Raw genomic sequence first — 101,088 nt, 5'->3', positions numbered from 1 at the left:
TCAGTTTGTAGAACTTAGTGACATCTAGTGGTGAAGTTGCATGTTGCAGCTGAATACCCCTCACCTCACCTTCCCCTTCCAAACATGAAAAAGATTCTGTGGAAGCCTTCAGTTCTCATAAAAACTCAAAAGGTGTTTAGTTTGTCCAGCCTGGGCTACTGTAAAAAAGCATGGCAGCCTCCAAAGAGAGGACCTGCTCCTGATGTAAATATAAAGTATTTGAAAATAAAGGCCCATTCTAGAGTAAAAAAACAACAACAATTTGGACAATTTAGATAAAACACACTAGTGAAAACATCACTAGGATTATTTTACATTCAATTTCTGCCATTAGATCTCTTTCACCTAAATCTTACACACTGAACCTTTAACTTCATACAGTCTTTGATTCTAGAACATACAATGTGGGCATGCTAGCTCACCTGTTTGCGCAGGCACCTCATGCAAAGAGGAATTGAGCCCTCCTGCAGTGGCCACAGGTTTGCTATGTTCTCCATGTCCTCCAACGGTAACTTGTAAAATCATTAAATGTGCCATAAAAATATTTAAAAGGAGACATATTGCAGATGAAATGAATCCCAACAGTACTTTGTTTGTAGAACATTAATGAGCTCTTGGATTGAACTGGATTTGATGTATTTATGGAAAAACAAACTAAGATTCAGTCCGATTAGAAAAATTATATCAACAAGCACTTAAAACTTAACAATGAAGCTGGACTCCTGAGTGCAGTCAGTAAAAGAAGTAGAATATTCCTCTCTGTCAGTTTGGGTTTCTTACATTAAAAGATTAAAACTTCTAAACAGCTGAGAGCTGATGGGAACATTCAACAGTTTCAACAAAACTTGGATTCTTTTTTTTATATTTTTGCAGGTGAGACCATGAGGCCTTGACTCTTCTCCCAGTCCATTTTCAGTTTCCCTCCAAAAGTTACTTCCTCATTTATTCCCTCATTTCATAAAATGTAGTTTTATTTGGTTTCTTTATTGTCTAAATCCAGAGAGGCTGAATGCACCACAGTGAAATAATGCTTTATGTAATTTGTCCCCCTCTCCAACAATGGATGATCCCCAATCCTCATTCAGTTTTAAATATTTAGAGGGAAGATCTCTGATGAGGAAGTAACTTGTGCTGCTGGACCATGTGCTGGCGCACGGCCTGTGTTTGAATCTGGCACCTGGCAGCTCATCATGTCTTCATGCTCACAGGAGAGAAGACGCTGACATCCAGTGTGTTTGGAGACAGACGTGCAGGTGAAACTGCTGCTGGACCAGATGCTCTGTGAAACACACTCCTCTCCAGAGGGAGGCGCCATCATGAGTTTGATTCAAAGTTAAAAGGAAGGGATCAGTGCAGAGCAGGACACAATATCATTGACTGAACAAGGAGGGGGTGGTCATGGGTGCAGTTTGATGTGGATGTGAATCAAACATTAATTTATGGCAGATTGCATATAGTAAAGTAACTGCTTAACCCTTACATACTGTTCATATTTCATGCCTTCACAGTTGACCCGGACCAAGAATTCCCCCATAATATGTCTCTATACCAAATCTGACATTAATACAAAACGTACAGCCATGATGATTTAAGTTCATTTAATTGAAAGAAAGAAGGGCCAGAACACTTTGGAACTGTTGGGATTTATTATATAACCATGTATAACCATGTATAACCATGTATAACCATGTATAACCGTTAAAACCAAGTCACTCAGATGACATTTTCCCGCTGCCATCCTGCCTGCAACTTGAAGTGGAAGTGAGGACCAACTGATAGCATTGTTTTCCTCCATGTTGTCCTCCTGATCTGACACATCCTCCTACAAATCACTAGCTGCTTCCTCATCTTGGAAGATCAGATCAAGGGCCTCTTGCACAGTATATGTCTTAACCTATGTCTTTTTGCAACACTTTTCACTATTGTTTTAAATCATTACTATTACTATTCTTTTCCCCTTGCCTTCTTATCGTATTTCTTTTAATTGTTTCATTTATCATTATCTTAACTAGGTTGTTTTATCAATGTTTCTTGCCATGTATGATCTTTGAGATTTATTGCTTTGATTTCAAGCACATTGAGTTGACACTTGTTGAATGGAATCTGCTATATAAAATAACTTGACTTTTTAATTGTAGGACTGAATTTTATTTCTAAAAAAAACCCAAAACAGAACCTCCCCCTCCGGTCGGCTTACATGGTACATTCCAGGAAGTCCCTTTTGCAATGTGCGGTCTTTGGCGCTTGATCGTTCGGTGAAACACACAAAACACTTAGAACACGTGTCCCGTGATAACAACACACCGTCGCGTGCTAAACATGTCGGGCCGTGTTGCATGACGGTGCGAGCTGCGGTCGGCGAGCTGCTGCCATCATGTCGGACTGGCTCGGTGTGTGTGTGCTGCTCAGCCTGTTGCTCAGTGTCCTCACAGCGGCTGCCTGTGTGTTGTACTCCGGCCTCCTGTCCGACATCACGGTGCTCACCGGCTCCGCGCCCATCAAGAAGATCACGTTCGCGTACAAGTTCACGGAGGGACCGTACCGAGCGTGCGGGCCACTTTTAAACGAGTCCCACAGGATCGGACCAAAGCTCTCATCCATTGGAGTTTTTTACGATGACCCTAAAACGGTAAATACCCAGTACTCTGCAGCTTTGATTGGTAGCTTATTGTAACCAGCGTTTTATCTCAATCGGAACTTTACTCAATTGTTAGACTTTAAAAAAATTAATTAAGAAAAATCAGATAGAGCATATCATGTAAAGTATTTGGCCGCTAGATGGCGCTGATGCCATTCTTTTAAAAACGAGTTTAGATGAACTCCTCGCCTCTCAGCAGGTCAAACCATTTCAGTGGGCAGGGGGTGGGCCCCCTTCCAAATGGTCCACTTTATTCTATACCATCTGCCAATCACGTTTGTTTTATTCGCCTCATCAGAATTTCCTGATTTCCTAATTGGTTGGTCATAGGGCAGAGTTTCTAAAAACTATTATCTGATTTAAATCGATCTTCATTTGAATGATCCGATATTGATTCATAAAAAGGACATAAGTTGCGTCTTTGGTGCTGCCTTCAGGTTCTGTCAAAAAAACAAACCAAGCCAAAGTCTCCCAGTGTTCACAGTTTGTCCATTTACGAAAACAAACTGGGCTGTTGAACTTAACATAAAATTATTTCCCCCCCCTATCATTACAATTAATCTTCAGTGTTGTGTTTAATTGCAGCGTTGTCTGTTCACAGCTTCCTCACTGGAACCCATCACCTGCATGTGTGCGTGCGCGTGAAAAAGTTCAGTGTCGCTAGTCTGTGTGGCACGTGTTGAAAAATTATAATTAAATAATAATTATTATTATTATTATTATACCACAGCTTGGTTGAATTTCCCATTGTGACGCATCCTTTAAAACTTGGAAAAACTCTCAACACTAAGTCCACTGTGTGAAAAGTTGCCCACCTCAAATATCTAATTGCCCCCCCTATCTGAGCAGTCTAGTTCCGGGCCTGTCCATGATGGTTTACATAATTTCATTCATCCCCCTTAAAAAAGGTTGTTTTTCCCATTCATAGTCATTTTAGCGGTTCGACATGTGTTATTGACACTCAGTCTTTTTGCTGGTTGTCCTCAGCATGTTTCAGAGCACTTTGGCTCTGACTGATGCTTGTGTTTTCCCCTGAATGTTATCACAGCACATCTGGACAGGGTGTGGTGTGTTTTTTGGTTTCAGATGTCACCCAATATTATCCAAGTTCGTGTTGGGGTTGTTTATTTAATGTGCTGACATGTAGTCCTACACCAGAGCATCATTTTTCAGTCTATGGGACTGCAGATTTTTCATAATTTTTCAATATATTATCAGTAAAGAATCAAATTTCAATAAATAGAAAATATTTTAATCATAGAAATAAACCACGATAAACCCCTAATGACACTGATCACCTTCTAATATAAAAACATTTAAAAAAGAAAACCTATAAAATGAGGATAATTAATGAGTCTGATTTAGATTATTTTACATCTTAAATCGAATGTGTTCAACAAGGTTTTGCAACATCCTTGCAAGCTAATCAATATCTACAGTCTCAGCCAGATCTATCAACTGCTTGTAATAGTTTCCGTAATAGTGCATTTTTGAAATCATCAATAATCAAATTCCCCCATATGGGATTCACCCTCTGACCGTAAGTTGACTGCCTTGACTTTATATCGAGGGTATTCACAGCAGCTTCCAGATGTGCACATCAGAATTTTCTTAAAGATCAATGGTACAGGCAGGCTTTGAGCATTTCCTTGAGTGTGATAGTTGTTGAGGTCTCCTCTACTGTCACTCCAGTGCTGCTAAGTAAGTTGGATCTCTTCATGAGATGTTTTCCCACACTCCATCTGTTGCCTGTGAGAACTCATCCATTCCCAAACCTCTGCAGTGTCTTTAAGCAGCAGGAAACAATATCTGCTGGATCTGTTTTCCTGATACCTAACCCTGCTCTCGCTACAGGGGTCTCCAAACTCATGTGGTGCTGGTTCTTACATTTTAACCCGAGTCTATTATAAGTCTTTTCTTCCCAATACCGAACGGACGGGATGGAACAAGTACAGTAGCATCTTGAAGCTGTTAAGCAGTTTGGAGGTTCGGGTGGAAAACAGAGGCAGATGTGGTCATTAGAAACATGCGTCTGTTACATTGCAAGTTACTAGTGAATTTTGAACACTACATGTCTGTCACAACAAACGGATGACCTGAAGCCACATGGAATGGAAACTCTTTGATGCACTAAGAACAAATGCAGCATAGAGTTGCGGTTCAAAACTTCCTCTGGAATTTTAATGATGTTATTATCATGACAATTATTCAAGATAGAACTGTACTCAGTCTAAAAGAGACTTTTGTACCAAATATGCTTTGTATACTAGTAACTATTAGCTCAAACATATGTGGGTCATTTCTTAATAAATCATCACACTTTTGGTCCGAACCATAACAGATCTTAATCAAATTTAATGTGTTGATTTGGTCATATAGGAAAACCCAAGGCACTGAAATAGCACTGTGTCTCAGATGGCAATTAAGAGATTTTCCAAAGTTTAAACTTTTTTCGGGGCCCTTTCCAGGTTGATATTTATCTAACAGTATGTTATCCCCGATATAAAAATAATAGCATTATGAGTATAAGCATGATAGAATTGAAAATGAATGGCCTACTCAGTCAATTAAGTAAAAGGAACCTAGTTTGCAACAGTTGTGATAAGGATTAGTCCATAATTAAGCTAAAATGGCTAAAACATTATCTGAAACTATTATCAAACCTAAATATGTGTATTGTATATTGTATATTTTCTCTTTTTATTTCATTTTAGACTGAATATTTTTCTGTTTTGGATTATCTTTGGAGAAAAGGCTATTTGAATAAGTGACCATTAGCTAGATATTGTTCAGATTATTCACAACAAAAAGTATATATTTGTTAATAATTGCATTGCCATTTTACCGTAATATAATCCTAAACATAATAATCCATGTCTTTCTTGGCCATAATCAATAATTATTTCCTCCCTTGTCATATCTTTTAATCTTAGCTGAAATATAGTATATGGAATTGACAAGAATCAGAACCAAACCTTTACCTTTGTCACCATGACTCAACTGCTGTAATTCTCTGAAATGTGCTTGTCATGTGCAGTGTAATTGCGGAAGTGGCATTCAACAGTATTGACTTAAGTGGCGCAGCTTTCTCCTGCTGTAGCCTCATGCACAACAACTTGATGGAATGTAACCAGAGATCAGCAGTGGTATCTTCCCAGCTCCGCTTCAAAACCCTTTTGTTGTGCTCATCCTTTTTTTCCCAAGCCAGCAATTAGTCTGGTAGAGGGTCCTGGTTCCTCTGCGCAGTCACAGCCAAGTCCTGATCTAAGTTAAAATAATTGGCGTAATGATCTCGGCTCATTAGCGTTGGAGCCTCGAGATGCCGCTCAGTCCCGGCGTCAGGAGCCCCAGAGTGCTCTCCGATAGCAGGGCTGGGATTTTCTGGCCAAATAGTGAGACACTGTCCATTGATGTTCGCAATGAGAGAGATTTTTCAAAAGTTCAGCTGACAGAGGAGAAGTGTCAGAATGGCCAGACTCATCCTCTGTTCTCGGGGTTCTCACTTTTACCTCCTTTAATCACTTCCTCTGGAGAAACAAAAGACCTCAACCAGGACTTGAGTTGGTCCTGAGATGGTTGCCATGGATACACGGCTGGAGCAGCTCTGTCTGTTCACAAATTTCTGAGCCCCACTCACTAAACCTCCCCTAGTCGCTTCACAGTTTCAAAGCCATGCAGGATTTTTTTTTTTTTTTCTCCAGACCCAGTGCGCCCACTTCACCTCAACCCTGCAGCTTTTTTCTTCTTCGCTCCCCCTCTACATCCAGCAAACTGCGGAGGGAGGTAACGTGGGTGGATCATGTGGATTTTCGTCAAACTTTATATTCCAAGTAAGCGATCAGGGTCAGGGTATGTGGTCCCTGAGACAAGGATTGTCTGAATAAAAACCTGGATGACAAGTGGAAGTGCGACACGCGTCTTGTTGTCTTCGGGGACCCATGTTTGGGTCATAGCATGATGACAGCAGAGGGCACGGCGGCTCGGGGAGGGACCAGTCAGAAAATGCATCTATCAGTCGAAATGTTAGTCTTTTTGGTGAATGATGAAATAGTAGAAAATCTCACGCTCTCTTTCACAAAGGCGCAGTAAAACATTTAAAGTGTGAGCTTTACTGTACCTGCAGGCAGATAGAAAATACATTGCGTGCTGGTGAAGATAGTTTGCCGAGGCCAGTTCAGACAATCTGCTACAGCGACTCAAATAAAACGACTCCTTGAGTCGAAGTTGCTTCAGATGAGCTGATGGTGTAGTGAAGAAACATCAAAAGACAGTACTCTTGTGTCTGGATGAGTCCAGAGAGGCAAACCAAAAACCGTGCAGAGGTTTGTTCTGCTGTCGGTGCTCCTTTGTTCTGGACTCCCTTAGACACTTGGAGCCTTGTGATGATTAATAAATCCACTTGGCTCAGACTTTGTGCTGTGAGTCTCCACAGTGTCAAAAATACCCTCATGTGTAAATATACTCAAAATAAGGTCAGGCCATTAACTAGATATTTAATGCCCATCTCTATCTTTTATTGAACAAAGTGTTTGATGTGTTATCTTTTGTGAAAACCTCTTTTTGTGACTGCATAGTGACAGTGTAATTTTATGATGGGAGATCATCTCTACGTGAGAACCTATTGAATCTGTCCTTCATTACCTTCACCAAGCAATCAAAGCCTTTTAGTTAAATCTTTATGAGACACTGGAAGGAGATTTACATGAGGAGCAGATTTCCAATACATCTTTTTGTCAACAGTACAAATGCATATAGTGGAGAAAACAATGCATTCATCAAAATGTTGTATTTTTTCTCATCAAGTCACTATCCAAAGATATTGAGTTGAAACAGAGAAAAGATAGCCACCTCATTTTTACCTTTGCCAAGGAGGTTCATTTTTCTTTTGTGTTTGTTTGTCTGTCTAATAATAAGCAGCATTGCATAACAATTACTGGACGGAGTACCATGAGACTTTTGACACTTTTGGTGCGGATCCAGGAATTTTTTATCATTTGCTTATCACGAGACAGAGCGTTTTTTGACACTTTCATAGATTTCCCAGGGAATCATTCATGGATCTTGATGAAAAAATAATTAATATTCAGGGAATATCAATTTGGTGCAGCTTGATTGCATTTAAGGGACTGTTGCCTTGTACGAGGTATGCACTCTATTGAGTACCATTCTAATCTGTGTTTGTTACTTAAAATGACCAACAATTAATCAATTGTCAAATCAGTGTCTGATTAATCTTCTCTCAATAAATGAATTCAACAATTAATTGTTACATCTCTGCCTTGTAGCTGAATCTGTAAAACAGTCACAGGGTTGAGCTTGTAAAATGTTCCATAGAATCAGAGATTAAAAAACTAATTATGATCAATTCTGATCAGATTACAAAATAATCAGAGATATAAGAGGACACTATATTCATAATGATACTCAATCTGCCAAACAAAGCAGAATCTATGCGTCTGTGAAACTTTGTGAGGCTGGTCTGCAGTGCTCAGTGATTTCCACACTGGCCTTGTGTGATGACGAACAGAGGAGGAAACAGGCCCTCGCAGACACACCAGCTATGCTTGAAGCACAGCATTGATAGATTTGTGAACAAATTGGCTTGTTCCAGCTTATTTATCACATGAACCTTCAGTGGTGCTCAGCTCAGCACAGTGGGGAGAAAGTCTTGGATGTCCCCGGAGTATTCATTGGAAAAAAGTATCTCTCTCTTCTTATTTTTAATGGGCACCAGGGTGCTCCGTGTGGAAGAAGGAGCAATAATTGCTGCACAGCCAAATGCTCCAATTAGAGCTTCTATTAATGACCATATTTTCTCTTTAAATTTGACACTTGGTCGACATCACAGAGGATATCTGGTTTTTTAATGTGTGCTCTGCACTCCCATAAAATTGCCTTATATTAGACACCCTTATATTTATGTTGATGATGCACAGTGTGGGGGTTTCGTACAACCGGGTCCGACATTGAACACAAGCAAACATGAAGGAGTGTTTATAGATGTCCAGATATCATTTTTATTCCTTGATAGTATTAATCTGTCAGTGTTGTTGTTGGTGCTATATCAGATGATCTGTATAGTTATGGCATTTGAAAAGTCAAATGATGAAGACAACTGAGTCTGGGCATCTCTTTTATCCGACATATCTATCAGTCTGTCTTATTTATATGTGTCATCTTTATATAACCTATCCATCTTTATGAATTATTCATTTTTTTATCTTTATTTATTTCTTCATTTGATCCTTCGTCTTGTTCCTGCAGGTGCCTGGACCACAGTGCCGCTGTGCCATCGGCAGTATTCTGAGTGAAGGAGAAAACAAGGCCGACGAGGAGCTTCTGAAGCGCTATGAGACGTCTGGCTTTAATGTTTATTCTTTTCCTGAAGTCACACACGTGGTCACTACCTCGTTACCCCACAGGACGTTTTTCTCTATTCTCCTGAGAGTGTGGAGAGTCTACCCACGGCTTGGGCTCTACATCAAGGTATTTTGCTTTTTGGACTCTATTCTGCAGCAACTCACTCAATCATTTGATGTTACCTCCCCCCAAAGGAGTTGATGTTTTCGTCTGCATTTGTTTGTTTGTTAGTAGGATTACGCCAAAAGGTTACTCAGAAGATTTCCATGAAATTTTGTGGAGGGGTGGGGCATGACCCAAGAAAGAACCCACTAAGTTTTGTTTTAGCTCCAGGAATTCTTTTTTTTATTTCTTCAATATCGTGAGATAGGGCTTTGCAACATTTTCCTTGATTTCTCAGAGAATAATTCATGGATCTTGATGGAAAAAATATCAGGCATGTTTAGGGGACTGATATTTATGAGTGAATGCAATTCTATTTGTTAAATTCTTAAAAATGCAATGTTTTTTTATGACATAGTTATTGATTCAACCTGTAAAAAGGGCAAATATTGCATACAAAAAGACTAATAAACTAAAAATTCAAAAATACAGTAAACAATATAATAAGCAGTTGGGTTTAAATGACATAGAATACATACACTAACTCAATAGATGTGCCCATGGTTTAGTGATACACACAGAACTATAACCATGCTTGAACAGATGTTTTCTATACATGTGTATGTGAAAAGTTACTAAATCCCTGTGTAAAGGGGAAGGAAAACCTGAATAAACTTCTCTTCATCATAGTAAAACATGCATTACCTTCACACAGCCAGAATCTTTAAGCCCATCACATTCGGTAAACATCCCATGGGCCCCAGTGTTCCCACAAAGCTTTACGCTAAGGCAGCACACAATCAGAGACTCTGTGTTTCTATATTGACTCAGGTGCTGGCCATTTGCAGAATTGTCAGATTTTCAAACAGTAATGATATTTCTTTTTGGGAATGGGAAAAGGTGGGATTATAATGAGTCACCGCCTGCCTGTGTGCTTATTCTAGTGAGAGGAAAACAGCTAAGGAAATGTGTGAACGTGTGTGTGATGGAATGACTCACCGCTGAGTCTGAGGTATATGATCAATATCTAACCTCATGATCATCACATGCACGCCTGAGTCATACTGTGCATTTTCAGGCTTCGCAAAGTGAAAATGTAATTTGTGAAAAGCTGAGCGCGTCAAATCTTTTCTTCACGCCTTCTTGGCGGCGCCCCCTGGAGGGTTGTGTGTGTGTGTGTGTGTGTGTGTGTGTGTGTGTGTGTGTGTGTGTGTGTGTGTGTGTGTGTGTGTGTGTGTGTGTGTGTGTGTGTGTGTGTGTGTGTGTGTGTGTGTGTGTGTGTGTGTGTGTGTGTGTGTGTGTGTATGTGTGTGGGTACAGTGCAGCAGGAGAAGATTCGTGGCTTGGGAGGAGATGGAGACGTGCAGTGAAGTCGAAGACAAACGTAGAGAACTGACAAGGAAAACATCTTGAGCTTCTTTTAGCACTTTATGATGAACAATCTCACTGAGCGCTACCTGAGGGATGCTGGGAAAGTGAGTCATTGTGATGAGCGGAGGGTTTGGGCAGATATGGTTTAATTATGCAGTGTGCTAAAACAGGTGGCAACACCACAGGTTATCTCAATCGCTCTGCCTCTGCCGGAGGAATGTGTTTGTGTGTCCTGTCTGGCTGCCTCCACCATCTGCTTGGATGCTGTTTAAACGTGGCTGCGCTCCAGAGGCACTTACCCTGTCTGAAAGGTCGGCACACAAAAACCGGCCATCAGTCTCCTTCCACAGCAATATGAAATCTTACCGTGATCTTTGTGTGTGCACCTGCTACATATGATTTACTGGATTGTCTGGTTATAGTTAGTTGTCGTAGCTAGTAGCTTTAGTAGGTTTACATTGCTACACAGGTACATGGTCTATTAGCCCATAAATAAATCCTTTGAAAAAACAACTTTTTAAAAAACCTTTTGGTTAATTTGGAGGCTGAAATCTGTAATGCGTACAGATACACCCTCATAGTTTGGTGGGCAACATATTCAAAACACTTCTCAATGCAGTGTGATACTATTCAGCAGCCTTGTGGTTCTCATGTGGGTGGATTTTATTTCCTCGTCCATTATTCACTCCCAGCTGTATTGATACTGAGCAGAACCGCTTGTGTTCACATTCTGTAGCAAGGCTGACATAAAAGGCAGAATATAAATAATACAAATTGTCTATCTGCTCTCTGTTTGTCTCAAAAACTGGTTTCCATTAAAACAAGATTGACCTTGGTGAAAAATAATTTGGGAGTTTTGATCTGTGGTTTCTGCCCCTAGACAACACGATCCAGCCCCAGTCATGAAATCCACAAGCAACGTGTTTAGAGGTCAAATAACATCACGCACAGGTTGGACAGTTTCACAGTGCATGTGCGGTTTGCAGCTGTTTCTCCTCTGACTCACAAGAGAAAAGAGAGAAAGGTCCAGTGGTATTGCACTAGATATTAAAATATACAGCTGTGTTTTCCAATATCTGTTTAACGGGAATTCTGGTGTCCCACTGTGGTCTTAAACCACAATGTACAACATCCAAGTTAAGCCAATTCAGTTTATTCTTTTTTTTTATATCCAGCACCTTGTTACCGCATGTAGATTGATTCTGCTGCTTCACAGTCTTCACCCACAATGCACCTTTACCTGGTGTTCTCTGAAAAGGTACCTGTGATGGCAGAAAATTGAATCCTAAAAATATTACTGAAAACATGTTACACAGGAAATTTGAAAGAGTGATGACAAATATATATTTTCAATGTCGAGCAAATAAATAAAAATAAAAATGATTAAAATGTCAATTTTTCAAATTTTAGAGCATTTAAAGAATAGACATGTCATGCTGCCTTATATATTTGTATTCATATTATAGGAGTTGAAGTGTCAGTGAAAGAAGTTGAAGTGTCAATGAAAAGAGTTGAGGTGTTAGTTAAAGAAGTTGAGGTGTCAGTTTAAGGAGTTGGTCAAGTTAAAGAAGTTGAAGTGCTAGTGAAAGGATTTGAAGTCCCAGTTTAAGGAGTTGAAGTCTCCGGTTAAGGAGTTGAAGTCTAAGTTTAAGGAGTTGAAGTCTCAGTTTAAGGAGTTGAAGTCTCAGTTTAAGGAGTTGAAGTCTCAGTTTAAGGAGTTGAATTATCAGTTTAAGGAGTTGAAGTCTCCAGTTAAGGAGTTGAAGTCTAAGTTTAAGGAGTTGAAGTCTCAGTTTAAGGAGTTGAATTATCAGTCTAAGGAGTTGAAGTCTCAGTTTAAGGAGTTGAAGTCGAAGGAGTTGAAGTTGAATGTCATGCTGCCTTATATATTTGTATTCATATTATAGGAGTTGAAGTGTCAGTGAAAGAAGTTGAAGTGTCAATGAAAAGAGTTGAGGTGTTAGTTAAAGAAGTTGAGGTGTCAGTTTAAGGAGTTGGTCAAGTTAAAGAAGTTGAAGTGCTAGTGAAAGGATTTGAAGTCCCAGTTTAAGGAGTTGAAGTCTCCGGTTAAGGAGTTGAAGTCTAAGTTTAAGGAGTTGAAGTCTCAGTTTAAGGAGTTGAAGTCTCAGTTTAAGGAGTTGAAGTCTCAGTTTAAGGAGTTGAATTATCAGTTTGGTTAAGTCTCAGTTAGAGTTGAAGTCTAAGTTTAGGAGTTGAAGTCTCAGTTTAAGGTTGAATTATCAGTCTACGAGTCTCAGTTTGTTGAAGTCTCAGTTTAACAGTTGAATTATCAGTTTAGGAGTTGAGTCTAGTTGGGTTGAAGTCTCAGTTTAAGGAGTTGAGTCTCAGTTTAAGGAGTTGAAGTCTCAGTTTAGGAGTTGAATTATCAGTTTAGAGTTGAAGTCTCAGTTAAGGAGTTGAAGTCTAAGTTTAAGGAGTTGAAGTCTCAGTTTAAGGAGTTGAATTATCAGTCTAAGGAGTTGAAGTCTCAGTTTAAGGAGTTGAAGTCTCAGTTTAAGGAGTTGAAGTCTCAGTTTAACGAGTTGAATTATCAGTTTAAGGAGTTGAAGTCTCAGTCTAAGGAGTTGAAGTCTCAGTTTAAGGAGTTGAATTATCAGTTGAAGGAGTTGAAATCTCAGTTTAAGGAGTTGAAGTCTCAGTTTAAGGAGTTGAAGTCTCAGTCTAAGGAGTTGAAGTCTCAGTTTAAGGAGTTGAATTATCAGTTGAAGGAGTTGAAGTCTCTGTTTAAGGAGTTGAAGTCTCATTTTAAGGAGTTGAAGTCTCAGTTTAAGGAGTTGAAGTCTCAGTCTAAGGAGTTGAAGTCTCAGTTTAAGGAGTTGAAGTCTCAGTTTAAGGAGTTGAAGTCTCAGTTTAAGGAGTTGAAGTCTCAGTTTAAGGAGTTGAAGTCTCAGTTTAAGGAGTTGAATTATCAGTTTAAGGAGTTGAAGTCTCCAGTTAAGGAGTTGAAGTCTAAGTTTAAGGAGTTGAAGTCTCAGTTTAAGGAGTTGAATTATCAGTTTAAGGAGTTGAAGTCTCAGTTTAAGCAGTTGAAGTCTCAGTCTAAGGAGTTGAAGTCTCAGTTTAAGGAGTTGAATTATCAGTTTAAGGAGTTGAAGTCTCAGTTTAAGCAGTTGAAGTCTCAGTCTAAGGAGTTGAAGTCTCAGTTTAAGGAGTTGAAGTCTCAGTTTAAGGAGTTGAAGTCTCAGTTTAAGGAGTTGAAGTCTCAGTCTAAGGAGTTGAAGTCTCAGTTTAAGGAGTTGAAGTCTCAGTTTAAGGAGTTGAAGTCTCAGTTTAAGGAGTTGAAGTCTCAGTTTAAGGAGTTGAAGTCTCAGTTTAAGGAGTTGAAGTCTCAGTTTAAGGAGTTGAAGTATCAGTTTAAGGAGTTGAAGTCTCCAGTTAAGGAGTTGAAGTCTAAGTTTAAGGAGTTGAAGTCTCAGTTTAAGGAGTTGAATTATCAGTTTAAGGAGTTGAAGTCTCAGTTTAAGCAGTTGAAGTCTCAGTCTAAGGAGTTGAAGTCTCAGTTTAAGGAGTTGAATTATCAGTTTAAGGAGTTGAAGTCTCAGTTTAAGGAGTTGAAGTCTCAGTCTAAGGAGTTGAAGTCTCAGTTTAAGGAGTTGAATTATCAGTCTAAGGAGTTGAAGTCTCAGTTTAAGGAGTTGAAGTCTCAGTTTAAGGAGTTGAAGTCTCAGTTTAAGGAGTTGAATTATCAGTTTAAGGAGTTGAAGTCTCAGTCTAAGGAGTTGAAGTCTCAGTTTAAGGAGTTGAATTATCAGTTGAAGGAGTTGAAGTCTCAGTTTAAGGAGTTGAAGTCTCAGTTTAAGGAGTTGAAGTCTCAGTCTAAGGAGTTGAAGTCTCAGTCTAAGGAGTTGAAGTCTCAGTTTAAGGAGTTAAATTATCAGTTGAAGGAGTTGAAGTCTCAGTTTAAGGAGTTGAAGTCTCATTTTAAGGAGTTGAAGTCTCAGTTTAAGGAGTTGAAGTCTCAGTCTAAGGAGTTGAAGTCTCAGTTTAAGGAGTTGAAGTCTCAGTTTAAGGAGTTGAAGTCTCAGTTTAAGGAGTTGAAGTCTCAGTCTAAGGAGTTGAAGTCTCAGTTTAAGGAGTTAAATTATCAGTTGAAGGAGTTGAAGTCTCAGTTTAAGGAGTTGAAGTCTCATTTTAAGGAGTTGAAGTCTCAGTTAGGTGTCAGTCAAAGTAGTTTGTGTTGGTTAAATGAGTTGAAATGTTAGCTTAGCAGGTGAGTTATCAGTAAAATTGAAATGTAAGTATGAAACGGTGTGTTCGCAGGACCTAAAGTGTGTGTAAGTGTTTCTGGTATCGCTGAAGTGACCTGAAGGGTTTGAGATGAAAGAAGATCAATTACCAGTTTAAATGAAGAGCTTAAAGGGGCTGAACCATACAAGAGGACTGTTTAGAATTTAAATCACATTTGAGATCTGTGTGAAACGGCAAATACTCTGAAAACTCTATTAACGAATTATGAAAAACCACAGCTTTAGACTTTACCGTAAATATTTTATCAGTGCACTGTATATAGTTCAACTACAATATTTAAACATAATATGGCTCACATTTTACATTTTACAGAAGCCGCCTAACAGAACAGAACCGCCAGCTCTAAATGGCTTTCTTTTTGTGAATAATGCATGCTGTTGATGGCACTTCAAATATCCCAAGTGGTGAGACCTTTTCAAACACGCTCATCAGCATTTAGCATGCCTGGCTTGTCATGGCACAATGATTTCTGTCTGTCACACACTTTGAGTCACTGCCCCATGGCTAGGCCTGATATTTGCCTACTCAGACCATTGATCGGTCCCAGTGTTTTTTCTTCTGTGCCCCGGCTCTTTACTGGTGGGCTACATCACGGATACCCTGGTGTCTTGAGACTTGATTCACGCAAAGGGGCCAGGCCTTCAGACTGGATTGGGAGGATAATATTGCTGACATTCACCGAGATCTAAAGGTTTGTGAAAGGCAGACGATGGAACATTTGTTTGCTGGAGGGCACTAAAATTTCTCGCCAGCGCAGAGCTTCTGGGCTGAATATAAAGCAAATTTCCTCTTGTTCATTAGAAATGGGATTTTCTCTTTTATTTTTCATGGTAAAGAGATCATGAAGTCGTCCTCAGCACGAAAATCAAGCCTAAATTTTGGAAGAAAAGGTGCAGCCTCTTGCAAATTCTTATTAGAGCCATCTGCAGAAGGCGGGAGTGATGCAGCGCAGTGCACAGATGTTAGTCCGCAGGGCCTGTTGTAAACTGATGTACAATTAGAAAGGTCAGAAAAGGTTGTGGGGTTCATAATCTGTCATGGAGTCACGGAGGAGGATGATGGAAGATTTAGAAGGGAAGCCCAATTGTAATTCTATGAAATAATATTTGTATCATTGCATTCAAACATATTGCCGTTGAAACTAAATTCAAACCCCTTAAGTTACTTCTCATACAGAACTTTGAGTTGCAGTCAAACATCCAGAAGTGGAACATTTACTTTGTCTGTTTCAGCTGCAACCAATGACACTAATGAGGTGCACGGATCAGACCATGTGGTTGGGAGGATTTATTTTCAAACTGTCAGATTTAAATAACTTTTAGATTTCCGAGCTTCTGTCTGACAGGACTTCTCAAAGTATATATGGTTTCTGTTTTCTTTATTGACTTAAAACAGAACCATGTCTGTTACACACATATAGTTGTTTCACTGATCAGATAGTTGTTTATTTGAGCCCACAAAAGCCCAAACTTTCCAACACACTGCACGTGCACAGTGGCCTAATTTATAATGCAAGCCATCATACCCATGCTTAATTATAAACAGAGTTATTGGGATTAATCATGGGATTTATTAACACGCTCCTGATAAACTCTGCCTCTTACTGATGATGATGCTGATGTTGAAATATCTATTTCGACTCATAAGCCCAGTTTTCTCGCATAGTATAAACATCACTTTGTTGCTATATAGATATATGGTACAGAATATTTAATGACATTTCCAATACATTTTAAACACACCACACTTAGAAGTAGAATCTACCCATTTTATACATTGCTTGGTTGTGAGTCAGAAGGAAGTTATCATCAATTTCTTAAAAATTAGTGAGATTCATCTCCAAAAAGTAAGAACTATGGTAACTAGTAAGGTACAAACTAGCTGGTTAATTTGCCTGGTTCTGAATTATTGCTCAGGGATTATTCTCCAACAAGATGAAACACATTTCCCTCTTTATCCCCTCAGTCTATCTTTCTATGTTGTGGGAACTATTAACATTCACAGCATCACATCTGTTGTCCTCCTTTATCATTTCCAATCTTTCCTGCTGTCTTGCAACACAGAAACAGTTTGAAGTAAAATGATGTGACCAGAATGAGAAATTTAGTTTAAAGAAAGTTGAAAATTAATTATTACTCTTGATGCAACAATAAAAATAAGCTTGGACTTGGATAAAGACCTGCTCAGCTTAAGACTTTATTAACAGGTGTTATTTCTTCCCATTGTAGTCAAACCATTGTCTTCTGTGATTTTAATCTTAACCAGTTAATCATATTAATGCACAAAACCATTAGATCTCTTTTACCACCAATGTTGCATCACAACCCTACGAGTGATTTCACCCCTCGGGAAGCTCTGTGGAGTCAAACGTTCAAACATGACTTTCATCCGGCAGCTGGCGCGAATCTACTGTTAATGTCACATCTACATATGATTGATCTGATTTAAACTTTACTCTCGGTTGCCCTGTCGCTCTGAATCAATATCAGGCAGTGGGGTGTGATTGCAATTTGAGGAAAGGTAGATATTTTTAGATATGGGACAAATTGTTTGGTGCCAGTGGCGATCTTATCAATCACTCCAGATGTGAAGATCGAGCAAACACTTAAAATATGTGTGCTGTCGTGTCTGCTTTGAATATTATTAGACTGTGATTGTACATTGTTGAATTTCATTGTTTGTCCTTCATTGCAGTGTTGTTGTATAGAGAAAATATGCCAGGGAAAACAACAGAAGAAAATTCATAAATAACAAGATGTTGTGGAGCTACAGAGACTTAACTAAACTCCCTCAAAATGAAACACTGGCAGCAAATATTGTGCTGTCTTATTAGCTGCTGGCTGCAGTTGAGCTGGAGCCCTCAGGAAAAGAACAAATTAAATGTTTTTCAGATTTTTTTGAACAAATATACAGAAAACTGGTTGGAATAACAAAAATAAATGTAAATGTAGGTCTTGCAATCAGCAAAAAAAGGATCTCACCCTGGATTGTGGAACTTGCCACTGACACATTTGTGATTGGCTGATTTACCAAGCAAAGACCAACAGTCTGTGCTAAATTGTAGAAATTGTTCCTCTATTAGTTCTACACATTGCATTTATACAACTACTTTTGAACTCCTGCTCTGGTCGTACAGCTGCGATGTATGTTCTGCAGTATAATAGAAGAGAAAACACACTGGTTCTCTCATGTCGGCTAAAGCGTTCCAACAATGTGGTTGTCTCTTTTGCTGAGATAGACATGCAAATTAAATGAATTTGTTGCCGCGTCCTATTGAGGGTTTTTCTGAAAAGCAATCCCAGAGGCAATTGTGAACCATTCAAGTATGAGTCCGACGACAGGCTGGGGGCACCAAACCAAGGTGCAGAGGTTTGAGACTTCAGCGAGCCAACTTAAGAAAATGAGAAAGATAAAGAAGAGGCTTAGGACTTAACTGCTTTTATTCAGCTGAGTGACTTTCAAACAGTCCTTGTTCATTTGTCAGGGTTGAATAAGTCCGTGTAAAGACTGTTGTTGTTTGAGTGACACCTGAATTGTTCGCACTGGCAGCAACTACTGTCACTCATTATGCCTTTGGCCACTTTAAAGCACTTTTCCCCCTCAGGGCTTTGAAATGAAATGTAGACCATGAAAAGGCTGTGAAGATACCATGTTCCATCTTCCCCCTCCTCTATGTGAAGGAAGAGGATTCTGAGAAATGGCCAAAAAAGCCTGTTCTATTGAGGAAACACATATTGTTACGGATGTTTTGTTATTCTAGATAACATTTGACAAAGCTAAACAGAAAACGGAGAAGAAATGCAGCATTAATATGAGGTGTTCATCAGATACGATTAGTCAAGGGGAGTAGGAGGAGTGAGGGCAAAGTGCAATGGTGGAGAAGTGAGGGAGTGTTATCCTCCATAATCTTACAGATTACTGTCATTAACACACTCGCTGCAGGAAACAGTCAAATGTCACTGCCGCCTCACACATCACCACTGAGTACCAGTTTCACTGTTGCAAAGCTTTTCTACGGAAGAGAATTGCTGCCACGTCAGAAAAAGCCCAAAAGGTCAAAGTTTTATTGTTATAGAAGAAGATTTCTCAGGGTATAAAAACTTTTATCATTATAACAACATAGTATTTATCTTGTAACATGTTTCAAGTTCCTCTGGTGCAAGTACTATGTAAGAGAAAGCTGCTGCATATTGATAACTGATAGTACTGTATTGATCTCAAACTGAGAGATCCCTGTGGTAATATAAAACTATAAGAGCATACTCTACTCAAACTATGCAAAATATATGAATGTGCATAATATAATCAACTCTCAAAAAATGAATGTATCTACAGAGAGTGCAAGTGTGCAATTAGAAATATAGTAACAGGAAGGTGTGGAGGTTCAGGTGTTTGTTAAAAAGAGTTCCACATCAGAGGGCCCACGGTGTTCCCATCAGACAGAGGTGAAGTGTTCTCATAGCTTGTAGCAGGACAGATGACCTGTAACTGTCCTTGTGATAGAAAAGTTGTTTGAGCTTTTTGGAGAAGGTGCTCCCCTGTCTTTCCAGTCTGTGGTGGAGAGGGTGGTCAGGGTTATCCAAGATAGAGTATAAAACTTCTTTATGTTCTCTGAACCATATAAAAAGGAGCGTTTAGTCAAACATGCTTCAGTTAAAATGACCCTGAAATGACAACAAGACTGAAAACAGTCATCTCTTGCCTGTCCTTCTATAAGTATTTGAAAATGTGTAACTATGCAGGTATACGGACGGTAAAACATGTTTATTCTTCTTTAGAGTGCAGTCCGTAAAACATCAAACCATTTAATTGTAATATAATACTTAGTAAACGTATATTTCCAATCTATCATTAATTCATGAAATCACACCCTTAGAGGCCTCACTGAAATAAAACATGCCATGAATTTAGTTCTGAGAGTGTGTCCATAGAGGAGTAATGATTATGCATTTAATCGTCATCTTACTTACCGTCTACTTGTCTTTGGCTACTTTTACTTGTCTAGTAAAGGTCCTCAGAGACCAAGTTCTTTCTGCATTTTAGAAAACAATGTTTCTTCACATCCAGCAGCAATAGAGGAGATGACTTTTATTAGGAAAAATATAATATAAATCTTAATATCATAGGGCAATCTTCATCTTAATGTTTAGAGGAAGAACATTAGACACATAGAACAATAGTAAATTGTTATTTTTCCTTCCACAAATGTGTCTCTGACAAGATGATTGTTGCCAAATAGACACTTTTAAGAACAACAATTTACTGTAAATGACATCCTGCGATCCAATGCTGCAGAATGGATTAATACCACAGTTTATCAATAATAATATCTAGTTCTAATCTAATTATCAAGATAATATTTCTACTTCTCTTTGCAGTGGGTACAATATCCAATTGGATCTGGAGTCACCGTGAACTTTACTTTTTTACACACAGTCAAATGCTGCAAAAGGTCAATAGTTGTAATTTATTCCCACAGGCTTCACTTACTCACGTTACATGTAAATGTACCACAAACTCAGTAGATATAGAGCAAAATCACCTGAGACCAAACCAGGAGTAATTTATTTATTTATTTATTATTAAATATCATTAAAATGAAGATTTGTATTTATTCATTATTACACTGGGTCTGATATTATCTCAACTTAGGTTCTAGTGTGGTAACTTTTACTATCATTATCACATTTATATTAGTAAGGGATTCAGCTTCATCTGCATTTCCTCTGATAGTCAGCTCTTCATTTCTCCTTGTGTTCTACATCCAGCCTGGTTAGTGTGACAGCTGAGGTGTTGTCCCCACCATCGGCGAAATTGGCCACTTTAAATGGTATTTATAGAACGACTTTCTAGTCATGATGACCACTCGAAGGGCTTTACAGTACGGTTTTATATTCATCCAATCATTAGCGCAGTGCAGCACTGTGTCTATCGCACAGCAGTCGGGCTCTATTTGGGGTTCAGAGTCTTGCTCAAGGACACTTATTCATGCGGAATGGGGGAACAACTTTTTTATCCCCCCACTATCTCACTATTTTTGCTTTAATGAGCAAATACCTGCACCAATCAAACTCTACATGCAAAACTAAGCTGGTGCACATGAAAAAATAGCATGGCTTAGTCTTATATATGTGTGTGTGTGTGTGATTCAGTTATTCATAAAAACTGAATTGATAATGAAGATAACTGTTGTTTGCAGCGCTAATTGAAAAAGCAGCAATATAATAACGGCCTTATTTGGCCTTATGTGCTGAGGAGAACAGGATTATCAGGATCACCCTGTTTGGATTTAGGACCAATGTGAATTTTGTTTTGAGATTGAACCTCCAGATCAAGGGGAGATTCATGAAAATTCAAATGGTTCCTCTGGTTCCTCGTTCACAGGTTTTATTCATGTCAGGCTTGACTTAGGTTATTCTCCCTCTACGGTACCGCAGCATGTTTTTCTCCACTCCTCTGGTGTCCAAATGTATTCATTTTATTTGTTATGCTGTCCCAGAGTGCCTCTAGACCTTCCCTCCACCAACGCTTCCAGCTCCACACTGGAGAAGAATGGACTATTCTTTTCATTGAATTTCTGCTCGAGAGGGAAATTGCAGCAAAATATCATTTTTTTTAGAAACCTAATTATCTCTTGTCTAAAACAGATAACAGGAAAGTGTGCACTTTTGTATCATTTCTCGCAATTTATAACTGACATATCAATTTACTGTGAGTAAAATGCTGAAAAATGAAAATAATGGGAAAAATGCATCTATCACAAGTTAAATCGCCGCAAAGCTGGTCAAACAATACATGTGTTCACTAACATTGTTTTGGAGACATTTTCTGCTCCATTATACAAAATATTTAATCTTCAATTCATGTCAACACGCAATTATGATATTTATGAGTGAACTAATATCATATCTCCTACTATAAGGTCATAGCTAGCATGTGGATAGGGGTTAATGTAGTGAAATGTTTTTTGCCAAAAATGGTGAATACCAATTGGTGGCACAGTGATGCAGTGGTTAGCACCGTCGCCTCACAAGTGCTTTGTTTTGAATCCCGGTCTGGATTTTTGTTTGCATGTTCTCTGTTCTCTGGTGTGGAGTTTGCATGTTCTCTCCGTGTCTCGGGGGGTTTCTGGGGGTTTATGGGGGTTTATTTAGGTCATTTCACTTCACAACAACTGAATTTTCACCAGGGGTTCTATGACCAGTTGTACACAACTATGTACATTATAGGTCAAATTCTTCATACGTTTTTTTTATTGTTTTTCTAATTTACATATTGCATATTTACATATCATTTACCTCAGTCCACTCAGAGTATCTTCACGAACACTATTACAGAAGTTCCCACAGATGTGTCGCACTTAGTTGCTTTACTTGTCACCCTTCTCTCCAGTTCATCTTAAACCAGCTCATCAGGAGACTGTGCTGTCCGTTCCATCATTTTAAGCCACCGTCTTCTTTTTCTATACTTGTGACATAGTTCCGGTTTGTTTTGGATGATTGTTGTTCTGGAGGATGAAGCCATGACCAAATACTTTGTCGTCCTTGGTTACCTCCAATTACCAACACAATACATCCAAACTTCCGTCAGTACAATCTTGTCCAGATATGCATCAGAGAGTGCGGTACCATAGTTTGAACCAACACAAGCTTTGTACTGGGTTTGTAAGTAATAAACTACAGTTGGGACACCTGGGAATTGCCTGCATCAACTTTCAAGGCTTAATTTGCTTCCGTTGCTGCAGGAAAACTATAAACTAACCAATGTCTTAATCCCCAAAGACGCCTCGTTTCATGTGGAAATGTGTATGTGGGATCTTAATTTGTTTACAGATATTTAGTTATTACACGATCATGTGGCTTTTAGTTTATAATAATCATACCAACAGGGCATTTACTGACCTTGCACTCCAATGTGTTAAAGGGGACATAGCATGCAATTCACTTGTTAGTGCTTACAGGTTAATGGTATCTGCATGTCTACCAACCAAAACTGGGAAAACACTTTGTTATAGTCTGTCAACGCATGTGAGCGTTGCCTCGGTAGTCAATACACTGGAAGTTCTGGTCTTGGCCCACCGTCCCCCGCCCCAACTTATCGGGTTTACCGGACCAGTCAGAGCTGGGCTGTCACGACGCATTTTCTGGTCAGCCCGCGATCCCATGGTGTCTGGCGGAGTCGCAGCCGGCCGTCTCCCGGCGGAGCTGGTTCGCCACAGCCAACAGTTGGAGACGAGTGTTGCCAACCCACATTAGGTACAAGGGCTCTATACAGTCTATGGCTGACACGCCGACAGCCAGCCGCTCGGTTCCACTGCAGCTGGGAAGACTTCCGCAGTGTTCAGCTCTACTGTATGCCGTACAGTAGTTCTGCGGTTACAGTAGTTGTTACAGTAGTTGGTCGAGGGCAGCGCGTTCCCGCACCGCCGCTGTTACGGACGAGATTCCCTGTCAGCCCTAACTGTCATATAGCACCTTTCGGTTGAATGTTCGGGAAATGATGGTTGCCCCCCCTCTTTTTCTCTTGTCTGTGTTGCTAGTGGTGGGGGGACTATGATTGGAAAATAAACCAGGACAACAGGATACAGTAGATGATATTGATAATTTATATCATAAAAAATTTATATTTAAATCATGGGGAGAGGAGGCTGGCTCATTAGCATTAGAACAGGCACAAAACAGGTCATTGTGGGGCTGTTTAAGGGTAAAAAGGGTGCTGTTTATATGATCCTGTGGTATTTGACAAGTATGTTACAGACATTTCATTAAGACCCCAAGGAACATATCACTTGAAAATGGGCATGCTATGTCCTTAAGCATATTACGCATGAGTCTTATCTGTGGTGATGCTGAATGAATTATTCTTCATTATTCCTGTATTTCTCCTTCAGATGTTGACATGTACTCTAATAGATTAATTATTGCACACACCCTTTAACTCAAGTTCACTCAATCAGAATCCCAATTAACAGGCTGAGATTACTCGTCAATCTTTTAAATTACTTTGGCCTTTACACAATTTAGTCAGATGTTCTTTTTATTATTTAACTTGATTAATTTGATAAGAGTAAAAAAAAAACATAGCACTCAAAAACAATTACGTACCTCTATTTTTGTCTATTTATTTATTTATCTTACGTTGTACAGCTAAAACAAAAATACCTCGAACAGTCAAAGACACCTGTGATATATTTTTTACAAGAAACCAGTGCAGATGTTCTCCAGAGTAGGAACGAAGAAAGAGTGGACACTAGAACATCCTGGTTCTTTATCTCTCCTTCACCCGTTCCCTTACGACGCGCTGCAGAGCGGCTGCAAACACACAGCAAGCGTGAGCGAGTGTGTGCGAGGTGATTAAAGGGCCATGTGTACACACCTGCGTGTATTTGCGCCTTTGGCAGTCCCCTTCAACTAAAACTAATTCCACTCAGTTTTGTTGATGCAGATTGCCTTTCACAATCTTTCACTAGAACAAAGCACCGTAATTACAAATTTTAACTGTGACATGTGAATTAGCTCAATAATTAAACTCACCATAACGATTAACGTAGCTCGTGCGGCGCCTTTTGAACCTTTCCCCCCCCGCGAAGCGGCTTTGGCACGAGCTGATACGTACATGTGAAGCCTGTGAAAGACGGTGATGGTCCGGGTGAGGATGATGAAGGTTTAGCCTGCTTTTATGATTCACGACTTCACTCTTCCTTTCAAGTCACGATTGGCTCGGCTTAAAACACAGCATTATTAAGCAAAGATGGACACCTCCAGTTCTGCCCCTAATGCCTATTCTTTTTCTTACTTTTTCAAACAATTGAATAAAAGGAAGGTGAGGTCATGCGCTGGTGGCCTTTTTTAAAGTCTGTTCATTAAATGTAATAATGTTTTCATGCTAGAGGAGCACAATAACACATATCCTTCTGCCAGAAAAATATTGTCATCTCTGTGCTGGGGAGAATGTGAAAAAACAACGACCTTGCCCCGACCCTGTAACTCTGGACTGCCTTAAGTGCTCTCCCGGGCCCCTGAGGCCCTGAAACCATGGGGGAAGACTGTGGAGAAAATCAAAGAAAAATCAATAAGTACACTATCCGCAATCCCCTGCCCAATTACAAAAGCCCACTGAGCACAATTTGTCTCAGCGATTCCACTGCTGGTCTAATTATTGGCCTGCCCTTTGTCCCACGACTTCTGTTTATAACACACAGCGATACTGATCGCGCTGTATATCTTGGCTTGATGCTTGTTATAGGTTGTAGCTTACTGACCAGTGAATGGAGTCAGTGGTAATTATAGGCTCCTTGTGTGGGTGTTGAGATACTAACGATGTCCTCAAGTCTCACAATAAATTTTGACAAAATCATTAAAATCAAGGTCTTTACAGTTCAGAACATATTAAGTTGGCAAATCGTTATTCTCTACAGCAGGTCTGGTGTTTTTCAGCTTGTCAGCAATGGTGTTATGTCAAGACACTAATGATTAACAATGTCAACTCACATTATCACTCCTAACCAGTCAATGCACAAAAGGACTGAAGCCAGTGATTATTTTTTTAATAAGTAATTACGCTGCTAATTTTCTGGAGTTATCATTTTATATGTTGGTTCAGTATATAGCCTGGAAATATTTAGCACAGGTAAACAAATCACAGTTTCCTGAAGTCCAACCTAACCTCTCCAGATTGTTGGTATTCTCAGATTAAATGTCCAAAAGCAACAAATCCTTGTGATGGAGAAGCTGGCACTACATTTGTTGGTTTCTTTTATTTTCTGCTTGGAAAACCATTTAAATGATCGATTGCATCCTACTGGTTTCTTGTTTTTGGCCCGGTTTATTTTTTAATTGTTTGTCCCTCATGCCCTAGACGTCTTAGGGACGTAACAATTCCGATAAAATGTGTCTGTCCATTTACTTATCATCTCTGCTAAAGAGGTTATGTTTTCACCCCAGTCTGTTTGTTTGTAGAAACTTGGTGGAATGATGCAGTTTGGGTCTGGATTATGGGGCAAATCCAGGAATTTTTTAGATCAGTTTCTTCAACATTGTGAGATGTTTTTTTAAATTTTTTTTTTACATTTTCACTGATTTCTGAGGGAATAATTCAGACATATTAAGGGAATTTATATTTATTAATGTGCAGAATTTGGTACAGCTTGATTGTATTTGGGGACTGTTGGGCTTTGGTGGAGGTATGTGATCTCTTAGTGCCCTGCTAGTAAAGTAATAGTTTAACCTCTAGAACACTGCTTATCTTACACAAAAATGCACATTATGCACAAGTGCACATCACTTGGTTGGTATGGCAACTTATTGTGATGCTTCTGGATCATCCAGTCGCTTCAATGAAGACAATGAAACCAGTCCAATTTCTCCTCTATTATGTTTTCTGTAGTTTTTGTGCACACATTATTTCATCTGCCTGTCAGCTTAAGTAAGATATTGGAGTCATAGTCTGGTAATAGTTGATGTATTCAACAGCTGCGGCTATGTCTTAATTCATGAAGCTTAATGAAAGTCTCTTATTTTCAATGTGCCCTTCTTATTTACTTGTTGGAGAACTTCCAGCTCTTGATACAATAGAACAGTGAGAGAGTGGATCCTCTTGTTGAATATTTATCCATCCAGAATAAATAAGCTTTTTATATTACATTTGTTTCTATTTTCACCCACTTGTCTGTCCATGGTCTGAGAAACTACTTCTCACCCCTCCGCCTTTCATTAATGATTTTCATTAATCATTCTAAAACTTTGATGTGCTTATGGAGCTCATGCCTTCTGTTTCTTTGCGAGGAATTAATGTCAGGATCCATTTTCAGTAAATGTTTAGTGTGTAGGCGAAAAAGAAAACAATGGAGAAGAAGAAGACATGAAAAATCACATAATTATAAAAGCAGATGTGCAGATGAAAAACTATAAGGTAACAGATTGTCAATGAAGCGTGTTCCAAAGTGTTCCAAAAAAGTATGGTCAGGAAAGTAAGAATTTTATTTCCATCTTTATTTTTGGCAAATCATCCCGATAAGTTGTTTTGACCAACACCCAGTTTTATTTACATTTAGAGAAAGCCAAAATATGTTTTTAACCTTAAGTGTCTTCTGCCGTCTTGTAGAACCTTCGAGGTCCTGACTCGTTTGCTCTGCACCTTCATAATTGCTGAGGTCTCTGGGGCCATTTTGCAGGGGCCCCGTTTTCCCTACTTTCGAGGGAAAACAGGGTTTTCTCATGATGTCGCCATTTCCCACAATAATAAAGTCTCGATGACACAAGACTCGAGCCAGGACCCCGTCATTTATAAAAACATTTTTTACATTTCTGTTGTGAACACCAGCTGAATCTTCTGCAGCTGTCTGAATCATCACTCCTAAACATGACTTATTCATTTACAGGATGTTTTGAAGCAAACAGATGTGCACTGTCTTTGTCTCTCACTGAACTGTACGCTGTCCCTCTGCAGTCTCGAATTAGTATGATAGTTGTGTAACCAGGAAAGAAGCTGTTCTCTGTGTCAGGTCCTTTATTATAATTTTTTGGTTTGGTGTTATGCAGTGCTCTTAAAACCCATATTACTGTGCTCCCTTGGCAAATAAGGCTCTTATGCTTGGATCTTTTAAGTATGCCATTAGTCTGTTGAGCCTGCTCCTATTTAGTACATCTTCTTCAGTGCTGTATTCGTGAGTCCCTTTCCAACACTTTCTTGTGCAACTTACAACACCAAATAGCCAAATAAAGTGGCTTCCCCTTCCATGGCCCTCTGTAAATTAGAGCAATTATAGCTCTGACAAATCAGAATCTATCAGTGGAATATTAACGCTGAACGCCTCTGTGTAGCTATTGTACTGACAGCACGACTCTGCTAAACATCATCTTTGCATTTTGATCATTTATTGATGGGGGCTGAAATGCCAAGTTAAACGAGTGGGTGCATGCATGTGTGCACATCAATATGCAATATGTAGTCCATGTCTGACTTCGGCTGATGAGCCAAAGCGAAGAGGATACGCAGATGTTTCTGGAGGAGAAATTCTCTGATAATTGATGTTGCCGAAATCACTGAAACTTTCCTGCAGACAGCAGCTAGACGAGCGTTGCTGTCATAATTGGGCTTAGAGACAGACGGTGAGACAGATGATAGGACATAGTTTTTTATAAGAAGTCAGCTGTCTCCTAAAAAGAGTCTACTGTGTGTGTGTGTGTGTGTGTGTGTGTGTGTGTGTGTGTGTGTGTGTGTGTGTGTGTGTGTGTGTGTGTGTGTGTGTGTGTGTGTGTGTGTGTGTGTGTGTGTGTGTGTGTGTGTGTGTGTTCAGTCTGCCTGATAATCATATTCTTCATGTTCGGCATAGCTGTTGTTCCACTAAATAGAAACTTCCAGTTTCCACTTAGCTTGAAACCGAATTGTCAGCAAGGACCACAGGGACCCCGCTCTCCCAGGATCTGTCAAGAAACTCTAATAATCCGAACAGTTTAAACTCTTTGAGAGATGTCATGAATTAAATAAAGTCTATTATCGTTCAAGGGTGCGGAGGTAGAGGAAAAGTGCGAGGTGAGAATGCAGAAATCTTCATAGTAACAGGATTTTATCCTCAATTTAATGTATTATACCTATGCCAAAAAACATTTTTGATTAAAGCAACTACTGCATTTCCTGTTCTAAACCTGCCCGTTTGGAGTGGACTGGTTGCTTGATCTGTAGTAACACTGGTTGTACCAAACGGTTCTCGAGATATGTGAGCCTCATTTCTGGATTTATTAGGAAAATATCCTCATATCAAGCAACACTAAATTCCTCAGTCTGTGCTCTGATCTGTAGCCTGCATAATATCGCAACAGATAATAATCAGTATCTTCTTTACTTAGTGATATTGCATCAAGCAGCAGCAAAACTGTTGCACTTTAGCAGCAGCAAAATGGACATCAACGGGCATCAAGTTGAGCAAATTAAAACAAATTTACTATGCATAATTGAATCCATGGATACACTGCACTGCAGCTGCAATGTGTTTCTACTGTTGCACGACATTTAGTATATGCCAAAAGGGTGAAAGTAACAGAAAGGGGCATTGCATGAGTGGAATAACAAAGCGCGGTGTATGAAAGGTTAATGAGCCCGGAGAAGTGAAGTGGTCTCTGTCACTTGAGACTTCCAGCTTTCTCTAGAGGAGCGAGGCGAGCAGCAGTTGGAGCAGTGTGAACTGTGGAGGCTGCGCATTCATAAAGACAGATTACAGAGATCTGAAATGAGCTGAGCATGGAGGTGTGAAGAGAGGGGGAAATGATTAATTTGAGTTCAGGGGTGGAGCAGTCAGGTTCCAACGTATGGAGTCGTATCATTCTCACTCATGATCATGTGTTGTATCGGTGGCATGTCTGAACTTGTATCCTGTTATGGAGCTTCCTCTGTCCATTACATGTACATGTATGTTACCAATGCGTGTTTTAGTAAGTGTTGATGGGACTTGTTTTATCATTGGTAGAGATGTGAGTCAAGCCTTTTTCACTACAGAAAGTTTTCCTTTCCCATACGAAGAACACAGCAGGAGATTGTTTGAAACATTCAGCCGAGGGCTGGTGCCTGAGTGGAGCATGCAGGAGGCAGAACATGACGCATTCATTCTGCTGCAGAAATCACATTTTTAGCATTTCAACTTCTGCATCAGCCCCATCACCAAAAGCTCTTGAATCTGTGTCTTTCCAAGTTGAAATCTTCCCATTCTACATTCATGGCACCACTTTGTCATCCTGAGATATTTGTATTCCTCCACTTTGCATCCCTCATATGTTTTTAAAAAAAAAAGGTCATCACTAGGCCCGCATGCTCGCTGTACTTTTTCAGACACTGACATTTCAATAGGGGGCTTGAGGGAAAATTTCTGGAAAATGTCCACAGCAACTGATTCAGACATGAGCATTCTCACGCACAGCTCCTCCTGATTATTTCAAGAACTTCAGGACTAAACTCAGTTTTCAGGAGCTATGCAGTGTTAAGATATACACAGTCAGCAGTTTACAGTTAAAACGGCTAATGGTCTGTATTTATATGGTACTTGAGTCTTGATGAACTCTACAGTTTTGCTATTCACACTCGCATTCATACAATGCCTCTGTGTGCAGCATTTTCTCTATCATACGTCACTCATACATTGCCAGGACTTCATCCTCATTAGGATTCAGTATCTTGCTCAAAGTCACTTATGCATGCAGAAGTGAGACTGGGATTGAACCACTGACCTTCTGGTCGATGAACCGCTCTGTTTTTTTTTTATCTCTTAATATGACTGAATTGTATAGTTGAATTGCTTTAAAGAAAATCTGTACAATCATGTTATGTTTGTTGTACGTAAACATACTTTTCACTGTCACCTACTTGCTCTTACAGGAGAGGAGGCTGTGTGCACACCCGTTCCTTGAGATCTACAGGGGGGATCAGATCCAGTTCATGGCCCCCTTGGCCCGGCAGGGAGATTTCTACGTCCCTGAAGCCCGGCAGGTAGAAAGGAGGCTCTCAGAACAAGAGGAATCCCACAGTGATACAGACGTCTCAGGTATATGAACTCCATGCTGCACTGCATAAGCACATACATGTTTGTTGCAGGTTTTGTAACAGGAATCTGAATCATAAAATAAAACCTTTCTTAATTACTATGGGACCATAGAAAACATGAATGTTGTCCCTGTCTGTCATTCACTGGTTTCTGTTTTTTTGGATTCTTGTTTCCACAGACCAGACCACATAAAACAAAACTGACTTACAGAAATATCACCTTATAAAGTTGACATGAAAACAATCCAGCAGATATGGAGCCCAATTAACATAATTTGTTGTTTCTGGCAAACCAATGACTTTCATTTCAGTGTTCACTCTCGCTCTGCTTTTGGTCTCCACCAAGTCCTTCGGGAAATATCTGGTTCTCCAGCTGCTAAACGCTTCACTATGTTAACCAACTTTTAAAATTGGGAAAAAGTTTGAACTTTTCACAGTAAGTTCAATACAATCAGCTACTTTCTGATGGCCATCAGGAAACTGCATGTTAAAGACACCTCTGCTTTGGCCTCAGCATTCAGCTTTGGTTGTTGCCACTTGGGTTGGACCCAGGGGGGTTGGTCCTTGTTTCTACTGCTGTTTTGTTTATGAGCAGCCCAGCAGAGGAAAACTGTGACTGACACCTTCTTAGGTGTTAATGAAAAGCCCAGACACAACAGCCTCTGGTGGAAGTGTGCTGACACCTACCAAGGGGTTGTTCACAGCAATATGGAGTCCATATGGAACTCTCACTTTGACTGTAAACAATGCACAAGCACTTCTATACAATTCCACTTGACACTAATTTATCCTCATGAGACATAACATCTTGTGAAGCAGTGTTTGCAGCATTCAATATTGGATGAAGCGAGATGGAGCGAGTCTGATCATGAGTTCACATGAAGTGTGAAAATAAGCCTGTTTGATGATAACAGCCTCATAGGACCTAATTGCTACAGCTTTGTGACAGGGGCCATGTGGTGTAATTAAATTAATTTCAACAGAGCTAGAACTTAAAATGAATCCAAATATAAACAAAGACTTATAATGATTAATCAGCAACACCTTTAACAACCTGTATTTATTCATCAAGCAAAAATGCAACTTATTTCTTAATCACGGCTTCTCAAAAGGGAGAATTTGCTACTTCTGTCTGTTTTAAACATATGAAACATGCATATTGAATATCTTTGGTTGTTAGACTTTAGTTCAGCTAGAACAAGTGATATGAAGACATCATTTTGAGCTCCGGGGCTTTTTTTCTTTATTTCCTGACATTTTATGAGCCAAAGTATTTATGATTAATATATAATGTGTGCGATGTTGTCAGAAAGTATAAAAACTGTCTAAGATGCCAGTCAAAAGCAAGTGAGTTTCCACTGTTTGGTGCAGTGGTGGAGGCACTGAGGAGCACACTCTACAATGATTGATTTGTTTCACTGGCATTTGGGTCCTGGTCTGATTTTGAAAATGATGATTTTGAAAAGTCTACCTTGTGATTTATTGAAATTGTTAACAGGCTGATTTTACTTTATTCTCTTTGTGCCACCTGGTCAACTTCGACAATTGTGTCCACCCTCTCGCATCCAGTGTCCCATCTTTCTTCGGTTTCCATCCACAAGCTGAAAACTTCACACACCTCAGAAGTTCCCCTCTGGATCCACACGCTCTGCTACAAAGCCGAGAGAAACTGAGAGTGACGCTGACAAATCCAGAGCTCTTCATGTGTCACGAGCGCAGTGCGTTTGGGTGCACGACGGTGAATGATAATGTGACAGGTAGCCGTGCTCCTGTCACACTGGGGTGAACTCTGCCAGGTCAGTGGAGCAGTCAGGAAACTGGAGGGTTCTTTGTTACTCTGACCCCCAAACCCACCACCGCTACTCCTTTGCCCTCCATACTGAACCTGTCTCAGTGAGTGGAATAACGCCCCTCAGCCTCCTCAATCTGTCAAACAGCCCTCGCCCTGTCATTCTCACATACAGTAGTTCAAGTGGCTTTGCTGTTTCCAAAGCTGGTTTTATGTCTTTTGGGGCAAGTTCATGTCAAATCTCGAGTCCATGAGAGCAAGTCCTAGTTTTGCTACAAGTCTTCATAAATTCAGGGATATACTTGAATTGAGTTAGTTTATGTAGCTTGGTTTGTACATGGTACAAGGAGGTAAGAGGATTTCCATCATGGATACCTATGACACAAGTTTTCATGTTCACCTGAGCGTCATATTTCACCCCACACCACTAGAAGGATTTTATCAGATGAGATGAGGCAAAATCCTTAAAATGGAGATGACACACACTTAGAAAACCTTCCCTCGAAATACATAGAAAAGGATCAGCTAAAGGATCTTAATAAATCTTTAAAAAAAGCTTTAAAAGTAAATATTTACCAATTTCATTGTGTCCATTGAATGTTTTGGTTAATGTCTCAGTAAAATCTTAATTGAGTCTCTGTCACTTTTTTAAATAACATCTTGGTCCGCTCTGATTTTGACCTGCAGGATTTCAGCCTGATAATAGTAATTATGTGTAAAGAGTAAGCACATTAATTCTTGACACTCTTACATTCCATTAATGGATCATCTGTCAGTCTGATTTAACTACAGACTTGATGCCAGAAGGTAAAACTTAACTGCAGATACAATTCCCACTTAAAAAGTGAAGATATCAAGTCTAATGTAAAGGATTTTTCCTCCCTAATGTCTGATTAGATTTTGTGACTTGCTTCAGGCGTTCAACCAGCGCAGGAAAAGCCAACGTGAGACCAAACACGTTGCTCTTTCATAGCTCAGTGAGCATATTTTTAATGTTTTATTTCATTTTTCTCTTTCCTCCATCAATCACATGCACACAAGGTGGTTTTAAATTAATCAGGAAGAGCTTGTGGCTACATTTAATTTGTTTTTTTTTATTTGAATTTCTAATACATTTTCATGAAGATAACTAGAAATTCGTTCTGTGCAGTACATTGTGCTCAGCACATATTTGTACACATTCTCTACCAATCCGTGAGAATCATCATAGTTCACTTTATGTCATGTTATAGTTTGGTTTAAAAATGATTTTTACATGCAGTCAGTTTAAATTCTTGTTGTCCACTTGTTGTTCGAGCTCAGTCGTCCCAGTCTCATATTCCCTGTCAACATGAAGTTATTGCTACTGCAATATCTCTCACTGCCTCGTCTTTTCTAATATCATATTTTGTGTGACGTGTGACGTAACATGAGCCTTTAGTGAAACACAGCACATGGCTCAAATTCCACGTTAAAATACACAGTTGCTCTTGATACAATTTGTTTTATTCGTGTGTATTTTCAGTGTAATTAATGTTCTGTATTATTTGTAAATTGCAATGCAACAACGTTCCCTCTTTTTGCGTTAAGCTTGTTGGAATTCTCTCACTTGAGCTCAGAAACCATGTTCAACATATCTCTGGTGTTTTATCTTTCAGTTTCATACTTTTTGAAGTTTAATAATGATTTTAAAACAGGTTAACACGTCATGATTGACAGCTGAGACTGGCTCGTGATTGGTGGAGCGTGTGTATCGAGTCCCTAACCTAAACTTAATTCTAACCCTAACCCTTAAACCTGAAGTAGCCCATTAAAAGTGGGTCAGAAAGTGAGGACCAGCCAAATGTCCTCACTTTCCCCTCATTCACTGTAGGTTGTTGTATGGTCCTCACAAAGATATCAGTACAAGTACACACACACACACACAGTATGATATTGATTCTATTAACCTGCAAAGCACACACTCAGAAACACAGAAGAGACAAGTGATTGGACTCCGTATATAATCCCGTCCAATTAAAGAGCAGACGACATGTAGCCTTCAGGAGTTTCTAATTAAGAACATTTCAGTGCACAAGGTGCTACCGCTCATCTTATAGTTCATTATCGACCAAGAAAATATGTGACACTGGCAAGCGAGATAAACTACATTTGCTCTGTCATGCAAAAGTACCCCAAAAAAGATCATTAGTGTTTTACAGCCTCCTCATTTTTGGAGTTAAACTTTTGTTTCAGCTTTTCTTGTTCCTTATTCATTAATCAGACCAAGTCGGACTGGAATGTGCAAAATGCAAAAAAAAAACTGTGATTTTGTCATTTCTCTGCGGTTTGTAGATTTATGAACATGTTAACAGTAAAACAAGTATGAATAAAAGGGGCATTGTAAGCAAGTATTAGGCCAATAATAGTTTTTTTTTTAAACAGTCCACTAAAAGTAACCTATTTAGTATAAGAGACAGCTTTATTTTGATATCACTGTAGGCCGTTTGTTATCTTGTCTCTGTCACTGATGGTGTGTTTTTATGGCCCTAAACTATTTTAGTAATCTTTCACATGTGGTCCCATATGAAACACTGACATCATTTCATTTCAAGAAACTTTTTTCAGGATGAATACTCTGATATTTTCCTCCATGTGTGATTAAAAAATGAATAAGACTCTTTGCAGCTCAAATACCACCACCATGCAGATTTTGGTTGAATCCCTGCCCTGTATTATTTGGGCAGCGAGTCTTTCCTCATGTGGTGTTTGTTTATGTAAGCCCTCTCACCATCTGTCCTTCCCCTCCCTTTTGTTTTATCACTGCTCTAGGTGCAGACTCGAACAGTGAATACAGCTCAGGGAGTGGGGTTCTCCTGTCAGACAGCAGAGAGTCGTCCCCGGCGGGTTCCTTGGTCCACTCTGTGGAAGACGGGGATAGAGAGTACAGAGGGAGAAGCTCGAGGGGAACCTCGCTGAAAGAGCTGGACGCGGAGCTGGCCGGCAGACGCGAGTCGGAAGAAAGAGAGGCGGGGCTTCGTGAAGACTCTGTCCAGAAGAGCCCGGAGGTTCCCGCTCAGCAGTGGTTGGGTGTCGTTGGAGGGGAGGAGTGAAAGTTCAGAGACATATTTGTTAGGGATCAGAGAATAAAGGGATTGGGGGAAGCTATTCTTTATTTTTATTATTGTATGGAAATCACATGAAAAGACTAAAACCAATTACATGTTGGTCAGTTTCTGCCTTGAAAGACCTGTCTGTCTTAGAGAAGTTGCAAATGATAGTAAAACTGGAGTTCTTGTTGGGAATTATTTAATCCACATTTGCTATGATATTGACTAGTTTAGTAACAGCATCGCATCCATTCAAAACTAGAATGGCAATTAGAGAGCAAATATCTGTCACATTTAAATTCACAAGATCTGGATTTATATTTGGATTTGCACCAAATTGCACACACTCATAAATATCAGTGCTTGACTTTTTTCATCATGATCCATGAATTATTCTCTGAGAGAATGAGGAAAATGTTACTTATGGTCTTTTCATAGGATTTGTTGACGGTAACAAAAAATATGGAATAATCCCCAGACTTATCCTTGAATCTTTGAATGCCACAGTTTCAATGTGAAAGTGTTGACAGAAAACCAAACATTATTCAGGTCCTCAGAGTTTCTACAAACATTTTTTACAGAAGTGAGGCTGTATGTCAGAATCATAGACGACTGAGCGGAGTATTTGTTAGCCAAAGCATTTTACTTGAATGTCACAATTAATATTTTATCTCTCCATCTGAAATGATTATAGCCATTTGTTTGAAACATGTCTTTATTTTGCTGGACAACTAGATATTTGTTTTTTTTAAAGGATTGTTACACAGATTTAAACATGTAGAGTTAAGTTCATTTCAAGTAAATTTTGTGACTTGTTTACAAAGGATGTTTTTAATAACTGAGAGAAGTGTTTTGAGCACATAGACCTCACAAAGTGTTCTTCACTGTTTTCATGTTTTTAATATTTGTGCACTTTGTTATGAATATTATAATGTGCATTTTAAATGACTGTTTGGGGCACAATGTGAATGAATGCATAATTACCTTCTTCCTGGCCACTTCTAAGATTTAGAACATTATTATTATAAGTGTGCAGCCAAGACTAGTGGGCTGATCATTAATATTCATTCCACTACGACTGAAAGCAAAGCTCTGACTCTACCTATAGAACTTGACCTAGAGTCACTCTACATCTGGCCTGTGGTATCTTTATGCCCCCACATTGATCCCCAGCTTTTTCATTTTCTGTTTAGAATATTTGATTTTGCTGTTTCTTTGCACAGGCTAATTTCTGTTTGCTTGTTCTGCCTCCATCTCTCGTTCCTCTTTGAAATAAATATGGCAGCTTCCACCTCAAAGACCACCTGATGACTCAATGACCCATATCCTTTAACTTCCAACACACAAGAGATCACACCAAGCTGCTCACGTCGAGCCACGCTCTTGTGAAGGATGCAGGCAGCAGAACAGGATGTGCATCTGTAAAATGAAGTGAGTTTACAGCCCCTGCTGAGCTCATGCATGTATGATTCTTCAGATTAGTATTTTTACTTTTGACCAATATGAGGGATACTGCCTTTCACTTTACTCCTGTCGATTTGATGTGATTGTAGGTGTGGTATTCAATTGTCAGATACATTTTTACTATTAATTGTGGTTGAATATTACAAAATACATTTACTTCAATACTGTACTTAAGTACATTATTGAAGTACATGTCTGTGCTTCACTTAATTAGATTTTGTCCACTGCATATATTAGTAAATATGTCAGAGACATGATCTTCTGGCGCAGCAGCATCATGGTGAAGAAACACCTGAACTGGATTCAGAAGAGACCACCAGCAATGTTGATGTAGGTAACTTGCATTAGGGAATAGTAAAGGATACGTTTCCCTCTGGATCAATAAAGTATTTATCCATCAATCCATCCATCCTCAAGTACTGTTACTTGTAATACTTGAAGTATATTCAAAAGAAAGTACTTACTTACTTTTACTGAAGTAGAAAAGTTAATGTACTTTTACTTGAGTACACCTTTGTATTATTTGCAATTGCATGTTTGTACTTCCTCCATCCCTGGCTTTGAGTGTGGGTCATCTTGCGGAGACTGCACATTCAGACTTACAGAAAAGAACGTATTGTATTCAGACTAAAGCTCTTGTGAAGTTTACAAAAATAATGTTAGCCTTTTGACAAAGCCCAGATATAAAAACCTGTGGCTCTATCCTCACAAACAAAGGCACAAACATTCACTTGGACTCAAGGATGCCTGGTTAGAATGTTGAGGTCAAAGATAAAGGTCACTGTCACCGCTCTTCTTTTTTTCTACCTTGTGAACACATTATTTTAAGAGCGCCTTGAGAGAGTCCTTTCAAATTTGGCTCAAGTGTTCACTTAGATTCACGGATGAAATTATTAGATTTGGGTGGTCATAGGTCACGATGGCTTCACAAATCATGTTATTTACCTCCTGAACATGAAATGTGTCGAGTTTGCCTTTAGGCAATTTCTTCAAATCGAAGATTAATTGATTAGATATCACTGGTCAAGGTAAAGGTCACTGCACTGGTTGCTGTAGGCGTACAACCACAGTGCAGTAGTTCTAGTTCTACATGTTTTTTTTTTACAAATAAAACTTGAATTTTTTGACATTATTTAAAACAATAAACGAATGGAGATCTATAGATTTAAATGACCTTGTTGACATTTACTTGGTAAACTACTCTAAGTTCTTACTCTCTGTGAACATGCACTTGTTAGAAAACAAGCTAACCGGGAATCGCACACAGTCACTTATTCATTAGTTTACCTCGGATTGGAGTTGCCACAGACTTAATTGGAAGAATGCTGAGCTTTGACCTGACAGATGCTCTACAAATAAGATGATCTATAGCGGGTGTTTGCATTTTTAATCTAAATGCTGATTACTCTAAAGATGGGGCAAAGTTCCCAGAGGATAAAGTTAAACAAGATGGATGGGCTTTGAGAGTAAGAGGGAATTGATGAGATGCTCTCTGCGTGTATGATTCTAAAGACGCTCTGCGAGCTGTGGGCGTACTCTGGTTTCTCTTCTATACACACGTGTGGTAGTAACTCGCTGAAATCATGCTATTTATTTATTATTTTTAGGCTACATTGTTTATTTCCTGCCGTACATTTCAACATTTCAATTGCCTTCACTTTCCAACTTACTTTGCCCTAAAGTAGAGGTTTTGATGATCTGGTTTGATGTGGTTTGTTTTCAACTTGTCTGATCATCTGACCTTTGCTGTTTTGCTGTGTGCAGTATATTGTTGTCACCTGTAGATATGGCATAACCTGTGAGAAAGGGCCAATGCATACCCTGTGTTTACTGTATATGCCCCAATCAGCCACTGCTTACATTTGTATGTGGTCATTTTCCTGCTGTACACTCATATGGGCTCACCCAGACATTTTCCAGACATTTTACCAGGGGTTGACGGGAGAAGTTATGAAAAAAGATGTGCAGAGCATCTGACTCAGACGTTTGTGTTCTCACAGACAGCCCCTTCAGAATATTTCAGTGCCTATCTGAAAGCAGCCCAGTCCCAGCCCCACAAACATTTACCATAACAAAAGCCTGTTGTTGTCTTCCTGTTTCTGCAGCTCCTCATGTGCACTTACTTTTTCACTCTGCAGCTCCTCTTGAAGTTCAGTGTGAAGCAGCTCATCAAAACTATGAGCTCCTGCCTCCTTTAGATCCTTCTCAGCCTTTTCAGCTGTGGCTCAGGGGTTAGAGCGGTTGTCCTCTAACCAGAAGGTCGGCCGATCGATTGCCCCTTCTCATAGACAAAGTGCTGCACATAGATGCACTGTATGAATGTGGGTGTGAGTGGATGAATGTGAAACTGTACTGTAAAGTGCTTTGAGTGGTCATCAAGACTAGACAAGCGCTTTGTAAATACAGACCATTTACCATTTTCTCACGTGTGAGCTCTGACTCTCACCTCATTAATGTCACTCAGCAGTTTTTCCTTTTGGAGAAATGTCTGAAGATCCAGGCCTTTATTCTGAAGAGCTTCATTGACTTGCCTGGCCTCTACTGCTCTCTCCTCAGCCACAGACTTCTGCTGCTGCAGGTTCTCTTTCCTGGTCCCTGCTGTGAGGTTAATATTAGCCTCTTTGGTGGCAATGTCCAGATGCTCCTGCAGAGCTTCCTCACAGGACCTGTCCTCCCACTCCTCACCCTCAGTCTTCTGCATTGCGATGATGGTTATCTCCTCCCTCAGTTGTTCCTCATGCTTCCCAGGCCTGTTAGTTGACATTCTCCATGTCTTACAAAGTTCTCATGGTCTGGGCTTCCTTTTCCTCTATGTTATGGAGCCTCAACTTTTCATTCTTTTCCAACGTCCCTTTCCTGCCCCAAGGTCTCCCTTTCCTGCCGGAGGTGCCGGAACAACCCTGTGCATACGTTCCACTAAACACTTTGACTGCCACTTGTTTCTCCATGAGGACAGCGTTGGTCTGGCAGAAGGATTCAGTCTTCAGGCCTGTGTGTTGGCAAATTTTCTGAAAATTCATCCATGCATTGTTGAGTCATTTTGTGTGCACACAATCACACACGGACACACAGGGGTGAAAACAATACCCTGCTTCCGGCTAGATCAGCATGCAGGGTAATAAAAGAGAATTATCGTTTAAGCGAGGATGAAGTCTTTGATTGGGAAGTTGAAGCTACGACCTTCTAATTACAGGACGGTCCCTGGGTATTTAACAGTCATGCTGTTTAAAGGGACAGTTCACCAAACTTAAATGGTGGGTTGTTATGGTATTTCTGACACTGTTTATCTTATTTGTTGAAATCCTCTTCAGGTCCCGATAGCCATCAAATCTTTTCATAGAAAGTTTTTAGTACTTTGAACTCATAAACCAAATGCTATTCAACACTGTTGTATTTAGGTGGCAGCAGAAATGTCTAAGTTATCTCAAAACTCATATTTAACAATAACTATTGGCATGCTTGGATACCATGCATGAGTAGTAAAAGAGAAAATGTCCTTTTTGTGATGAGGTTGAATTGACCCTCACACTAAACCTGAATTCCCCTAATGATACACAGCAGATGTTGTGGAAAATGGATAAATTAAAGGGATGACTCAGCCGAGGCGGACACGGCCTGATCAGATTCATCCTCTCCTTCCCTGTAGGTGAAGTGTTTTCACTTTTGTAAGAATATTTAAATATCAACAAAAATAGAGAAACCAAAGAGAGATTTAAAAACTACTTTCAGACATCCCAAATGTCCGAGTGGGTTGCTCCAGACATTTTTTGAAACTTCTCCTTCGAACACGAGACAGACGTGAAACTGGAAGAACACAAATATCTCAGCATGAAAAAGAGGAGCCGTAGACGGGAATATGCTGATGAAGATGTCAACCTGGAAAAACATTGAGATTCAAGAACTTTTGGAAAAACGTGACGCCGGTGCCAATGTGCAGTAAACAAACACATGTGATTTTCACAGCTCCATTTACACTTCATGTCCTGCTTCCTGCCTGCCGGCTCTACCCAGACGCCACCTCTCGCCTGGAAGCTCAAGACATTTTCCTGTTGCTGTGCGTGCATCTGACCCTGACAATCTCCTGTTGTGGATCTTGCTCTGATTGTTTCATCATCATTCATTGATGCCAAATGATCAGAAAACTATGCACAGTGACCACTGGCTTCCAACACCTCACTTTTTCCACCCCTTTCTTCTCACTCATCATTAAGCGGCACGCTCCTATCCAAACTTTCCATTCCACCCACATGCCCTCTACTATTGTGCTGTAAACTACAATTTCGGTTTCAGGAGAAAATTGGTCCCTTTGTGTTAGCTGAGGGAATTATGCAACAGGCAGGACCCACACGTCATTTTAATTGCCACTGTACAAAGGCGAAGTTCCTCTTTTCCCAATCCCTGACTGCAAAGTAGCTATTGTTATTCTGGAAATGAAACATTTGAGAATGGTGAGATGGTGTGTTCTGTATGTGTGGGGGTGAGAGGAAGGGTGGTGCCACTGGTGACGGTGCTTTAGTAGGTGAAGGTGACAGAAATGGGTGAGCAGTGAAGCTCAATTCATCCAGAATGAACTTGTTTATTGCTTCAGGAACACAAAACCGAACTGGTGCAGCAGACCTTTCCTGAACTCCTCTCGCTAATTATGCAACAGGAATGTTGCTGATGTAATATTGTTTATGAGGGAGACCCAAAAAAAAGTGCACAGTTTGGAGCATCATGAAATGCTGTCTCTGCTAAATGCTCTGCCACCGAAACAAGGTGTTGAGTAGTTAACTTAAATTACCAGTGAGGCCAGTGAAGGTTCCCACTGCTGACTACACGACTGTTAAATACTTAATAGGCTGAATCGATATAGTAAGGTCCATTTCTTTTGTGTCAAAAACAAGATTTATAGGTTGCGCTGATACACATGATGTGATATGGAGAGGCTTGTGGTTAAGAGACTTCTCCATTTTTATGTTGAAAACCCCATTTGGCCTTGGTCAGAATGGCACAGGACACTGTTTAACCACATCCTAATACCTTTATATAGCTGCTGCAAGTACAGAGAAACAATCGTTTAATGGTTATGATGATAACAATGTAATAAATAATAGGCAAACACTAAAATGTACAAATGCAACATAGCAAGACATATTTCTGCATTTGATTCAAACCTGAGCTCAAGTAGGCCCCCATTCTACCTCTAAATATGACAATATTGTGTGTGTGTGTGTGTGTGTGGTCTTATGTTATGGGGACCTACATCTGTTTTACACGTTATAAGGACTTTTCTTACTTATGGGTACAAAAAGCAGGACCCCATAGAATATATCATTAATGATCAAGGTGAAGGTATGTTTTAAGATTAGTTTGAGGCTAAGGTTTAGGTTAAGGTTAAAGGTAAGTTTAGGTTCAGGTTCGGCAAGAAGTAACTAAGGTTCGAGTCTGCAGGAAATGAGTCATGGAGACAATGTTTGCGTGTTTGTGTGTGTTTGTACTTGCTTTGGGGGATAGAGAATCAGCTGCAGGTTGGGATTAAGGTATAGAAATGGTTGGGTTATGATAAGGGGCTAAGGGATAATCCAATGACTGTTTCACTTAGATAGAAACAATGCTGTGTGTGTGTGTCCTTTTCAGTGAAAAGCAGAGTGTGCAACGTACCTCTCCAGCTTGTGAAGAGCTGTGCCACTCAACTGGAGTGTGATTCAGTTTTAATGAGATGGAGGTGAATGAGGAGTTGGCCAGCCTTCATAGAGAGAAACAAAAAAACAACTGATGCATTTCTCTTTTATCATTTTTTTTCTAATTTTAGCTGGAGAGAGGCAGCGCCTTGAAAGTCTATTTGTAGGCTTATGATTTCCTCTCACTGTTTTCGGTTTACCATTAAAAGTTAGACCCACACCAGCAGCTCCACGGGGGATGCGTCACACAGACAGACCCAGAAGTTGGAGACAGGGATTTGGGGATTCTTTTATTTATGCACCTTCTTCATTCTTTATTCCTAAACACGTTATATTGGTTAAATTAGGTCTCATTATTGCTGGAGTTCCATTTCGGAGCTGGAACTTGCAAACCTCATGAAGCACGGTCGGGTTGGTGAGAGCAGAGCGCAGCGCACGGCGTCGACGCGCCGCACTCTTGGCTGCGGAGCGGCACAGAGCGGCCGCATGTGCGCAGCGATCCCACCGCGCTACAGCAGGACTCCTCCTCAGCTCTTATTTTGAAGTCGATTAACTTTCTGATGAAACGCGCCTACGAATGCAATGCAAAAAAACAAATGTACCATCCAATATAATTTCATATTAGATTCACTCGCCTCCTGCCGCTGCTGACAGTAACAGAGGATCCGTGGAGCGTCATTCCCGCCGATGCTTTTGGACACATATGAGCACCCGGGCGGTTCAGGCTGTGTCCGTCGTATTGTGCACATCGGGGCGGCTGCCGGCACAAGTTGGAGAGCGCGCACACGCAGAGGAGTTTGTCAGACCGGTGCCAGTGCGAGCAACACTTCAGAACCAAGGACAGATCCTGGCAAACATGCTCAAAGTGAACAACATCTGGACCGTGCTCGTCACATGAAGCTCTCCACGTTGGGAAAAGAGACCTGCAGTCAGATCTGGCGAGAGACACCCAGTGCTACAACCAGGTAAGGTATCATCTATTTATTAGTAAGATCTTTTAGAGATGTGCTTGTTCTCTCCACTCTGAAATGACTTTGTCTCTGCATGTTTCTGATGTCTGCAGTTTTTAATTATTTGTAGCAAAATCCTCCTCATTTGATCCTGCATCCCATAACCTCAACTTAAATGAAAATACATTCATTATTACGGTCAGGTATTAGAGCCACATGTCGGTTTATTCACTATACCACCTGGCATCTCATCTCAATAACCACCAGTGAAATTGAACTGAACTTCTAATGGTTTACTTTATTATTGGAAGATCTATCACCTGAGTGTGACTGGTTACTTGCACACATACAGTAGGAATACAGCAAACTATTGTCCTTCTGTGTTCCTCCACAGTCTCAATTAAAAAACATTGCATAATCTAATATAGCCTATTACTGGCTCCTTTCAAACCAATCAGAGCGTTAGTTTTCAGACAGTACCCTAAAAATACAATGTGTCCTGCTCTGAGAAGTAATAGGGCTGATTTCAGTTTGTAAGGTTGTGTGTGCAAAATAATAATTTAAAAAACTGAATCAACCTCTCCCTTTGCACGCATCACATTGTTGTCACTGAATCAGACAGGATGTGATGTAGCAGGGGGATTTCTATTTAATGTAAAAGGTGTAAGTTAAAGGAGACACACCTCCATGACTGTGATGAATGTTATTATCGGGTTATTATTAGATGGTGCAACCCACGGTGCCCAAAAGCCAAGAGACAATCTGTTGTCGGATTCTCATATAGCCGCACTTTGTCTCTCAGTCTCGACTTGTGATGAATACAGATCCAGGTGGAATATCAGCGCAGTAAAAATCCCAGATTCAAGTTTTTGGGGGGAGTCAAACAGGCTGACAACCAGATCTGTCTGTGCTATTTTAATAAAATGCTGCACTTGATGTACGGTCAAACAATCAGCGGGCTGCTCGCCACCTCAGAGGCGTCCTAATTCCTTCAGCTGACAAGTCCAGGTGGAGGGATCAACTGTGTCCCTGCTGGAGATGGTGCAGTGATGGGAATCATTAGTGCAGTTATGGCAGCTGCAGTTACTTCTTCGCCTGTTTGTCATTAGAGGAAATGAAAGGTCTCGTGCTTTGAACAGCTAGGTTAACTTCAGAGTGACGATAATCAAAGGTCATCATGTATATGCCCCCAGACAAACTGATGCTTGGCCTTTATAAAGCCAAGGCTTTATAAAGTAAACGCTGATTTAGCGTGTGTCTTCTGGCCGAATGGCTCAGTTCTTCAGCTTCATGTGAGAATCTGTTGATGTGCCGAGTGAATAATGACAAAACACTCTGGCGTAAATGATTGTCCCATCTGTGTTAGTCACAGTTTCTGTAAATCCTGTGGGACAAGTGCTATGTTTATAGGCTCTTATCACTCATCGGGCTTAATGCTTTACGTGTCGTGGATTATACCAATTTTATGTCATGTCATGTACGTTCAAGTGTCCGGCACAAGTGCAAATGTGCCGATCAAAGGTGATGGCAAAGTCTAAATGCTTCAGGTATTGAAATGATATGTGACCATCATCATGGTGTTAAATAGCATATTCACATATTAATTGAACTCAGAAACCATCTCTTCAGCTCATTCTCCCCTCATGTATATCTTTGTGTTTCTCCATCAAGACATGTGCTGTCCGTTATATGACTGTATGTGCCAGTCACTGCTGACAGTTTACTCTGCTGTGAGTCATACAATACACACGAGCTATATGCTGTGTATGGACAATAAGGAATGTTCTCTCAAAGCATCTTTATGCTAATGTTGGAGAAATCCTTTCTTGCGCCTGGGCGGGAGTAGTAATGCATTAGCTGCTGGTTCAAAGCTGAGTAAAGCACACTGCCGTTTCTTTTTGAACTCGCCTTTCAGAGGGAATATTGTGCGAAGACAGCTGGGGAGCGAGTGCGATTCGCCTGGCTGCTGTGTGCGAGTGTGACAGCCGTTTCCACATCAAGATAGTTTTAATGATATGATCCGGGCCCGATAGAAGCCACTTCACAACTGAGCAGAGAGCTGAGATTTAACGCTCATGCAAGCTGATAAGACCGCCGCTGCTTATCAATCAGCGTTTCCAATAATTGGTGGGTAGCGTGGTTTTTGATGGCTGTATTTCATGTCCATGTTTATTTGCACATCTTAAAGGGGGTTCTGAAGGGCTCTTCTGGACCTCCAACCTCACTTTGGCCCACGTTTGCATAGGCCCGCCTAATTGGCTGTTCCTTATTGCCCCATTAATTCACACTGTGACCCAGTCATAGCACCTAGAAAGCCCCCATCTGCTCTAAGAGACAGCACAGAGGAGCAATTAGACTCTTAATGTTGAACTCTCCAAGTTACTTTCTCACCTTGGCTCTATTGATAGGATAAATGTGATGCAGGAGTAAACATCTGCACCTATACTGTAGAGAGCAGATGGATTTTACATCGTGGCTTCACACGTTTAAAACGTGTGTAATCCTCTTTGCCGCTGATGGATTCATCAACAGCCTGATGTAATATTTGAGATCAGCATTCATTGCACCTTTCCCCTCGTTTCCTCCATGTTGCTCTTTTAATGCTCCGACTGCTCCTTGAACATCACAGGCTATTCTTCAAATGTCCCTTCAAAAACATGCTTTCACACGCACACAACACAGCAAATGAACTTCTCTGGGTGCAGCTGTAGAAGCTGGTGTTTTTTTAACCCTACCCCTGTGCACCCCTCTGCGGGGGTTTCTGCCTCTTTGAGCTTCGAAAACAGGAAACACCCAGGTTGAATGAAATGACTTAAATTTATATCTGGGTCTAGAAGTTTTAACGTAGTTTTGCAATCAGTGACAAAACTGTGTGACATAATAGGAAAAGTCAGCAACAAACTTCCCAGTGCTTGTTAATGGAGGGGAATTGCAGAATGTTGAATAGTTCAAACTAGGAGCAAAGCTCTGTGGGTTTATCAGCAAGCATCCGCTCAAATCAAACAAAACAGATTCCTGGGGAATTTCTGTTGCAACACGATGCTGCTGTTGGTTACGATACATCGATAATAATCCTGGGAAGATCCATCGCCCCTGATGAATAAACATGTTTGCTGAACTTGTTTGTATGTGTGATGAATGTAATGAATGACTGTGTGTTGGACGGAGACAGGATTGGTTCCCTCTCTGTGAGACTGAACCGACCCACCACCCTGATCAGACGGCTCCCGGTGAGATCTAAATCTGTAACCTCGCCACGATAGGAATCTTTATTAGCATACATGTCTCACTGCCCACTTCCCTGCAGTCCAACCCTTTTTTTTTACCCACCATGTTTCCATGGCAACCCCAGCCATTGAGGAGATCCACCATCTAGGTGATATCTCGGTTGTAAGCTTGGAAATTACGTTTCACTCGAGAGGTGCCTTAAATATCCATGAATGTTTGATGTGGTCACTCTTTGGCGATAACTCCGTGTTTATCTTTCAGATAAAGTGGCAGGAACCACAGAGAGAAGAGTCCGCTGGAAATAATATCTACATCTGTTTTAAAACATAACTCACCCTCCTGACAAATATAGTATGTCAGGTTTAAAGAGCCTGATGATATTAATGCGTAACATCTTTGTAGTTCGTAGTAAGCTGAGAAAAAGCAGCTCAGGTAAAAATTGATGATAAAACTAAGGAGAACTTATTAAAACTGCCACCTTCACCTTCATGTGACTGTTTCATACCTTTGATTAACACAGTGGGTAAAAACCTGGGAGAGTAATGGCACCAATGAAACCAATTTTAGCGGTCGTCAATAATACGCTCGTGTTATTTCCCTGCTGAGTTTTGATCTCCTCATAGATGCTGTTCAACATCAAAAGATAGATAGTTCACAATGATAGGTTTCGTTAATTGGGTAAATCGTTTCTCCTTTCATTCATCCAGGAAATATCAAACATGCCTCATCCACTGAGAGGCGACTTGAAAGTGATCCCCCTCCAGACTCTGTAAGCCTCTGCTCCTCGCCACTTCAACCAGCTGAGCCCCACTACCTGCTCCTGCCATGCTTGTGCTCTGCCCCAGGTCGTTGGCCAACTCTGCCAATTATTGGCCTCTCCACATGCTCCTGCTGGAGCTGCTGATACGAGGAGTCCTGCCCAACATCTCCAGATTACCTCCCGCAGCCAAACGTGAGATTATCATGGAGGGGGACTTGGTGATTGGAGGCTTGTTCCCCGTGCACGAAAAAGGTGACGGGATGGAGGACTGCGGTAAGATCAATGAGGAGAGGGGAATCCAGAGACTGGAGGCCATGCTGCTGGCACTCGATGAGATTAACTCCAGTGATCAGATCCTTCCCGGACTCCGGCTGGGGGCCCACATTCTCGACACCTGCTCGAAGGACACTTACGCTCTGGAGCAGTCCCTAGATTTTGTCAGGGCCTCCCTAACCAAGGTGCAGGATCCAGGCTTCATCTGCCCAGACGGCTCCAGGCCCATCCAAAACGAGGTTCCACTCGCCATCTCCGGGGTCATCGGAGGATCTTACAGCGACGTCTCCATTCAGGTAGATTAAATGAATTTTAACTCGCATGTTTTGTGTGTGGTTGCATTTGTTAGCATGTACACAAAATAGCTACACATGCAGCAATCAAGGCAGCATTATTCCAATTAAGTGGTGTAAGATGCAAATGAAACAAATTATAATCTACATGTACTGGAAGTTTATAATGAAGAAAAAATACTGATATCAGAATTACATTTTTGCCACTGTCTCTAAGGATCCCATTTTTACTGGATAATAACTGCTGAATATTTTCTTATGCGTATGTTCTCTACAAATCAAGGTGGAAAGCAAAGGTAAATAGCAGTTGGGGTGGTGGATGAGCATCTGACTTTCACACTGGAGCCCAGAGTTCATTAATATTACTCTGTAGTAGTGCTGCATAGACAAATCCTCAATGGTTCTGTTCTGTTTTTGTCAAAACTGATTTTCAGAAGTGTGGATTCAACAGATAATTCAGGGGGTTGTAGTTTGTGGAGCTGTTCTAGCACATTACTGCACTACACTGACAGGTGCTTCTATTATTATGTCAACCACATTCATATCAATGTCTAAAGAAAACAAACTCCTCTCTGTACAATGAAATACACTTCAACAGCATCACAACCTTTCTAGAAAATTGTGTCTTTAAAACTGTTTAAACCAAAACTGAACATTATAACTTCTCTCAGCGATTGGATCTATCGTCTACAATCCTACTCTAACAGTAACAAAGTCTTTAAGCTGCTTACCCCAACCATAACTTCACCACATTAGCCATAACCACAACCTTAACCACGCCATAACCTAATCCGCATGTGTCTGACATAAGTGTGAATGTTAACAATGGATGTAAACACTATTGGCAAAGACAAAATCCAGCAAATTACCAAACTGACCTCGACTGAAAACACACTGTTGTCTTGCAATATACTTTAGTTGGGATCTCTTGGTTTGAGTAATGTTTTAACTCAATAAACGCTTCATCTTCTCCTAAACCAAATTCATTATGTTTTAATTGTGTATTTAGTCCCTCTAGTTAATTGCAAAGCAGTATTTTCACACACATATTTCAAGGATTTTGCTACTTTTTAGCAACTTGAAGAACTTTTATACTTCAGAGAAAACCCACAACTAATTTACTAAATCATTCATTATTCATTCATGCATTCATATGCTTAGAGATGGATAAACATTACTAATCAGCATACAGACACACACACACACACACACACACACACACACACACACACACACACACACACACACACACACACACACACACACACAGACACACACACATTTACAACTCTAGATAACAACCAAAAATGCCTTGACTCGGAGAAGAAACAAACAAGGTTTTGCTTTGGCTGGTTTGAGAATCCAACTGATTCCGTTTGAATCATCAACATTCACAGAGACGTCCATGAACTCTGTGAGCTACTTCATTTCCACCTTGCAGAGAAAACTGACCTTTCACACACATATGAAATGTTGCTACAGGCTATGAGCATAATTAATTAATTCTGATTGCCTTCACACACCATACTTACCATGATGCACTGGGTGTTAGTGAGAGAAAGTGTGTGGGCCTAATTTGGCTACACTTTCTATAAACTACACACACACACACACACACACACACACACACACACACACACACACACACACACACACACACACACACACACACACACACACACACACACACAGAGTCAACTTGGATTAATTGATTTTATTTATCAAATAAGTTCATTATCAGTCATGAAGTGAGTAGCTGTAGCTAATGCTTGGTTTAGTCAGAGACTAAACTTACTTTCAGAACAGTCCAGTGATACAGTTTTCCATACTAAGCGTATTATCAAATAAAAAAGTGGTTTATGCTGAAATCGGAGCTCTTCCAAAAACACCACTGATGTTCTGTCAAATATATGTGAATAGCTAAGGCAAATCATAGTTATGTTTTCTACATATTTGATGTTTGGTTTATACTTTGTTTTTACGTTTGCTCTAGTATGAATTTGTCTCTAAAGATCAATGGTGGCATTTCTTTCCCCAAAGGTTTTTTTCAATGTGTTTTGTTTTAATTAAACTATTGTTGTGATTGGCTGATAATGTCACTGACCCTGCCCTCTAACTTATTTCCCCCAGTTGTTACATCACACTAATGTTGTTAAATTTGGACTGTTCAAATAATAAAATTTCATCACCTTAAAAAGTTTGTGAGAATGGGTATTAAAGCTCACTGAAAAGAGTAAGCATTTCATAAATATTTCATGTTTATTACCGGAAAAACTGCTGATGACTAAATCACTATTCACGATCATGCTGCAGTGTTTATGCATTCTAATCATGGTACATACTACTGTGTGGATATGACATTATAATCCACGTGCAAAGCTGCTGAAAATGTTCAGTTAACAAGTGTGTCGTGGAATAATTCAGTTTCAGATGTATCAGGTGCATATTGTACATCAGGGTTGATTGAACTTAAGTAAATAATATAAATGTTGTGTGAATGTTATCATTTATTTTAACCCATATATATATAACACAATATTAAAGAAAAGAAATATAGGTAAATGACTAAAAGTGTGTCAAAATCCATATTAAACACATTTAGGAAAAATAGCAAAAATGTATTTGACCCCATATATAACACAATATAAGAGAAACTATGTATTTTAGTCCATATGTATAAAACAGTATAAAATAAACTATGTATTTTAGTCCAAACATAACACAATATAAACCAAATCCTGGTATATGATTTAAAAAGTTGCAACAGGACCAAATAGAAAACAACACATGACAAAAGTTAAAAACACAACAGATGCACATTGGCTTAAGTTAAAGCCTATTATGCCCATTACACTATGAAACCTCTCAAGTATAAACAGTCACCTAAAAGAGAAGTTACAATGTCATTGTCACACTAATGTACAAATACTAGTTACTCCTCAGATAGTTTACACTTGATGATCATTTGTTGATTTTCAACATTTATCGAAAGCTGTAATAATGTTTGTTCATATCATCACAGACCAAGGAGGGATTCTGACCTTTATAAAACAATCTTCCACTTCCATCACAGTGTTTTTGAATCTACAAATTCTTCATACAGTTTTATAACCTCCACCGACATCTCACATTTGATAAAGATTGACAAAGGTGGCTCCTGTTAACCAAATGCATTTGTAATTCTCACAGCGTTCCCTTTAGGAGAATATAAAATGAATTGGTATTTCATTTGTGCTCAAATTTCGAGACACTTAAAGTAATATATGGGAACCACTTATTCTTTGAATAGGTTGAGTGCTGCAGCACTCTGGGATTCCTTTGTTAGTTTGTGCCGAAACACCAGGATACAATCCAACCTTAGATAAGTTGTTGCCAGGAGTCTGCAGTGGTGAATGCTCCGTGTCAGCTGGTTGAAGCTGAATGGTGAGTGGCACTGCAATGAGCACAACCACCTCACCATGCTGGAATCATTACAAGCCCTCATTAAACGCAGGCCTCCCTCTCTCGGAAAGAGGTGGAGAATATGGAGGGTCCTCTCCTGTAATGTTGAGGATGCTTTGACAAAAGAACAGCATGTTTTTTAAGAAGCGTGAAAAGGGCTGTCTGTGTGAATGAGTCGACAGCGACCACACAGTCACTGAGATTCAAAAGGAAAGTCTTTTGATAGTTTTTGCATGAATTTGAATACATACCTCTACTGTCATTATCCTCAAACGTCTCATTGTAAGCACGTCCAGTTACTGGGCACGTTAGTGAATGGAGCTGTGAGAGCGGTGAGCAGCCCATGGTGGGATTCTTTATTTTTTTGTCTTTGAGAGGTCATTGGTTTAAACAGCCCTTTTCAATCCCAGAGAAACACTTGGTGTTATAAAACTGTCGATGGTCCCAGGGCAGTTTGAGAGGAGCTGCTTTTCCCATCTCTGGGGTGCATCTCCGTTGGCTGGCGACGATGTGTCCACCTGCGTGTGGAGGCTGACGCTGCGTGTGACTGGGTCCAAGGACAAGATGTGGGAACGATAACTGGACACAAGCCAGTTTCTCCTCAGCCCTAAAAAGGATTCTCTCATAATTAGCCGAGCAGTGTTCAGGAGGCTTTTCATCACCATCTTACTCATCCTGGTACATGTTTTTCGTCCTTGTTCTGTCTTCTCACAGTTTAATTGTTGGGAAATAAATGTCTTAAATGCCTTCTCGGAAGTTACCTGTACAGAACCTAGAGCGAACCAAGAGTCATGACTCATTCCTAACAGCCTACGCATTTTACAGCTACGAATTTAAATGGGCATTGTAGAGAAATAATTCTCAGATAGGCCCACACTTTCAGCACAAGTAACATTTAAAGACAATCTGTATTTTTCTGTATTTTCAAATGTACAAGTCACTATACTGCCACAGCCACACATCATGATAGGTACTTAGAGGCATAATCACAACTTTTCCAGCACAAATACACACTCGTACTGTGCATCCTGAAATTGAATAATTGAACACACACACACGGACAGAAAAAGAAAAAAAAAGTATTATTGCAGCAATAAAAAAACTGAGATTCTAGTTCAGGAAACTACCTTCTGTAAATGTAACATATAATATGAGATACACGAACTGTTTTTCATTTCAAATGACGGCTACTGAGAATTCTCCTAAAAGGTTAATATACTCAAACTTGTACTTCAAAAATAAAATCCCACAGAATCCTTTAAGACCATTAGACAAACTCTGTCCTGCCTCCGCTGCAGCAGCTGGGAAGGTCCTCATAAATTTGAGGTCGTGAGAGGTTATATCTGTTCTTCTGTCGTATTGTATATTGATGTTTAATATTTTTGGTTTGCGCTGGTTTATTAAGTCTGCAGAGGAAGTGAGGAGGGCTCCGTCTTCATTGTGTTTCCGTCTTCACGGAGTGCATCGGGTGAAAGAAGAGAAAAAAAACTGCTTTGGTGTTAACTTCAAAAGGTTCTTGTTTAATATGTGATAATAAAGCTGAACTCTCCCCTCCTCCTCCTCCTCCTCTTCCTCCTCCTCGCTGTGAAACTGTTATTTCTGAACTGTAAATTTTAGCACATTCGCAGAACATAGCTTGGCTCCCTAATTAGCACAACCGAATGTCATTCACAGTGAGGGGAAACATTGTACCGACTAGAAGGCTGGGTACCGTCAGGACCCACACGGTCAATAATATTGCTTGGATATTGATTTCCAGACGCACTTCTCTTCATCTCGTCTGTCTGTTTATTTAGGATGCTGCTTAAAATTGAGCAACAGAACCGCTGCTCTCCAGACTCAACAACAGTCAAACTTACTGGACTGATTGAGTTGATTTCAAAAGCACCACAGGCTAAAGGTTAAGTTCAAAGCCGAAAATAAAGAGTAACATTTTTCACTGATGTGTCTCTGTACTTAAAAGTATCTCCAAACGTTTATGTTCTGGTGACTGTTGTTTTTCTGGTGGAAAAGGTTCCAGTTTAATTTTGAAGAGCTGCATCTTTGCACAGGGGCGTTGCAACAGAGTAGTCCTAACAGGTAATTGCTTGTGGCCCCCGAGCTAAGAGGGGTCCCCTGAGAACATCTGATTACTTAAGTCTACAGCAACAACAATTCTGTAAGAGCCACTTAAATTCTGTCATCGCGTATGTGCAGGAAACTGCAACAACTCAACCAACCAACACAACTTTCTGCCAGGGGTTTGGTTTGGTTCGATGCAGGGGGCCCCTAGGTCCCTTGAGCCTGGGGCCCCTAGGTCCCTTGAGCCTGGGGCCCCTAGGTCCCTTGAAGGGCTCCTAATACTGCATGTAAGTGTATCAACACAGGTTTCTTTGTGTCATTGCATTATCTGTTATGCAAACACTAATAGTAAGTGTGGATCATACATAAAATGGTTTGTAAAATGGTTTGTATTTATATAGTGCTTTTCTAGCCTTGATGACCACTCTGACCCTCTGACATGTATGCATGCAGTATACAGTATGTTCTCACATACAACACAACTGTTAGGGTCTGCTGCTTTCAGCATCTCATCATTTGTGTAGGCCTTTGTTCTCTTTCAGTCTCTGTGTTTGTTTGTTTGTGTGTTTGTGTTTGTGTGAGTGTTTTGTGTCTGAGGTGTGGATGTGTGTTCCTTAGGTGGGTGGGTGTCTGCACATGCAGAAGTCATGAGGCACACTGAGTTTGCTTGTAAAGAAATGGAATATATAAATAAATCTCCATGCCTCCACAAAACAATACTTCACATGAGATCAAATCAAAAGACTGAAACCAGACCAAAATACAAACTAAACACGCTGTACCATTATCTTCTGTATCTGTATCAACCTGTGTCCCAGAAGTTATATTTAAACCTTACAAAACTGTTTTTACCAGTTATATTGTCGTAATAAAAACAAGATAATCAAACCCCAGATTATGTTTAGAGTAAAATCTTTTTAAATGAATGAATGAAGCTCTACATGATCTGTGTACTGCACCAAAGCTATGAGGAGGTGGTTAGTGTAGGTTCACATCCTAAATACCATCTGTTCTTAGGTCTGCGTAATCATATATCATCATATCGTATCATTTTGGTGAGGGAAAGATTGTGACAGTGGATGTTTCCTGTTAAAAACAAGACCATAATCTTAACTTAATACTGAGAGAACTGAGAAAATTGTTAGCGAACATTTTATTCAGCATTGAAATTCTTTTTTAGAGACGTTTTTTTCCTCATTCTTAGACAAAGTAATCTATTCTGCATTATCTTTCCTTCAAATTATATTTGTTGTCGTAAATTAGTTGGCCAATAAAAAACTATATGATACTCAGTGGAGAGCACACTCCTGCAAAGGCACAGTCACAGTCCCCACATTTACATTCACTTGCTACTGAGTTTTATTTGTATCTGCACCAAATTGCACACACAGATAAATATCCTTTCCCCCAAGATCCATAAATTCTTCTCTGAGAAATCTTTATATGTTAAAAAAGGAGAAATAAAATTTCTGGATCTGCCCCCTGATCAGGATTCACATCATGGGTTCTGCCCTTGGTCATGTCTCACACCTCCACCAAATTTCATGGGAGCTGGCTGTGTAGTTTTTTTCTAATCCTGCTAAGTATAGAGGTGATGAACCATAGTGAGAAAAAAATGTATCAAGCCGGAACCGTACAGCTTTTTCTATTCAAATGTAACATTATCGTTCAAAGTATTTTATACATGCTAAACATGTTGAATGTGATAAAGATTCAAGCAGCAGTCACATGTTCTGTGAGCAGTGCAATTACTGAGCAACGATTTGAGACAAATCACGCGCTGTATATAAAATGAATGGCTTTAACATATAGTTTCCCATCTTCCCATGAAATTACACCTCTGTAGAATCCAAGCTGCTTTTAATAAAAAAAATCCCCATCATCTGTGGGACCGATGGGTAGCTGATCAAACGGAAGTATAATAAAATGGCACAGGCTATCAAAAGCGCTGTACCACTATTGCTATGATTTTTTTTTTTCCTTCTCTGGCAGAGGATATAAACAAGAATAACTTGGAGCCGAGAGATCAGGTGGAAAAAAGAAAACAAATGCAAAAGAGCAAATGTGTCAGAGATGCAGAGCTCTGCAAAGTTGTGCCAGTTTCCAATTTGGAGAGAGGAGAGAACACAGGGCTCATATTCTTGGGTTTATCTCAAATTATCTCTGAGAGAGTTACCAGTGGATATGCATAGAGAATATAGTGTTTGTTTGATACTAACCCACACCGCTCCTCTGCTGTTTCAGCCATTTCTCCACAATCCACTATAGGGACACATTTATCCTTGATGCTGTTTCCCCCCAGATCTGAAGTTTGTTTGCATCAAACTTCAGATGGCTGCATACATTAAAACTAGAGGAGTGCATTCCTACACCAACAGTACCCTTATGAAATCACATTTAAATTCACTAGATCGTGATTTGGATTTGGATCTGCACCAATTGCAAACACACACATAAATAGCAGTCCCTTAAACCTGTCTGGTTTTTTTCACTGAGATCCACGAATAATTCTCTGAGAAATCATTATGTTGAAAAACTCCCGATGGCACAATGTTAAAGAAAAAGTGAAAAATAAATCTATCCGCCCCCTCTTCCCTCACCCACATCCTTCCACCAAGTTTCATGGTTCATCAGTAGTTTTTGAATAATCCTGCTAATTTACAAAATGACAAACACAAATATAACCTCGTTGGCTGAGATAATAATGGAAAACATGAATTGCCTTTGACTACCACTCCTGCCTTATATCACAATAATTACATTGAAATGATTGGATTCTTTTTACTATGATGTAATCATAACAAAACAATTCTAAGATCTTAATTTGAACTGATGCCACTTTACGTAGAAAGATAAAAACTTTTTTTGATTTGGAATAATTTTTTAATACCCTGCGTCGCCCTTTATCAGGATGTTTATTATTTCCCTCCTCGCTGCATTATTGTGTGATTTGCTTTTTATGTAAATGATTTATTATCTGCACAAATTGAACAAGCTTATTCCCAAATTGGACCGATCCCAAGCTTGGCACGGATCAGTTTGGCTTCTGTTTGGACAACATCTGTGCCTTTTTCTAATCAGATAAACATCTAGCTATCACTTCAGTGAAAATACACATTCATGTATCCATGTGTATGTTCATATAACAGAGAGATTGTGTTATTTCTGAAACGCCACTTGTGTGCTTGTTTAAAAACATCCAGATTGATGAATATAATTAAACACAAACCTGCTTGCACATTATTACATGTGTGCAATATTGGATGTACTTAAAAAAACAACCCTGTTCACACCATAGTAAGTTTAGTATAGATTTTACCGTATATTTGTCTTATTTTTGTCGTTTGAATACATTATATTAAACCCAGCAGCCATGTGCACTGTATATATTCCTCATTGTGTTTGTGGTGCTTCCCTGGTGAGCGGCTAAACTGCTGCAGTGTACATCCTGAGGTTCATTCTTTGTGTCATCTACTGTATCTCCTATAGGACTCAGCTTCACAGGGACCCTGGGGAAATACAAATGGACTTTTCATGTAAAGAAAAATCATGACAGACACATGAGTAAGAGACCATGCCCACGTTCCAGCTGTCTCATGTCTTTCATCCGTGCATCTGTTCTGGTAAAAGAACGCTGGCTAGAAATCCCATAATGCTTCTGCTCAGGATGAATCTCTTCCACATCTTATCAAACATCAACCACAAACTAAAGGCTACAGTAGAATTTGATTCATGAGCATTAAGATGATGATCTAAGGATCTTTAAAGTTTAATCTGCCACAAACCTTGTTGTGTATTGATTATTCTACAAACCAATTGTTACAACATACTGAGTTAATGTTTAAAATATAAATATTACAATCATTAATAGTAATACAAATTAAACTATATTGTTATATTCACGTTGTAGATACCCCATCTGACGGAATAGTTGGGACACAAAAAGCTGGATAATATTCCCACGAATAATACTTCTTGCCTAGTCCTGGATGACTCTTTGTCTTGACATAATATGACGTACGGTATTTTGTACTGTAATATTAGTCTCTGTCTAAAATATTTATGCACTGACTCCATTGTACAGCATTATTACTGCCTGTATTACAGCAAAATACTATGACTGGATTAGGTTTTAAGTAGCTTTGAAATGTATTTTCTAAATAATACAACAAAATATACAATGTGCTACTGTATTCACCATAATATATTAAATTTAACCTGCAACATGTAATGCTTATGAGGTCATTAGTCTAATTATGGCAATTATTTGCATATTAAAGTCTCTTTAACTTGTCCCCACACAAAAAAATAGGCTCATTCAGTTTCTACATATTTGGAGTCGTAATTTTCATGCAGTTAATATGAAAACATACTCGAATCAGATCACGTCATACAGCGAGGCTGTGGTGTACCTATTCCTCTATGATGTATTATTTTTGGGTTACCATGTGACATTTGGGGACTCTTGGATTTAAACTATGAAAAGCATCTCGTTTTTAAATTCCATTACTTTGCTGTATTCGACACAAGCTAAAGAATAGTATGTTTTTTCACAAGAGACAGGTGAGGGTAAAGTCTAAAGTTATAGGTATGTATTGGTTTAGATTAAAGCTACTGGAAGTCTTGAATAAAGTAGTGTCAGCGAAGCACCTGTGCAGAGACGGGACTTAATGAAGAAATGAAAATGCAGGTTTCATGCGAGTCTCATGCGCTGAGATCAAATTTCCAGCCTGGTTCTCCTGAGCCGGTGCTGTGGGTGTTGTCTCGACTGACTCGTCGGTGGAGAGAGTGCGAGGGGAACACCACACGAGGATGAACAGACGGTTACTGTCACACACTCCAGTGCTGTCCTGAACGCTGCGCTGTCAGGCAGCTCCAGGAATCTATTGATGAAGACCAAGCGGCTGTCGGAAAACCCTGCAAGAGGAAACCACCTTATTAACATGCCAGTGTTTGCGGCTGACTCAGTCTCAGTCAGACGGGTTAACCTTGCTGAATACAAAAACTGCATATATCCCAGGCAACATGAATGAATCAGTGGCTCTAATCAGGCTTCCCTGTGCATTAATAACAGAAATCACATCTCTCTGTGGTTAATTTGATGAGACCTCTGCCCTATATATTCTACGAGAAACACTGGAGAGGACTACTGCTGGCCGCAGTGCGCTTGTCTAAATACATCATATTTACTGTATTCATCCCCTCAAGAGCTTGTAGTGTGCTTGCGTTTTCTGTCGGCTCCTGTCTCTGGGGTGTTTTAACTAACGGAGGTTAAGCACATGGCCACGGGCAGTTCAGGGTTAATGTCAGTAATTTCCGTCTCAAAGCAGTGTGTTTGCAGTCCCATGTGGTGTTTATGCTTTCTAATGGTATAGTAACGTATATGTTTAGATATTTTTTACTTTATATGAAGACTGCCCATAGCGATGAAAATATGTTTTTGCACTCCCATGATCAGAGCGGCTGTGCAGTCTTTCATGTCATGAGTATTAGAACCATATTGAACTGTGTCTGATTGAGTCTTGAGAAACTGGGAAACCCCTTTGAATCACACGCAGACATAACAAAGGATCATCTTACAGTCGACCACGACCAAACATTTGCTCTTCTGCAAAGTGACAATTTCCTCCAAGTCTGTGTGATTCTTTCTTGCACAAGCTTTTCAAATTCCTGATACTTATGATAATGTGGTGTTTAGGTGCCAAAAGATGAGTATTATTAGAGTTTGTTTATTTGTGATACTGAAGTTTAACTAACGAGAAACAGGCCGATCTTCTGATGTTCCCCCCCGTAGAATCATGACTTTATTCTCGGGATATATTTATTCTCAAAATCAATTGTTTTCCCTTTTAAAGTGGCGCTAATACTTTGTTGTAGCCTTTTCTATCCACTTGTAGAATTCCCTGTAGTAATTTACTCTATCTGCTCATGATACATCCTATGGAGGATGTAATATTTGCTAAATATGTATGACTTTGACTCATTTTTGGTGCTGGCTGAAGGAAATCACCAACATTTGTGTAAATGTCTGTAGAAAAAGAAATCATGTCAATCCATCCAATAGGCTGATTGTAGGTGGTGAACCATCCAGCTGTCCAGCATTTCCATCCCTCCAGCCTCGCTGCTAGTGAGGCTAAAAAAAGACTGCTGAGTTACATGACGGGCACCACTGAGAAAATGTATAGTACAAGCACGGAATATGTGAAACTATAATTTGTGATGTGACGTGAAGGATCGTTTACTCTGTTCAAGTTCTAATGGGTTGATTGAGTGAGTAATAAGGGAGAATTGTACTGTAACTTAGACTTGGAATGTTCCAATTATATCCGTTGGGATGCCACTGTTTGGAAAAGCCTCCAGGCATAGAATGATGCCTGAGGAAGGAGGGAGTCATACTGAAGCTCATGGGTATTCAATAATTACCACTGCATCTCACGAGGAATCCTGCAAACTGACAACTGTTCACCAGCGCTCTGTCATAGTTCACTGTGTGGGGAAAATAGCTGCTGTGATTTCATGTTGTGTGCAACATGGACAGTTTTCAGTCAGAAATTATCACCCCAGGTTGAACTCGGCCCGAGCCATCACCCCTGCAAGCCAATCGATATATTTGTCTGCATATGTGGGCGTCGTAACTTCTGGAAGAATCTGCCTTGAGATTCGAGCCTTGACTGAATGGCCTTAACGTGAGAAAACAGCAAAATGCCCTGATAAAATTCTCATCTCTGTGCCATTGTTGCTGTTGTTATCTGACATTATCTGTGAGGGGGATTGCAGCACTCGCTTCTGCTTCTGCTGCTGCTGATGTGGATCCCTGACAGAGTAAACAGGTTGAGATAGAGGAACATTGAATTTGTTGCTGTTTCCGCTGCCAGTCTCTGTCACAGAGCTGAAGCCCATCTGACAGGAGCTGTGCGCCTGAATAGCTCCACTTCAACTGGATATCTACAAGTTAAAAAGGAAACCGACTCAAAGATGCAGTATTTTGTTGAAAAAGTAAACTGACAAACTTTTATCACGGTTATAAGACACTACAGGATGACTTTCATAAAATGAAAGTACTACAAGTATCGCCTGCCACAAAGCACTCCCACCTGATGTATACCTTTGGCCTGCTTGAATGCCAATTACAAACATTTTACCCAATTGCTTATATGTGTTATCTGGTTAGAGGTAGGAGATGGGGTTGGGTGTTAGGTTGGGGTTAAAACGTAGCACTCATTAGGGGCAAGAGCATGCTGGGATCATGAACAGAAAAAAACACTTAAAAAGTCCCTCATTAAAACAATAATTGATATGTAAAATTTCCATCCAAATAAATAAATAAGAGATCGGGCAGAGGGTGCTTCAATTCTTATAAAAACTAAACTAAAGAGGATTAGGCTTGTTCATATGACTGCAATAGTAAATGATAATATAAAATGCATATATTTAAGATTAGTGTTAAACTATATACAACATCCAGAGTTAAGGTTTGGCTAGGTGTTACACCCTCACACGGTCCGCCGTGTTTCTTGCAGTGTGCAGGTTGATCCTTCTGGACAAGAGCTGCATATCCCCCCTACAATGAGAGGATATGTGGGGGGCTTTTTGCTCTCATGGTTTGGGTGAGTGGTCACTGTAAATCAAGTGGTCTTTTCTGTGATTGACTTTGCCCCCAATCCAGAGGGCACGAGGGGTCGCTAGCTGGTTTGATGAGCATCAATAGCATGTGAATCATTTGTTCTTTTGGACCAAGGCATTTGACAGCACGCTCCACCACCATCGTCAGAACACCAAATAAGCAAAAAGGTTTCACAGGAATGATGTTTCATCCCTTCAGTAGAAGAAGCACTGAAACTATTCGTGGAACACCACCTTCCACAGATACTGTATATTGTCCTAATTGAACTTATTTTGAAAGTGCAAGAATCTTGACAAACACAATTATCAAATAATGCTCAGGTCACTCTTGTGAACAGAACAGATGTCATACCATGTCTTCAGAGATCTTGTAAAGTACTTAATAAATCTTTGGAAGTATGAGATTAAACCTAAGTCTCCCTCTTGTTCTCCAGGTCGCGAACCTTCTGCGGCTGTTCCAGATCCCACAGATCAGCTATGCTTCCACCAGCGCAAAGCTCAGTGACAAAACCCGCTACGACTACTTCGCCCGCACCGTCCCCCCTGATTTCTACCAGGCCAAGGCCATGGTTGAGATCCTGCGTTACTTCAACTGGACCTACGTGTCAACAGTCGCCTCAGAGGGTGACTACGGTGAGACCGGCATTGATGCCTTCCAGCAGGAGGCCCGCACTCGCCAAATCTGCATCGCCACTTCGGCCAAGGTGAGTCGCTCCATGAACCGCCAGGGCTATGACAATGTGATCCGCTCCCTGCAGCAAAAGTCCAACGCCAAAGTAGTCATCCTGTTCACCCGCAGTGAAGACGCTCGTGAGCTGCTGGTGGCTGCCCATCGCATGAATGTCACCTTCACCTGGGTGGCCAGTGATGGATGGGGAGCGCAGGAGAGCGTGGTGAGGGGCAGCGAGAGCGCAGCAGATGGTGCTTTCACCATTGAACTGGCCTCCTACACAATCAGGGAGTTTGAGGACTACTTCACCAAGCTGAACCCGTACACCAACACAAGGAACCCGTGGTTTAAAGAGTTCTGGGAGCACCGCTTTGGCTGCAGCCTCCAGGAGCACGGCTGCAGCGAACGCAGCCTGCGAGACGGAAATTTTGAGCAGGAGTCCAAGATCATGTTTGTGGTAAACGCGGTCTACGCCATGGCCTATGCTCTGCACAACATGAGGCAAGCTGTATGCTCCAACACATCCAAGGTCTGTGACGCCATGAAACCAGGTAACGGCAAAAGGTTCTATAAGGAATTCATCCTGAAGACCAAGTTTGAAGGTAAGGAACAAGAACTAAAGGAAACAGAAGTACATGCCTGTGCTCTATCTGCCATTTTTCATGTTAAATGATTTTTAAATAGCTAAATGGGATTAAATTAAATTAAGTAGATTAAATGCAGAGCAAATGTAGGTTACAAATGAGCATGAAACTGGATTAAGACTTCAAATGCCTCCTACATTGAAAAAGGGGTTTGTAATTATTCAATTAGGAAAAGATATTCCATGAATTAGCATGAGGTAATAAATGAGAGGGGGATTATTCAGTCCTATATCTATAATATGTTGATAAATGAATATCCACATTTAGTTGAGCTGAAATAGCAAGAACCTGAGAGATTTTACAGATTTACACTAATTCACATAAATCATTTAGATTATTATATGCCTTTTATACGCTATATATATTGTATATATTGATTTCCTTGTAGAGGTGATAGCTGTTATACTTGTGAATGTTAATGTTGCTGTGTTTTTGCTTCCTATCAGCTCCGTTCAGACCTGTAGACACAGAGAACATGGTGCGCTTCAACCTGGTCGGTGACAGCATCAGCCGCTACAACATCTTTCATTACCACAAGGAGGAGGGTAAGTTCATCTACAGGAAGGTTGGCTACTGGGACCATAACCTGACCCTGAACACCACCATGGTGCCCTGGCGTGGTCTCGTACCGCCCACCTCCCAGTGCAGCGACCCCTGCAAGAAGAATGAAATAAAGAGCATGCAGCCCGGAGATGTGTGCTGCTGGATCTGCATCTCCTGTCAGCCCTACCAGTACCTGCATGATGAGTTCACCTGTGCTGACTGCAGCTTCGGTCAGTGGCCTCTGGGCAACTTGACTGGCTGCTACTATCTGCCCGAGGAGTACATCCGCTGGGAGGATGCCTGGGCCATTGGGCCTGTTTCCATCTCCTGCCTTGGTATACTGTGCACTCTGTCAGTAGTGGTCCTGTTCTTCAAGCACAATGAGACACCTGTGGTTAAGGCAAGCGGACGTGAACTCTCCTATATCCTGCTGCTGGGAGTGTTGATGTGCTACAGCATGACCTTCATCTATATCGCCAAACCTTCTACTGCTGTTTGCACTTTACGTCGACTCGGCCTGGGCACCTCGTTCGCAGTGTGTTACTCCGCCCTACTAACCAAAACCAACCGCATTGCTCGCATCTTCAGTGGGGTGAAGGACGGAGCCCAGCGGCCGCGCTTGATCAGCCCCGGCTCCCAGGTAGCCATCTGCGGCGTTCTTATCTCCCTCCAGCTGCTGGTAGCCGTCATCTGGTTGCTGGTGGAGGTGCCAGGGGTTCGGAAAGAGGTGGGCCCTGAGAGGAGAGACGTGGTCACCCTCAAGTGCAACAGCAAGGACTCCAGCATGCTCATGTCCCTCACCTACAACTGCATCCTCATCATCCTCTGCACCGTCTACGCCTTCAAGACGCGGAAATGCCCAGAAAACTTCAATGAGGCCAAGTTCATCGGGTTCACCATGTACACCACCTGCATCATCTGGCTGGCGTTTCAGCCCATCTTCTATGTCACTGCCAGCGACTACAGGGTAACTATGTCTGAAATTGTTTCTTCTGAAGTCAGTCAAGTATTTATAATTAATATTTCCAGAAACTGCACAGGCCCAGTCCTGTGGAATAATGTAAACAAGGTTTATAAATGACTTTCCCTTGTGTGTTAAAGGAAAAGGTGTCACTTTCACATTCCATTTGATCACTGTCACCCAGACTCATGAAAGAAAGAGCTTTCTTTTCATGTGGCATGAAGGATCTTTCAAGACGAGAGCAAAGATTCGGGGGACGGACAAGGACTCAAAATACAGACGAAAATAATGAGTGTCAAGCTGATTCACTGAATTAAAGCATTACTAAATGTTTTAGAAATTTAAATGTTTAAAAACCTTAACCATTCAAACCATACGATATCAGGACCTGTAGTAGAAAATAACTGTGAGCAAGGAGGCTGAGCGCTGGTTTGTTAGGTGGCTCTGCTTCTCTAAAAGTCAGATGAAATATGACATAACTGCCGCCACAAGGGGATAAAGTCTTACAGTTTGTGGTCGTTACATGAATGGGTAAAGGCGAAATGAAACCTGCTTCACACTAATGACAGCGAATTATTGGGATGAATATGCAAAACTATTACCAGACCCGTTTGCGAAGCTGCAGCAGGACAAAAATTGTAATATATGTATAGCTGCAAGGATGAATGGATTTGTTTGTCCGTGCAGCGCAAAGTATGAAAAATAAGACTAAACATCCGGCACAAAGCTGACAGACCATGTAAGTTATGAGTGCCGGTGCCTTGGGCAAACTCAAGGCTACTGCCACAGCATTCGACCAGGGTGTGCAACAAGGCCTTTGTTGTGCGAACAGATGGGGGGGTGGTGGTATAGGTTCATACGAGCTTTCACGTCTGCTGCGAATAGCCTTCCTGGCACCCAGACCACGAACCGGAAAACTGCCCGTACCTTTCCTGAGTCCGAATTATATGAGAGCGGCTGAAGATTTTTGGAATATCGAGCCGGATGCAGGAGAGAACGAGAGGTTTGGCAGCGCAACAGAGACCTTGATACTTTGGTTCTGTTGGACACCAGTGATAATGGGAGTGGGTTCAGTTGCCACGTTTCAAATTAGTGTTAGATAGCACAGACTTACTCTAATGAGGGACCAGCTTTGTTGCCCAGCGAACTCATGGACACTGAAAGAAAAAGGGTAAATTACGTTACATCCGAATTGTTTTTATTACATTAAAAGTAAATACTATCTTTATAGAAAGTAAATTCCTCTGATATCCCACTATACACTGTTTAATAACTCATTCCTACTTTTACTGTTAAATATAATCTCAAAGAGTAACTGCGGTAAATTAAAATAGCGACTGAAATGAATGCTAAAATGCCATTTGTTCAGGTTAGAAGGCAAATATCTGTCGAAAGGCTAAAGTGATATCAAGTTAATAATAAAACCAATCATAGAAATGTAATGGAAAAAGGCACTAAGTAAGGCATTAAATAAATTTGAACCTCATTCTCTTTGCCTTCAGTGTTAGAATAAGAACACAGTAGGCTCCAGTGCCACAGCATGTCTGATTAGTGCTGAATAATTATTTGTGTAACAAGCTGTTAAATGGAAATAGCTGCTAGAAAGACATTTTGCAGCTGGAAGAGATAAGGAGCCGCAGACAGAAGACAATTGAAGTCACATTAGCCGCAGTCCTGCTGGTGTTTTCATTACTTATTTTTGAAGTGAAAACGTGTGAGCTCTTCTCATATTTCTGCACTGGTGCCGCAGTGATGTATGTTTAGGAGGGATTACACTTCATGCTGTGGTTCTGCAAATAGAAGTTGCTGGACTGCAGGGGTAACCAGTGGGGTGGGAGGAGGAAGATGACCCCAGCAGTCAGCTCACATTAGCAGCTGAAATGTGACTAACAAGACCTGGACTATCAGGACTACCAGCTGTGCTTACCCCCACATTCTTCTTCTTCTTCACATTCTACATATTCATGCACACAATGCACAATTAGAATTGCTAACATACATAACTGAAAACTTCACACATAATTGTAAAAGGATGATAATGTTATAATGATGACATGGTCTTTGCAGCGACTGCATTATTCACGTGGAAAAATCTATATTTGCATATATAGAACTAAAGACTACAGGGAAGTTGTTGCTATTAATGATGAACTGAAAGATAATCGTCATGCAACTCTGATGTTGTTGCATCTTTCAGCTCATTGTTTTGGTTGATTTGGTTCATGGTCATCGCTCATTCAGCTGCAGCCGGCAGTGAGAAAACTCATTGTACATTATCTGCATAGCAACAAATAGCAGGTAGACAGACAGGAGGTAGAACGGGAGCAGTTGCATTTACAACTTGCTTTTCAAAAAAATGTAAATGCAAATTGGTCACTTATGCATATATAAAAAAATCCATTGTTTGTTACTAAATAGACTCAATAAACAAATCTAAAAGTTAAATGAATTGGTCTGTGTTGGTTCACAGTGAGTTTCTCCTGCTCTTCAGCCAAAGTCACATCAGAATTATCCACGTTCATCATTAAAAACCTGAACTAAAACAACAATAATATCTGCAATGACTTTTGACCAGAATGTAGAATCAAGAAACCAAATCAAAGTTGAAGTTAAAAAATGTACCAACAAAATACCGTTGATTTTTCATTCATGCATTTTTGGTGAACTTGAAGTTTGTGACTCCCAAACGTAGTCGGGAAAGAAGGAAGGAAGGAGTAGGAGTATTCTTCTGGGTTTGAAAAATGTCTTTCGCATTTTCCTTAAGCTCAAACTGTCATTTTCAGATTGTTCAACTAATGATGCAAAACTCAAAGACATTGTTTCACTAATGAGAAGCTGCAGTTTGTGAAAACTTCTAGGAAGAGAATTATTTCAATGATTTATCTCTCACAAAATAGTTGCTGATTAACTTTCCGTCGATTTATGTACAAAATCCCAAACCGTTCTAGATGTGGGAGTCACCAGAGCAGCAGAGAACTCTGAGTGAACTGGTTTGTTAAAAACAAGGCTCCAGCCGAGCAACAGGTGTGTTTGTGTGGGTGGAGAGGGGCGAACGAGGCCTTTGAAGAAACTTTATTAAGTCCTTTGAAGAGATAAGACAACAGTCCGAGTTCAGACTGACACATTTATCCTCACCCACTCGTCTCCCCTCCCAGGTGCAGACCACCACCATGTGCATCTCCGTCAGTCTGAGTGGGTCCGTGGTTCTCGGCTGCCTCTTCACCCCCAAGATCCACATCATCCTGTTCCAGCCGCAGAAAAATGTGACCACACTCAGAGCCACAGCCAACCGCTTCAGCGCCACAGTGTCCGCCTCTGCCTCGGCCCCCAGCTCCAGCTACTCTAAAGGTAGCCACAAGCCCCCGTTATGCAGGGGCGTGGTTGGGTTTGCTTTGATGTAGGTGCCAGAGGCAAAAGGGACCTGGACCATTGAAATCTTCCTGACGTGTATAAAGTTATTTTTCTCCCAATTTCAGGTGCAACCTGATACCTAGCAGCAGTTTAGGTTTCAAAAACCGATATGAGATATGTCATATCAGTGCATCCACAGGAGAATTGCAACCACTTGACATTTTTTGAACTGTGTAAAAAACACAACCAAAAGTTGGAGCTGAACAGTATTGCCACATGTTGCAGATGTCTGAGTTTTTTTTATTATTATTTTTATTTAATTAAACATAAATACAAGCAATGAAACGTGAAAATGAAAACTTGACAATATTGTTTTTGCTTCTGCTTGTTTCGCTGGTTTTGCATCACCCCGGCCAAGCAATTAAAATCCAGTCATTATGTTTCTTTTCATGCGAGATGAGAGCAAGTTTTATCTATAGCTTATTAAGAAACTGACAAATAATTCACGATCTGTTTGAATAAACACACACAAGTGTGGCATTTCTTTATTTCAGAGCTAGATGAGCTCATTATATAAATACTGCAGTTACAGTTCTGCATTCAAAATTATACTTGAATAAATGTACAAAATCTTTTCAGCAAAATATTCTTTATCAGTATATTTGCTGTTTGAAAATATGTTTCCTGTGGTTGTTGTATTGTTATATATTATACTGGATCATTGTTACTTCATGATCCAGTATATAATACTGCGCATTTTAATCTCCAACAATATGTCATTTTTTATAAACTAGTTTCTGTGCTTTAATCAGCAAAGTAACTTGTAACTCAGGTTCCAAATTAATGTCGTGGACTGAAAATATTTCCCTGTCAATGTTTTGCAGTTGTGTAGAGTAAATTTCAAATTTCTTATTTAAAAAAATTAACTTAATTATAGTATTTGAGAAGATGAACTTAGTTACTCTCCATGTAAGCCAAACACTTTACTCAGCATAGACTTTTAAAGCCCATGACTGACCATTGATTTTGCTCATAGCCTTTATCTCTGGTTAACAGTTCTGTTTCCAAACACAAGTGGAAGAACTCTCTCCTGGCTAACACTGCTCTTTCTATTCCCCCAGGATCAGCCTCTAACTACGTGCCAGCCGTTTGCAACGGGCGCGAGGTGGTGGACTCGACAACGTCCTCTTTGTGAAAAAGGTTTCCTCTCTAAACACGAGAGAGCATCCCACCATCAGTCATCCCTTCATCAAACAGGGCCGTGAACGACGGAACCCCCTCGCCATCCAAACATGAGAGATAACTCTCATGTCTGGGGGTCGGGCTGACTGACTGGCCAGGGTAACTCCTAACTGTGAAAGCTAAATGATGTTCCTTCAGCGAGCAGTATGTATGAAATGTAAAAGCCTTTTTTGTATAGATTTAATATGCTGTGATATCTTTGGTTTACAGATAGATGTGATTAAATGCACTGTGCCTTGTCCTACAGAGTCTTGTTGTCAAATGGGTGGTTGTGAAGCAATAGTGATACACAAAACAAAAAGGCTGTTCTTATCTTGTCCTTAGAGTGCTGTGAATCTATCCAGATGTTTTTAGACATTGACAAAAAAAAAAAAATGCTATGAAATACATTTCTGTTAAACAAAATATGTGACTAACCTTAGTGAACGTGATGAAAAACTAGGCAACTACACAATATAAAGGACATGTGTTAATGTAGACTGGTGTGACAGTGTGTGCTTTCTTGTAATTTATGTAAATAAAATGTTTTTTTTAATATTAAAAGATTAAACATCGCAGTGTCTGGGTTCACACTTGCAATTATTGTAACTACCTAAATTGAATGCTGCTAATTAGATAATGAGCTTTTTGCACGAAGGGATTTAGTTTTTCCTCTTTAAAACCAAAATAACTTACTTTAAAATGGATGTAGTTTTACTTTATTGAACATATTCTAAATTTAATGAGTAAAAAAGGGGAGGGAAGCTAAAAATGTTATGTTGACATCCCCTTTTTTTGCAGGTGCATGATTGTTCATTTTGCTCTAGTTGCTTTATGTTGGTGCTCAGCTCTTAACCTATTAGAATATGAAATTATAGATGTACAGTGTTTATAAAAAGTATCCAAAAACCTGGACTTCATCATCTATACTGATGGAAGTCTCCTGACATTAAATTGCAATAACCATCTGTACAGACACCACCCACTGCCTGGTCTGTAAAATATACATTAACTGAATCTGAAGCCTGCGCAGCCTTCAACATGTTTGACTGTCAAAGTGGAAAGTATGGATTTTCCCTCTTAACATTTCTGTAATGTACATGTCATTATTAAATGAATGAAAATATGTATGTATTAGTGAAAAGGAGAGTGAAGCTTCTGACAAAGCCCCAGAAGACACCTGCAGGGAAACTAAGAAAGTGCAAATGCAAAATTGACCAGGCTTTAATATCTGTTGGATAAACAAAGACTTGAAACATGAGCAGTTTTTAAACTTTTAATTTACAAAAAGGCACATAACTATTGGACTATTCAGTTGTTTTGGCTTCCTCTGGATTTGGAGGCTTCCTTTTCAGAGGAATAACATAGATCCCATTCTTGGCCTCTTTTAGTCTCCACCATCGGCCCAACCTGAACAGACAGAGACAGAAACTGAGAATCAGAGGTATTCACACCAAACAGACTACATGTGAAGCAAAATGTGAAACCGACCCCAAACGGGATCAAAGTTTGTTTCATGACCCCACTCTCTTTTACAGACTGGAGTTTCGAACTGTGACAAAGAGATCTGACGATGTCCAAAAATAAACACTGGTGTTTAACCCTCATCCTGCAGAGTCTCGCACCTTTATACAGATCAGTTGTGTGACAAGACAGAATCAATGTCAATCAGACATCAGAATACAACCTAATGTTCAAAATATTGTGCAAAATCACAAATAGAAACTCTCACAGAAATGATCACCTTTACCAAGGAGGTGATGTTTTTTTACCACTGTCTGTTTGTTTAGTTTAATCAGCAGGATAACGCAAAAAACACTGATTGGATTTCCAGGAAAACTTGGAGGAAGGACGGGACACGGACCAAGAACGAACACATTACATTTGGCAGCGGACCTGGGACTGTTTCTAATCACTGTAATTAACATTGTCAGATAAGGCGTTTCTTGCCATTTTCACCAGTTTCTGAGGAAATACTGCATGGGTCTTGATTTCAAAATTATATTTAGAGGACTGATATATACGAGTGTGTGCAAATGTGGTGCAGATCCAAATAAAAATCTGTATGTTGTGGACTTAAAAAGTGGTTTCATAGGGTGGCAGGATGTTATCAGCTGCTGTAAGGTAACAAATACAGATAAAACCCTGTAACAGCTCAACAGTTTATATTATCTAATAGTTTTAGAACTATGTCCAAGCAAACATGGCAGATTTGGATTTCAGGGGGACTGTTGGGCCTTGGCGGAGGTGTGTGCTCTACTGAAGCCAATCTGATATTTGACTGTCAAGTTTGGAGGCAGGCCCGAGGAGACTGGCTGTTTGAGTTCCTATTACAGAGGGAAATGAAATCTTACTTTATCCTTCAGGATACGTCCAGAATGTCCACTCTGATTTTAATTACAGTGCTTTAATAACTTTAGGAAGCAGAAAACCCCCCATAACAAACAAAATCTGCAAATCTAATTAAAGCAACATTTATGAGTCGTTTAAATTCAAATTAAGGTCAGATTCATGGAGACGTGTCTGAATTTATTCATCAAATTAGAGGATAAACTGTCCTTAAAGGTGACCGAAGTCGTCACATTCAGGGTAAGTGAGCTGGCTGGACGTGTAGCATGAAATATACTGACATATAGAAGAAGTACTTTTCTGGTGAGTTCAGCAACATGACCACACTCCTCTGGCATATACGTTCATCTAGTCTGTGAAGCCAGTCGGTTCTGTGCTGACTCTTTCTTGAATGATGTTTGTTTGTACAGAATTGAGAGAAGAAGATTATTTTCAATTCATCCATCCATCCATCATCTATACCACTTGTCCTCCTGAGGGTGACGGGGGGGCTGGAGCCAATCCCAGCTGACATTGAGGTCGCCTGCCCATCACAGGACAACCATTCACGCTCACATTCTCACCTATGGCCAATTTAGAGTCCCCAATTAACCTAACCTCAATCTGCAAGTCTTTGGACTGTGGGATGGAGATTGACTCCCCGAGAAAATCCATGCAAACACGAGGAGAACATGCAAACTGAACACAGACAGACTGCGGCAAAACCGGGATTAAGAACCAGGAGGCAACAGTGTTTACCACTGCACCATAGTGCTGCCCTATTCTCAATTCAGGAAATGAAAATATATTACCATCCAAAAACAGCTCACTAACTTTTACCCAGTGTAAATAACTACAGAGTTTGAGTCTGTCCAACTGATCAACACTGCCATCCAGTGGATATTTCCGTCACTGACACTGAGCCTGGGATAACGTTAATAAGCCGACAGCAACTTTACAGACAGTTACTATGGAAACATGACCATTAAGTTCAGTTACCTGTGCTCCTGTCCAACTCCTGCCACCAAAAACTGACCAGAGCTCGAAAACTTCAGACTGTTGACAAAACCAGACTGGGAACAAGAGCAGATGGAGAAACAAAATTAGACATTTTGAAAATGCAGCTGATGTGGCTGCCAGGAAAGCGTACATGAATATTTAGAAATAACGTGAACTTAGTTGAAAACGCATCTTATGTAAACATGAGCATATTAACAAAGGAGAGGAGGAGGTAGGAGCTTACCACTGGTACAGTGAATAGACGCTCCAGCCCACGGTAATTCTGGCCACACTTCCAGAGCTGCACATGTGAGTTGTGTGAACCTGTACAGAAAAAAAAACATTGTTACTAATAGAAAGTATAACACTGCAAGTACAGCTTAGCTACATATGAGTGAAACCACTGTCACAAGTATGTACTAGTATGACACTAAAATAAGTAAATGTATTAATTATGCTGATTAAGTTTTATTCAAGAAATAATGAGAAGTTAATTGAAAGCGTCCTGGACATTTTGATGTGTTATTAAAAAGCTTGTGAAGAGGACTCTCACAGCCACAGGCACCTGAGGCGGCAGTATCCGAGTTGTGAAGCGCCGCCACTGAAGAGACCCAATGAGGCTGCTGCAGCCCTGCGTCACCATGGCAACCGTGCGCCTTCTTCACAGTGCTGAGAGGCTTCTTCTTGTTGACACTCCAAAGAGACACAGAGCTGAGGTCGTGCATAAAATTGAGAGAGGGCAACATGAGTGGATCTGTAAGCACGGTGAGGTCACAGACAATTAAACTGCAACTCGTGTCTTACCCATCATCAGCTCCTGTGATCATGTGCTCTTCATTTATGAGCTGGATGCAGTCGATTGAACCCCTGTAGGGGGACAGAGTAAAACAGATGATGTCAGTCTTTCTGTATGTATGCATTTAGTTTTTTTTTTACCATTTACAAACCTGCCAGTACACTTAAATGTGAACTGGTTCCTCACTGGTTTAAACAAGCTTGACTCAGAAGCACAAGCAACAGACAAAGAGAGAGACTCACTCGTGGCCATGGAAAACCAGCTGGGACTCCTCAGCTATCTTCCACACCCTCACGGTGCGGTCCCGTCCTCCTGTGGTCACACAGCGCTCACGGCTCAAACTGTCCAGTCCTGTGATAGTATCCTGATGCCCGAAGCTGCAGAGATTCACAATCACAGTTACATTCACACAATCAAGAGGAAATGCGAGTGTTAGCAGAGATTCATTATTAGTTACTCACAGAGTCTCCACATATGCATTCTCATCCACGTTCCAGACCTTGACTGAGCGGTCATGAGATGCGCTGTACAGATCATGAGATCCCTTCCTGAAAGACAGACCCTGAGAAGAAAGAGGCAGTTTATAATTCACAGGTCAACCTCAGACAGAAGATAAAAAAAACCATTGAAGATATTGTTAAATGGGAGAGAGGGAGGGAGAGCTTACCGACACAGGGCCTTTGTGTCCTGTGAATTTATAAAGATGTTTACAGGTCTCTGCCTCCCAGATCATGATCAGGTTGTTCATGTCTCCAGTCGCCTGAAAAGATGTGGAGATAGTGGGTGTTAATACAATATGAGGAAGCTCTTGGCTACAGTGGTTAAATATGGAGGTTTTCCAAAACCGACAGAAGCAGAATATATTGACTGAGCACAACTCACCAAGTATTTTCCATCTGATGATATGGCCATGCATAGGATGTGGGCTGTGTGTCCAACATGCCGATCCCCTGTGCCCTTCCTTCCACCGGGTATCGTGTGCAGTTTCTTCCCGCTCTCCACATCCCCTTGAGATGTATGAAAAAGGAAACTGAACTCGGACTCTAGAACAAAACTATAAGCTATGGCAACTATAAGTTTCATAAAATGGCTTCATAGGATTTCATTGTATACTAACACTTAATGATGGAGCAGTCTTTGGCAGCAGAAAAGATGCACTTGTCATCGGGGGAGATGACCAGACAAGTAACTGGAAGTTTGTGTCCTCTTAACAAACGGATCTCTGAAGCTTCTGGTTGTACGAGCTAAAAAAGAAAGATGGGAAATCAAATAAAAGGCCATTTGTTTATAAACAGTTTTTTACCCAGGTAAAATAACCGAGACTAGGAATGTCACGAGAACCGATACTTCGGTACCAAAGCATATAGGTGTGTGTGTGTAAGTACATTGCGTGTGCAGCCATTGAATTATACCTGATAACTCAAATCTCACAATTTTCCCACATGCCACTATTCTGTTTTATAATGTTAATAGTCTTTTCTTTTTATTTATCACCTGAAGGCTACATAGCCACTTTTGTGTTTTGTATGTTAAAATATTGTTAATAAAGGAGTGTGTGGTGAAGTTAATGGGATTTACTGTTTTCTTTTTCGCCTTGGTATCAAATTTGGTATCGAGAATCGTGGACATCCCTGCCGAAGACATTGAAATTCATGTACTCACATCTTTGGCAATAAATCGCTGAAGTTTTCCTTTCTGTTCAAGCTGAGGAGAAACACATGCACACAAAGATAAATAACATAGACCTGTGAATGATCTTAAACATTAAATCCACAATCAATGACGAAGAGGAGTTTAAAACCCCAACCTTCACTGAGGAAAAATAATCATGCTATAAACTTTCAAGAAACAATGTGACATTTAGCGTGATATTGACAGATTTGTTTTGGCCATATCGTCCAGCCCTACTTCAAATATACTGGTTTGTCACACTTACCACTTCTTCTTCGAGTCTTCCTGCGACCAGATCCGTCTCAAAGTCTTCTGCTTCGGCTTTATTTTCATCTGATAACGACAGACATCACACAATAAACAAACGCCTGCACTGACTACACCGTCAGACCTGCATGCCACATGGAAGACATGAGTTTACCTGCTTCCTTCAGCTGTTCCAGGTACAGTTTGGCTAATCTCAGCTTCTTCTCCTGTGGCGTCTCCCCGTAGTCCTTCTCCTCGACCACCGGTCTCTTCCTGGACCCGATGGGACTGAGCACACGGACAGAACGAGTTCACAACAGCTAGGGAGCAATCATGAATTCATATCTATAACAAACACGTGAGAAAATTCACCCTTCATTTTCAGAGTCGCTGGAAATCTCCTCGTTGTATCTGGCGTTGGTTTTCTTCTCTCGTAGTTTGCTCTTAGCCCCGGGATCTCCATCTCCCTGCAGCAGGAGAAAACACCGGTGTTACAGTTTTATAAGAACAATACGTTAGCACTAAAAACTGTGTAAAACGTGTTTGAGCGACAGGTTACATCCGGCGAGTCAAACTGCTAGTTAGCTCCCTTGCTAACAGTTGTGCTGACTTACTTTTCGTTTCGGCGCCGCTACATATTTCCCCTTTCTTGCTGATTTGGGGTTTTCTTTCGACTTTATAAAAAAAGACGACATATTAAAACGAGGCGTCTCAAACTAAACCAGATTCCTCCACAAGTCAACACGGCTCTGAACCCACATGGGTACACGCCAACCAAACTAGGAAGCGCAACACTGTTTCAACTCAGGCGCTGATTGGCTGCTGGAAGCGGTATCTCCCCATTGTCCCGCCTTTTGCTGAAACTCTGCGTTTGCATTGGTTTAACTTGTAATTTGTTCCTGAGCAGGAAACTGTACTTGGTAAAATTCTTCCCCCGGGGAATAAGTTTCCGAAAATTAGTTCCGCACACAATTGTAAAAAATCTAAACACGGTCATAATACAAACATGTGCAGCCTCTGTGGTGGGAGATAATCTCAACATTCAGCATTTCACGCATATTCAACCGCAAATGATTTGCGTGGCTGTTTTAATTGAGCCGTAATTGTAGGAGGATCCATGTAGTGTACTACTGCAGTAGTACTACTACTTCCTCTACTACGCAGTATTTTTTCGTTTACTGCGCTGGCTTTGTCCTCAGTGAGTGTCGTCACAGTTTATCCCTGAGGTCGAGCCGAGCTGCCAGGTGAGCCTCCCCTCGATCACACGTATTGATAATGTATCGGTAATGTGTTGGAGGACAGGTTGTGTCCCTCATTGTCCGCAGCTGGAGGCTCGGGAGTCCGGGGGCTTGGGGGGTTTGGATGCAATAGGAACTAACTTTTCATCCTTGTCTCTCACGGATGAGTTTAAGATAAATCGTGAGTAAAAGAGAGAAGTGGAAAAAAGTTGAGCCCAAAAGTTTGATTTCAACCTGTGCAGAAAAAACAAAGATGTCTGAGGAGTCAGCTGACCACCCATCTCCTCTCTTCACATCGTTTTTCACTTTTCTTTTCTTTTTTTCCTTCTTTTTTTAGAGTTTTCCATCCTCATGCCACCCAAGCGAGGCGCAGGGACGAGCCCAGCACAGCTGCCCATGAAGATGATAAAGGTCTGTCCAGATGTTGCGGAGTTTGGCTGTGATCCAGAGGTGGAGAAGTATGGGCTGCCCGAGGAGTCCAGCTACTCCCCCTTCCACAGCAACGAGGTGAGGGTCTGTGAGTGTGTCAGTGAGCACATCAGCCTCACCATCTTCATCTCGAGTGTTGATCTGAACTGTTCCCGCGTTGCAGAATGACAACATTGAGTTTGACGAGGAGCACATCGCAAGTCCAGGCATCAGAACGGACACCATCAGCCTCCTCATGAAGATCGAGCAGCTGCAGGCTCAACTCAAGTATGAACGCAGATGTCGAATCCTGGCCGAGAGGGAGCTGAGGGAGATGAAAGGTGGGAACAGATGGTTTCTTCATGTATCAATGAATATGTTCAAAAAATATATATAGACGTGTCTGTTGAAGCCACACAGTTGGTGACTCATTGTGATCATAGCTTTCTTCAATCCTCAAAGTCAACTTTATTGTCTGTGTACAGGACATAGACGGTCGTTTCTCTCTGATACATACAGGTAGATGGAACATGGTGTCATCTCTGTCACACTTTTGTAAATGTGGGAGATATAATGACACAAAGAGAAGGTTGTATTCCATCAATAAACACATATTACACGTGTTGCATTGTCAAGGTTGAAGCCTTTTGAAATGAAAAAAAACTTTGTTTATAGAAATTAAAGTTATTGCTTTAATTTGGAAAGTACAGTGTAGTTTGATGCTAGTTAATTAACTTGCAATTAAATTTTAAAAAATGTATTTATAGTGCATTAATTAACATAATTTTTCAATCAATTATCCACTAATCAATGAATGGATATTAACCTGGATTTAAATGGAATTTTTCTTCCACAGACATTTCTATTCCAATAGTATTGATTTTCATTCATATTTCTTCAAATTTTCCTGCAATTTCCATCTCACATATTTGGAGCCTAAAATATGAAAATCTAAATATGTGGCCCAATCAAATCCATTTTGTTTTTCTCCACCAAAGTAACGAGATGTAGAGACGGTTTTCCAATTAACATCTGGACTGTGTGACACAAGATGTTTTGACAGACTTCTGGTTGTTCTGCAGAACTAAGATTTATGATCTCCTTTCCATTCCTAAAGCAGCTCAGAGCTTAGACTGTAAATATACAATGTAATGATTTAAATAGTATAAAGAATAAACAGCGTCAACATTTCTAATCAGACTCAACACTTTGCAGAAATGAACACTCTCATGATGCAGATGAGGCACACGGCACATGAACTGCGAGTCACCCTGGATCATGTTCTTCAAGGAGGCGAAGCAGGAGTTGAATCTCAAAACTCTCAAGATGAAGCCATCTCTTTCCTGGCTGAGCCTGAGATGAGAGCAGTTCATAACATCCCAGAGGTCAGAGGTCACATATTCCTCATCCTGTAATAATAGCACAATTTTTGGGAGGATTCAACTTGTTCACTGTCTGTGCTACAGTTTGAAGATATTTTTATGATCAGATTCATTTTGGAACTCATTATTTTCTTTGTTTTTCCCTCAGGACGACAACAGCTTTCTATTTCTCGCTGAGAATCTCAGAGTACCAAAAAACCTTTATGAGCGCATCGCAGAGATCGCGGACTACAAAAAATACACGTCAGCGCTGCTGATGATACTTTTCGACAGAGAAACGTTGGCCACGCACTCTCTGCAGGGCCGGAGGAACACCTTCACTGGAGATGATTGTCACAAGCCTCAGCTACCACCGGAGATCCTGAGGAATATAATTGGTAAGTTTCAGAACATTTGATCATCATTGACTCAGTTCAGATCGGATTTTAACATCCTTTGATCCGATCACTCAAACCGCATTCAGAGGTGGTCTGGGATTTATGAGGCCATATCCTTTTTTGCTGTGTAAGCGTGAAAAAGAGGAACTTAAAACGGGCGGCTTGTGATTGGCTCTCTCAGGACGGATGTTAATACCCGGTCTGAACAGGGTCATTAAATTGTAAGCGCACAGAGCTGCTCGTTATATTTAGTGTTGATTCAACAAAATTGAGATTAAAACGTAATAATGTTTCTTTTTCCAGAGCATGTGGCCGTCAAGTTTGGTGTTGACGGCAGCCAAATAAAGACTGCGATACGCACAAAGTTGAATAACGAGGACAAACTGTTAAAGAAGAGGATGGGTTTGAGTAAAGCTGAAAACAAAGTGATAATCGATCAAAGCTTTTGTCAAGATGCGTCACTCCTGCCTGAAAATGAACCAATGAGAAGTGACTCTCAGTTATAGCATTTCAAGTCTGTCTTTATTTGTTGGTTTGCTGGTTTTCATGTCTGGTAGAAACGAGTGACAGATTATCTTTGTTAATCCACTAGTTTATTCAGTAATGGAATCTAGTCCGTGTGGTCAATAGGTTTTTAACTATTTGTTTTTTTTCCGTTCAGAATTCTTACTTTTTTTTACTTTGACAGCTGTTTTTGTTGGTTGTACTGTATGTTCAAAAAGTGTGAAGGTTAGTGTGGTGACCCAATGAGGTCACTGGACGGCACTATAAAATGTCACGTGGTGTCGACAATAAAACGTTATTTCAGTTGCGGTAGTAAGTGGCTGTGTCTAGATAAGTCGACCACATTTATTCAGCCGTTGTGTGTTTAACGTAGGAACTGTTTGAAATGATAGAGATCTCGTTTGTACCTTGTTCTTTACAAATTGTGCAATGCATCAAGTGTTTTTGAAGAATAACTTTTGTAGTTTTAGAATAAGCCAGAAGTGATCTTCCTGCTTCCACAACATCTACTACTCTACTTCTCTGTTTGTTGTGCTTCACCATGTAAGGGCCAATAAACCTTTGGAACACTTGAATCCCTCCATCGGTGTAGTGAGTTCCATCAGGAATATAGTTTTACTTTTAACCGGGACCAGCAGATGTCAGTGCTGCGCTCTGTTTACAGGCGCTGCAAAGATTTATCCAAGGATTTATCCCACTTCCCTAAAGGGTGCAGTTGGGAGGAATCATGGAATAGGATCAACTCCATCTGAAGAAGAAAGTTGTGTGTGTGTGTGTGTGAGGGTAGACCTTATGGAGTGAGGACATTTTTTGGAAAGACTTGCTTTTAAGGTTAGGGATAGAATTAGGTTTATGGGTTAGGGTTATTCATTTAGTTGTGATGGTTAAGGTTAGGGTAAGGGGCCAGGGAATGCATTATGCCAATGAGTATCCTCTTGTGTGGGAAATGGTGAACGAAATCCAAGCGAAAGCAAGCATCTCATTGGAGAAGAGAATAGGGGAGCGTGTGTGAAGACAGTGGACAGTGTGTGACAGTCACAGCCACACACTGACTGATGTAAGAGAGAGAGAGAGCGTGTGTTTTTGTATTAATTCTTGTTACGTCTTAAAGGTCCAGTGTGTAAGATTTAGGTGAAAGGGATCCATTGGATATCACTAGCGTGTTTCATCTAGAATGAGCCCTTTATATATTAAATACATTACATTAACATCAGGAGCGGGTTCTCTCTACGGAGGCCGCCATGTTTTTTACAGTAGCCCAGACTGGACAAACTAAACACCTTTTGAGTTTTTATTACAACTGAAGGCTACCACAGGTTCTCTTTCATGTTTGGAAGAGGAGGGTGAGGTGAGGGGTGTTCAGCTGCAACATGCAACTTCACCACTAGATGTCACCACATTCTACACACTGAATTTAAGGCCCCTTTCCAGCATAAACACTGACCTTATCAGGACCAGTGGAGCTCATGGGGTCCAAAGCTCGGTTTATTATAATTTATTTAAAACCCATATAGTAAAGATTCATAATGAATATGATTAAAAGTGTGTTTGTGTGTGTGTGTGTGTGTGTGTGTGTGTGTGTGTGTGTGTGTGTGTGTGTGTGTGTGTGGGTGGGGGTTCAGATTGACAGTTATCTCCTCTTGAAAGATGTGATGTGAACAATCATCAACCACTGGCTCCTCCCCCTCCCTTCTTACAAACCAGCTGTTCTGTCTCAGTGAACCCGCAGCACATCACCTCTCTCTCTCTCTCTCTCTCTCTCTCCCTCTCTCTCTGTCAGTCCCAGCTCTCCCTGGGGTCTCTTTTCAGGCTTCATTTGTCTGATTCTTTGGGAAAAAAATAGCAGTTTTCATCAGAAGTTGCAACAGGACGACACGGTTCCTGAGAGCGCTCTGTCAAGTGGATCAGCACTTTCTCCAGAGCTGGAGGCAAAGCCCGAGGACTGACCTCTGAGGATTCACAATGAGTCACCGCAAAGCTTTGGAAGGACTCAGAGGAAAAGTTTGTTTAGGTGGAGCTGCAGCCAAAATGTAAGAGGTACTTGGTACGTTTTTTTCTTTCTTGCTGAGACAGCGTTGAGTCAGTGGTGGTGGAGAGACAAACCTTTTTTTTTTTTTACAGTTATATCAAACTTTGAAGAAGAAACATTGAAATGAAGATAGATTTGTTTGTGATACTGTAATGACAGTACATACATATTCTACTGAGTGCATCAACGTTCCACTGTGCATTGCAAACCTCTGCAAAGTCCTGGAATATTACGATGGGGTGAGATTTTGACCTCTAATGAACTTGTAGACATTTAGTCCGTGTAGTTAACACAGACACAAAAATATTTAGAATCACTCAGATGGAGCAAATGATATTAATAACCAGTCGTATCTGAAAACTATGATCACGATTAACAGCTGTTAACCTTTTCAGCATTAGGAATAACAAGACCAACCTCATAGTTAGTGGACAGAACAGGGCCTATATACCTATTATAGAAATGTACTGGAACACATGCAATATGTTTTATTTCTATAAAAAACTGTTTACATATCTTGGATTAATAAAATGTAAATTGTTATTTTCAGTTTTTTTTATTTGATTGTATCTATTTATGTCTTATATACCTATTCATAAAATTATATATATTTTTTGTCTTTGATATTAAAACAATATTGGTAATCAATTGTAATACATAAAGGCAATGAAACTGGTTGTTAGCATAATTTTAAAAAAGCATCACAAAGTGGATTATGGGATTTTCCCTGTGTGAGGGATTACAAATTTTGCATATTTACCTCATCCTCATTATAATGTAGAAAATGATTAATCAATGGTGATTTATTTACGTCTGTCTAAGAGGTAAGGAACAACAGCAAAGGCGAAATGCACTGCATGTTTTTCTCATGAATTAATAACAAGAGGAGATTAAATAAATAAATAGACTGGCTGAAAATGATCATCCCCCTCAGAAGCAAAACGTGGACGGAGCATATGCTGAGGCTGAGGCTGGAACACGGTGAAAACGAGGACACCCTTACATAACGTGCATGAAAATGTACATGTTGTTGTTGGGGATAAATCCGAGAGCAAATGTGTTGCATGCCACCAGAGAAGATTACAGCAGGGGAGGGAGAGCATCAGTGGATCACTGGCACATGTATTGAGGACACAGCATCTTCCACAGTCGTTCATGTGAAACCTGATTATGTGTAGACAGTGGCTGCACTTTTCACAGGAAAGAAAGTGTACAATTTAGGATGTTATATTCTGCAGAGTGTTTAACGTACAGTAAACACATGTATTCGTGAGAAAGCACAGAATGCCTCGGGGTCAGACCTGGGTGGCTGAGAGGTTTCCTCTTTGATGGTGCGATGCAGGGTGACTCTGAATACATACTAATCAATGTGGCCAGCTCCCTGCAGCTGGGCTAAAACAAGCACACTCATTATCTTTCATTTCAAAAGGACAGGGACGGACGGAGGAGAGACGGAGTGTCCTCCATGAATTATTCCTATTGATCAAGTCGCTCCCACTAAACAGAGAGAGAGACAGAGAGAGAGAGAGAGAGAAAGAGAAAGAGAGAGAGAGAGAGCATTCCCTGTAAAATATCCCCTCAAATACTGTGAACACTTATTGATTAACCTCCCAACACCATATACTGTGTGTGTTCCCTTGAAGGTTATGATAATGCAGTGAGGTTCTGTGGATGTTTGGTAGGAGGAAAGATTATGAATAAAAAGTAATTTCTGCATGTTATTAGTTAAGATACATTGTGTGTGTCATGTTTAGAGCAATAAACCAACAGTGATGTCTTCTGTGGCTCTGGAGGAGCTTTGTCTGTCCTGATGATGTCATAGCGCTGTCATTGTTATGTCAACTTGGGCATGCGTTGTTTTATTCTGCCTCAGACGGACACAGCTGGCGACTCGCTGGTGAACATAGACGAGCATTAAGCGACTAAATCCAAAAGTCACTTGGTGGAGAAATGGTGGAGTCCAAACTGAGAGCGAATGGAGATTGTCTATTGGTTATATATCCAACAAGTGACTCCACACCGTGGGCTTTATATGAAGATGGATGACACATCTCCTCTTCCTCCCACGATCCAGAAATGAAGCCAAAATATCCCAGATACGAAACACTGCTGTCTCACATATTTGGAGCCACAGTCTGCAATAACGATCAGGGGATGACAAGGAATACATTAGTTTCTTTGATAAAATTATATTGGAGATTGTACTTTGACTTTTTAGTTTTGGCCAGGATTTCTTACCTTTACTGCAGCTGGCCACCAGTTGGTAATTGTGGCTTCACTTTTGGTCCATCTCCGTCTATGCTCTAAATGATTTATAATGTCGCTCTGTGTCCAGGACACTAAACAGTCCCATGAGCCTTTGCATATTTGCTGTCCAATCACAGTGACCGGCTCACTGATCGCAACAATCCGTCAGTGCTGTGTTCACAGCTTCTTTCCCAAAAGTGACACAAAAAATCCGCTAATGCAATTCATCCAGTTGAACACGAGTTTCCACAAATGTTGAATATCCTGTGTTAATGGATTTTATTTTCTCTTCACAGGAGTGAAGTGTGTTTCATTTGATGTCTAAAGGATTCTGTTGCCTCATCACTGAACAATGGGGGAGTCTGGAGTACAGATGTGCACTTTGAAAGCTTTATTATGAATCATGGAGGAAAACAGTTCATTCCCGAACCCTGATTACAATGAGAGCACCGCCACATGGGCGCCAGTGCCCTCAGCACCCAGCAGACACCTGGGCACCCTTCCCAACCCCCATACACGCTTCAAGGACCTGACAGGGATATTTTTCATGGTGACCATGAATGTTCTGGCACTTCTGGCCAACACTGCTGTTCTGGTTGTTGTCATAAAAGCCCCTCATCTCAGGAAATTCGCCTTTGTTTGTCACCTGTGCGCGGTGGACCTGCTCTGTGCCATCTTGCTCATGCCTCTCGGGATTGTGTCGAGCTCTCCGTACTTTGCTGGCGTGGTGTTCACTGTGCTGGAGTGTCAGGTGTATGTATTCCTCAATGTAATCCTCATAGCTGCCTCTATCTTGACCATCACGGCCATCAGCGTGGAGCGCTACTACTACATCGTCCACCCTATGCGCTACGAGGTGAAGATGACGCTGAAGCTGACTGCAGCTGTCATGGTGATGGTGTGGGTGACCTCTGCCGTGCTGGGGCTGTCCACTGTGTTTGGGTGGCCGTCCTACGGCAGCCTGAGCACCATCAGTGCTGCACACTGCTCGCTGCACTGGAGCCACAGTGATCACAGACGGATCTTCTCTGTGTTCTTCAGTGTCACATGTTTCTGTCTGCCAGCTGTTGTGATTTTTGCTGTCTACTGTAATGTGTACAAGGTTGCACGTGTGGCCGCCCGCCAGCATGGACCTCTGCCCTCGTGGACAACTAATCAACTGAAGCTTCGCTCGGACTCAATAAACAGCCAGACCACCATCATCACAACCCGCAACGCCCCACGCAGGAGGATGCGTGACCGTCCCTTTGGCGGTGGTAAAGCTGCTCTCACTCTGGTGCTAATCGTTGGTCAGTTTCTGATCTGCTGGCTGCCTTACTTTGCCTTCCACCTCCACCTGACGCTACATGCAACACCCATCATCCCCGAGGACCTGGAGGAGACGGTTATCTGGCTGGCCTATTCCTCCTTTGCTATTAATCCATTTTTTTATGGGCTTCTTAATCGTCAGATCAGGGAGGAGCTCTGTAAACTGCGGCGCTGCTACGCGGCCCGGCCCGTGGATCTGGCTTTGTCCAGCCACGAGGGCTCAGGTCCCGAGAACTTCCTGCAGTTCCTCCACAGGACCAGCTGCACGTTAGAGACACAAGCAAGCTTTGCCACACCCAGTCCCAGGAACACTCTGGATCAAACTGGGCAGACTGGATTCAGGATACCGGGACAGATCCCAGAAGAGTTTGGTTAGATATATATTTATACCTCACTGTTGTACCACAGGGTTAATACTCTGCAGTAACGATAACAAAAATAAGCTCAGATACAGCACCAAGAAATAATTACAGGTTTTTTTCTTTGATACTTGACAATTTCATATTTTTATCTAAAGATGTCTCTCAGAGAAATAATGGGCAGTTTAGTTGTTGTTACAGTTTATGTGGTAAAATGAGAAGTTATATAGTTACTGATCTAATAAGGGACACTTTATTTTCACAGCTGAAGCAATGTTACTGTTTATCTGCAATCAGTAGATCTATTTCAATAAAAGTTATCACATTATACTCGAACAGTAAATAATGACACTATGTCCAGTTAACAGATGAGCAGTGACTTTCTCTTACATTATGGTGACCTCTTACTTTTATATGAAGTGCAAATAAACCAGCTATGTCCCCTATACAAGTAGATAGTAATTCAATGCTGACATGTTGTATTTATGTGACAAGGATTTCTGTAAACCTTATTTATTGTACTCAAAGAAGAGACACATCACTTTTTGTTCAATAATTTGTTTTTAAATGTGCAAATAAACACTATGATTTTATGTAAATCATTTAATCTGACAGTACATCACCAGCAAGTAATACACTGTGAACAAAGACAAAATTATACTGTGTTGCCGAGTCAATCATTTCAATGTTTTCACTTTCATTATTTGTTTAAATTTTGTAATTTATTTTACAGTTTTAAAGTCTCTAAAACTGAAGAATCAACAAAGTCCGCCTTCCCATTAAAAGTCTGTCACATGTCCAGGCTAATAATTGTTTCCCATCAGTCTCTGAACACACAAAAAACCCTGTATCATCATATCTACATGTGCATCCTGATTCTGTCTCTGCATAGACGAGCTGTGGTTTTCTGGGTCCTGACCTCTATGTCCATTTGTGACTAAGACAGAGCCCGCTTAACCCAGGATTATATAGAAGGAGAAAATACCATTTCATAACAGCTCAAATGCTTGTATTTAATACCTTCTTAATATACGAACACGGGCAGATTAAACACATTTCCATCTATCCATATATGATAGATGGAAAGTCTGATTTACCTGTCAAATTCTGATACAGTCCTGTATAGTTTGTTCTTGTTGAAGTGAGTTAATCATTATTATTCTGTGCAGATCACTGGAGACGGGTTGATGGCATGTTTTTGATGTGTATGTGCTGGATGTTTTGAAGGAAGGCGCAGCTCTGCAGCTCAGATTAAAGGATAACATCGGATAGACACGCTGATAACTGGGGACAAATGAGAAGAGCACGCCGAGCTAAATTTAAATAAACCCTGTGAACGCCATCCAGAGACACAAATCAGTCAACACATAAACAGATTAGAAATGTGTAGAAAATATAAAAAACGCTGTTAAGTAGTTCTGATGCAGCTTGTCACAGTCAGTGAAGACAGAAGACACACACACACACACACACACACACACACACACACACACACACACACACACAGCAATTTATTGAGGTCCAGATATGTTAAAAGCAAGATAACACTGTGCCATTTTATGGTGTCTGGCTATAGACTCAGTTGTGTAAGTGCTGCAGAGAAGCAGTGCAGCTATTATCAAAGCCAACATAATAAAACACAGCTGGGAACACGCACAAATGAATGATGACACTTGAATCAAAGTTTGTACAGGATACATGTCATCAGGTCATCGTCATCGCCACAGTCGTATAAAGAGGATGTTGGAAAAATTTGAGCTGTCGTGTTATGGTCCACTTTAGGCCACTATACATCATTTAATTGTTCTTTCTTATATATATTTATTTTGTGCATTTTTGCCTTTATTGTTAAGACAGTGTACGTGTGAAATGGGGAGAGCGAAAGGAGGAAGGCATTGATTCAGGCCTCTTTATCTTTTGGAATTGCTCATTAATATTTTGAGTCATTTTTATTCTATACTTATTGGACATTAATGTCAAACTCATGTTGTGCTCCTAATTGTTCAAATACACACATTTTCATTTCAACTCCTGGTGAGATACAAAAGTTGGCAGAGATACCGATTAAATCAGGATGAATCTTGTCATATTTTGCTCAGCGTCATATGTTGTGAGACGGGAGATTAAGGAAACTTCAGGATTTATAAGGAAGTGTCACAAAATTGAAATCCACATTTTGTACCTCAGCTCAAAAAGAAACCCCAAAAAACTCGATATATATCAGTCAGTGAGAAATTGGCGATACGGTTGATGCAAATACACTTCAAAGAGCTGACTGCTTGTTTCATCAGCCCGCCTCCAGAGTGTGTGATTCACTTTAATGAATGTTTGAGTCTGAGCCGTCTTCATAAGCTGCTAATTAAAGTGAAAGACCTCCCAGCTCAGGGGCCACTTCTATTAAATCAAGACAATCACATCGAGTGTCCGCCTCTTCTGCAAATCATATTCACCGTGGATCAAACACACGTCGGGCTCTCTATAGAAAATGAGAATTCAGGCATTGAACTGAGCCGAGGGCGGTTTGTTATAACTCTGCTGAAGCGAGTACATCGTCTGTTTGCTGCTGCTGCTGCTGCACAGACAGTGATAATGAGAGGAGCTCTCCTGAGGAATCAAAGGGAGAAGGTGTCCTCAGACCGGCATGTGCACATTTAACATGACAACCAAACCTCACAGAGTTCACGCGGCACAACCTCACATCCTGTTCACTCAGCTCCCGCAAACTAATGAAGGAGCCGAAGCCGGGATGTTCCTGTCACAGGCTCCCGGCTGAGAAATGGTCGAGCACATGGCCATGTCAGACTCATTCTGTAAATGTATCTTTTATTCTGTTGTGGATTTAGATTGGGGACAGCAGAGCTTAGTGATTGCATTGTTAACTGGACATGACAGATAATCAGTCTGACCTATTGTACTGAAAACAGCTGGACAGACCGACAGTCTGACATCCCTTATCCTGCTTATAAGCTGCTGCTGCTGCTGCTGCTGGAAACAGAGGGGATGGACTGTGGATACAACACTGGTTAAAAACACATTTCCACTGTGTGATGTGAATGTAACTGTCTGTGTTCCGAAAAAGCAGCCATCACCTCATTGAAGTGATGCTTGCACCCCATACATGTCACATGCACAGGCTGGAACGGCACTGAGTAGAGTTCATACCTCCGCCAAGGCCCAACAGTCTCCTTATGAAAGTCCATGTAATTTTACTAGATTTGAATTTTCATTTGGATCTGCACACACTCATAAATATCAGTTTGATTTTCCATCAACATCCATGAATCTTGATCCACATCCACACCGAAAGGTTATGGGTTCTTCTTGGGTCACGCCCCGCCCCTCCGCAAATTAGCTGAGATTAGTTTTCAGGGAATCACACATCACCTAAAAAATATGTTAAATGTATTACTATCATTGTATAACAGCCAGCATTATGCCAGATAAAATACCCCAGCGTTGTCATATATATATATATATATATAGTTTTAATTGAGTATTTTAGATCAAATATTATCCTAAAACTCTTCTGTGTTTTCAAATGGCTGGAGCAGTAGAAAGATTTTCCAAAGTGTGGCTGTGGGGCTACACTGTGTTGACTGTGTGGCCTAAATGTTTCACAAAACAACAACAGAAGATTCTTGGAAAGAAATCTCCTGGGTATGATAACACCCTGGACATGTGACGTCTTGAGATAAGCGTTAAGGTGTAATCCGCTGGAACATTTGTGTTTCTCCTCCTCTTCTCCACTCACCCTCTCTGCTGACCTCACCTGTGCAGCCAGGGACTCAAACAAAGCCCATCTGCCGGGCTGTGCAGGCCATTAGCATACCCTCGTCTCCTGCACCAACACAGGAAACTCTCATCGAGGCACCGTGTTCTTTTCTCTGTCTTCATTCAGCAGGCAGGAATGATCATTACCATGGAGACTGCCTCGGTCATCGTATAGAGTGAAGTCTGTTTAGACGAAACTCTGAACTGATGCACCGCTTGTTGGTAGAAATTCGTTTACTGTATGTTATTATGCTTTTTTTTTTTAACTCATATCAATTATAATTGAATTAATTTTATTGATGCATGAGGCAAACTCTTGGATTTACAGCTGTTAAAACCAATTTGACTCTATTCAAGCCAAAGATCACACACGATTTTATGCAGCATTGATGCCTCTGAATAAATCACTGTCTATATTTACCTAATCCTTATCAGATTATTACATTACCAGCTGCTGCAATGGGTCATTGTTTGGTGACGACGACGACGAGGAGTGTGAGATGGCTTTCTGGGACGAAGGTCAGGTGAGTAGCTGAGAAAAGTGTGATCAGGTCTAACTCTGTGGATTCAAAGCTGGACTATTATTAGCACTGAGCGTGTCTGGTTAATGGGTCCGAAGGTCGAAAGAGGTGAAAGTGTTTTCCCTTAAAAGCTTGTTGCGAAAGGTGTTTTACACCAAACAGAGTGCGAAGTCCTGATGGCACTTTTAACAGTATCCGGACCTAAAGAGGAGGCTGTTGGGATGATACAGTAAATTTCCTGTTGCTTCTGCACTGGGATTGATGGTGACAGAGCAAACCAAGGCAGTGATGCATCCTTACACTCACAATTAACAGCTTTCCAGTAAACCATTATCTCTACCCTGTTTTTGATTAGATTTGTTTCCCTCAAAAGCTTTAAAACAAATCATATATATACACGTTAAAAAGATAGATTGTGTCTGTCCCACACGACGTAAAAGGGTTTATGACATTAAGGGGTTTATTTTGCTCATTAAAATCAACTAGCAGCCAAGACGATGGCATCTGAGACGTAGAATAGACTTGATTTCAGTTACGGAGCATTGCAGTTTTGAGATAGGTTCCATAAGAGTACAATAAAAAAAACATAATAAAGATGTGTTTTAGAGCGATTAAAGCTGCATCTGCAGAATCATTATCTCTGTATAGGAGATTATGTTTTCACCTTTTTTCTTTCTTTTTTTTGCAATATTACGCAAAAACTACAGGACAGATTTAAACGAAACTTAATGGAAGGATTATTTAATTTTGGTCTGCAACCAGAGTCAGGAACCCCCGTTTCTTTAACATAGCAAGATAGGGTAGATTTTTACATTTTCTCTAATGTCCCATATCGAGTTTGTGAGATTTAAGGAGACTGATGGCCTTCGCTGATTTGTGCTCTGCCAAGTGCCAGTCTAGATTCTTGAGGAAATTCATTTTAGCAGGACATTTAATTTCTATTATAGGCCAGAGGGGGGCAGGAGTGTCTTGCCTCCCGACTCCTTCTCTGACAACAGGCACCTATTTAACTGCAAGAAAGATTGAAAATGAATGGAATGAATGAAAAAATAAATTCTAATGAATGAAATCAACAAGGCAATAACACTTAAATCTCTAAATCACTAAATGTTCCGAATAGAACGGATTTCCTTTGTCACACATTTGCAGATTTGTCTCATGTATGTGTCTGTGTGATGCCATTCCCTGTAGCTTGCATCAGTGTGTTTACTGGGTCATCTCCATGCTCACAGTATTTATATCCCCCCCTCCTTCGTGTCGTCCCACAGCACAGGAAAATGATCCTCACTCTGCAAATACCATCCAGGGCACCGTAACATTCCCAATATAACCCTGGTGCATGCAGCCAGCCGTGGAGTCCGACCAGCGGCCTCAGTCTGAGCTTGTTGGTGCAGACACGGACATCCACTCTGCTTTTCTTGGACAGTGTCTGCCTCACATGTTCGGATGGATTCCACGGTGAAAGGGGAAGACTCAGAGGAAGTGGAGATTGACTTGGAGGACTCCAGTGACCCTGACGACTTTGATAATGGGGAGGAACCTCAGATGCTGTGGAGGGCCCATCCTGCTCAGGAGGAAGAGGACAGCATTCATACTTCTATGCTCGTGGAAATCAGCGATACAAAGCCTCTGATTAACGTCAGGGACCCCCGAGGTATCAATGACTGCCTCAAGGTAACGCATTCCTCTGCAGTGACTTTGTTTTATCAACACTATTCACACTTGATTCCAAATGTTGAGAAGCAGGAAGCTGATTTTCTCATTGCACTGCCCTCCAGTGGATATGTGTTCCATGCTGAAGGTGAATCATCCTCTTCGCAACTGTGGCTTCAGCATCACTTCTCTCTGTGTCTCCAGGTAACGTTTGAGGATGTGATTGCTGAGCCAGTGTCATTGCGCAGTGGCGACAGAGTTTGGATCTGGAGCCACGCCCTGTTTGAGGTGTGCAGGGTTTGGATCTACAGGGTCGTCACTGTGCTTCTGGCCATTCCCATGTCGGTGATCTTTGGCCTCCTCTTTGCCATCCTCAGCTGTTTCCACATCTGGTAGGTTCAGATCCTGCTGCCTTCCGGATTGATATTATATATAGTATTAACATGACAACAAACTCTGTGTGGTGTCTAACCACAGCAATAGTTTGGCTTTAATTTGGCCAGAGAACCTCCATCAAAAACACATATGGTCTATGCAGCCTCAACTCCCAAATATTAAACATTCGATAAAGATCTTGAAATAAATTCTGAAATAGATAATCACATTAAATACATTTTATAAAATAGTTGAGTAGATCTTTTATTATGAAAATCAAACTTCAAAATGTCCTTTTTCAAAAGCCATTGATGTTATGTAGATGCATTGTGGGAAATCCGTAATCCATAAGTGTTTAAGTCACTGGGCACTTAAAGACTGCCACATCCTATGAAAGTGCAATAATGAATCACTGAAGAACTACTTACTGGTTTTCACTGTCTGGATATTGGAGGAAACACAATGGGATAACAACGGGACACCTTAATATGAGAGGAGGGGTAAAAAATAGCTTTTTGATTTAATAAAAGATATTTAAAAAACTATGGTTAAACAATAATCTTTGAATATCCTGATGCTAATATATTAAGAAGCAGTTGAAAATAGTCAGTTAGTCAGTTAAATATTTTCTGTTGTGTATAAAGAGAAACTGTGGCTGTAAAGAAACAAGAAGGACACAGGTACCTAGTTAACACACACTGTGTATTCATTCATTTACTCTACCACAGGAATATATAGAGGTAGAGACCTCCTTCATAATACAGCCGAGTAAGACACAAGACAACAGGAAAACACAAATAACTAACAGCACCATTTATCAAATAGCTAAAATATAAAGCCATAGGAATACATACAGTGTAATTTGAAGCAAATACATCAATTGAAACAAATGAATCAACTAAAACAAGAGCAGCTGGAGGTAAAATAAGATGAGATCAAAAACAAAAACACTTGATTCTGACGATTTTGTTTATGATGATTGTGTATCTTCCCTGTAACAGGATGGTGAGTCCCTTTATCCAGTGTATTCGTATGGGCACCCGCTGGCTGCAGGGCCTATGGAGCATCGTGCTGGGCATCATTGTGCGTCCCTTCTTCACGAGCGCTGGGAGATGCTGCGCAGGCTTCAGCATCCACCTGGCCAAAGAATGAGACTCACGCAGGGGAAGCTAATCCACACTGGGATTGTTTGTTGTATGCGCACAAGTGCAATGATATTGACATGGACTGAGCTCGAGTGGGCATTTGATTCTTTATTACATTATTCATACAGGACATGAGGATTTATGAAGGACATTTCATCTCAGAGTGGGATTGAAAAGAGGATGTGAGTGAATATCCCATGATACAAACTGAGTTTCACAATAACCTCTGTTACAGTGGCTGAGAAGGAGGACATTTTTGTGAAGCATGCAGCACTTTTACTTATTTCAAAATGGGGCTATGTTTCTTAGAGTTTGAACTCATTTCAGCAGAATCTGTTATGTTAATTGAATGTAGTTCAAGGATTTTGTTACAACATTTTCGTTTGGTGTTATATTTTCCTGCATTTTTAGAGTTTTACCTCAAGAAGCAAAAACTATCAGGATGTAATTTTGATTAAAGAAGACACTCATTTTAAACCTAGAATAGAAAAGAAGAAGTTATAATAGATGTGTTTTTCTGGGAAGAAATGACAATAAGAGACATTTTTTACTGTTTGAAATTAGATGAGCTCTGAACACTTAACATAATTAATGTGGATTAAATTGAATGAAGCTAATAAAATGATAAACCCACTTATTGTGATTGAAGCAAATATTCAAAGCGTTGTCTGTTACAGAGTTTGTACTAATGTATGAATAATATGAAAGATGATGACCTACAGGACAGGACATGTGATTACCTTCATATATTTATCTATGCAACAGATTTCAGTTTGATTCTTGGATTTTATATTGGTTTATATATTGGCTTCAGTGTTTTATATGGCTCCTTCTTATAGATCAGTGTGAAATGCAGCATGAGCCTGTTTCCCTCTGTGTGAAATGCTTTGTCACAGACCCAGTGAGAGTTGTCACATTTGCCTTAAAGAATGGACTTCACGTGTGTGTGTGTGTGTGTGTACTTGATGTGGTATGTCAGCAGTACCCTCTATTTGAGGAAGCTGTCAGCTGCTCAAGTCCTGGCGGCGACCCAGGACTGGAATAACACTGAGTGGCGTTCCAGTTCACACACACTGCCACTCCCTGCCCACATGTGGCTCTGAGAGCAGCCAACACACCCCAGACTCTCACTGTGGCCCCCCCCTCGCTTCATTATCTCAGCTTCAGCCCCGGCCTGCTCTTTCTGTCAGAGAGCGAGCGGGACCATGGCTGACAGTGACCACAGCCAGGAGCCCGTGATGAGGAGGGACAGCCACACCAGGGAGATCAAGGGTGTGGTCAAGGAGCGGATTGTCTATCTTTTACTTTATTATGAAAGGAAACCTGTTAGGCACCAGTATGAATTTGTAGCTGTAGGTTAATCGAGCCTCAGCAGTGTGTGTGTATGTCTAATGAAATGCTCCTAACTCTCTGTGCAGGGACATAGTGGAGCAGTAATTCTCGACTTTGGGGACTATTTATTTTTTCATGTTGAAATGTTCAAGGGTTTTGAACCAAAGTGGTCTCAAAATAATTCTGACCCAACAGCTGCCAAGCACAACACGTTGTCCAGCTATTAAGCTTTTAACAAAATTTCAAAGCATTAAAAGCTTTTCTTTACGATGCAATGAAAAGTTGTTTTCTTTATTGTCAACAGGTGCTTTGGTTCAAGGCAGTATTTCATGGGTGAATTTAACCTTTATAGACAAGTCGTGGTGGTGATTGAAACTCTCTGGGGGGCTTTTAAGTAAGAATCTTTGCTATGTGACTCAGGGGGTAGAGAGGGTGGTCCACCAAGCAGGAGGCTGGTGGTTTCAAATTGCCCTTGATGGCTGTGCCAGCGTGTGACTGGTGTGCTGTGTAGAGAAGTGTTGTGTGAATGTGTGCGTGAATGTGACTTTTACTGGAAATTGTTTTTGAGTGGACTGGAAAATTGTTTTATAAATACAGACCATTTGCCATTTCACCGTAATTCAACCATTAAAAGGTTTGTTCTTCTAAAGGAAAGTACGAGATCTCTGCTGCTGCTGATTCCTGCCACCACCCGTATATAACAGACATAACTGGACTTTGTAAATGACACTGAAAGCACAAAAATAACATTCACTAACCCCAATATTTATGTTTGCTTCCTGAAAGAATGTCTAGTATTTTGTGTTTTTTTTAAACTGTACTGCCCGGCCTGACTCTTTCAGCCTCCATAACCAAACACACTCTCTCTACGGGCTCCAGTTCCACTTTGAGGACGTGATCGCAGAGCCAGCTGTCCTACACAGTGTGGACGGGGTGTGGAAAGCCAGCTGCACCACCTCACTGCTGTTATCGCTCCTGTTTGCTTGTGTGTCATTCTGCCACATCTGGGCAGTCGTGCCCGGCGTTAAGAGCCGACTGGTTGAGAGCCAGTGCCTGGGTCGAATCCACTCGCTGGTCATACACACCTCCATTGGCTCGCTGTGAGGGAATGGGGCATGAATAAAAAGATAGAAGCTGAAGATTGTATTCTTGTTTTAATCTTGAAATTGTCTTGAAATAGTTTACATGATTTTTTCATTCCTATGCCAATATCGACCGTATCAACTTTATATACATAAAATATTTTCTTAAATATAACATATATGTTCTTACTCCATTAAACTGATGCTAATCTCTCCCACGTTATGTGGCTATGATTGAAACTGCATGTATGAATGTTCTCCTCCATCTTCAAACTTCACCCCGTGTGCTGCTCAAAACCACAAGGTCTTCTTTGAATCCTTTGCCATGACAAACAAAGTTAAAGAACATTTCAAAACACTCTTAATGAGGTAAGATTGCACATTATATGATCGTGACAGTGAAACTCTCCATATGTTGAGTATAAAAAAGTTGGCACATCATATGGAATCATGAAGCCGGAGACACTGAGCAGAAAGATAAGACTGTTGCTTGGAGTAATCACTGTGGCCACTAGAGGGAATCATTTTCACAGCTTGGTCCCGAACTGGGTTCAATGTGCTTTAAATCTTAGGTTCATGTACACTGAGAAAACAGAGATGGAGTTGATCAAAACAATGACGTTCAGACACACATGAAAAGTACTGGAAATTATTTACAAAAGGAATTTCATGGTACAAACACTGTTTGATCTGTGACACAAGAAAGTCTGCTGACGACATTGAAACCACGCAGTCTGCTGCTTAAATTGCTGCTTCAATTCTTATTGATTTTCTTTGTTGATTGTTTTCTTGAGTTGTTACAGTGAACATTTTTGCATTAAGCCAAAGTTGAGAGTGAATTTTTTCTTCACAGATTTCTTAATCCATGCAACATTTTCATTTAACCACACACATGATAGAATAACGTGAGTACACAAAATAATGTGGCATTAAAGGTCAAACAATCACTACTTGAAATAAGGTATTTGCACTGAGCGACAAAATATTAAAATTTGCTTTCTAAAAGAGTCTCTTTGTACAATATGTGACCATCGCTTATCTTTCAAGGTCAAGTCTGGACAACATCAAGACTTTAGGCTTCAACACTGAAGGATATGAACAACAACTTGTTTATGTTTACACAGAAAATAACTCTTATGAATAAGAGACACACTGTATATGCAGGACAGGGAGTTCAAAAGGAAAGCGATGTTTTGCGAAAGCAGAGGGCATCAATCCTTTTGAACTGATGCCAGATGCCAGATGTAGCCTGCGTAGAAGCCTTACTTCACATCACAGTTTGGACAGAGATGTTGTTCTGCTCTCTGTTGTCTCTGGGTGCAGGGAATGGTCTCTGGAGAGGAGGATTGCATTGCCTATTTACCCCAGTTTCAAGCATCGGAAAACGAACACGCTGCAATGGCCACCACCACAGCAGCGCAGCAGATAATTAGATGTGGGAATGACATGATTGCCACACTACTCAACAGCATGTTGGATGCTTGGATGGCGTTCAGCTGGCTTTTCAATGTCCCGGCTGGACGTTTGCGTCACGTGCTGGACGTGTGCGTGAGGCTCCGCTGGCTGCTGGTGTTCTTGATGACGTAAGTGGAGCCGTTCCTCTTGTGCCTGCCGTGTTGATCGTAGCCACAGTGGGAGTCTGCCAGGTGCTTTCGACAGCAGCAGGAGAAGCACTGCACCAGGTCGTGGAACAGGTGACCGGCAAAGAACATGTAGATCCAGGGGTTGCAGCAGCTGTTGAGACTGGCCAGCAACATGGCGATGATAAAGGCCATGTCTAGAGAGAGAGACAGAGAAAAACACCTGATATCGATACATGTCCATTCTAACAGTGCAAAATAAATGCATCTGAGTGGGTCGGATTGGGAAGAGTTTAGATAATCATCTGATGATATATTTTCTTGTCAAACCCAAACGTTTGACTGCAGGTTACCCTAACACATAATATCTTAATCATCTCTGCTTTATAGGCCTCAATTACTGGCAAAAACCTATTTAAACACATCAGTGAACCACAGCATTGTGCTTCATGACATCCTCCTTCATCAAGATGGAATCATCATGTTTATTTTCAGTATATGTCGCACTGATGCCGTCCTGCTGCTGGAAACACTTGATATAGAACCAAGTCCTCAGTGGAGATGTCTCAAACAAATACAGGTGTGTTAATTTACCTGCATTTGTTCAAGATGAAGTCAAGATGAGATGTCACAGATTGTGTAAAGTTTAAACAATCCATTGCATCTTATATAAATCAGTCTCTTTCCAGGGCAGCTGCCCAGAAACATTTATTTTCTAGGAAAATACAGACAGTTGATGGATGCCATACAAATAGGATTTTAAGTAGCTTGAATAGTAGGTTGACACATGATAAACTGGCTTCAATTAGAATGGGCTGTACTGAGTAAAAAAACATACGTTATTATATCTCATTAATCTATTTGATTAAATCTCCAATTGTAGGAGCTTCGGATCACGAAGAATCCCGACATGTAGGAATGGTGGAAAGTGGAAGACCTCCACATTTTTTTTTACCGATCTTTGATGTGATGTGAGAGATATAGTCCACGTCATCTTCTTCTCCTCTGTGGTCAAAATGCTGACCTGTTCTATTCATGCCGTTCTGACTCGCTATAGCTGTATTTTGGGAGGTGTGGTGTGTACAGTGTCAACTAAATGACCTGTCAAGACTTGTTCAACAGATAAGTTGAACACAAGAGATTATTTAGTGCAGGAAGTGCAGGGTCACGGAGGATACAGTCCTCATTACCACAACATAAGAGCATTTTCTTATTTAACCCTGCATATCTTCACTTTGACTTACAGGAAACTCTTCACTCTGCCTGAAATGAAAGGAAAAACACTAATGTTGACCCCTTGTCTGCAATATCATGATGGACAGAACCACTATCTTCAGACTGAAGCTGAAAATAGAAAGGAGGGAATAATGGTGTCATTCAAATGGAGGATTTTAATTATACTGCCATCACACATTTTATTGAGAGTGCAGGCTATATCCAAGACTATTCTGAGGATGAAAAGTTAATCAAACACTGCATAAGTGCTCAAAGTCAGGTTCTGCTTCATTATGTGTGGATCCCCTGCAGGTGGTTCAGTGCAATAAAGATATGACAGGAAGTTCATGGCTGGGAAAGTGCTCAAGGTGTTTGCACGAGCGACAGCAAACTCATCATTACGCCACGTTACGTCAGAGAGGGTGCAATAAATCCGTAAACATGTCAGTGGGAAATGACTTATCTTTACCTTCACACTAAGGAATGGACAGAAACTTATCTTCCAAATGTTTTCTTGGAAATCTAGTTGCTAACATCAACTGCATGTGCACTAGATGATGTATATTTAATCTACCAGTCCGCCGTTCATGAAACTGCCCCAAATATTTCAAATTGATTGCTCCTGTCCTCCTCCCCTCTCTGTTTCTTTCTCCCATGCACATGTGTAAACCATACTTATACCATAATCAGTTCAGCAATTTATTCTTAGAATTTAATTTATTTACATTTTATGCGATTAATGTACTGTGCAAATCGGTAATTACTGTCAGTAATAAAGGATTAGTTAAACAATGATCTGTCTGTGTAGTATGACCGTCCAATGAAAACCACATGTCTTCAGATTGGGTGATTTGAAGGTTTTTGATAAACTGAACCGATGGAGGTGCAGTGATTCGCACCTCACAGCGGTGAGGACCTTTCTGTGTGGAGTTTGTATGTTCACTCCAGGTCTGTGTTTGTTCCTAAACTATAGACCAAGCATGATGCAAGCGTCTTTACTCGATTCAGACCGACACAGTTGGTCATTTACTTGTCCAGCGCTCATCTCATTCACCCATGGGTGTGATGTCCTTAAAATTAGGTGTGATCAGTGGATGTCGTTTGCGATTTCGACCAACCAAACCTGGATCTGAACGTAATGGTGCAGTATTTCTCTATTTTTATGAACGCATATTATCAAGATCAGTCATATGCGCCTCAGTGGGTGCACAAGTGAACACACACACACACAGGAACACACTTCGTAGAGAAGAGTTTTCTAGTACTATCTGGCAAATCTCCTCCGCCCCAGACAAGCTGCAGGTCACTAACAGCTTCCTTTATGCAAACACACCTGCTTTTAAAGAGAATGGAGGATGACACTCTGATTGGTTTATTGCATGTTACACCCATGATTAATTAAGAGACTAAGTGCAACCCATTTGAACCATGGACCTGACGCTGCTATATGTTCCACCATTAACTAGCATTAGTGTATTTGACCGCACCATAAATGCACTTACAACTTGCACTCGAAACCATGCACTTACAGTACATCCTAAACATGAAGCCCTTTATGTCAGCACTGTGAGAGACTGACCCCCCCTCTCACCCCCAGCACTGATTGGCTGCAGCCCTCCAACAATCCTCAGAGGAGACGTCCTATAGCTAATGGATGGATGGATGATTTTATAGCCTCTTATCAGATGAGAACATTCTCCTGCCTCTCAAGCTGAATGACAAATAATAACACACTGGAATATCAGGAAACATGTATTGTCACAAAACTGAAAATGTTTTTTTTTTTATTATGACAAGTTGCAATTTTCGGAGGTGGCTTTCAAAGAATTCAATATTTCAGAGTTTACTAAATGGTAATATGTGATATCGCAGTGACTGAGTCCATCCATGTAAATCATATGGGGGACATTATCCTTTGTTTTCCTTATTACCACCAAACCATTTGAAAGAAAATACTAAAAGAGGAGGCTGATTACACAGGCATAATGTGACCGAGGCTATCTGACCCTGTGAATGCTCTGAATGAACATTCATGCAATTTCCCTCAGATAGCGCCACTTACAATGCATGGGTCATCTCTGCTGTGCTGCCCTTGTTCCATTAAATGGCAAACTCAGATGATAAGAGCGGTACATCTGAGCAAACTCTGCAGTTAAATGGAAATTATACAAACCACCACAGGGAAGACACAGAGAGAGAAACTCTTTGATGCTGTGGTCCATTTACTTTCCCAGTGGCTCTGGGGACTTTCTGTCTACTGATAACCACTGGAAATGACACTCCCATTATTCTGTGTTCACTTTGTAGCTGCCGTAAGTTAAACACTGCTGTGTTGTCGTGGAAGATAAGTGGACTTTCTTATGCAGCCCAGCTCAGGCATACAGTACAGTGGAGGAATAACATTTGTGTTGTATTGTTAGAGATAAATTGTGTTTTATAACATCATAAACAATAATCTCACCAATATAAATCTTGCACAAAGATGATGCTCAACCTATAGTGACCCTGAGTGTTTTGCACACTGTAAAAGAGGAGTCATATCTGCAAAAATCCATAAATATGATTGTTACTGAAGTTGTGTTTTAGCAAAGAGGCTGCTTTTGGTGAATCAGGATTGTAAACCCAACTCCACCAGCTGTGCGTAAAGGAAAACTGCTTGTGCCTTTACCTTCTCTCGGTGCAGCCGGATCCCAGGCAGACCACATCTGGACGAAGAAGAAGGGAGTCCAGCACACGATGTAGGCAAGCACCACAACAAACGTCATTTTCACTGTGCGAATCTTTGCTTTCGAAATGAGCCTCACGCTGCTCACGCGAGAGAGCGGGTGCGGGCTTTTGGAGGCCTTGTCTGAGGTGAGGGTCAGGAAGTGATCCCTCCTGGTTTTTAAATTGAAATTCTGCCATATTTTGAAACATATCAAACCGTAGCAGACGCTCAAAATAGCCACTGGGAGGATGTAAATGCTGAGACTCATCCATGTGATGTACGCTTTGGCCCCCCACGGCTGCACGAAGTCCCCCCAGCAGTCATACACACCGTCCCCGACCTCCTGCAGAGAAAAGATGTAAGCTTGAGGAGCGCTGAACACCAGGCTGAGCGCCCAAGAGGCGAGCACGCAGAAGCGATCCTTCCTCTTGTGCACGGAGCGAAGCGGCACACAGATGGCCACGCACCTGTCGACGGACATCAGGACCAACATGTAGGTGGACGCAAACATACCCACGACCTGGAGGTATTTAACCACCCTGCACAGCAGATCCGGCCCGTAGAAACGAAACGTGATGTCCCAAATGAGCTGCGGCAAGACCTGAAAGACCGCGACGACGAGGTCAGCGATGCTCAGGTGCTTCATGAAGTAATACATCCGAGACTGGCTGTGCTTGGTGGTGTGGACCGCCCACAGGACGCACAGGTTCCCGGTCAGAGCGAGCAGGAGCACCAGCACCAGGACGGCAACCTCCACTTTGGCCACTTCTTCGTTTCGTTTCAAAGGATTCACTGTGTTGTTTCCTACATGGCTTTCGTTTCCACGACTTGAGATGCTCCACGAAACATTATGCGCCCAACTCTCCTGCACGCGTAAAAGCTCCTCCATCGTGCGTAAAAGCGCCACTCTGGCGCAGACAGCGGTCACATCACAAACCCAGGTCCAGGGCTGCTTTCCAGAGCATCAGCTTGGGTCTGTCCTCTGCTATTTTCTGCCAAATCACTCTGTTAAAGTTGGTTTTGTGAGCTGCCTTTTATTTTAAATGAGAGTAGAATCCAAAAGTTGGTGCTGTCTTCTGTACAGAGAAACAAAATGTCACGAACATCCAGTCAATTCATTTGAAACATATGAAGCCTTTAAACTATTAAAACACAATGGAATTTAATATCAAATCAAGGTATTCTGTACAAAAGAAGCTTACCTTCAGTGGAAATCTCTGCACTGTTAGTTTGGGCTGTCGGAGCAGCGCGCTCATCACTGCGTCCTGTTTGATGTGTGGGTTGTGTGGTTTGCTGAAGCTCTGTCACTAACCTCCTCCCCTCATCTGCTCAGAGTAAATGTCTGTGATGAGCGTGTCTCCTTATATCTCCCCCTGTCGCTCTCCTTCTCCTTGTACATTGAAATGCCTCTCAACATTTGGACTTATACTTATATCATATTATATTATGTCATCCTCAGTCAAGCAGAATTTTGTTCTTTAGAGCCACTTTTATTTTCAAACGAGAAATATGGAAAATGTTGTAGCTGTCAGTATTGGTTG

General features: G+C 40.7%; 8 protein-coding genes across 12 annotated transcripts; 6 read left to right on the top strand and 2 right to left on the bottom strand.

Annotated features, from left to right (window-relative positions):
* Window positions 1–2,205: 2,205 nt before the first annotated feature.
* LOC118105445 (testis-expressed protein 264 homolog) lies at window positions 2,206–36,431 on the top strand. Its single transcript, XM_035153249.2, has 4 exons — window positions 2,206–2,629; window positions 8,903–9,124; window positions 30,107–30,272; window positions 34,851–36,431. The coding sequence occupies exons 1-4, from the start codon at window positions 2,375–2,377 to the stop codon at window positions 35,129–35,131; spliced, it is 924 nt and encodes a 307-aa protein (XP_035009140.1). The 5' UTR covers window positions 2,206–2,374; the 3' UTR covers window positions 35,132–36,431.
* A 6,029-nt stretch (window positions 36,432–42,460) lies between these two features.
* Window positions 42,461–69,535, top strand: grm2b (glutamate receptor, metabotropic 2b). The gene is made up of 6 exons (XM_035152081.2): window positions 42,461–43,220; window positions 47,141–47,762; window positions 61,319–62,156; window positions 62,645–63,708; window positions 66,858–67,050; window positions 68,175–69,535. Exons 2-6 carry the CDS (start codon window positions 47,259–47,261, stop codon window positions 68,246–68,248), a joined length of 2,673 nt encoding a protein of 890 aa, XP_035007972.1. The 5' UTR covers window positions 42,461–43,220; window positions 47,141–47,258; the 3' UTR covers window positions 68,249–69,535.
* Window position 69,536: 1 nt separating this feature from the next.
* On the bottom strand, window positions 69,537–75,141 carry rrp9 (ribosomal RNA processing 9, U3 small nucleolar RNA binding protein). Of its 2 annotated transcripts, none has more exons than XM_035152082.1 (15): window positions 74,929–75,141; window positions 74,687–74,781; window positions 74,490–74,602; window positions 74,334–74,401; window positions 74,060–74,101; window positions 73,515–73,641; window positions 73,280–73,404; window positions 73,065–73,157; window positions 72,859–72,959; window positions 72,640–72,774; window positions 72,406–72,468; window positions 72,155–72,312; window positions 71,846–71,925; window positions 71,602–71,675; window positions 69,537–69,684 (listed from the first exon to the last, which is right to left on the bottom strand). In XM_035152082.1, exons 1-15 carry the CDS (start codon window positions 75,007–75,009, stop codon window positions 69,582–69,584), a joined length of 1,458 nt encoding a protein of 485 aa, XP_035007973.1. In that variant the 5' UTR covers window positions 75,010–75,141; the 3' UTR covers window positions 69,537–69,581. The 2 variants fall into 2 exon arrangements, with proteins under 2 accessions (XP_035007973.1, XP_035007974.1); XM_035152083.1 differs by having other exon boundaries at window positions 72,167–72,312; window positions 74,929–75,140.
* Window positions 75,142–75,278: 137 nt separating this feature from the next.
* LOC118104841 lies at window positions 75,279–78,804 on the top strand. Of its 2 annotated transcripts, none has more exons than XM_035152084.2 (6): window positions 75,279–75,733; window positions 75,890–76,059; window positions 76,145–76,301; window positions 77,176–77,345; window positions 77,491–77,719; window positions 78,023–78,804. In XM_035152084.2, exons 1-6 carry the CDS (start codon window positions 75,601–75,603, stop codon window positions 78,223–78,225), a joined length of 1,062 nt encoding a protein of 353 aa, XP_035007975.1. In that variant the 5' UTR covers window positions 75,279–75,600; the 3' UTR covers window positions 78,226–78,804. The 2 variants fall into 2 exon arrangements, with proteins under 2 accessions (XP_035007975.1, XP_035007977.1); XM_035152086.2 differs by having other exon boundaries at window positions 75,280–75,558.
* A 1,141-nt stretch (window positions 78,805–79,945) lies between these two features.
* si:ch211-213o11.11 (probable G-protein coupled receptor) lies at window positions 79,946–84,824 on the top strand. Of its 3 annotated transcripts, none has more exons than XM_035152354.2 (2): window positions 79,946–80,253; window positions 82,796–84,824. In XM_035152354.2, the coding sequence occupies exon 2, from the start codon at window positions 82,903–82,905 to the stop codon at window positions 84,181–84,183; it is 1,281 nt and encodes a 426-aa protein (XP_035008245.2). In that variant the 5' UTR covers window positions 79,946–80,253; window positions 82,796–82,902; the 3' UTR covers window positions 84,184–84,824. The 3 variants fall into 3 exon arrangements, with proteins under 3 accessions (XP_035008245.2, XP_035008244.2, XP_035008243.2); XM_035152353.2 differs by having other exon boundaries at window positions 79,946–80,260; XM_035152352.2 differs by having other exon boundaries at window positions 79,946–80,267.
* A 4,945-nt stretch (window positions 84,825–89,769) lies between these two features.
* On the top strand, window positions 89,770–92,279 carry cav4a (caveolin 4a). Its single transcript, XM_035152234.2, has 3 exons — window positions 89,770–90,132; window positions 90,316–90,503; window positions 91,488–92,279. The coding sequence occupies exons 1-3, from the start codon at window positions 89,905–89,907 to the stop codon at window positions 91,636–91,638; spliced, it is 567 nt and encodes a 188-aa protein (XP_035008125.1). The 5' UTR covers window positions 89,770–89,904; the 3' UTR covers window positions 91,639–92,279.
* Window positions 92,280–92,836: 557 nt separating this feature from the next.
* On the top strand, window positions 92,837–94,067 carry LOC124851546 (caveolin-3-like). Its single transcript, XM_047339312.1, has 2 exons — window positions 92,837–92,923; window positions 93,843–94,067. Exons 1-2 carry the CDS (start codon window positions 92,837–92,839, stop codon window positions 94,065–94,067), a joined length of 312 nt encoding a protein of 103 aa, XP_047195268.1.
* A 102-nt stretch (window positions 94,068–94,169) lies between these two features.
* On the bottom strand, window positions 94,170–100,870 carry oxtrb (oxytocin receptor b). The gene is made up of 3 exons (XM_035152232.2): window positions 100,750–100,870; window positions 99,509–100,623; window positions 94,170–95,822 (listed from the first exon to the last, which is right to left on the bottom strand). Exons 2-3 carry the CDS (start codon window positions 100,434–100,436, stop codon window positions 95,575–95,577), a joined length of 1,176 nt encoding a protein of 391 aa, XP_035008123.1. The 5' UTR covers window positions 100,437–100,623; window positions 100,750–100,870; the 3' UTR covers window positions 94,170–95,574.
* Between the last annotated feature and the right edge of the window lie 218 nt (window positions 100,871–101,088).

This window comes from Hippoglossus stenolepis, chromosome 3 (assembly GCF_022539355.2).
Source record: "Hippoglossus stenolepis isolate QCI-W04-F060 chromosome 3, HSTE1.2, whole genome shotgun sequence".
Taxonomy (NCBI): Eukaryota; Metazoa; Chordata; class Actinopteri; order Pleuronectiformes; family Pleuronectidae; genus Hippoglossus; species Hippoglossus stenolepis.
The sequence above is the reverse complement of the archived record's forward strand: the minus strand, read 5'-3'. Positions and strand labels throughout refer to the sequence as shown.

Coding starts and splice junctions, on each gene's coding strand:
- LOC118105445 (XM_035153249.2), top strand. CDS start 2,375: ATGTCGGACTGGCTCGGTGTGTGTGTGCTGCTCAGCCTGTTGCTCAGT. Junction 2,630..8,902: donor TTTACGATGACCCTAAAACG/GTAAATACCCAG, acceptor TTGTTCCTGCAG/GTGCCTGGACCACAGTGCCG. Junction 9,125..30,106: donor GGCTTGGGCTCTACATCAAG/GTATTTTGCTTT, acceptor TTGCTCTTACAG/GAGAGGAGGCTGTGTGCACA.
- grm2b (XM_035152081.2), top strand. CDS start 47,259: ATGCTTGTGCTCTGCCCCAGGTCGTTGGCCAACTCTGCCAATTATTGG. Junction 63,709..66,857: donor TCACTGCCAGCGACTACAGG/GTAACTATGTCT, acceptor CTCCCCTCCCAG/GTGCAGACCACCACCATGTG. Junction 67,051..68,174: donor CAGCTCCAGCTACTCTAAAG/GTAGCCACAAGC, acceptor CTATTCCCCCAG/GATCAGCCTCTAACTACGTG.
- rrp9 (XM_035152082.1), bottom strand. CDS start 75,009: ATGTCGTCTTTTTTTATAAAGTCGAAAGAAAACCCCAAATCAGCAAGA. Junction 74,402..74,489: donor GGAACAGCTGAAGGAAGCAG/GTAAACTCATGT, acceptor TGTCGTTATCAG/ATGAAAATAAAGCCGAAGCA. Junction 72,313..72,405: donor ATCACAGGAGCTGATGATGG/GTAAGACACGAG, acceptor GCACGACCTCAG/CTCTGTGTCTCTTTGGAGTG.
- LOC118104841 (XM_035152084.2), top strand. CDS start 75,601: ATGTGTTGGAGGACAGGTTGTGTCCCTCATTGTCCGCAGCTGGAGGCT. Junction 76,060..76,144: donor CCCCCTTCCACAGCAACGAG/GTGAGGGTCTGT, acceptor CCCGCGTTGCAG/AATGACAACATTGAGTTTGA. Junction 77,720..78,022: donor GATCCTGAGGAATATAATTG/GTAAGTTTCAGA, acceptor TTCTTTTTCCAG/AGCATGTGGCCGTCAAGTTT.
- si:ch211-213o11.11 (XM_035152354.2), top strand. CDS start 82,903: ATGGAGGAAAACAGTTCATTCCCGAACCCTGATTACAATGAGAGCACC.
- cav4a (XM_035152234.2), top strand. CDS start 89,905: ATGGATTCCACGGTGAAAGGGGAAGACTCAGAGGAAGTGGAGATTGAC. Junction 90,133..90,315: donor GTATCAATGACTGCCTCAAG/GTAACGCATTCC, acceptor CTGTGTCTCCAG/GTAACGTTTGAGGATGTGAT. Junction 90,504..91,487: donor CTCAGCTGTTTCCACATCTG/GTAGGTTCAGAT, acceptor TCCCTGTAACAG/GATGGTGAGTCCCTTTATCC.
- LOC124851546 (XM_047339312.1), top strand. CDS start 92,837: ATGGCTGACAGTGACCACAGCCAGGAGCCCGTGATGAGGAGGGACAGC. Junction 92,924..93,842: donor GTGTGGTCAAGGAGCGGATT/GTCTATCTTTTA, acceptor TACGGGCTCCAG/TTCCACTTTGAGGACGTGAT.
- oxtrb (XM_035152232.2), bottom strand. CDS start 100,436: ATGGAGGAGCTTTTACGCGTGCAGGAGAGTTGGGCGCATAATGTTTCG. Junction 95,823..99,508: donor TCCGGCTGCACCGAGAGAAG/GTAAAGGCACAA, acceptor CTCTCTCTCTAG/ACATGGCCTTTATCATCGCC.